The sequence below is a fragment of the Pseudochaenichthys georgianus genome, chromosome 18 (genome assembly GCF_902827115.2).
Source record: "Pseudochaenichthys georgianus chromosome 18, fPseGeo1.2, whole genome shotgun sequence".
NCBI lineage: Eukaryota > Metazoa > Chordata > Actinopteri > Perciformes > Channichthyidae > Pseudochaenichthys > Pseudochaenichthys georgianus.
Genome location: NC_047520.1, coordinates 1,045,447 through 1,189,625, shown reverse-complemented (window position 1 = coordinate 1,189,625; position 144,179 = coordinate 1,045,447). Strand labels below are relative to the sequence as shown.

Here is a 144,179-nt window from a genome sequence, read left to right as displayed (position 1 = left end):
GGGTACTTCAAAACCTGTTAAACCCCATGCCCCTGCCCGTGGGGACAAAACACAACAATAGTCACGAAACTGTGTCTCAGGCATGGGTGTAGGAAGCATCCTCAATGTGGGTGGGACAATTTGACGGGGGGTGTGGGCGGTCAGGGGACCTAACCTCTTCTAGGGTGGTCCGGAGGCACGCTCCCCCGGGAAGATATATTTTTTTTAAATGTTGAAGTTAAAAGCATCAATCTGGTGCACTATTGCCCCTTTCACACCAGCGCCTTTTCAGCTCCGGCTCGGAGCTAGAGCCTGAAAAGCGCCGGGTTTTCCTGTTCACACCGCAGCGGCGCCGGCTCTTAGCTCCGGAATCCGCTTCATTTCCAGCTCCAAAAAATTGTCGGTCCAGAGGCAAGAGCTTTGGAGCTAAGAGGCGACGTCGCTTATGTCTCTCTTACGTCGAGGCGTGCGGGAAACTAAACCCACCTCCCATGGGTCGACTGTTATGCCTGCCTACAAGCAGTAGTGCTTATAAACACACTTTATAAAGTCAGGCAACACTAACCAGGCTTCGTGTGGTTCTGTTTATCTGTACCTTACTTTGACCATCCGTTCACTGTTATCGATCATTGTGGAGAGAGGCAGACGTGTTGTTTTGTATTATTGCAGCTATCGGATGCAAGTAGTCAGTTTAGCTTCGGTTGCTATGCCAACATCACCCGTTTTATACCAGAGACACTTTCATAACAGCGTTGTGATGCCATGTGTCAATTCAGACTGACACACATTCACTTAGGCTAAGGGGAACTGGGGATATGCATCAGCTGCTTGTGTGAGTCGGACAGTGAATACTTTAGAGCGGCCGCTGCAGTGTGAGCTAACCGGGAGCTAACGGGAGAATAAACTCCCGTGGAAGAGCAGCACTGCAGCGGTCGGTAAATGCTGCAGCAACACATTAATAAACAATGAACCACGGCACTCTGGAGCATAAGGTTGGAGAAGTCGTTATTCAATTTATTCTGGCTTCGTGTGATTAAAAGCAACACGATCATCGACCCGACGCTGTTGTTATTGTTGTTGTGAGCGCCGTAATGGGTGCCGTTGGGGGGCAAATCAGCGATGTAAACGGTGACGTCATGACGCAGCAGGGACAGCTCTGGGGCGCCAGTGGGCGGTGTGCACAGAGCGGGAGCTGAAAAGGGAAACCGGAGCTGAACCAGAAAAGCTCCCGCTCGGAGCTAGAAACTGAAAAGCGCTGGTGTGAAAGCCGCATGAGAGAGCAACATTAGGGACTAAATCTATGGATACATCTCAACAACACCCATGTGAAACAGAACTGAACAGATTTACTTTTTTGCACGGACACAATCATTTACATTTTTTAAAAACATCTATATTGATTCTGACTTTTTCTACATCCAACTCACAGGTTTATCCTTGCTTTGAGAAAAAAGATTATTCATTTAACCCTTTTAGAAGTGAAGATATAGTCAATTGTTCTGGGAATGTCATTTTTCAAACCTGAGACCTGAAAAACAGGCTTTGGGCTTAACTGGTTAAAATATTTACCATAATGTCTAATTGTGCATTGTATTACATCGCCCTATTTTATCTAGTTTAGCTTTTCTTGTTTTGTTGTTTGTAATGGCAGAGATTAGGGATGAATAAAGTACAACTATAACCATAATCACATTAAAGCATTTCAATCCATAGAAAGGTCTGTGCCACGCAATTTCAGTAGAAACAGGATCACTTTATTGCCCTTTTGTTTTACAGCCACGACTCGCACTAGCTGCTTGCCGCTCATTCAAAATCAAAAAGACCCCCAACTTCCTCCAAGACACCCGCCCAAAAAGCCCAACCCTCAAGTAAAGGACCCAACAAAAGCCTTTTTGCGTTTATCGTTGGCACTGATAAAAGACTGGCATATTCCTTCAAGGTCCAGTCTGTCCAGTTTCTTCTGGTGCACATGACATATGGCCACATTATTCAGCCTCGTTTGATCATCGATAATCTAAGCCATGTCTTAAGCCTCCTCAGGGCACTAAAACTCCTCTCAGCCTCTGCAGAAGAGGCACGGGCGACCAACAGAAGCCTTACTAAAGCTTCCACCTGACCAAAGAGACCTCTCACCTCTGGCACCATTTCCCGAATAATGCTAGCAACATCTGAGCTTGTTTCATAGGTGTAATTAGCCCCAAATATGGCCAGCTGCACCTGCAGTAGTCTTGAATTCAATTCAGGATACTCTTCTACCACCTTGTCCATGTCTCCGTGAAGCAGCACATTTTCAAGCTGCTGCAGCTTGTGGAATCCAGCTTGTTCAAACCTCTCTATGAATTGAGTATTCACTGTGTCCAAGGCATTGTAGAATTGGACTCTGTACAAGGACTGGGCATCGGGATGGATATGGGCTGCAGCCTGACCGGTGTAACGCTTTGTAGGTTTGCGGACATGAGGGATCTGAATTGGTTATAGGTCCAACTTTGTTGCCACAGCAGTTGCTTTCGAGAACAATACATCAAAATGCTCTTCCGTTCGTTTGACCTGCATGCTTGTTTTGACATGGTCTACAGCAGGGGTGCCCAACCTTTTTTGAACCGAGAGCTACTTTTAAAGTTGCCAGTCTGCTGAGATCTACCAGTCCAAATAGAGAGGCGTAGCCATTACTGACAGCCTACTACCAGGTAAATACACACTTCTACTTGTATACAACTGACCTTCGTACGATTAATACTTCATAAAACACTGCAGATCCTTTATCTTTCCTCTTTCTAATCTACACACATACAAGTATTTAACTGAAGTTACACAACAGTGTTGTTGATACAGAGTTGGAGTTTATTCACACGTTACATACTACAGTGGGTAATGTTTTCAAGAAACATTGAACAGTGTTGCCACATATGACAAAGGGACAAAAGAAAATACTCTGAACCCTTTCTTTGCCATTATATAAAAATAGTGTTGCTAGAAAAGTATAAAATAGGCTTACTAATAAGACAACTCAGATCTGAAGCTACTCAGGAATCTGCTGCCAAAGTGCAATAAAAAAGACTAAATTAATAGAATCAAACCCTTTTTTGTTGCATTTTAGTAGAGTATACAAAGAAATGCTTTCTTAACCTGAATTGACAATTGACTATACTCAATTTAAACAGAACAGATCTTAATGTTTGCATTTTTATACCATTTTGTACAATAATTATAATGAATAAGTTCAAACAAACTAAAACTTACAGCTGATTAATAACGGTATCTAACTTTATTTTTTTATTATATCAAAAACCTGTTGAAATGCTACTGTTATTTTTACTGTCCCCCAAAAGTGAGTCGGCAGCCTCCAGGGATGCTTCTTTCACAACTTCGCCATCTTTGAAAGACTTCATGTGTTTCGCAAGAACGTGACTGACACAATAAGATGCTATGGTAGCAGCCTTGCTCTTGTTGTTGGGCCTGGTGAAAATGGACTGCTGTGCATTTAGCTGTCCTTTCAGGCCCCTCCCCTTTAGCTGTCCTCTCAGGCTCCTCCCCTTTTGGAGCGTAGGGCAGAATTAGGAGGGAATTCTGTCTCGTAGCGTTTGTGCACTGTTTTGAAATGCCGCTCCTAAATTACCCTTCTTCGATAAAGCCACGCTCGCATTGCAGATGAGACAGATGGACTTTGAATTGGAATAGATACAAAAATAATCATCCTCCCACTCGGAGTGAAAATTATATATTTTGGGCTTTTTTGCTTCTGCCATAATTGCGGTCTTGTGTGTCAAGACTGTCACTCCTGTTGACATGGACAACGTCAGCGAACAAGTGCACTGCTCACTGCCCACCAGCCACGCCCCGACACATGGGGTCACGCCAGCCAATCACAAAGCTTTGATGCATTGAAGTGCATTATTCTGGCACAGGAAGATTATGTTACAGGACATTAACGATAAAACAGAACATTGTTGTTCTATTTTTAGACACATCTCGCGATCGACTGGGAATCTCCCCGCGATCGACTGGTTGGGCACCCCTGTTCTACTACAGTATTGTTGTTTTATAAATATTAACCCAATTTGTGTTCTTTGAAAGTGAAAAGGATATCGCATTGTGTTTGTTACTTTTGTTGCAGTTGTAGGCCTATATGTCTTAAGTGTAATTTGGCTTGGCTTCCTATTTATGGATATGCTTTTATTTTGAAGGAGAGGTAGCGCTGTTGACAGGAAGTTGTTGTTGCTTTGGAAACAACGCGACGGAGATTATCAATCAATCAATCAATGTTTATTTATATAGCCCAATATCACAAATGTTACATTTGTCTCAGTGGTCTTCACAGTGTGTACAGAATATCAGTATGACAATACGACACCCTCTGTCCTTAGACCCTCACATCGTACAAGGAAAAACTTCCAAAGAAAACCCAGTTTAAAGGGAAAAATGGGAGAAACCTCAGGGAGAGCAACAGAGGAGGGATCCCTCTCCCAGGACGGACAGACGTGCAATAGATGCCGTGTGTAAATTGAAAAGATAATACATTTGCAACATAGGTAGTCCAAATGTTTGGAAATGCATGTGTGTATAATAGGAAGATGAATCCACGAGGATATCCATCCAGGACCTATGATCCAGGACCACAGCCACGACTCAAGATCCAGCGCTCGCGATCCAGGACACAGGACCGCAGGATCATCCATGACTCCGGATCCCAGCGTATATAGACACCAAAAAGAAAGACATTTGGGGAAGCTGGGTTAATCGGAACATGAGTGTACACGGGTATAGACAGAGAGAAGGAAGAAGTAAGATGTCCCCTGACAAACTAAGCCTATATCAGCAAAACTAGGGGCTGAATCTAATCAGCCCTAACTATAAGCTTTATCAAAAAGGAAGGTCTTAAGCGCACTCTTAAAAACGGATAGGGTGTCTGCCGCCCGAACACAAACTGGAAGCTGATTCCACAAATGTGGAGCTTGATAAGAAAAGGCTCTGGCTCCCATTGTACTTTTAAAGATTCTAGGAACAACCAACAACCCTGCATTCTTGGAACGCAATGCCCTAGTAGGACAGTAGGGTATAATGAGTTCTTTAAGGTAAGATGGCTCCTGCCCATTAAGGGCTTTGTAGGCGAGAAGAAGAATTTTAAATTCTATCCTGTGTTCTATAGGGAGCCAGTGTAAGGCAGCCAGAACAGGAGTAATGTGGTCCCTTTTCCTAACTCTGGTTAGTACACGAGCCGCAGCATTTTGAATCAGCTGAAGCGACTTGATTGACTTCTTGGTACTCCCTGATAATAAAGAGTTACAATAATCCAGCCTAGAAGTAACAAATGCATGGACTAGTTTCTCTGCATCGTTTTGAGGCAAGATATGCCTGATTTTTGCAATGTTACGTAGATGGAAGTAGGCGGTCCTTGAAATTGATTTTATGTGGGCGTTAAAGGATAAATCCTGATCAAATATAACACCAAGATTCCTTACAGTCTCACTGGAGGCCAAATTAATGCCATCCATAGTTAGTATGTCTTTAGATAATTTGTTTCGTAGATTCTTCGGGCCAAGTACAATAACTTCAGTTTTGGTCGTGTTTAACATCAAAAAGTTTAAGGTCATCCACGTTTTTAAGTCCTTAAGGCAGTCTTGAATTTTATTTAGATGATTAATTTCATCAGGCTTGATTGATAAATATAGTTGAGTATCATCCGCATAACAATGAAAGTTTACAGAATGATTCCTTATAATATTGCCTAACGGAAGCATATATAATGTGAACAAAATAGGTCCGAGCACTGAGCCCTGTGGCACTCCATGGCTAACTTTGGTTTGCGTGGAAGATTCATCGTTAACACGTACAAACTGAGAGCGTTCAGATAGATAGGACCTAAACCAGCCTAAAGCAGTTCCCTGTATGCCAACTAAGTGCTCTAGTCTTTGCAATAGGATATCATGGTCGATAGTATCAAATGCAGCACTAAGATCGAGCAAAACAAGAATAGAGACAAGTCCCTTGTCTGAGGCTATTAGAATATCATTTGTGACTTTAACCAGAGCTGTCTCTGTGCTATGATGTGTTCTAAAGCCAGACTGAAAATCTTCAAATAAATCATTGTTTTTTAAGTAATCACACAACTGTTTTGCGACCGCTTTCTCAAGAATTTTTGAGAGGAACGGAAGATTAGAAATAGGTCTATAGTTGGCTAAAACCTCTGGATCGAGGTTGTGCTTTTTAAGAAGCGGTTTTATCACTGCTACTTTGAATGATTGTGGAACATAGCCTGATAATAAAGACATATTCATAATATTTAATAAAGAAGTGCTAATTAATGGAAAAACTTCCTTCAACAGCTTAGTTGGAATTGGGTCTAACATACACGTTGATGGTTTAGAAGAGAGAATCATTGAATGTAATTGTTCAAGGTTAATGGCTGAAAAGCATTCTAGTTTACTATCTAGTGTAATATTAGAACTTACGATTCCGGGAGCTGTTGATAACACTATACTGGTCGAAGGCAAGAGGTCATTAATTTTGTTTCTAAGAGTAACAATTTTATCGTTAAAAAAGCACATAAAATCATTACTACTGAGTGCTAAGGGAATAGAAGGCTCAATCGAGCTGTGGCTCTCTGTCAGCCTGGCTACAGTGCTGAAAAGAAATCTTGCATTATTCTTATTCTCATCTATTAATGAAGAGTAGTAGGCTGCTCTCGCTTTACGCAGTGCTTTCTTATATTCATTGAGAGTAATATGCCAAATTAAACGAGATTCTTCAAGTTTAGTGGAACGCCATATCCTTTCAAGTTGTCTAGACTTTTGCTTTATTTTGCGGGTTTCGGCATTATGCCATGGAGCTAATCTATGTTGTTTTATTTTCTTCTTTTTCAAAGGAGCAACAGAATCTAATTTTATTCGCAGCGCATCTATAGCACTATCAACAACATGATCAATTTGGGGTGGTGTACATTTTGTATAAGTTTCCTCCCCTACATGCAGACATGCTATCGAGTTAAGTATTGGTTGAATCTCTTCCTTAAATGTGGCTATAGCACTAACAGATAGGTTTCTGCTGCAAGAGCTTTTGACTAATGCTTTGTAGTCTAGTAACAGTACTTCAAAAGTTACTAAGAAATGGTCGGATAAAGCAGGATTATGCGGTTCGACTAATAGTTGCTCAATTTCAATACCATAAGTCAGAACAAGGTCGAGAGTGTGATTATAACAGTGGGTTGGTTTATTTACACTCTGACAGAAACCAACAGAATCTAATATAGAGTTAAATGCAACAGTAAGGCTATTTTTATCATCGTCAACATGAATATTAAAGTCACCTACGATAATTACTTTGTCTGTTTTAAGAACCAAAGTTGATAAAAACTCAGAGAATTCTGATAAGAATTCTGAATAAGGACCTGGTGCACGATACACTGTAACAAATAAGATTGGCTGCAAAGTTTTCCAGGTCGGATGCGTAAGACTAAAAACGAGGCTTTCAAAAGAGGTATAATTACATTTTGGTTTAGTATTGATAAGTAAACTTGAGTCAAAGATTGCTGCAACTCCACCTCCTCGGCCCGTGCCTCGAGCAATATGAGTGTTGACATGGCTGGGTGGAGTGGCCTCATTTATGCTGACATATTCTTCATGTCTCAACCAAGTTTCAGTGAGACAGCATATATCAATATTATAATCTGATATTAAATCATTTACCAATATTGCTTTAGATGCTAGAGATCTTATGTTTAAGAGACCACATTTAATCTTCCTGTTTTGTTGCACTGTAGTAGTTGTTACATTTACTTTTATTAGGTTATTATGTATGACACCTCTATTAGGTTTTACCTTAAATTGTCCTTGGGCAGACACACACACCGCTAATATTGGGTATTTTATTGGGTTCGGGATTCCTATGGGTGACTGCCTAGGAGAGAGCGCAGAGAAGCGTGTAAGACTGCGACTCTGCCTCCTGGTCTCAACTCCAGTTTGTCATGGATTACGTCCACAAAGCCCTGAAATGTTTGCCGAAATGAGATCTGCACCTTTCAAAGTAGGGTGAATGCCGTCTCTCTTAATCAGACCAGGTTTTCCCCAGAAGGCTGTCCAATTATTTACGAAGCCCACATTGTTTGCTGGGCACCACCAAGACAACCAGCGCTGAAATGATGATATGCGGCTATACATGTCATCATTGATCAGATTGGGGAGGGGACCAGAGAAGATTACGGTGTCCGACATTGTTTTAGCATAACTACACACCGACTCCACATTAAGTTTTGTGCATTCTGATTGGCGTAAACGAACATCATTACCACCGACGTGAATAACAATCCTACTGTATTTACGTTTATCTTTAGCCAGCAGTTTAAGATGCGCCTCAACGTCGCCCGCTCTGGCCCCCGGAATGCATGTGACTGTGGAGGCTTCGGTCTCTAAATTCACGTGTCTCATAATAGAGCTACCAATAACCAGAGTTGGATTCTCAGCGGGTGTCTCGCTGAGTGGGGAATATCTGTTAGATACGTGAACGGGTTGGTGGGGACCTGCGGGTTTCGCGTTATGCCCCTTCTGAACAGTCACCCAGCCTCCCTGCTGCTCGGGAGTTGCCGGGGGACGGCTAAGAGGAGAGATTAACGGAGAAAGGTAATATCTACATATAAAGACGGAGAAAGTAAACGATAACGGTTATGGTTAAGTGTTAGCACCCCCGAACAAGCTCTTACGTTGATATTAGAGATTTCAATAAATTCAATTTGAAGAAAAAAAGGAAAAAACAAACAAAACGAATATCCGAATAATGATATTGAAACCCGAATAGTACTCCAACGAACGAATATTCGGATATTCGAATATTCGGGTACAGCCCTACTATCTTGGTAAGCTAATGGATCAGAAGAACTCTAGACTATACTGGAGTGGATACAGTAAATTAATTAGACCAGAGACCAGGGGGGTATACTATGAAGCAGGATTTTCGCTTAGCCAGCTAACTTCAGGGAACACTCTGGGTTTCCGGTCCTACGAAGCTGGTTCTCTTTTTAGCAGGCTAGATCTCCATGGTAACTTATGCTGTGCGGCTAACCTGGTCGGGACCAGGTTAGGTTGCAGGCTAAGAGCTCAACTCAGTGAATGCACTGCCTGCTGACCAATCAGAGCTCAGTGTGCGGAGTTTAAAGCAATCAAGTCATATTACAGGAGAAAGCTGCCGTTGCAGGAAAGACGGCCGGCAAAAATCACCGACTGTGTGAACGTGAACATTAATAGAATATCACCTCCCATCTTCAGAGCAATCTGACTATTATAACATTAGCGTTAAGAAAGCTTACTTAAATATCTGCCACAACATAAGTAACCGGATCAAAGTAACATATCACATCATAATGTATCATATATTTCCTTATCTGAGATTTAGCATTTCGTGTTTTGGTTTTACTCAGATTTCGAAGATGCCTGTATACTTCCCAATCGGCTATAGTTCTTGAATGACGATATATCGACCATGCTTTATCCCTTTCCCTAAAGAGACTGATGAGTTCAGAATTTATCCAAGGGAGATGTTGACCTTTGACCTTAACCGTTCTCACAGGTGCATGTTTGTTCATGACATCAGTGAGCTCTTTATGCAGAAAATCCCAAGCATCTTGTACAAAAGGTATTAGTTGAAATCTGTCCCAATTAAGGTCAACAACATCATTAATAAATAAATCAACATTCAATTTTATATATTGTCTGATTTTGACTAGTTTTGGAGGTAGTTTAATTAATTTAATTTTCGATACGCAATAAACAATTGAATGATCGCTGAAGCAATCCGACATGACACCAGCTTTTAAGATTCTGTCAGGATGTGACACCAGTATCCAGTCAAGCAGAGATTGGGTTCTAAGAGTGATACGAGTTGGCTCATTAATTAGCTGTTTAACATTTAGACTACTGAAAAGTTTTTTCTCTCTATCAGAAGATTTATCCAACCAATTTTTGTTGAAATCACCAAGCAAGATTATTTCATTTCCGCAGGAAATGGGGTTGATAGTGTCAATGATATGGTTAAAAGACTCTGCAGGTGAAGAAGGTGGCCTAGAGCTACCAATAGTTAAGCATTTATTTTCATGAAAAATAATTTTAAGAAAAATGCATTCAAAATGTAGAGGCTCTATAGAAGTAGCAATTAGCTCAGTCACAAGGTCAGAGGTCATACATAGCCACACCTCCACCCCTGCTGCATCTATCAGATCTGTAAAGCAAATCATTTGTGATTTGTAGTTCACTATCGGAAATATGACTACTAAGCCAAGTTTCAGAGAGTGTGATGATTTTAGGTTTATGTAGAACAACCCATATCCGAAGTAAATACATTTTGGGCAATAGACTCCTGATATTCAAATGAATGATTTGTAAACCCTTTCATTCATCCAGTCTGGAAATAATAGCAAATAATGTTCCTGTCACTTGTTACGCATAAATGTGATTCATGATTGTAAAGATTGCTAAATTCAACCATTAATGTAAAACAGACATACAAAACATTCAAACACGAAGGGTAATGTGTTATCTCTGAGCAATTACTGAACATTTACATTTCTAAATGCATGCTCCAGACATTTGGAGGAGGGGAGGGTCTGCAGGAAGTGGGGAGGGGTGTGAATGAGGGTTATATTTAGGGTTAGAGCTGCAAAGCTGCAGAGTTTATCTCAGAGAAACATCCGGAGAAGAAGCATGGAGAGAAATGCAACAGCAGGATCCTCCTCTCAGGTCAGTTTGCAGCACGTTGTTGTTCACCAAATAACAGAAAAGGGAAATGTGTGTGAGAACCATGATACTCTCCGTTTGTTCTAAGGGATTTTTCTAAAAGCAAAGTGCTTTGTGAGAAGGATTTCTAATGGAATTTTCCTATTTTTATTTTCTGAAAACTTTGAGCAGGAGCTCCTGGACATTAACTTATCACTGGGACAGTTATTCTTTGTAAATAGACGGAGGGTTTCAGGCATATTTTGACGACGACCTCAGTCTTACAGTAGCTTGGCCTAACAACAGCTAAAGCCTGGTACTGCATGATATTTAGCTTAAGCTAGTTGGCAGAAAAATGCCTCCGTTCTCTACAGATGACTTCCACAAACTTCTACAGAAGATGGCCCTGTTGGAAATGAAAAAGTAATGGTTGGAAGTTAACGTGGAAGTGAATGGACTATGTGGGAATGACACCACTTTACCAGTGTTGCAAAATAATGGAAAAGGGCATGCTAACTCACAGCTAGTTAGTAGCTACAAGGATTCCAAGGAACAGGAGGGCTGTGTACCGGGTAATAAATCTACAAGTGGTAGTCCTCCCTGGAACTCTCTGGGTGCAAAGCCTAAGAGTAAATCATTTCCATGGGATTTGGGAGGACGAATAATAAGCAGAGCCCAGCGCTTTGAAATCTGTGATGCGACCGGCTGGCCTGCATTGTTATCACCCAGGAAGAGCGCCTCTTCAACCCCTCTTCATACTAGGAAACAGCGGACAGCTGCTAAAGGGAGAACTACAAACAATCCTCCTAAACCACCAAGTGTGCCAATCCAGAACAGATACGCTCCAATGACCGAGAACCGGAGATTTATTTCTGATGACCTGGATAACCCGTCCTCTTCACACAGCAGGGTAAGGACCAATAGCTACTCCAAAAGTAAAAGGCTAGAGGGAAAGCTAACGACTGGGCCTGAAACTCTGATTGTGGGTGACTCTGCTGTAAGAGATGTAAAAACTCTCTGACTTGCCTGAGAAGATCCTGCATATTGGGGCTGACTGTGTTATGGAAATCTTAGACCTAGTCAATACTGCGGAGATACACAAGTCAGAAATATCAAACGATAAATGGTGAAACAGACAGAGTTGTCTTTCTGGTTATTTATTTGAAACTTCAAAGACACAGGTCTCACAGAACACACGGTATTCTGAGAGAGTGCGCGCCGAGTGAAAGATACATACAGGCTATATAGGATCTTGCCAGTTCAACAACATTCCGTCACTTATCAGGAGGGGCCCTGGCAGGAGAGATAAGCTTTCCAAAGGAACTGAAACTGTCAATCACTAATAGATTGAACCAGGAACCCATTCAGCAAAAGGGGGAAGTGGGGAAACTTGTCAGCAACACATGGAGGCTAAGAAATGGAGAACTTGATTATAAGACAGGGAAACTAACAGGAACTTGCCCATTGCCCTGTGCTTGGCACCCAGCCCCCTCCTGAAGTTCAGACCTTAGGTGACCTTAAAATGTCACTCACAAAGCAGGCAAAGGACATGAACTGGACCACATCACCCAGACCTTACTCCAACGTTTTAAAAGGTCATGAGTGTCAAAACATCATTATGGAAACTGTTGCAAGTGCTGACAGAGTTTATAAGCTAAAATACATTATTATAGGAACTGCTTTAAGTGCCGACAGAGGTTACAAGCAAAACACATAATTCTAGGAACTGCTGCAATTGATGTGTCCATGTAAGGTAAAATATAAAGTCTGCACTATAAGAATGATAAACTACACGAATAGAAAGTTTGCCATTACAGCTGTGAAAAATGTAGTACTGGATATTGCATATTGGAACAACTGATGTTGTGAAACAACAGTCAGAAGTGCTGAAAGAAGACTTTAAATGTTTGTTGGAAACTGTCAGCTCTCTAAATGCAGAGGTGTTCATCAGTGGCCCTCGACCGCCAGTCAGAAGAGTAGTGGAGAGATTCAGCAGATTGTTTGCACTGAACACGTGGCTTTAAACTGCCTGTACTGACCATTCTGTCAATTTTATTGACAATTTTAACTTTGTTTGGGGCCGCAGATGGAGTTTGCCTGAACAAGTCAGGAGTAAACTTGTTTATCTCTAACATATTAAACTGCCTGCATCATCAATCTGTTCCCTCTGGCAAGGACAAGCCACAAGAGGAATCCAAACAGGAGAAAGACACAGAAAAGGCGCAGAAAACCTTGAAGAAGTATCAATGCACCCGCCTGAGGAATGTCTTGATTATGGGAGACCTATGAGACAAATGAAGGAGTCTCCACCGCCATTCACCCTCCCCTATCAAGACTTTTGAGGATACTCTTCCTTCACCCCCCAGCTCTCTCTACTCTCCACTCACCCTTTCACCCTTGCCCCTCCGCCAGGAGTTCAATGACCGCAAGAAGGTGATACACGTGGTTGGCAGCATGTCCTTTACCCCCGCCCATCAACGACGCCCACCACAATCACAGAAGCAGAGACACGCACCATCTCCCCCGTCTTCATCACCATGCCTACGTCTACCACCCCCCCCCTTCAAGACACTTTTGCTGTCTCCGAAGCATGATAAGAATGTGTGTGTACAAAATATAGCAAACTCTAACTGATATGTGCTGTGTGTAGGCTCAAGGGCAGATGGCACTCACAACTCTTTCCAGGACAAAAAGGGGCACACTCTGGACTTAATTATCTCAAAGGCTCTGAATATCTCTAAAGTTGTGGTGACTGATGTTGCACTCTCTGATCATTCCTGTGTTTTCTTTGAAAGCTCTATTTCTGTTCAAAAAGTGTTAACCACAAGCGATATTTAACTGAAAATACTAGGGAAATGTTTACTCAGATTTTTTCTTCCACACTTGCCCCTCCTAAGATCTCAGTAAATGAGCTAGTAGATCATTTTAATTCAAAATTAAAAATGTTATAGATGCCATTGCTCCAACTAAGGTAAAGGAAGTGACTGACAAGAAAATATACAGTCAGTGCCTCTGCATAAGGTACAGCAAATGTTTTTTCCCTGTGTACACCGAATATCAATTCAAACACCATGACATAATTCCATCAGATTAATGATAAAAACCTAGAGGACATTATTCAACTTCTGAAATCCGCCTCCTGCTTCCTTGATATTATTCCAACAGGATTTTTCAAAAATGTTTTTAATTGCATGGCCTCAGATCTACTTCATATAGTAAACAAGTCTCTTCACTTAGGTGCTTTTCCACAGGCCCTGAAAACTACAGTCATTAAACCGCTCTTAGAAAAGAATAATCTAGATGGATTACAGGCCCATATCAAACCTCCCATTTCTAGGTAAAATCATAGAAAAAGTTGTTTTTCAACAGTTGAGTAATTTCTTGCATTTAAAACACTGTTTTGATGGGTTCCAGTCAGGCTTTCGACCAAACCACAGCACTGTGACTGCTTTTGTAAAGGTCTTCAATGACATCCACTTAAACACAGACAGTGGCAGAACTTCAGTGTTGGATCTCAGCGTTGCGTTTGACACTATTGACCACAACCAACACCTTCTCACTCCCAGCTTGGCTGATGTTGACGTTATGTCAGGGTCCCTGTCGTCACTTTCCAACGCAAGGAGGGGCCCTTTACGGCCCATCCACACAGTGGCGTGCGTCGAAGCTTGCCGGTGGGCGTGTCTGAAACTCGACCAACAACCAATCACATGAATCTCCCGCCCCTGACACACAAGCAGCGGTTTGATTGGCTAGAGCTTGTACTGGCATATCATTTGATTGGCTGACACTTCTGCCGAGGCTTCAAAAGTTGAACATTGTTCAACTTTTGCAGCGAGCCACACCAGCAAAGCTCCGCTTCGCTTCCCACAATGCAGTTCGGCGAAAAGTGACGTCACCCCATTCAAAGTGAATGGTGAAGCTTTCAACGCACGCCGCTGTGGGGACGGGCCGTTAGCGTCGAGTTTCAACTATCAGGGAGTCCCATTGACTTGCATAGAGCTCCCTGGACGTTGGTAATAGACGAGTTGGGATCGCGGCGAAATGTTCTCCGCACCGCAGATCCATTCTCACAGCGTTTATCAACCTTTTTCTTAGTCAATATCAAGCCACACTTATTGTGTTTACTTCTTTATTTTAATTGAATAATGTCTGACTTTTGTTGCCGTCAGTTAGGGGGAGAGTAGGGACTCAGAAAACTGAAATCTGTATTGTTTCATCGGTTTTTCCTTCTAATTTTGTATTATTTTCTAAACCACACACTGTTATTTACGCAACAATAAGACACAATTATCCTTGTGTTCATTTATTTATTTGATTGTATAATGTCGGACTTTTGTAGTCCGAGGACCGAGGGTCGGAGCAGCTCATTCGAACACAGGAAGCTGTATTTTCAAAATAACAGTTCATTTTAATATTATGTTTGATAATATTATTTTTAGTTGAGTTGGGAGTGAGAATGTGTTGCCACAACATATTACTAGACCGACTGGAAAACCATGGGTGGGACTTTCGGCAACAGTTCTAAATTGGTTTGAATCCTACTTAAAGGACAGAAACTACTTTGTTTCTATAGGTAAATACACATCTGAGTTGACAAATATGACATGTGGGGTTCCTCAAGGCTCCATCTTGGGGCCTCTTCTCTTTAACATCTACATGCTACCACTGGCTCATATAATGAAAAACAACAAAATAAGTTACCATAGCTATGCAGATGATACACACATTTACATAACCATTTCAACAGGAGACTATGCTCCAATGCAAACACTGAGTAAGTGCATTGAACAAATCAATGACTGGATGACTTTCTCCAATTAAACAAAGACAAAACTGAGGCAATGGGTTTTGGAGCCAATGCAGAACGTATAAATGTTAGCGCTGAGCTTCAGTCTGCAATGTTCAAAACAAGTTAAAGCCAGAAATCTAGGTGTAGTTATGGACTCTGACCTGAGTTTCAACAGTCACATAAAAACAATTACTAAATCAGCCTTCTATCACCTAAAGAATATATCTAGAAATAAAAGACCAATGTCACAGCAGGATTTGGAAAAACTTGTCCATGCTTTTATCTTCAGTAGACTGGACTACTGTAATGATGTCTTCACAGGTCTCACGAAAAAATCCATTAGAAACTGCAGCTGATTCAGAACACCGCTGCTTGAGTCCTCACTAACACTAAGAAAGTGGATCACATCACTCCTATTCTGAAGTCTTTACACTGGCTTCCTGTGTGTCAAATAATTTATTTCAAAAATACTCCTGCTGGTTTATAAAGCATTGAATGGTTTAGGCCCAAAATACATTTCTGACCTTCTGCTAAATTATGAACCATCCAGAACTCTCAGGTCTTCAGGGACTGGTTAGCTTTCTGTCCCCAGAGTCAGAACTAAACATGGAGAAGCAGCGTTCAGTTATTATGCTCCAAATATCTGGAAAAAACTACCAGAAACCTGCAGGTCCACTGCAACTGACTACTTTTAAATCCAGGCTGAAGACTTTTATTTTTGCCGCTCCTTTTAGTTAAACTATTCATATTTTAAACTGCACTGTAACTTTTATTCATGTATTTTTTCTTTAAAGTTTCTTATATTATCTTTGCTTTTTAATGAATGTATTTGTCTAAAGCACTTTGAATTGCCTTGTGTTGAAAGGTGCTATATAAATAAACTTGCCCTGGAATTATTTTTGTGGTTAAATGTGAAACTTATAATGAAATTAAATGAATAATTAAAAAAGTTTGAAGTGTGAAGCTCTGACTATTAAAGCAGCAACAATCACATTTACTAGGAAAGCAGAAAAGAGACTTGAACATGTTGTTTTTTCCCCACAGACTTGATTCAAATGTTATTTGTGTTGTTAGTTATCTCTGCACGACAGTCTCTTTATCTGTATCCCTCTGTCTGTTTTAGAAAAAAAGAAGAAGAAGGTTACGCAATAGTGTCAGCTGTGACCAGTGTGGGAAATCCTTCTCAAGGTCTGATAACCTGAAGATTCATGAGCGTATTCACACTAGGGAGAAACCGTACAGCTGTGAGAGCGGCTTGGAGGAGGACAAAGAGACCCCCAGAGCTCAGGTGAGTGAGCACTTCATTACAATATATTCCTAACAATGTTGTCCCTTTTACTGAGGTACATGTGTCTTATTTTATGGACTTTAAACCTGTATTAGAACCCAAAGAGGCAGAAAACGTTAGCTCTGTGTTGCTGTGTTTATACATTTAACTCCTTTATTATATAATATTAAATTATACGGAGCATTTTAATGTAGTTTGTCATTGTGGCGCCAACCACTTGGAAAATACTGGGATGAATGTTACTTAAGTAGTATTTTATATTATATTTCGTATGTATTGATATGTACACATTAAACTGTAGTGGAGTAGAAGTACAAGTTAGCTGAATAAGGTACTCAAAGAAAATTAAAGTATGTCAAACTACTACTTTACTTCAGAAAGTGTACCTTGTTACAGTCCTCTAGTCGAGAAATATGCAAACGGCTGAAATTCTTACAGACATGATGATCTTTACATATTTGGTTGATATTGAAACGTTGGCTAATAGGCATTTTTTGGCAACATTTTAATTAAAACATAAACTAGTCATTGGACGACAAGAACTCAATACATCAGACGTCGCTTAAGGAGTGGATGTTTTCAAGCCGCACGCCCGTCTGCAACCCTTTTGTCCGTGTTGATAGGACGTTAGCATCAATTAACATTTCTTAAGTACATTATGATCTTAACGGTGTGCCAACATTACCATCTCTAAAGATAAACAACAATGGAAATGCAGCCCACACAAACACAGAAAGATGATGTGTATTCCTGCTATGATCTACATAAAACGTGTTCACTATTCACAAGGTTAATGTGTTAAAGGAAAGATATTTGCATGCACCCATTTGATGTGAGGGTGATATTTATGTCATATCACAGACTCTCTGCATTTGTGTGCTTTGTTTTAGAAAATAAAAGGAAGAACAGGACTCAAAAGTCACAGCTGTGACCAATGTGGGAAAACCTTCACAAGATCTGGACATTTAAAGAGACACCTGAGTACTCACACTGGAGAAAAACCGTACAGCTGTGACCAGTGTGGGAAAACCTTTTCTCGAGGTAGTAATCTTAAAGTCCACGAACACACTCACACTGGAGAGAAACCATACAGCTGTGACCAATGTGACAAAGCATTCACAAGATCTGATAATCTTAAAGTCCACCAGCGCACTCACTCTGCATCCATCTGATCCTCTTCTGAGTCATGCTAGCATTTGGAGCCAAACATTTCAGAGACATGTTTTGTATATATCTGATATATATTGATGAAAAACATTGTAATAGGGGACCTTTAAAAAAAGAAAATAAACATCTTACAGTGTTGAGACAGTTGTAAAACAAATTGTGAAATGTATAAAACAATGTTTATTTGTTATATAAAAGGGATAATTGCAGGTTTAAGAAGGATATGAACTTGATATGAGATATTTGGGAACATCTGTGGATTGTAAAGTGTGCATGTCATATACATATATAGTATATTTACTTTTAATGCCATTCATGTTTAAAAAATAATGGAGAATATTTTTAAATGTTTGATCATAACCAGTTTATTTATTGTATTCTCTGTGTAAGTAAAGAAGGCTGTGAGATTTGAAAAACTAAAAAAGAGAGTAAGTGAGTCTCAAGTTCAGAAATAGTTATTACATCATGACACAATTCCATCAGATTAATGATAAAAACCTAGAGGACATTATACAACTTCTGAAGTCCTCCTCCTGCTGCCTTGATATTATTCCAACAGGATTTTTCAAAGATGTTTTGCCTTGCATGGCCTCAGAACTACTTCATATAGTAAACAAATCTCTTCACTCAGGTATTTTTCCACAGGCCCTGAAAACTGCAGTCATTAAACCGCTCTTAAAAAAGAATAATCTAGATGCTTCAGTAATGAACAATTACAGGCCCATATCAAACCTGCCATTTCTAGGTAAAATCATTGAAAAAGTTGTTTTTCAACAGTTGAGTAATTTCTTGCATTTAAATAGTTGTTTCGATGTGTTCCAGTCAGGCTTTCGTCCAAACCACAGCACTGAGACTGCTCTTGTAAAGGTCTTTAACGACATCCACTTAAACACAGACAGTGGCAGAACTTCAGTGTTAGTATTATTAGATCTCAGTGCTGCGTTTGACACTGTTGACCACAGCATATTACTAGACCGACTGGAAAACTGGGTGGGACTTTCGGAAACAGTTCTAAATTGGTTTAAATTCTACTTAAAGGATAGAAACAACTTTGTTTCTATAGGTAAATACACATCTGAGTTGACAAATATGACATGTGGGGTTCCTCAAGGCTCCATCTTGGGGCCTCTTCTCTTTAACATCTACATGCTACCACTGGCTCAGATAATGAAGAACAACAAAATAAGTTACCATAGCTATGCAGATGACACACACATTTACGTAACAATTTCACCAGGAGACTATGCTCCAATTCAAACACTGAGTAAGTGCATTGAACAAATCAATGACTGGATGTGTCAGAACTTTCTCCAATTAAACAAAGATAAAACTGAGGTAATGGTCTTTGGAGCCAAGGCAGAACGTTTAAAAGTTAGCGCTGAGCTTCAGTCTGCAATGTTCAAACCAACAGATAAAGCCAGAAATCTAGGTGTAGTCATGGACTCTGACCTGAGTTTCAACAGTCACATTAAAACAGTTACTAAATCAGCCTACTATCACCTAAAGAATATATCTAGGATTAAAAGACTAATGTCACAGCAGGATTTGGAAAAACTTGTCCATGCCTTTATCTTCAGTAGACTCGACTACTGCAATGGTGTCTTCACAGGTCTCACTAAAAAATCTATTAGAAAGCTGCAGCTGATTCAGAACGCCGCTGCTCGAGTCCTCACTAACACTAAGAAAGTGGAACACATCACTCCTGTTCTGAAGTCTTTACACTGGCTTCCTGTGTGTCAAAGAATAGATTTCAAAATATTGCTGCTGGTTTATAAAGCACTGAATGGTTTAGGCCCAAAATACATTACTGACCTCCTGCTAAACTATGAACCATCCAGATCTCTCAGATCTTCAGGGACTGGTCAGCTTTCTGTCCCCACAGTCAGAACTAAACATGGTAAAGCAGCGTTCAGTTATTATGCTCCAAATATCTGGAACAAACTCCCAGAAACCTGCAGGTCCGCTGCAACTCTTACTACTTTTAAATCCAGGCTGAAGACTTTTATTTTTGTCGCTGCTTTTAATTGAACTTTTCATATCTTAAACTGCACTGTAACTTTTATCCATGTACTTTTTCTTGTAATGTTTAATTGAACTATTCATATTTTAGACTGCACTGTAACTTTTATCCATGTATTTTTCCTTAATGTTTATTTTATTAGCTTTTCTTTTTTAATGCTTAATGTCTTTCATTTTTTTTTGTAAAGCACTTTGAATTACCCTGCGTTGAAAAGTGCTATATAAATAAACTTGCCTTGCCTTACAAATATATCCTCATTATATTTTCCTACTGTGTGTAATTTTCACTGAATAATCTCTATTTTACATTTATGTCTTTCCCCTTAAAGAGCATATCTGTTGTACTGTTTTTAATACCAGCTACCATGTTTAAAACACTGTCAGATCTGTGAAGAGATAACACATGAATAATAACAAGTGTAAACATTTGTGAGTCTGTATCTCATCTCAGTTCAATAACAAACTTCTACAAATATTTTTAATTTAACTTATTCTCTGTTTTAATTTCTCTTTTCTGAATGTGTTTTTTATACTTTTTTAATGTGCTGTTTACACAAGAATGCAAACAGTTGTATCCGCTACTTTTCTCTTTCGTATTGCCCGTTCATTCACACGAGGCCCTAACGCAGAAACGGACCCGGCAAACGATAACGGGTCCCAAAGTGGATATATATAGTAATCCTAACAGACCACCTTGTTTATGGTTTGATTCAGTTTTAGTAGAATATAAAATACATGAATGAATGATGAAATGAGCACATAAAGTGCAGACATACTATAATTATATTGAGGCACTTGAGACCAGTGGCGACTGGTCATTAGGGGCAGGTGGCACAGCCCCACCTAGTGTCAGCAGAAAGTATTACAAATAATGATTACAAAAAATGCAATACAAAAATATATAAAATATATGTTAAGATCATGTTTAATCATCTGATTCGTCTGTACATTGCTGTTTTAGTCTGTATTCTTCTAATTAGTGTCTACAGTGTGTGCCTATTGAGCTGTTTAGAGCCATGTGGGACAAAACCCGATCCTGCCCCTCCCTCTCACTGTCTCAGTGAACGGTGACTGTAAAAACTACACTGCGCATGCTCAGAGTATTGTCCTATTTAATGTGTGTGGCAAAAAATAATGACCATAGGGGCAAAGTGCTGCCATCCCCACCATACGTCATCTCACATAATTCAGAGCTGATTGGCTGTAAGTACGTGTGCCGCGAAAAGTGTGGTGTGTGAAGAGGAGACAAGAGAGCTGCATTGACGCATCCTAAAACCCGGAAGTAAGCTGCGCATGGCTTCCCTCAACAAAAAAGCAATGAGATTTCTCCATATGATTTTAGAAAATAGCTCCAAATAAGATCTGTGGGAAACAAACCTGTTGGATAAATAAAGGTTTTGTTCAGCCGGATAATATCCACATGTCTACCCTACTTTTATAATTTTCGAATCATAAATCTATTGATTAGATTTATGATAGACTTTTGAAACTACAAGAAGATAAGGAGGAATTTTACAAAAAAGTAATAGAGATTTTTGTCCAGAGGGATAGGCAAATGGACTTAATCTTAAAGAAAACTCATCTTTCCAAACAGTCTCAAGGAGGCAAGAGTAAACCCTCTCCTGAAGAAACCCACTCTCAACCCGTCTGATGTTATAAACTACAGGCCTGTCTCTCTCCTCCCGTTCCTGTCTAAAACACTTGAACGCGCTGTCTTTAAACAACTCTCCTGTTATCTCCATCAGAACAACCTTCTGGATCCGCACCAGTCTGGTTTCAAGGCAGGTCACTCCACAGAAACTGCTCTCATTGCTGTCACTGAGGAACTGCACACTGCCAAAGCAGCATCCCTCTCCTCTGTCATCATCCTGTTGGACCTGTCTGCTGCATTCGACACGGTGAACCATCAGATCCTCCTTCGCACTCTCCAAGAACTTGGAGTTTCAGGCTCTGCACTTTCCCTCCTCACCTCATACCTCAAAGACCGTACCTCCTGGCTGGTCTACCTGCTTGTGCCATCCGACCTCTGCAGCTCATCCAGAATGCTGCGGCTCCTCTGGTCTTCAACCTTCCTAAATTTTCCCACACCACGCCGCTCCTCCGCTCCCTTCATTGGCTTCCGGTAACTGCTAGAATTCACTTCAAGACACTGGTACTTGCGTACCATGCTGCGAATGGATCTGGCCCTTCCTACATCCAGGACATGGTTAAACCGTACACCCCAGCACGTGCACTCCGCTCTGCATCAACCAAACGGCTCTCTGCAGCCTCGCTGCGAGGGGGACCCAAGTTCCCATCAGCAAAAACATGTGGGTTTGCTATCCTGGCTCCAAAATGGTGGAATGAGCTCCTCGTTGACATCAGGACAGCAGAAAGCTTACACACTTTCCGGCGCAGACTGAAAACTCATCTCTTTCGACTCCACCTCGAGCGATAGAATTACTAACAAATAACTGCTAACAGAGCACTTATATACTAATAAAGGACTGGCTTATCTATAGCCAGTTGAGTAGCACTTGAAATGCTTGGCTCTATGAAACCTGATGTACTTATATGATTCTGTTTTCTTCAAGGTTGTGTCTTCCTGGTCGAATGTACCAGGAAGGTAAGTCGCTTTGGATAAAAGCGTCAGCTAAATGCAATGTAATGTAATCTTCAAGTCAAGGTAAGACTGCAATCTTATTGAAAATGGGATCTTACTAAGAGAGAACAATTCAATATTTAAATGATAAAATTACATTTTTTGGGTATCCTTTTGTTGAACTGTCGGTTTAAAATTAATTGAAGCATCAGACAAAAAAAGCTTTTGAAAATAATATTATATTTTGGTTTAGGTCAAAATATAATTTTGTAAACCTGAAGAGTCAGTGCCAGTGTCTCACCAGCCATGAACCTCACTGCAGAAGCTTATAGACATCTAAGTTTTTTGTGCCCCACCACTTTTGTACATATAAAAACGCCACTGCTTGAGACTAATCCTGAAACTGTATAGTTCTGCTCCACAACAGTTCGAGAATGAGGAAACCATCACGTATGAGAGGCTACATGTGAATAGAGGGGCAGAAAAACAGCTTGCACATTTACATTTCAATCTTGAACAATGAACAGCGGGAGACAGTATCTCATTCAGTATCATCATCCTGCGCTTCGCCGGAGGCCTTCGAGTGCAGAGTGTGCTTGGCCTCTCTGAGCGGTGCCAGTGTGGTGCAGATGGTGGCTTCTGCCAGGGGAGTGCAGGGCTCAGCATCAAAGTGGAAGGACTCCTCGGTGGTGCTGGTCGAGGTTTCACTGCTGGTGCCACCGGGGGTTGATTCTGCAGCCACCGGACTTTCCTTACATTTTTAAAAAATAAATTCACAGTTAGTTGGATTTAATACCATGGCTTCTTAAAACTGTTTACTAAGCATTCATAACTAAACAATACCCTGAAATCTGTGTGCCATTAGCTTGGGGTGTGGTCGAGTGTGAGAGGTACATTGTAGACACATCTCTATTCAGATGCTAAAGACATACTTCTAGAAGATTCAGAACACTACAAAATATAAGATATATTTGATCATGTATATAGGTTAAGATAAAAGCGTTATTGATCCCATGGTGAATTTCATAAGCTACCCAGCAGTATATCATGTAATTTCAATTAGCTCCTCCTTTACCAGCTGCAACATTAAGGTGATGAGCACATCAATAACTATAACAGAATAATATACATATTATTCTGTTATAGTTATATTTAACACTGTAACCACCAAATGAATGAAAATAATGTTTTTGTAAATGAAAGAAGCAAGAAACACTTATTTGTACTCAACAAATAAAATAGTTACAGTGATGGTGAGGTTCGAAGTACTCTCCTTCCTTCTTGTGTAGGGCTCTAAAAACTGCAGCCTGGTTATGATCCACTGCTGTCTGCCCTTCTTTGTGCTCCACAACTACCCGAAGGGGCAAGTTTCCTGTACCGGGTGTACTGGGTTCGCATAGAATCCCAATTCTTCTTCAGCTCTTTCTCTGAAGCACACACATATTCGATGTAAGCATCCAGAAAAATGCGATTCTGCGATCGCAGAAATTACCGCATAATCAGCAAAATGGCGCATATTTTTAAAAAGCCGCATATTTATCAAAAGGCCGCATAATCCCCGCATTTTTCCACACAAAGTTGAGAAAAAAAAAGTTAACTCGTCTTGACCTTAAGTGATGATGATGCGCGACGTCATCAGCTCGCGCATCACAGAAGGTAAACAACACCGTAGAGTGAACGTGTGGAGCTCACACGAGAGTTTCTCTTTACCAAGATGAAAAAAAAAATCGAATCCATCTCATTTACCGACGAACATTTCTGCTAAAGACCGGGCAAAGCAGTACCCCGATGTCTGGGGGGAAACTATTCTGCACCCCGTGCAACTGTGTTGGAGCATAAGAGAACAACGACGGCGACGACCCACTTTGATTCATTCAAACATTCGAAAATGCTTTCTGCTGCTGCGGACAATAAAGCCAAACAACTCACGTTCACCGAGGCATCGACCTCCAAAACCCTTTCGAGGGCTACAAGAAACGAAGTGAGTAGCCTACAAGATTGAAGCGGGTCAGATAACGAACGAGTAAATGAAAACAGAATGAGGCGGAGAAGCGTGTGTGTGTGTGTGTGTGTGTGTGTGTGTGTGTGTGAGAGTGTGATTAAAATAGCCCTTTTGCTTTTACAATAAATAAACATTGAATGTGTTTAATTGAATAGTAAAGGGGTTTAACGTTAGTGGCAGGTTGTGTGTGAGAGAGAATAAATAAATAAGACAGCCCAATATTTATTTTTTCCGCATATTTCACAACTTCCCGCAATTTCACCGCATAAAATCACATAAAACCCCGCATGTTTGATTGCATAATCAAGGATTTTAGCCCGCGTTTTTCTGGAGGGTCTAATCTATATGCAGTGCCAAACAGCACAGCTAGCAACAGCTAGCAACAAGATAACAACAAAACACAAGGTTGAAATAACAAATTACATTTCACGTTAACGTCACTGTACGCTGGCAAACAATAAAAAGCCAACAGTATCTGCTAAAGAGCTCAATTGATAAAAAGATAATCTTACCCAAGAAACCAATTCAATATCTCGCCAGAGTCCGGTTTTCACTACTCGATTCGAGTACCTTTTCCCTGTGATGTCGTACAGAGCTGGCCTCTACTGGATCAAGGTGATGAGCAGGTCTTCGTTTCCGTCATTCCAGATCGCCATGATGAGATGAAAATGAATAGCAGTCTGTGTGTGCCTTCTTAAATCGTTTGTTTACATCGCTCACTTCCGTTTCTCTTCTCATGCACTGATTCGCTAGCTGAACAGCCAATCAGAGTGATTGCTTGGTCCGACTGCCTGACCCGATGAATGGCCCACATGTTGAATTGGCCATGCATCGGGTCAGGCAGTCCAAATAAGGCGTGTCACGGCCAACGGTGCACACCAATTTGAGTTTGGGTGACAGGACACGCTTCGTCTTCCGACTAACGAAAACGGCCGAAATCGGCCTGGTATTTCAGGGCCTTTAGGGGCAGTGAAGTGCACGTGAGGGCCTAACACAGCTGAATCCCAACTCCCAAGGCTGACGCTCACGTCAGGGGTGCTGGATCCCTCAACAAAAGACACAACAGTATATCAGTTCATTGAATACGGATTCATACAGATAATAAAAACACTAATACTCTTGGGAGATTAGTAATTGGAACAACAATGTCAACAAAGGCATCAAAAACGAACTACTATAACAAACCAAAATAAGGGAAACAAAACAGTAAAACAAAACAGCAGTGGCGGACAATCTATAAAAGAACAAAGCACATGTTACAGAAAGGCCGCCATAAACATTAACTTTGTAAAAAACCATGATCGCTCATACCTTATGTATCTCGAACAGCGCAGCCGCAGCCGCAGCCGCAGCCACACACACACACACACACACACACACACACACACACACACACACACACACACACACACACACACACACACACACACACACACACACACACACACACACACACACACACACACACACACACACACACACACACACACACACACACACACACACACACACACACACACACACACACACACACACACACACACACACACACACACACACACACACACACACACACACAAAATACTGCTGGTCGTGTCACTGTCACAGGCAAAGCTACAGTCTGCTGGAGTAAAGTGTAAAAGTCAAACACCCAGAGCCTAACATGTCACTACCTCGATAATTGTGGAGACTTACCGGAAACGTCTCAGTCGAATGGGGAAGAACTATCAGGTATGAGATGTTTAAATATTGTTTACAAGGTGAAGGGAATGCGGAAGTGGGCGGTACCTCTGTACTACGGTGGGCGAAAAGCGGTTTACCTCTATGGTCAGCTACACTCGCATAAACCGTAAATATATGCAATGCAGATCAAACATGAATAACAGTTAGTTAGATAGATCACGGATACTTTTTTGGTACTATTATATGTTAATTACATTTATTTTAAGGCATTTTTGTGACCGTTTCCTTATTGTTATTGCTGTGGACATGTAAGCTTTGCACCTTCACGTATGAAAAGAGGGGGAAACTACTGAGACATTACAGATTGAAACATGGAGGGTACACAAGAACATCACCATTACCGTGTGTTCATGATGAGTACTTCTGCACTTTTAAGTCCTTCAATGCTATAAAGACACATCTATCAAGAGCACACTCTCAGATTGATTACCATTGTAGTGCTGCTCCAATGTCAACTTTGTGAATTTAAAGAACCATGTGCATACACATATCCGGATGCACCAAAATGTTCAATGCCCCTACCAGGATTGTCATTTTGAAATCAGTGTCTATACAACATGTAATTCCCACAAAAGCAGGAACCGTGATGGCAGACAGAGGCAACTGAAACTGCAGTTGTCCAGACTGAAAATGAAAGAGACACAACAGATTTTGAAGAAGATGATTTGGTGGTAGATAATATCGATGACTTGACATGGCAGCTTGAGAATCATTTGGCAGCCCTTTTCCTCAGAATGGAGGGGGCTCTCTCATTCCTCTCGCACACGTGTGAGCATCGCGCTGCGGCTGTCTGTTGTTGTATCAACTACTATTAAATGATTGTTACATTTTCATACCCCTCGTCTCGACTCCCAGCTTTCTGTTACAGCCCAAGAGCCGGGTTGTAACATGGTAGCTGATATTAAACAAAGTACAACAAATATGCTCTATAAGGTGAAACACATAAATGTAAAATAGAGATTCTTCAGTGAAAATTACACACAGTAGGAAAATATAATGAGGATATATTTGTAATAACTATTTCTGAACTTGAGACTCACTCTCTTTTTGGAATTTTCAAATCTCACAGCCTTCTTTACATACACAGAGAATAGAATAAATAAACTCGTTACATGATAACATATTTAAAAAATATTCCTCTGTAAAACATTTAGAAAAAAAAAAAATCGCATTATTTTTTAAACATTAATAGCATTAAAAGTGCATATAAGATAAGATGAGATAAGATAAGAAGTACTTTATTGATCCCAATTTGGGAAATGTTGGGTGGCAGAATACAATACAAATTCAAAGACTAGAAATACACAAGAAAGTAGCAAATATACATGTTGAATTTAACCAGGTATTACATATACAATACAGCTTTATTTATAGAGCACTTTAAACCTCCAGACCAAAGTGCTGTACAGGCAAATAAACAAAACAAAACATACAAAAAATAACGCAACACAGCTCACACACCATAAAACAAGTACAAGTAAAAACAATAGACAATTTAAAAACAATAAAAGCAATGCTCTAAAATATGTTAATACACTAAGGAGAAGAGGTGAGTTTTAAGAAGAGATTTAAAAACAGGCAGTGTGGAGGCCTGTCTGATGTGCAGGGGCAGATCGTTCCACAGTGTGGGAGCCGCTACAGAGAAGCAACGGCTCCCTCTGAGCTTTGATTTGGTTCTGGGCACATTCAGGAGCAGTTGATCCGCTGACCTGAGAGGGCGGTTTGGGCGTGTAAGGGTGTAGCAGCTCAGAAAGATATGGAGGGGTCATGCCATTTAGGGATTTAAAAGTAAATAAAAGGATTTTGAAATTAATCCTAAAATGTATTGGCAGCCAGTTTAGCGAAGCCAAAATGGGGGAAATGTGGTAATATATCCGTGTGCCAGTTAAAAGCCTTGCTGCGGCATTTTGCACCAGCTGCAGACGAGCGAGGGAGGACCCACTGACCCCCATTTAGAGAGAGTTACAGTAATCCAGACGAGTGGTGACAAAGGTGTGGATTACTGTCTCAAACTGCTGTCTGGAGAGAAAAGGTTTTATTTTGGCTAGCTGCCTAAGGTGATAAAAGCTCGTTTTTACCACCGATTTAATCTGACTCAAGTTTTAGTTCATATATATACACTGAAAATAGTGACATTTATTTAGGTAACAATATTCCACGCAGAAATTCTAAGTAGATTTTACAGATGATATTTCAAGTAAATTCTACTTACAGTTCAGAAGTGTTTCTAACAACAGGTACAGGTACAAGTAAACTTTACTGTGTTTTCTGTTTTTGTTACTTCATTTGACTCACTATTGCATAGTACATGTTACTTAAATATTTAAGTAATATTTACATGTTATGTATTCTACCTTTAACAGCACTACTCTAGTATGTGTTTGTTTTATTATGGGCTTCTTTTATAAAAAAAATATAAAAACCCTGTCAAATAAAAGGATACAACACATGAAACAATGGACTCTTTAAAACAGCAACTTTATGTTTTGAAACACTAGTATCAGCCAGGACTAAGCAACAGTTTAAAATGGTTCAAACATCTACAACCTGGTGCACACAGCACCTACAATTTTTTTAATCTCACAGCCTTCTTTACTTACACAGAGAATAAAATAAATAAACTTGTTACATGTTAAAACTAGGGCCGGGACTTTAACGCGTTAATTAAGATGAATTAATTACACAAAAATTAACGCGTTAAAAACATTAACGCATTTTAATCGCACTTATTTTTGCACAGCGGAACGTTTCTCACTGGATGAGTTTCAGGCGTACCGATTATACTGGAGCACCAACTAACGTTCATGACTTCAGCATGGGACTTCAAACAACAACAAACCACGGTGAACAATAGTCAAACATGAACGAACAAGCTGATGAGACCGCTTTGGTCGGCCCCGTGGATGGGAAATTTTGTTTTAAAAAAACAGACGGATGGAAGCGTCGATAAGAGCACGGTTGTGTGCAAATTATGCAAAAAAGAATTTGAATATCACCGCAGCACATCAAGCCTAAAGTATCACCTAAATGCAAAGCATGTAGCAGCTAGCGTGGACGTTAGCCCGACTCCGAGTGCAAGGAACCACACCCTGACCCAACCCACACTCAACCAGATGACTGGTTTCAGGGCCAGGATAAGTAAGTCCACGTCTGAGAAAATAACCAACTCCCTGGCTCACTGGATTGCACTCGACTGTAGACCACTTGGATTCAAATCCATGTGAAAATTGCTTCTCACTGTTCTCAGGTCAAATATGTATATTTGATTAAAAATGCGATTAATTTCGATTAATTAATTACAAAGCCTCTAATTAATTAGATACATTTTTTAAATCGAGTCCCGGCTCTAGATAAAACACTTTAAAATATTCCTCGGTTAAAACATGTAAAACATTATTTTCCCATTATTTGTTAAACATTAATTGCATTAAAAGTACAAATACTAAATTAATTAAATAAATAATAATTATCAGAATAATATATTTTTTGAATTCTCGTTCTATTATTTGTTCTTAGTAAATCAAGGCCAATCTTAAAAATATAATGCAAAAGTGATTTGAAGTAATTATAAGGTATTAAACAGTATTGCAATGATTAGTAAAAGAGTCTCTTTGTGTCGACAAATTTAATGAGAAAATAGAAAACAGGTTTTCGATCAGATGTACTGACAAAATAGAGAATAAAACAGGCATCACATTTGAGCCTAATTACCAAATTATAATCACCAATGCTTTAACTCGAATCACAACAGTATATGAAACACATTCAGTAAAATAAAAACAGGCTCTATAAATCGGAAATGAAGATTATTCTATAGAAAATACAGTTAGTGAGCGATGAGGTTTGAGTCTACCTCACAGTGATTATAGGGAAGTACAAACATAACACGATAAGAGGAAATGCATCTCGACAGGACGTGTTTGGACATTTTCTGGTGTGCACTTCTGCAAATTTGAGTGTTATTCAGAGAATTAATGTGTAGCATATATACAGATATGCTCACAACACAAAAATACCTGAGAAGCACTAAAGCAATCAATATTTTTCCATCACAATCAGAGCGTAAGCTAGGCTCTGAGAAAAGTTTAACGGTTTGCAGCGTGTTTGCGTTGGTGGACTTTACTACGCCGAGAAAAGTTTTTCCCACAATGTTCACAGCTGTGTGGTTTCAGTCCCTGTTACAGCCGCTACTTTCGTTATGCCATTAACTTTGTGTGTGCATATGTAAATGAGCTGTGCAGTTCCTCTGCTGTCATTGGCCGCCCCGACCTCGCAACATCCACGGTGATTGGACGGACGTCATCCAATCCCCGTCCGCTTCTGCCACGTCATCCGGGGGAGGAGTACAAAGGCCGGGCACGGACATCATTCAGGAGGCTCTGTATTGTGGGACAGATGCCTCAAGCCTCTCGTTGTATTTCCGCCATATTCTGTGCTTTGTTAGACTGCTTAGCAGTAGTGTTAATTTCGTTGACTAAAACTATGACGAAATATGTTCGTCAATGACCTTTTTTTCCATGACGAAAACGAGACGATGACGAGACGGCACCAACGGCAGTAAACAATAACTGTAACGAAATCATCATGCAATATCGTTGACGAAAAGTGACGAGACGAAAATGTAGTTTACTAAATAAAAACTATGACAAAATCTCTCTTTACTTTCGTTGACGAAAAATGAGGAGACGAAATATTATCAAAGATAACGTTAAATCTCTGATAGTCAGTTTTTCTCCCAGCAGTTCCATTTCCGGTGCTGCGGCAGAGCAGCAGCTGTTTCTGTGCTGCGCGCGGCGGTACATTTGAATTACACCGGGAAGCGGCACAATATGAACTGTCAAGAAGACTCGGGTCTAACTCATGGTCTAACTAACCTTATTTAACAGAAAATAAAATGGCAACAACACTGGCTTCGGAGCAGTGGTCGCACTCGCGTTAACCGAATACCCCCCCGTCAGCGCGAGTGAGTGATACATTGTGCACTCGACGGGTAATAATGGATTATGACGGAAATGTTACGATCCTGTCCGTCAAAATGACTGACAACGAAAAAGTCTAAAGCCACCACTGCTTGGGAGAAAGAAACGATGTGATATTTGGGCCCATTTTCGCTACAATGAGGCGGAGAAAAAAAGCGAATGCATTGTTTCATCAGAAGGGAAGCAATGTGGCCATAACACAGCTGGTAAAACCACCACAAACCTGACCAGAGCTGCATTCTTATATCATTCAACCTGAGTTTTTCATCAAATAAGGACAAGATAATCTTATTTATTTATATACTAAAATGACAAATTATTGGTTTTGACTAGTTTGACTGAAATGTTCTATATAATCTGATGACTAAAAAAGACTCAACAGTTTTCATTGACAAAAAGTAGACTAAAATAATTAGTTTTCTTTGACTAAAATAAGACTAAAATGCTCAGACTTTTAGTCGACTAAATCTTGACTAAAATGTTTACTGTTTTAGTCGACTAAAATGCTCAGACTTTTAGTCGACTAAAACTTGACTAAATAAAAACCGGATGAAGGAGACTAAATATGACTAAAACTAAAAAGGAAATTTAACACAGGACTAAGACTAAAACTAAATTAAAAAATAGCTGACGAAATTAACACTACTTAGCAGCGTGTTAAGTAGGGTTCCTGTGTTAGTTACACTGATTAGCAGTGTGTTGTTAGTGTTCTGTGTTTAGTATTTGTGTGTGTATTGCTTAGACCCAGGTGATTAGCGCCTCTAGACCAGCATTTGTGTGTGTATTGCTTAGACCCAGGTGATTAGCACCTGTTTATCAGCAACAGCTGCGTTTTCACACAGCCTCGTTTTCATTTATTATTTTGTTCCAAACCACACAGGAAAATAGACAAAGGAATACAGGCCGATATACACACAAGACACAAGAAGACAGGAATAGAAACCAGATGACTGTTGAATGTAGGGCTGTGCAATTAATCATATTTTAATCTCGATTATAATTTTGGCTTGCAACGATTACAAACACAAGTAAATCGAAATAATACGATTATTTTGCGGCGTGCGCTATCGCGCCTCCCTAAAAGACCTCTCCACCAGGTTGTGAGTGACAATTGTTGTGTGAGTTCAGCTCGAGCGAAGAGGCAGAACAAGAGCAACTCATTACATTAATGCACACAATGTTTAAATATTGCTTACTGCACATATTTTATATTGTATAATTCACTACATTCTATTTAGTTGTAAATTACTGCTTTATTTTATTGCTATATTACTATATTTGTATTACAGTGTTCTTATTATAGTTCGCTCTCTGTGTACTTTTTAAAATGTTTGATTTAAATGTTATGTATGCACCATGACATCAAGTCAAATTCCTCGTACGTGTAAAACTACCTGCCAATAAACCCCTTTCTGATTCTGAACTCGTGACCAAGAAAGGTAAAACGAATTCCTCTGTTTGGAAATACTTTGGGTTTAAGGAGTCCGATGTAGAACAAAAACAAGTACAGTGCAGCAGGGTGGACTGGCCATCTGTTGTTCTCCACTTTGCAGTTGAATTATACTCAAAGTTCAGGATAATCAACTTTTAAAAAGATACTTGATATTTTTATTTTTGTTTTAGGTTAATAAATGGATGTTTTCAAAGTCAATGATAATCATATTTAATAATTGTGATATCAATATTGACCAAAATAATCGTGATTAGGATTTTTGCCATAATGGAGCAGCCCTAGTTCAATGTGTTATAATCCCTTTAAAACAATGTGCATGATGTTTTGTTTTAGCTCTGTCTTTCTTTGCTTTAGTCCTTTTTTTAAATTACATAATACCATTATTACAACAACAAATACAAATAGATCAGTTTGTATTCTTTACCAGGCATGAAAACGGGTCAGGGGTGAAAAAGGTGAGAAGGATATTATCCCTCTAGGGGGGTCCGGGGGCATGCTCCCCCGGAAGAACATTTTGAATATTCCATATTTTAAAGCATCAATCTGATGCATTTTGAGATGCCAACCTGGGGAGAGCTGGAGAAATTTAACTTCAGCCATGAGTCAAACATATTATGACCTCCTTACTAAGTATTATCAGGGATGCAAACTCATCAGGTATGGAAAAGGTGACAAGGACCCGAGCCCCCCGACCCCATGGAATATCGGCTTTAAAATGAGGAATAACAGAGGATTTTAGCAGTCAGAACAACTAAAGCAGCAGTGATAATAATAACAGAAATGGTAAAGAGTCACATCTAATAGAAATATATAAAAGCATTTATTTTAATTGTGTAGCAGTCAGTTTATAATTTTGGCAGCACTGTTGAGCATTTTGAAAATGTATTGTCATGCCTCTGTGCAAGGCTGAGTCTTTCTATCTTTATGGCATCTGGTGTAAAGTGTAAACTAAATTCATAAACTCAAGTACTATACTTGGGTACAATTTTGAGATACTTGTACTTTATTTAAGTATTTCAATGTTTTGCTACTTTGTTCTTCTTCTCCTCTACAGTTCAGAGGTAAATGGTGTACTTTGACTCCACTACATGTATTAATACCTTTAGTTACTTCACAGATGTGGATGAATGATGTGAAATCTAATCAAGTGTTGAATCAGACTTTAGTTCTACCTGGAGTAAATCCACCAGCTACCCTGCAGTATACAAAGTAATTCAGACTAGCTGCACCTTTACCAGCTTTGAGAACACTTTCATGATCAATCATTATAAATCATATCATATATATTATTCTGATATGGACCAATCTGCACAATGAATACTTTTACTTTTGGTAATTTAACTTTATTTTGATGCTACTTGAGTACTCCTACACTCTGGTACTTCTACTTTTACTCAAGTACAAGACCTGAGTATTTATGCTTTTAATCAAGTACAAGATCTGAGTACTTCTACTTTTACTCATGTACAAGATCTGTGTACTTCTACGTTTACTCTAGTACAATATCTGAGTGCTTCTACTTTTACTCAAGTACAATATCTATACTTATACCACCTCCGTTTATAGCCTATGAAAAAAAAACTATTAGAAAACGAAGGCTAAAGCTAATGTTAGCAGATAGTGACAATGTATGCTAGCTAGCTAGCTCAACGATAATATTGCGACAGAAAAACTTTTCAGTGCACTTCACGCTATGCGCTCCAACAGGGAGCTCTGCTCTGAACACCTGAACGGCCCGTTATAACAGCTGTTCACCAGAGGTCCAGTCTGTACCACAGTGACTCCGGACCGCACAGTTAATATTAACGACGCACCTGTAGCTAATGTGGCTGCTGAAGCTAGACCAGGGGTGCCCAACCTTTTTTGAACCGAGAGCTACTTTTAAAGTTGCCAGTCTGCCGAGATCTACCAGTCCAAATAGAGAGGCGTAGCCATTACTGACAGCCTACTGCCAGGTAAATACACACTACTTGTATAAAACTGACCTTTAATAATCCATAAAATACTGCAGATCCTTTATTTTACCTCTTTCTAATCTACACACATACAAGTATTTAACTGAAGTTACACAGCAGTGTTGTTGATACAGAGTTGGAGTTTATTCACACGTCACATACTACAGTGGGTAATGTTTAAGAAACATTGAACAGTGCTGCCACATATGACACAGGAAAAAAAGAAAAGACTCTGAACCCTTTCTTTGCCATTATATAAAAAAGTGTTGCTACAAAAGTATAAATGAGGCTTACTAATAAGACAACTCAGATCTGAAGCTACACAGGAATCTGCTGCCAAAGTGCAATAAAAAAGACAAAATTAATAGAATCAAACCCTTTTTTTGTTGCATTTTAGTCGAGTATAAAAATAAATGCCTTTTAAAATAGGATGCAAGCAACACTAGTTTCTTAAACTGAATTGATAATAGACTATAATCAATTTAAGTTTGCATTCTTATACCATTTTGTACAATAATTATAATGAATAAGTTCAAACAAATTAAAACTTACAGCTGATTAATAATGGTATCTAACTTGAGTTTTTATTATATCAAAAACCTGTTGAAATGCTTCTGTTATTTTTACTGTCCCCCAAAAAGCGCGTCGGCAGCCTCCAAGAAAGCTTCTTTCACAACTTTGCCGTCTTTGAAAGACTTCATGTGTTTCGCAAGAACGTGACTGACACGATAAAATGCTATGGTAGCAGCCTTGCTCTTGTTGTTGGGCCTGGTGAAAATGGACTGCTGTGCATTTAGCTGTCCTCTCAGGCCCCTCCCCTTTTGGAGCATAGGGCAGAGGGAATTCCATCTCGTAGCGTTTGTGCACTGTTTTGAAATGCCGCTCCTAAATTACCCTTCTTCGATAAAGCCACGCTCGCATTGCAGATGAGACAGATGGACTTTGAATTGGAATAGATACAAAAATGATCATCCTCCCACTCGGAGTGAAAATTATATATTTTGGGCTTTTTTGCTTCTGCCATAATTGCGGTCTTATTTGTGTGCAGACTGTCACTCCTGTTGACACGGAGAACGTCAGCGAAATAGTGCCCACTGTCCACCAGCCACGCCCCCACACATGGGGTCACGCCGGCCAATCACAAAGCTTTGGTGCGTTCAAGTGCATTATTCTGGCACGGGAAGATTATGTTATAGGACATTAACGATAAAACAGAATATTGTTGTTCTATTTTTAGACACATCTCGCGATCGACTGGGAATCTCGCTGCGATCGACCGGTCGATCGCGATCGACTGGTTGGGCACCCCTGAGCTAGACCATCATCGCGGAGCAGCAGAGCCGACAGGCAGGAAGACTCGAGCACACAGCTCGCGCTGCATTATAATATATAAAAAAAGAACACCATGCGTGTCATGATGGCACATAACAGCTCGCGGCCGCAGATTACTCCGGGTCCCAGACCCCCCCCATACCCCAACAATATTTTTTATTGCAGATCTACATGAATCACACAAACGACCTATTTTGGATTCAAAATGGCGAATTTCGCCAAAAGGTGAGTGATTCTCATGCCTGCATTACACATAATATTTAACCAATGGTAATCAATGTTTTCTTTCATTCTGACTAAATCTAGAGTAATATACACATAACTACCAGTAGGGAAAAGTGTTAAAAGTGACTTTTAACTTAAAATATCACAAGAAAATAATCTACAAAAGGTTATATGTATTTTGATTGTTTACTTATTATTTTAATAAACCTTTTGAGGTTTCATACAATTCTTTTTTACAGTTTTTCTGAACAACAAAATGACAGTCTTCATGCAAATAATCACAAATATCAATCAATATTTCAAAATGTAATTTGATTGAAAGCTCTTTGAAATGTGTGTCTGTGTGTGAATATGAGGAGGTGAAAAAAACACGTTATAATTGCAGAAGTTGATGAGGAAAAGCAAATAAATTGTTGAATATTAATTAAATAAATGTATTTAAATGTAATTTTAAATGCAAGTGATTTCGTAAAAGTGCTGCAAACTGACCTGAGAGGAGGATCCTGCTCCTGCGTTTCTCTCCATGCTTCTTCTCCGGATGTGTCTCTGAAGCAGAGGTGATGGACACGATCCTAAAACTTCCGTCAAAATCCATAATTACCCGTCGGCCTTTACACAACTCTGACGAGGGGGGGGTGGGGGGAAGCATGCTCGTGAACTGTCAACGGGGAGGAGGGACAGTTCACATGCGCCGTGTTATGCATGGCTGCTGCACCTCGCGGGAGCGTGCACACCGTAAAGCCAAAACAGACATTTCAATTATTTGTACGGCACAGTTAGGTTTGGAAACAGTATAATTTCCTTTTTGGAGGGCATGCATAACAAGGCATAACACCGGAGCCTCGCTGCGGGGAAACTTTGGCGCTGTTCCGAGTTTGTTCTAATCTGTCAAAATGACGGACTGCTTTCAGATTTGTCCATCATTGTTAAAAAAAATCCGTCAGACGGAAAATATTCTGTTAACGCGACCTCTGCTCTGAAGTAAACTCTAAGTTGCTCTAACCCTAAATATAACCCACTTTTACCCTGCAGACCGCCCTCCCTGGGTCTGGGGGGATTCTCCCCCAGGAGATTTTTTGAAATACTAACATATAAACTACTATTCTCCGTGGGGACTTCCGGCAACAATCTTGATTCTGATCAAAGGCCAGAAGACTCGGAAAAACATCAGCAAAGATGTTTTATTGAGAAGATGATCACTACGTGACAGAAGTTTTCAAAACCGTTCATGGTCTCTGGTACTTCCAGTCCAACGCCTACTGCATGCACAGCGTAAGAAAATCGGGCCTTCAAAATAAAAGTTTGACTTTTTTCCCTCCACTCACATATCTGCGACCCATTTGGGTCGCGGACCCGTTTCAAGTGGGTCACAGATGTGTGACTGGTATAAACCATGTTCGTATATACAACCTAGAGAAAAGCAAAACGGCCTCCGTTTAAAGTAATTCTGTCTTTCTGCTTACCGCATCATTTATGAGAATACATTTCATAACATTAACACAACATATTCGAGGTAGTTTTCAATAACATTTCCGTATTTCTTTCTTTCTCCAAGTTATGTTTTTGTGTGCACTGAGGAGTCTCAAACAGGCGTTTGTTTAATCATTTTAAGATTGTATGATCTTCATGTATGATACATGAGAGGTAACATTTTATTTATGGTATTATTTCCACATATGTCTTTCCATTCTTCCTTCTACCAACGGTATTGCAGTCTCTCCCGTTTTTGTGCGTACCGCGTACGGATGGGTCAGAGTGCCCGTGGAAGACCGTACATTTTCCTGTCAAGTTTATTTTTTATAAATCGCAAAGATTACTTACAAACTGGCGTATGCCATCTGAACATCAGCAAGAGAGGACTCTTTAAGGTAGAGACACTACATACTGATATACACCTGAACATCAGCAGGAGAGGACTCTTTAAAGTAGAGACGCTACATACTGATATACACCTGAACATCAGCAGGAGAGGATTCTTTAAAGTAGAGACAGTACATACGGATATACATCTGAACATCAGCAGGAGAGGACTCTTTAAAGTAGAGACACTACATACTGATATACACCTGAACATCAGCAGGAGAGGATTCTTTAAAGTAGAGACACTACATACTGATATACACCTGAACATCAGCAGGAGAGGACTCTTTAAAGTAGAGACACTACATACGGATATACACCCGAACATCAGCAGGAGAGGACTCTTTAAAGTAGAGACACTACATACTGATATACACCTGAACCCATATCTAAATATAAGAGTTTGTTTTCTCATTAAACAAAAGTACATGTTTAAAGTCCTTAGAATAACACAAATGTACCCCAGTGTAAGGGATAACAGTGGTAGGAATATATTGTGATGAAGTAAACACTGAGCTTTGTTCTGGGTGTCTCTTTGTTCTCCTCCATGCTGCTCTCAGTGCTCCTTCTCCTGCTGGGTCTCTGAAATAAGTATTAATCAATCAATCAATCAATCAATCAATTAATGTTTATTTATATAGCCCAATATCACAAATGTTACATTTGTCTCAGTGGACTTCACAGTTTGTACAGAATATCAGTATGACAATACGACACCCTCTGTCCTTAGACCCTCACATCGTACAAGGAAAAGCTTCTGGAGAAAACCCACAGTTTAAAGGGGAAAATGGGAGAAACCTCAGGGAGAGCAACAGAGGAGGGATCCCTCTCCCAGGACGGACAGACGTGCAATAGATGCCGTGTGTAAATTGAAAAGATAATACATTGCAACATAGGTAGTCCAAATGTTTGGAAATGCATGTGTCTATAATAGGAAGATGAATCCACGAGGATATTGATCCAGGACCACAGCACAGCCACAACTCAAGATCCAGGGCTCGCGATCCGGACTCAGGACCACAGCAACAGGATCAGCCACGACTCAGGATCCCGGCGTAGATGGACACCAAAAAGAAATTTGTGGAAGCTGGGTTATTCGGAACATGAGAGTGCACAGGTATAGACAGAGAGAAGGAAGAAGTAAGGTCCCCCCCGACAAACTAAGCCTATAGCAGCAAAACTAGGGGCTGAATCTAATCAGCCCTAACTATAAGCTTTATCAAAAGGGAAGGTCTTAAGCGCACTCTTAAAAACGGATAGGGTGTCTGTTAACACTACAGTCAACACAAAACCAATCTACAGCTAAGAAGTAGCTTAGCAGCAGAGGTGGGAAGTGCATTTACTCAAGTACTGTACTTAAGTACAACTTTAGAGGTACTTGTACTTTACTTGAGTATTTACAATGTATGCTACTTCTACTCCGCTACAGTTCAGAGGTACATGGTGTACTTCTACTACACTACATGTATTTAATACCTTTAGTTACTTTACAGATGTGGATGAATGATGTGAAATATAATCAAGCGTTAAATCTGACTTTAGTTCCACCTGGAGTCAATTCACAAGCTACCCTGCAGTATACAAATTCATTCAAACTAGCTGCACCTTTATACTTTTACTTTTGGTAATTTAACTTTATTTTGATGCTACTTGAGTACTTCTCCCACCTCTGAAATACAGCATTTGTCTCAAAGTACACGGTGGTGAAATCTTGTTTACTTTTATTCCTAAGCACCTCAGTGCAAGATATATAAGACAAACATTCATGTACTATAGTACCAGCAGTAAAAGTACAGCTTCATTTTTAGCCTCATGCTCAGCGGTAAAAGTGCAAAGTATTAGCAGTAGCAAAAGTATTCGGTATTATATAAAAGTACTGTTTTATTCGTAGTAAAATTACTCCGTATTTTAGTAAACGTACTCAGTATTATCAGTAGTAAAAGTTCTCAGTATTTTAGTAAAAGTACTCAGTATTATCAGTAGTAAAATTACGCAGTTTTATAGTAAAAGTACTCAGTATTACCCGGTGTTTCTGCTCCTCTTTGTTCTTCAGTTTATTGATGTTCATCGACTAGCATTAGCCACCTAGCATGGAGCAGCTAACAGCAGATTAGGGCCCGGATGAAGAGGTGGAATTGTTCTAAAGCTCCTCTCGTCTCTTCTTCTCCCGAGAGAAACGGGTTATATTCTAATATATCACAGTTTTACAAGAACTGGATCCTGCATGAGAGCATGGTAGAGAGCAGAAGTAATAATAATACCTTTTACATTTACAAAATAAGTTATTAAAGAAAGGAACAACATTCATGTTGCAAAATATAAAATAATTCTGGAATATAATTATTAATTTACTAAAAATTATTATTTCAGATTCAATTGACCAACAGTTCAAATAAAGCAAATGAAGACCATTCATAAAAACCTAATGCAAAGTGATTTTAAGTAATTAGAAATGTTTTATTTGGTTTAGCAATTTCTTTGGTAACTTTTTTATTTAGAAATTTTAGTCATTCTTCTTTTCAGATGTAGAATTGTATCTTTTTGGTTTCAGACATTTGGCCCTAAAATTGCCTCGGGGGGTGGGGCTTAGCTGAGAGGGGTTTCACATGAGTGACAGGCCTTCTGTAGTCATGTTGCCTTCAGGGACATGAGATATCCAGAGAAATATTGTACTTTTTTAACACAAAACTTGAATTTTCAAATACATTTTATTTTTTCAAATAACATTTACTGTGAACAATGTGACAATTCACATTTCATTTTTGAATTCATATTCACATTTTTGGGTACAATGAAGTCAAATAATGAACATGAGATCAAATCAGATTATATCAGAGTTTAAAAAAAATCAAAGAGTCTCTCTTCTCAAACCCAACGTGTCTTACACAGCGGCGTGCGTTGAAGCTTCAACACTTCTGCCCATTCACTTTGAATGGGGTGACGTCACGCTTTACCGAACTGCATTGTGGGAGCGTTGCTTCGCTTTGCTCGCTTCAAAAGTTGAGCAATGTTCAACTTTTGAAGCTTCGGCGGAAGCGTCAGCCAATCAAATCATATGCCAGTACAAGCTCTAGCCAATCAAACCGCGTGCTTGTGTGTCTGGGGCATGAGATTCATGTGATTGGTTGTTGGTCGAGTTTCAGACAAGCTTAACGGCAAGCTTCAACGCTTGCCGCCGTGTGGACGCTGCATAAATGCTCGAAAGTTCACTTAAAAAGGGGCAAAAAAGCAAACTCAAACATTTCAATTGAATATTAATGTGAAATAAATATTCAGTGAATGTTAGGTAACAACAAATAGCAAGAGCCTTACTGAACTCAATGCTCACTAAAATTGCAACTGCACAAATAACGGATTAAGAAGTATTATACATAAAGACTATTAAGAAATATATGTAGACCATCAAGAGATGCTTCTATTGACAGATGTTACCTAAACGTCTCATTTACAGGCTCCTGGTAGACATATCATTGTTAGTTTCAGCAACGCAGCAACAGTATAAGGCTGTTTTATGTAAATCAAAAAATATTTGTATTAACCAGAGCACTCTCGTACTTTCTAAGTGTGTGAGGACAACAGGATTTTGGGAGGGCTGAATGTAGTCCATAAAAAAACATATTTATTAGAATGTAAAGTCACTGTTGGTCAGCTTTACATTTGAACAAAAGAAGGGGGAATGCTAGCTTGATGCAGAAAATTATCAGATGGATGCAGAGTGAGTGCGCTGGTGGGATCTAAAGGGGAACTGATTTGAATAAAGGCTTTCCCACGCTGTTCACACCAGTATTGCTTATCTCAAGTATGTAAACGATGATGCCTTTTAAGATGACCTGATGTAGTGAATGACTTGTCACACTCGTCACAGCTGTATGGTTTCTCTCCAGTGTGAGTAAATTTGTGGGTTTTAAGATTACTAAATTGAGAAAAGGTTTTCCCACATTGCTCACACCAGTAGGGTTTCTCTCCGGTGTGAATACGACGATGGCGCTTAAGATAACCTGATGAAGTGAATGACTTGGGACACTGGTCACAGCTGTATGGTTTCTCTCCAGTGTGAATACGACAATGTATTTGGAGCTCACCTGATGTAGTGAACGTTTTTCCACACCATTCACACCAGTATGGTTTCTCTCCTGTGTGAATACGATGATGGATTGTGAGATCATTTGATTGAGTAAAAGTTTTCCCACATTGCTCACACCAGTATGGTTTCTCTCCTGTGTGAATACGATGATGCTTCTTAAGATGACCTGATGAAGTGAATGACCTGTCACACTGGTCACAGCTGTATGGTTTCTCTCCGGTGTGAATACGACTATGTGTTTGCAGATCACCTGATGTAGTGAACGTTTTCCCACACTCTTCACAGCTGTATGGTTTCTCTCCCGTGTGAATACGATGATGGATTGTGAGGTGACTTGATATAGTGAACCTTTTCCCACACTCTTCACAACTGTATGGTTTCTCTCCCGTGTGAATACGTTGATGGTCTTTGAGTTTACTTGATGTAGTGAAAGTTTTCCCACATTGTTCACAGCTGTGTGGTTTCTCTCCAGTGTGGATTCGCTGATGAGATGAAAGGTTGCCTTTCTGAGCAAAGGTTTTCCCACACTGGTCACAGCTGTAGGGTTTCTCTCCAGTATGAATGCGCCGATGAGATGAAAGGTTGCCTTTCTGAGCAAAGGTTTTCCCACACTCTTCACACGAGTACGGTTTCTCTCCAGTGTGAATACGATAATGGGACTTAAGTTCCCCACGAGTATTTAAAGTTTTCCCACATTGGTCACAGCTGTAGGATTTCTCTCCAGTGTGAATGCATTGATGAATCTTTAAAGTATTAGATGTTGGGAAGGATTCGTTACACTGGTCACAGATGTGAGGATCGGTTTGCTTTCTTCTTCTCCGTTCCTAAAATATACAGCAAGAGACAAAGAGTCAGTGAGAGGCCGTCGTGCAGAGATCTACACAAATAAAACAAGCCCATTTGATTTCACATGACCAAATCATACTTAATCAAATTTGATTTCATATGACCAAATTATACTTAATCAAATTTGATTATGTTTTCTTTTATTTAAAAGACTTTAGTTAAAAAACTCGAAATGTTACTTTATTTCTGAATTCTGACTATCTGAATTATTTTATCTTTTTCAGATTTCTGAATTTCTTTCTGAATTTAATTTAAATCACATTTTCTCAGAATTAATTTTATCTGATTTGTTATATTTTTCAGAGGCAATTGTCTATTTTCAGAATTCTGAAATTCTCATTATTTTGAGTTTTTTCAGAATTTTGACATCATTTTTCGGAATTGCGACTTTTTTCATAATATAGTATATTTTTTCATAATACTTACTGTTTCTCAGGATTTTGAATTTTTTAGAATTTGATTATTATCACATTTCTTACTCTATTATATTTAAACGTTTCAGAATTACACATTTTTTCAAATTCGAGATTTGAAATTTTGCCTAGTCATTTCAAACCTTTATTTATCCAGGTGTATCCCATTGAGATCATTGATCTATTTTTCAAGGGAGACCTGCTCAAGTAGGTTCCACATGAAACATAAAAACATAAACGGAACAACAAAAAGGACATTTTACAGCATCATTACAGGGATTACAATTTACAATAACTATCCACATGAGCAGGTACCAACAGCTTCCGATTGAGTAGCATCCAACCGAGCTTTAAAAACATTTAGTGGCACCAGATTGCCACTAAAGACAGAGGAGCTGCGCATCTAAAAGCTATCTTCCTTAAGACAGTCCTAGCAGTTGGCACATTTAATAAAACCACAGCATGCGATCACAGGCAGTAGCCACTTACAATTCGCCATGAAATCAGGAAGCAGATGTAGGATGGAGGTGTCCCTAACATGGCTTTATATATAAAAATGTACCAGTGACTGAGCCTCCGTACAGTTAGCGAAGGCAAACCAGCCTTGCATACAGGGTACAGTGATGGGTTAATGCTTTACAGTTTGTCACAAATCTCAGTGCGCTGTGATACGCAGCATCTACCTTGACCAGGCAATTGGCAGGTGCATTCATATAGATCAAATCACCATAGTCCAGCACAGGTAAAAAGGTCACAGTGACTAGCCTTTTCCTGGCCTCAAGTGAGAAGCAGGACTTGTTCCTATAGAAGAAACCTAGCCTAACCCTCAGTTTTTAAGCAGGTTATTGACATGACGTTTTTTTTATAGTGAAAACCACCCTTGAATGATGGGATAGTAGACTAAAAGCTCTAGGAATCCAAACTATAACATATAATAAGTACCCTGTATCAAGATTGATGCAAAACAAGTGACATTTGACCTTTCTAGAGAGGTTTAGCACCTTTGGGGTCATTTGGGTGGATTTGCCGTTTCTCTGGAACTCATTGGTCGATTTTGGTGATTGACATCTCTTTTGAACCGTTAGAGCCAATATAATTGATGGGGAAGTTCCACATAAACACAAACGTTACCATTGAGGAGTGTTACGTTCCCTACTGGACTAGGAGAACGAAAGGGAAGTAACAAAATATAAAATGACCGGGTGAGAGAAAAAGGAGAGGAAACGGATCTCTGAAACCACAAGATGGTCTTTTAATGGATAAAAGAAAAAGGGCTCACCAGCCAACTTGCAAAGCCAACTAAAATAAACTAGAACACAAATATAGACTGGAGCACATCTCCTAATAATGAACAGAACACAGGTTTCACACAGAGACCGAGACACCATGCTGCACACATGCCAGAGGAGAAGGAGAGGCCACTGCAGCCTTCCTCAGGTGCTTTAAAGAGGCCCTGATTGGGGATTGGGAGCAGCTGAGGAAGAGGCTGCAGTGGCTGCTTCTCCTCTGGCATGTGTGCATGTGTGCAGCATGGTTCTAGAGAGAATCAGGGGAAAGAGAGAGAGACACACAAACACCCACACACACAAGCACCCACTACGGCACGTAACAGAAGTGAGAGTGACTGTTACGTGCCGTAGTGTGTGTGTGGTCGTGTGTGTGTGTTTTCCTCTCTCTCCCTCTGATTTGTCCCCAGGTGCAGCCTCTTCCCAGGTGCAGCCTCTTCCCAGGTGCTCCTACTTTGCAATCAAGGATTCCATATAGGACCGGAAGAGGACGGCAGTGAGGCCCCTTCTTTCTCTCCTTCTCGTCTGGCTGCATGTGTGCAGCCTGTCTCTGTGTACAACCCAGCCTAGTTGTGTTGTTTATGGTACCATTGTGTTGTAATGTGGCTGGTGAGCCGCCTTACGTATTGACGGATTAAAAACCTCACTTAAACTCCTTCAGCCTTCCGTTTCCTCTCCTTTTTCTCTCGTCCGGCTGTCGGGTGTGTCGCTACTTCCCTTGGTATCCCTAGCTCTACAAGGGAACGTAACATGGGGGCTCGTCCTATCTTTGAGACAAAGAGTGAGTATTTGGTTGTTGGTTAGTGTTATTGTGTTTGGTGGTGAGCAGTAGTGTATATAGGTGTAGAATTGGCTGTGATATTATTTACTGTTGAACAGCTTCCTCAGTTTAGACAGGGGAGTGTCTAGCTGGACTGAATCAGTCCTTCCTTCGGATACTCATTTTTTATTTTGCCTTTTTTATTTTCAGGGTAATCCTGGGTGGGGATTTATTCCCTGTTGGGGGCAGGCGATTCAGGGTTTCGGCCGCTGATGTTTGCCTTTAAAGTCACCTCGAGCCCGGCACGCTCCAGAAGATAGTTAGGTAAAGGTTGGTAGGCAGGATCTGGGGAAGTTTGTAAATAAATATATAATAATATTTGTAAGTAGCCGTTGCTAAAGATGGCTTTTGTGTTGGAGCAGTTTGTGGCCAGTCCTACTGTGGGTCAGCTAGACGGGTGTAGGAAGGTTGATTTGCGGTTTGTTGCTGACCATTATCATGTTTCTGTTTCCTCGGCTCTGGTAAAAAGTGAACTCAAGGCTACGTTGATAGCTGGACTAGTTGAACAGGGGGTTTTGAGGCGGCCTGTTTTAGTGGAATCTCCTGGCACGGTGGTTCAGAGTGCTACGAAACAGGCAAACATTGTCACCACACCTCAGTTTGACTCGTTTTCGGCAGGATCCTCACCTACGGGGTCTAAAGTAGATGCCAGGGTAAAAGTACGTATGGCTCGTCTCCAGTGTGAGAGGGAGGAGCGTGAGCGTGAGCGAGAGTTTCAGCTCAGGAGGGAGCTGGAGTTCAGGAAGTTGGAGGCAGACACTGCTGTCCGGATGCGTCAGCTAGAGCTCCAAGCAGCTGTGGTGGGTGATTCTGCAGTTACACCTTCTGGTCCTGCTGCCTCCTTTGATGTGAGCAGGCATATTAATTTGGTCCCTGTGTTTCGGGAATCAGAGGTGGAAGTCTATTTTGGTGCCTTTGAGCGCATTGCTGCGGCCCTGCACTGGCCAGAAGACGTGTGGGCTATTCTATTACAGTGCAAGCTAGTCGGCAAGGCTCAAGCGGCTTGCTCTTCTCTTTCTGTCGAGGATAGTTTGGAGTATGACAAGGTGAAAGGTGCTATTCTCAGGGCATATGAGCTTGTGCCTGAGGCCTACAGGCAGCGTTTTCGCGGCATAAAGAAAGCTGCTGGCCAAACATACGTGGACTTCGCGAGGGAGAAGAAAGTCCTCTTTGACAGGTGGTGTAGAGCGTGTAAAGCGGATGACATCGCTTCCGTATGTGAGCTGATGCTGTTGGAGGAGTTCAAAAACTGTGTACCGGAGCGTACGGTAGTCTACCTGAATGAGCAGAAAGTGACTACTCTTCAGCAGGCTGCCACTCTGGCAGACGAGTTTGCGCTGATACACAGGAGCGTTTTTTTTCAGCGGGATCCTCCTCAGCGGGACCCTCCTCAGCGGGACACTTATCGGAGAGCTCCTGATAGTTATGTTCCCTGTGCCAGTGTTCCATTGTTAGGTCCCAGGATAGACAGAGCGTGCTATTTTTGTCTTGACCCAGGTCACATGATAGCAGACTGTGCAGCTTGGAAGCGAAAGCAGGCCACCACTACGGCGGATGAGGAAGGGCTTGAGCTATCACACAGTGGTGTTTTGGCTCAGAGCGATTCTCCTCATCGTGTTGGTTTCCGGAAAACTCGTAACAGGCGTGCCACACAGGCTCATTCTGTCTCTCTTCCAGGACCCAAGAAAAAGAGAGTGTGTTTCTTTTGCCTTGATCCTGGTCATCTAGAGGCAGAGTGTGTAGCTCGGAAGGAGCAGGTGGCAGCGGCTCTGGAAAAGCCAAAAGACCGGCACCCGGTTGCGATGCGACAGAGTGGTGAGTTGCAGTTGAGTTCTGCATCCGTCTGTGACAGTGCTGTGGGTGTTTCCGTCTCTGAAGCGGTTGGTGTGGACCTAGCTCAGAGCGATGTGGATCTATGTTCAGTGAGTGGTGTGTGTGTTGTGTGTGTTCCATGTGTTGCTCCGGTGTTGGCTGCTGGTGAGCAGTATAAGGTGTGTTTTATGGGGGGAAGTGTTACGTGCCGTAGTGTGTGTGTGGTCGTGTGTGTGTGTTTTCCTCTCTCTCCCTCTGATTTGTCCCCAGGTGCAGCCTCTTCCCAGGTGCAGCCTCTTCCCAGGTGCTCCTACTTTGCAATCAAGGATTCCATATAGGACCGGAAGAGGACGGCAGTGAGGCCCCTTCTTTCTCTCCTTCTCGTCTGGCTGCATGTGTGCAGCCTGTCTCTGTGTACAACCCAGCCTAGTTGTGTTGTTTATGGTACCATTGTGTTGTAATGTGGCTGGTGAGCCGCCTTACGTATTGACGGATTAAAAACCTCACTTAAACTCCTTCAGCCTTCCGTTTCCTCTCCTTTTTCTCTCGTCCGGCTGTCGGGTGTGTCGCTACTTCCCTTGGTATCCCTAGCTCTACAAGGGAACGTAACAGTGACGCAGTCGAAAGCTATGTTACGCTCTGAAAACTGAAACCTAGGCTGAAACTAGTATATATGAAGATAGATTATCAGTAATAATTTCAAAGGGACACAGAGACATTGGATTAACCATTGGATTAACCTTCAGCAGCATTTTTGTCGTTTTAATGCCATTAGCTCCGTAAAGCTACGTTGTGTGATGTCTGGGTTTGCATCCCATGCCGCAAGTTCTGGTAGCTCAGTGATGATATTTATATTTCTGGAATCTGTGGAATCTCAGTTTGCTAGCTGATGTATTTTTTGTGCAGATCCGATAAGTGATGGAGTGTTTCTACCGTGAGTTAGCATTATTTTGCTCAGGGCTAATTCAGAGGGTTGGCGTTAGACTTGTGTTTTGTTTGGCTAAAAATGGTTCATATCGTCAGTTAGCGGAGTTTCTTCCCGTTAAGTGTATATGACACATTCATTGTTTTTTAAATATTAAGAAGCCCTCAGACGCTGTTTCTTGCAAGATGTTGACGTGGGCAAAACGGGGTATTTCCATTTTATGCTACTTAGTACTCCTACTCCATGACAGTTCAGAGGTAAATGGTGTACTTTTACTCCACTACATGTATTTAATACCTTTAGTTACTTTACAGATCTGGATTAATGATGTGAAATATAATCAAGTCTTGAATCAGACTTTAGTTCCACCTGGAGTAAATTCACAAGCTACCCTGCATTAACAAAGTCATTCAAACTAGCCGCACCTTTACCAGCTTTGATAACACTTTAACCTTTTAATCCCGGAGTCCCCGCCCCCGGGGGCTAAAAACAACAATATTCACTAAACTGTGTCTCAGGGCTTCTTAACATTTAACAACCAATTAACGTGTTATACCCACTTAACGGGAAGAAACTCAGCTATCAGACAATATTAACCATGTTTAGCTAAACAAAACACAAGGGTAATACCAAGCCTCTGAATTATCACTTAGCAAAAAAATGCTGCACAGAACTCACGGTAGAAATATCGGATCTGCAAAAACAAGATATCAAATGAAAGCTGAGATTACACAGATTCCAGAGGTATAAGTATCATCACTGTGAAGCGAATGCAAAACTAGACCACACACAATTTAGCATTACGGAAGAAAAAAGGCAAATACGTCTTACCTTTGCTGTTTTCTGATCAAAAGTTGTGTTCAATGGCATTAAAACGCATACAAACGCTGCCGAAGGTTAATCCAATGTGTATGTGTCACTTTTAAATGATTACTGATAATCCATCATAAGATGAGAGCTACTGTACAACCCAGCTTCCGGTTTTGGGCATTCTGTCTGCGCATCACTCTATTCACCAATGATATGGTATTAGATGGATTTAAGGGACTTCACCTCGATTCTATTGGCTCTAACGGTTCAAAAGTGGTGTCAATCATCAAAATCGACCGATGGGTTCCAGAGATATGGAAAATACACCCAAATTACTTTAGATATGGTTTTTTTCTTTCTAAATCTCTCTAAAAAGGTCAAATTGCACTTGTTTTGTATCAATCTTGATACAGGGTACTTATTATATGTTATAGTTTGGATTCCTAAAGTTTTTTATCTACTAACCCATCATCCAAGGGTGGTTTTCACTATAAGTAATTTTTTGTTTTGGACGGACACTATATATATTTTTTTACTATGTTCAATCTGAATTTACTTTAAAATAAAAATGAATCTATAGTGATTCTGACTCTTCTACATCCAACTCAGAGGTTTATCATTGCTTTGAGAACAAAGGTTATTAATTTACCCCTTTTAGAAGTGAAGATATAGTCATTTGTTCTGGGAATGTCATTTTCGAGCCTGAGACCTGAAAACAGGCTCAGGGCTTAACAGGTTAATAATATAATAATAATAATATAATAATTAATATCATAATAGATCAATAATTATAACACATATCATATCTATTATAGTATTTTTTTTCACAATACAGTTTTTCTCATGATTTTACTGCATTTTCTTCTGACTATTTTTTCAGAATTCAGATTTTTTCTTAATTAGGTTATAACATTGTTTTATCTTTTTTATATGTAAATGCTTCAGAATTACAGTATTGAGATGTTTCCAAACTCTTATAATAATCTAAATGTTTCTGAATTATAATTTTGACTTTAAAAAAAAAATCTCAATTCTGACTTTTTTTCTCCGAATTTTGACATTTTCATCGGAATTGGATTTTTCTTAGAATCTTTACTTTTTTTTACACATTTTTGACTTTTTCCTTAGAATTTTGACTAAGGCTCTGGTTTCAGACAGAGGGTTAAAAGAGGTGCTGCAGCAGAGGCAGTGTGAGACAAATAAAGATCTCTTTCTTTTTTAAATTATTTTTTATTCAGCTTTTCACATGTATAGATAGATAATACAATATTCTCTGTAAGCCTTCTGTAGTTAACAATGACATCTCAAATCAAACTTACATATTTGTGGATAATACAGAGGCAGGCCTCACTGACCCCCAAAATGCTATAACATGATATAAAGTACGAACAGGGTTATGGGGGTGTACTTATTCATATTCATATTATTATATATTATTCCCTTCTAGACAAATTATGGTCGTATTAGTGTAACATAGATTATCCATTGTTCCCATCTTGACAAAAAGATTCCCTTTTGCAATCTCAAAGCAAGGGTTATCCTTTCGATCTTAAAAATATCATACACAATGTCAATCCACTCATCCAAAGTAGGTTTTCCTGGTTTTAACCACATTCTGGTGATGGCCTTCTTGCAAGCAGCAGTCGAAATATATATTTATCTTTAGAGGAAAACATTTCTGGTGGTAAAACACCCAAATATAACGATTCAAATTTAAATGAAATGTCTACCTGAAAAACCTTTTGTAAAACTCTGTATTTGATTGATATAATGACAAACTTGAAGGAACTTGTAAAAATCATCACGTTTCAAGTCAAACTGCCCCTTCAGATTCTGAAAGCTGTTCATGGACCCCTTGAGAACATACACTGAACAAAAATATAAACGCAACACTTTTGTTTTTGCTCCCATTTTTCATGAGATGAACTCAAATGCCTTGTTTTATGTATTCCGGTTGCCGTTGGTAACCTTTAGCACCGAATGTCGGGAGCACGTTCTTTAAGCAGCCATCACATCGCTCACCAAACCGGAAGTCAATAAAGAGCTTTTAGAACATTAAATCATGGAGACATATCACAGTAGAGGCACTACATACTGATATACATCTGAACATCAGCAGGAGAGGACTCTTTAAAGTAGAGACACTACATACTGATATACACCTGAACATCAGCAGGAGAGGACTCTTTAAAGTAGAGACACCACATACTGATATACACCTGAACATCAGCAGGAGAGGACTCTTTAAAGTAGAGGCACTACATACTGATATACACCTGAACATCAGCAGGAGAGGACTCTTTAAAGTAGAGACACTACATACTGATATACACCAGGGGCCAGTGGCGTTGCGCAATATTTCGGGGCTCCGCGCAGGTCGGACCATGGGGCCCCGCCTCCTCCCCTAAATCAATAATAGAGTGACATGGGATAGATATCGCGGCCACTTTTTTAAATGTTTATTTTTTCAGGCATCTTTTGTAAACAGTAGGCCTATAGGTCAGTAGGAACTTTCTGTATAAAGATACATCTGATTTAAACAGTAAGGTCAGTAGGAACTGTATAATAATATACATCTGATTTAAACATCATTGACAAATACAAACAAGTGGCTGTGTATTTTTTGTAACATGAAGGTATATTGTAGAACGTTATAGCCTATCATCATTGGAGTTCACACAACGGAACGGTTCACATATATATACCATTCTGTATAAAAGAAAAGTAGCCTACAAAAAACAAACAAATAAAACACATCCTATAGGCTACATAGAGGATGCAATCAGGAGCTGCTTTGTAGGCCTATTATTTTATACGAGCACGTCTCCTAGCATTCTTCTGCGCAAAGTCCTGTATAACAGTCTTTAAATCTATACTGCGCGCGCGTCGGCTCTCAATACTAAGGACTGCTAACCCAGACAGTCTCTCTTGCGACATTGTGCTCCTCAAATATGTCTTTATTAATTTAAGTTTTGAGAAAGATCTCTCAGCACTGGCAACAGTCACGGGTATAGTTAAAAACAATTTCAGTGCTGTGGCAACATCGGGGATACTTGGCAAAATGGACTGATTTTCAATGAGCAGGGTTTGTGCAAGGTCTTTGATTGTTCCACGCTCAATTTTCTTTATTTTATTTCTTCGGAAGTTTTTCCTTGTGAGGGTCTAAGGACAGAGGGTGTCGTATTGTCATACTGATATTCTGTACACACTGTGAAGACCACTGAGACAAATGTAACATTTGTGATATTGGGCTATATAAATAAACATTGATTGATTGATTGATTATAGTAGGCCTAAGAGCATTACGGAGGGACAGGATCTGGAAAGGAAACTCGGCTGACAGGTCGTCTTTATACTGGCCTGATAAAGCACTTGCGGACTCAGACAGATCCTTGTCTGTAGCGCGCAAAAGTTTGCGGGGAAGCAGAAAAGAAAATCGCTGTGCAACTTCGCTCGTTCCAACAAATTGATTTTTGAGTTGGGCAACGACAATATCGATATTTGCGTAAAATACTGCCACTCTAAAATGCTCCCCTGGGTCTTGGAGCCGCTGGTCCTCGCAAAGCTCTGTCCACTGTCTTTGAAGAGACTGTGGACACCCCATGTGGATGCCAGGTCTTGCACGTGCACTTTTAAGCCATCAAACTCTCCTCGGAGTTGGGCAAGTGTATCGGTTGCGTTACCAAGCATTGCTGTCGCCTGTAAGAGGTCCACGTCTTTGCACTGGAGAGCTTGGGACACACTGTTGACTGTTTCAAAGACCTATATTACAGTCATTACAACAAACTCAAAGCTCTCCATGGCCTTTTTCAAGCCAGTCGCCTCGGCACGTTCCTCGCTTTTTTTGGAGAGCAAGTCTATCTTAGTTAGCGCTTGCATAATGTCAGCATAACGGAACCGCAATGATTGGACGGCGTCTTGTCTTGATGCCCATCGTGTCGGGCATAGTCTCTTCAGTGTAGGCTGGCCAGCCTTGGGCACTGAGAGGTGTGTTTCTAAAAGCTCCCATCGTTTGATGCTTCCACTAAAGAATACATATAGCCTTTCAACAGTGTCGTAGAAGTCTTTTATCTCAGGTATATTTTGGCATGCGTTATTGAGTACAAGGTTTAAATTGTAAATATCTGAACACTTGACTCAGTTGGTCTACTTTTGAAATGTCCTGGGTAGTATCCATTATAATCGAATATAATTCTGCTTTCTGTATGTCTGTAATGATTGTGTCCTGCATTTTTTTCAATAGCAATGAAATTATTTCGTTTTGAGTTTGAGGACTTAGGTCGTGCACCTTCTTTTTGCTTTCAATAAGCCTTTGCAGAACTGGATCATAACGCGCCATAAGTTCTATGGTAGATAAGAAATTACCATTATCTATATCACCTATGTTCTCTCTGTGACCCCGGAAAGCAGAGTTGCGAGAGGCCAGTGTTAGTGTAACATCAGTTATTCTGGTTAGGACCTCGGTCCAAAACCCCACCTCTCTCTTAAACTCAGATGATATTTGCGCGTCAATGGTCAGATTATTTTTCCACGTATCATACACGACACATGCTGCCAAATGAGAGCGAGAGAATTCGTGTTCCTTAATCTTTTTAGAGAGACCCTGCCAATCATTTATTCCTATTCTCCATGCTTGGTGGAGGTTATGGGCAGACGGTCTGTCACCGAACAGCCAGCACTGCTCACAGTACACCCGGTCCATAGATGGCGAGTAACATAGCCACTTGCGCGGAATTCTACATCTAATTTTGGATGTTTTGTTATAGAACTCTTTTGAAAAGCCCCTTCCCTTCCCATCCCTTTTGAATGGCCCTTCAGGCTTGCATGGCCCGTTATTCAGAATGTACCGTTTAACATCATCGTCTTCTAAATCTACAGGGAATTTCCCCCTATCAGTAGGGTATTCAGTCACAGAGTTGTCGCTGGCCAACGTGTCCCTGGGGTGGGTGGGAGCTGCTGTCACTGTCGGGGCACGGCTAGCTGGCTGGGCAACCTTGGCTATGTCTGAACTGGCCTCGGAGGGGGCACAGCTGACTTCTTGCTGACCTGCAAAAATGAACGGATTAGATTCCAATTCCAATGTAACCTGTAGCATACTCTTACTGGTTATGGCGAATAAAACGTTCTATTATTCTAATGTCTAACCTGTCTTGAAGCGCGAGGCACGACTAGCTGGCTCGGCTGCGGAGCTGCTGGGCTGTCTGCCTGGACTCGGAGCTGACAGCCGGGGCCGTGGGGGGGTTGCTAGTGGTCTATCTGCAGTAACATTAGAGTCTACGTCTACCTTTGCTGCCTGGCGTAACAATGACGTTATTTTAGGTAGTTTTGCCCTCTCCTGTTCGGCTTTCCCTCTCATTTTTCTTTTCTGAGCACCGCTTGGGTAGTGGCGCTTCATTTTTCATGTTTACCGGCAACGCAACTAATGAACATTATTTATATGAGCAATGCTTCCCGCTTTGTTTTGAACGCTGTCCAGCCTGCCAATGAACATTAGTTATCAGCCGGCTAGCCCTAATGAGCAAATAATTATAATGATACACTGTTGTACTACTACAGGCCCCGCCCTCTGCGCCCTGTTCCCGCATTACGAAATCTAAGAGCATAGCCTACAGTGGGGGCGGGGCCCCCTAAGCTCCGGGGCTCCCCCGCACCGCGGGGGGTGCGGGAGCCAGTGCCAGGGGCCTCATTTATAAAGCTTTGCGTAGGATTCATGTGGGAAGGCGGCTTATGCATAGAGCTACACATAACTGTGTACCTGCGCACCTCCGCCAAAAAAAGAGCACCGTGTCATTTGAAAAAAGGCGCATTTGCGTACCAACATTGAGAGAGTGTGGGAGAGAGAGAAGAGGGAGAATGGAGAAGAGAAAAGACAAAAGAGAGAAGAGAGGAGAGAGAAGTGAGAAAAGAGAAGAGAGAGAGAGAAATATATTTGCGAGTTGCATATGAACCTATGATATGAACTCAGGGCCGTCCCGTAGCACTGGCGTAATAGATGCTCATCCTAATTTTCGGGCCTTGATGTAACAACATTCACAATTAAGTAAATGTAACACCCTTTTCACCCCGGTTACACGTTTCATTTGCCCTGTACGATGGGCGCTGTAAGTGATGAAAATGGGGGATGTTGGCTTATCTGGCACCCGCAGCTCACAGCCAAAGTGCGAGTGAGCGTGGGAGAGAGGGAGGGTGCACCGGTACCGGCGCTGTTGTTATTAGAATCTGGTGCTAGCTGCTTTAACGGATATAAGAAGAAGATGTGTCTACAATAATGTGGAGGAGAGTCCTCTCCAGTCAGACTGAGAGGCTGATACGACAGCTCAGTGAGGTAAAGACTCTGAGTGTTTAGATCAGGGGTTCTCAAAGTGCGGCCCGCGGGCCAATGGCGGCCCTCGTAAATGTTTCTGGCGGCCCGCGATAGTTAATGTGACACGCTGAAATGCATGCGTTATATTTTAATCCTCCGTGGTTGTATCTAGTAAGAATTAGAATGAGTAGCTTTCCAGCGGTATCTCCTGTGAGACTGTAACCAGGGCACAGCAGCCAATATGGCCGCTCAAAGCAGCTTGACTTTACACTGTGTGGGATTGGTGGATTTGTGTGTCCGTCAAGGAAATCTCGGCCGGCAGCCATCATGGTCTGAAATGACCAATGGACATCGAGAAATCACTAAGGGCCTACCCACCAAGCAAAACAAACATAAACCACGTGTCTCCCATCAGTTTACGTCTGTGTGGAGAGAGAGACAGAGAAAATGGCTAAAAAAACTTTACAGTTGCCGACTTCGCTAGAGATTATTTTCGCTAGCAGCAGTGAAGACAGAGCCTCAGAACCTGAAGTCTTCGACTCTTCTGAAGAAGAAGAACTCAAAGACAACAACAAGTATCTATTTGGACATGGGTAAGTGTAAATATTACAGTAATAGTGTACTGGCAATGTGTGGGGAATACCGCGAAAATGAACAATAGGTTTATTGATATATATTTTTTATCGATAGTCATGAACTTTTTATTGGGACAAAATAGACTCTCCATTAGCAAACGTTTACTCTGTGTTAACGTTATGTTGGTGTGTAAAAGTGAGATTACATGTGTAGATGATTAAATTAATCATTTATTCGTCCCACAACGGAGACATTTACAGTGACAAGTTTTTGCCATCGATTATTTTATCATACTGTTCTGTACAGATGAGACTGTCATAGATTTATTTATGTGTGCCTGTTATTATTTTACCGTCCGGTACAGATGGGACTTTGTAATCAGATGTCGTGTGTGTGTGTGTGTGTGTGTGTGTGTGTGTGTGTGTGTGTGTGTGTGTGTGTGTGTGTGTGTGTGAGATCGAGAGAGACTCCTTCTGCAACCTCCCAAACTTTATTTTTATGTGTGCATTGTTATTTGTGCTTGAGCAACATTTTACTTGAACTTTATTTCAATGAAATTAGTTGTAATTATTGTCCTACACAGGCGGCGTTTATCCAGCAGCCAGCACATCCATCTGTGCCGGCCCCCAGGTCAAGATCTACTGTGGCCCAGAGCCATCACCACCAAGGACCAGCAGACCATCATCACTACAGCTGCCTCCATCTGCGGCTGCCACCAGGTCAAGATACACCTCAGCACAAAGGCTTCACCACAGCCATCACCTTCAACCCAGCCAGCAAGGAGGTCTCGTGGAGGTCTCGTATAGCACTTGTACACCCCACCTACACAGCAGCCCATGCACCATCACCCCCATCTTCACAGCAGCCAGACCCACTGTCTTGGAAGACAGACAAAGACCTTGACACTGTCTTGACATTTATAATGAATAGTTGGTTGAAAGTTCTGATGTTCAATATTGTAAATAGTGAGATTTTCCAGTTTCTTATATTTATATAAATAGTTGGTTGAAAAAAACATATTTATAATAAATTGTTGGTTGAAAAAAAAGGTTGAATGCTCAATTTGTGTTTGTACACATCACATGAACCTTGGTATGTAATATGAAGTCATTATTCAGTCCTGATGTATCTCAGTCCCTGCTGTGGTGAAAGTAGAGTGATAAACACCTGTTTTACTCAAAATTTGAATTTAGACATGAATAACACATTTATATACAGTGTAATTCAAATATTTCACTGCTTTTGTGATCCTAGGACTTTGGTTACCAAATCTAAAACACCAAAACAATTCGATCACATGAGTAAATGTGTGTTTTCACAAGAGTTTTGAAGATTTTTCCAAAAATCTGATTTCACATTTTAAGCTTTTGAGCTACTTATCTCATCAAACAGTGCTCTAAGGTGAGCAATATGCATATATAGCAAGACCAGAGATTGTCCTGAACATTTTGATATGTAACACATGGGGTGCCATGTTAGAAGAAATACATTAAAAAAGGTTATTTAAGAAAACATCTAAAAATCGAGAAAATACCCTTAGACTCCAGAGGGTTAAGAATGGTAAAACTGCGCCACCTGAATTATTTTGTGTTCCGTTTTTTTTTGGGCGGCCCTCAATCCAATATTGGGTACCTAAATTGGCCCTCACTCATCAAAACTTTGAGAACCCCTGGTTTAGATAGTTCACTTTGGTCCATGTTCAAACGGTTTGGTCACAATTTATGTAAACACATATTTCCAAGGCTCTCCTTTATAATTAGTGGGATAAACAGGTTTGAAATCATTCCAATGTATACTATAGGACAGTAACCAAAAATATCCTTTAACACTGGAGATAAAAAAAAATGCATAAATAAATAAATGTTAAGGTAAAATAAGATATGAATGAACAACAAAAACAAAATAAGTTACATTAGTTTGTTATTGGCTATGGTACGTTATTGGTTATGTTCACATACTTATTTGATTACATCCACTTTTCTAAGATGAAAACAGAGACTTTCGACCCAAAACCAGCATCTAATGGCGCATTTCCACTGCAACGGGGTAGCCCCGTTTAAGCGTCCCTAAGCGTCCTCGCTCAGGCCTCGGGCTGCCTCGCTGGCCGTCCGAGGCCGTGGCGCATTCCCATTACAGTTTAGGACCTGGGGTAGCAACGCAGTGTAGGTGGGACGATCGGCTTTTTGGGCGGAGCGACGCTGGGTAAAACTGCAGTGGCGTCATTTTCAATGCGACACAACTCACAAAACACACACAACAATGGAGGATGTGGAAGCGATCGTTTTCTTGTTTATTGTGAAATCCATGGTGCTGACATGCTGTGCTCTGCATAACGTCTGCGAGAGTCATGGAGAGGACTATGATGATGGGTGGAATGCACCAGCAGCAGAGCCTGGGGTAGCAGTGTATCAAGGTGTCTTTGATGCGCTACCTGAATACCTACATATGCATTGTATTGTATTCATTGTATTGAACATAAATACATCTTCTTTTTTTTCATATACATGTGTTTGTCAAATTTTTTAAACAAATGTTATCTGAATTGAATATTTAGTAAATATTTGAATTTCAAGCACCAGTAAGTACTGCCCCATAATAAGAACATTTGAGGAAATATCAGATCATGAAAAGAAAATCTTTCAAATAAATTAAGCGAATATCAAAGCTAACTATAAACATAAATACTAAAGTGTAAAACACAGCAAAACTATATTCATAAATGCAAGTGTAAAATAGTGTGGACAATTGTAAACATGGATGGAGACTAAAGTATCCACAACATAAAATAATATAGTAAATATAACCTCAATCTTTCTTCTAGACATGTTAAAAGCTTGCTTGAATGGGTTATAGGTTTATTTTGTTCTCTCATCTTTGAAATATATAAGGAATGTGTTGTTTGAGTCTAGTAGAACGAGGGTATTACAATTGAGCAATTTCTACATGTATTATGTATTTATCATGTATTCTTAATACCATTACAAAATAAACATGTAATAATGTTTTAGAGGAGGACCTCAAGCTAGCAAACTCAATTTCTTGCTTTAAATCTCTTAAAAGTAAGGGGCTTTTTCCTAACTGATGGTGTTTGTTATTGCTTTATAAATTCATGTATGTTTATGATTTTTTTATGTTGGGTGCCATTCATTATCAACAAGAGATAAGATAAGTCAAATAAGTACTTTATTGATGGCAGTATAAAAATACAAAAAAAAATGTTGTATCAAAATGTTGTAAAACTGTATTGCAGCCAGCATAAATATACATGGAATTGTAAATATAAAATGAACATTTTAAAGAAAATAAATAAACAAGGAAGTACAAATGTTGCATTTAAAAATTAACTAGATAAAAAATATATAATATGCACAATAACTATTAAGGTTTTTTGAAGTATCAGGGAGGAGACGGGCCACGTCGGCTGCCCAGTCATGGTGCCGTTCCTGCTGGGCCCGATCCTCTCCTCCTCGTTTCCTCTTGCCTGGGTGACAATAAGATAATAATTAGCAATAAGGAAAACACACAGGACAGGTACAGGTCACACAAGGATATAAGAATAACATGTATAAACAGAACAACAGTAAGGTGAACTAAAGAAAGTTCTGGCCCTAGATGTTTACAATGATTGTGAAAGTGAATTACATTATGTCCAGCCTGTTGATAATGAATATAAATATATGTATCTGATAGGATGTCACACACAACTGTACTAGCTGCTTACTAGCTAAGACTTTACTTGTAACAGAGCATTTCCACACAGTGATATAGCTTATTTTAATTACTGACGATGGATGATCCAAACACAATTCCAGTCGTTTTGCCATTTCTATTTCTTACCTAGAACCACACGCTGCGGTGTCGTGATGGCACTCGGTGTTGGTGGTTGAGTCGGTGTCGATTCTTCGGCTGGGGTCCGTTCTGGATTCGATGACGATGTGGACGGAACACTGCCATCAACCGTTGTTCGGGAATGTTCCTCCTCACGAGTCCCAATGTAATCATCTAGAACAGCAAAATGACTTGTTAATTCCACAAACTACTGCAGCACAATACTAAGTAGCAACAACAACTATAGAAAAGAAAAACTGAACGTAAACAATGGCACATATGGTGTTAGCAAACAATAGCTCTAGCTAAGGCTATCTGCCTAGGCTATCTGCCTTAGCTAGCTATGTAGCTCTTCGGGGCTCCATAAAAGCACGGGTTGTCGAACATTAATGTAAGGATAAAATAGACTTCTTTGTTAGAAGTGAGCGTACCTTGCAGGGACTCCAGTAAAGCCGTTGCCGTTTTCCCTACATCGCAGGAAAGTCCTCGAAAATCCGCGTTCGGACATCTGTGCAGAGATATCCTGGAACACTTTCACATTTCGCGTTGTTCCGTCGAGCTCCCGCTGGATTTTATCATCCCCAATGAGATGTAGGAACGTCGTCACCTCCTCGGTCGACCACGGTGTGCTTTTCTTCGACGTTGCCATTTTTGTAGCTCCTCCGTTTACAAAATGCTGCAAGCTTGCTTCTTGATATATGTGACGCTAGGGATGATCTCGCGCGCGATCTTGTGACGATTCTCTCTGACCAATCAGCAGTCGAGTGTTGACGTCACAGCCCTGGCCTGGTCTGATAGAACCACGATTTTATGGGGCCGGAAAAAGAGGGAAAAAGTACCCGCTAGCCGGTACTAGGCTATATGGAAATGCCACCAAAAACTGGCCTGGCCCCTTGAGGACGGTTCAGGAAGCTTAAACGGGGCTACCCGCTGCAGTGGAAATGCGCCATAATCGCATACTCAACCAGAGAGAAAGTAGTAGGCCTACATCATCAGCTACCATGTCTGACAGAGAGGAGAACAGAGAGGAAGACAGTGAGGAGAGCAGTCAGGAGGGTAGTGATGACAGCTTGTAGGATTACTGGTCGTGCTAATGTTGTCTTGTGTTCATCTCTGCACGTGTGTTCTGTGTTCACCTCTGCACGTGTGTTCAGTGCCGTGTGTCTGGCAAATAAAGTCAAGACCCCCTCAAAAGTTACAGTTTAGCACCAAGCAACATCTCCAGGTGCTCCTTTGAGAACCAGGGCAGAAGATTATGTGCACCCCTGCTTATGTAGGACAAAACAAATAAATACGCACAAGAATATTTATAAAACACTGCGTAGGCACGTCCTATGCCGGTTTCCCTTTATAAATCACAATCAACTCGAAATACGATGCAGCTTTTGCGAACTTCACATAACGCCCCTTATTAATATTCATTTGGACTGACTGCATGAAGAAGATCGCAGGAAATGACGACAGAACAGCTAAAAAAGACAAATCCCATTGTTTGGTGGATCCAGTTTCAACCAGAGTAGCAGCATGGAGGTCGGATCGTCACCAAAATAAATAAATAAGTGGTCCGTAAAAAGTTAATTACAAAATACACATAACATTCCACATCTTCCATGTGTCAGTGTATTTGTACCGGGGACAGGAGCAACTCTATATCCACCAGTTAAAGGAAATAAAACAAGTGTGTTGTGTTATATTAGCTCTACAATTGACCAAATATGGTGTTCTTAGTTTCCATACCTCCTGTGTTTTATGAGCAACTTATCAAGTATTGGCAAACGGCATTAAACATGATAGTATAAACCATACTCGTATCTATTAGGGCTGTCCCGAATACCATTTTTCGGGCTCCGGATATTCGGTAGTAATCAGCAGCGAATATTCGAATATTCGGTGCGGAGAGATTTGTATTTTTTTTTAATACATTTTTTTTTCACTTTTTTTTTTTTTCCCAAAAGGTTTCATAACACGCTCCAAATCCGAGACACCTGACAACACGCTGTTAAGCAGAAGCGCAGAAAGAGCATACTATTACGATTTATATGTATTTATTGGCTCAGTACTCGCAAACATTAAAACTAAATGTGTCCTCTGCATTTAACCCAGCGCAGCACCCGGGGACCAAATCTGGTTCCACATTCCGTCTATAACATTTTACAACCTGAACAGTCAAACAAAGATACAAAACACATATTTCAGCTGCCAGCTTCATGTTGCTGGCATTGTCGTGGACAACGGCTACTCGCTTATAATTCGGAATGGCAAAGGCGTCCGCCACTTCTCCAAGCTGTTCTGCAATATTTACTCCCGTATGGTTTACTTCCATTACGTTGGTTTCCAAAACAAAGTTACAGAGTTTCCACTCCCGAGTTATGAAATGACAGGTGACAGCCATATACGCCTCCATACGCACCGAGGTGGTCCAAATGTCCGTTGTAAAACTTACGGCAGTTGAGTTTTCAATCTGAGTTACAATTTGGTCTCGGTGATCGCTGTACTTCAGAGACATGGCATCTAAAATACTGGAGCGTTTGGGGACAGTGTAGCCGGGCTCCATCTTCTTCATTCATTTTCTGAAGCCTTCGCCTTCGACTATGTAAATGGGTCTCATATCCATAGCGATGAAATCTACTATGGCATCTGTTATCTCTATCTTTCTTTTCTCCGTTATCGGTTTTTGGAACTGTAGGGTCTGCTGTATTGTTGAGGATGTTGATGGCTGGGATGCGTGGGGATGCACCTATGGACACAATTTATTATTAGGCTGAGCTACTCAACTTTATGCCAATAATTGCCTTAGCCCCAGATGTTCCCACATTACTCCTATTATTTTCACTATTCTGATCAAATTAAAAAACTAATATAAAAAAACAATTCGGTTGCTTGCTTGCAACTATTTTCCAAGCAAAGTAAGTGCACGTTTTTATCATGTTTAACGTTACTGTTTAAACGGCGGATAAAGCAGCTTCATCATGGCAACTTCACAACAGCTGCTAAGCTAGGCTACTACTTACAGCATCCAGGTGACTTTTCAGAGTTGTTGTGCCACCGTGGTAGGCCAGTTTCTTATCACATATTTGGCACACTGCCTTCTTTTTACCGTCGTCCAATTTAAAATGGTCCCACACAGCTGAAGTATTCGGCATTTTATGGGTGAAACGAGGTGAAGCGTGCCGTTTGCGTTCGTGACTGTGAACAGTGAACGCGATGTCAGGAGCACAGGCTGAGATTGAATATATTTCCGCATTTTAACAGTGCAATTCAAAAGTATAAATATAGTATAAGAATTTGGCAATTCGCCTTTATTAATAGCATACATTTAGAAAAATATATTACATTTTTTGAAAAAATATATATATATTTTTTTAAATATTTTTTTGTTTTAAAAAAAATAAAAGAACGAATATCCGAATAATGAAATTGAAACCCGAATAGTTGGCCAACGAACGAATATTCGAATAGTCGAATATTCGGGTACAGCCCTATACAACCTATAGAAATGCAAAACGGAGAAGGTTTAAAGTAATTCTGTCTTTCTGCTTATCGCATCATTTATGAGAATACGTTTCTTAACAAGAGAACATAATCGAGGGGTGATCAATAACATTTCGGTATTTATTTATTTATTTCTCCAAGTTATGTTTTTGTGTGCACTGAGGAGTCTCAAAGCAGCGTTTGTTTAATCATTTTAAGATAGTGATATACACCTGAACATCAGCAGGAGAGGACTCTTTAAAGTAGAGACACTACATACTGATATACACCTGAACATCAGCAGGAGAGGACTCTTTAAAGTAGAGACACTACATACTGATATACACCTGAACATCAGCAGGAGAGGACTCTTTAAAGTAGAGACACTACATACTGATATACACCTGAACATCAGCAGGAGAGGACTCTTTAAAGTAGAGACACTACATACTGATATACACCTGAACATCAGCAGGAGAGGACTCTTTAAAGAAGAGACACTACATACTGATATACACCTGAACATCAGCAGGAGAGGACTCTTTAAAGTAGAGACACTACATACTGATATACACTGTGGAAATTGATGTGAGATATTGTACCAAAGAACTGTGATACATGTAAAAGGGCAGAAAGTCTTGTTGCACTTTCCAGACATTAAAAGAGGTCTGTTGAGTTCCCTGGTAATTATCAAATAGTAGCAGTTAAGTGAATACTGTTCAAGCAATACCTGTGTTTGTGTTTTATACTCATTTCTCTGTTTTGATCCTTTCATAAATGTGAGGACTAAAATGGCGAGAGACAAAGGGCTGTAAAAAATGAGTTTTATTGCAGTGGGGGAGGTCGAGGTATGCAGCACAGGGTGTGTGGTGTGGGGAGAGGAAATTCTGTTTGAGATCTCTGGCAGGCCAGGTTTTAAGGAAATCTATGTATCTTGAATAAGTATGTGTGAGTTTATACATTCCTATGTGTTAATAGTTGAAGGAACAAAAGGTACATTTTTCCTCTCCAATATAGAGAGGTTTTTTATAGATTTCTGAAACAATGTTCCCTTTTTTTGTTAGAAATAGATGAGCACAATAGTTTTTTCTTTGACTTTTTACCTGTTTATCAAAAGAGTGTTTTAAGCTATTTGTGAAGAAGGAAGATGCAGAATTAAGGGTGATTTCTGTTTGGAGTGTAAAGATTATCCCTGATAATGTTTTCTGGGTTAAACCATCGATAAGTTTTACAAATGGGGAGGGACATTTTCCTTGAGTTTTAATGGGGTGCCTTCCCAACACCTGTGGCTTTCAAAGCTGCCAGACGCCGATTGCCCTGTGAGATAGCGTTTTGGTATCTCCCCAATGAAACGCCACCCCTTCTTTACACTAGGGAAATGTTTTTCTGGTGGTTAGTCCTCTCTTCATACGCTGTCAAGACGAATAGGATGTCCGCAGTGCGTGAATAAGGGCGGGAGTACTCCACACATTGCTTATATGACTCTTTGAATTGTATAAGTAATGTATTATATTATATCGTATTGCATTATACTACTTTGTTTAATTAAAACGGATTATTGTTTAACTGGTATCCTGTTGTCTTCTAATTCCTTCCCTGTTATGATTTCAAGCAGGACTCGTCAAAACAACACGCGGTGAGGAGTTGGGTTGTAAAAACCCCCACCTCGCAACAACACCTGCACATCAGCAGGAGAGGACTCTTTAAAGTAGAGACACTACATACTGATATACACCTGAACATCAGCAGGAGAGGACTCTTTAAAGTAGAGACACTACATACTGATATACACCTGAACATCAGCAGGAGAGGACTCTTTAAAGTAGAGACACTACACACTGATATACACCTGAACATCAGCAGGAGAGGACTCTTTAAAGTAGAGACACTACACACTGATATACACCTGAAACCATATCTAAATATGAGGGTCTGTAAAATAAAACCCACAATGTTAAAGGTTGTTTATCCTTAAACAAAACTACATGTTTAAAGTCCTTAAATAACCCAAATGTCCCCCAGTGTAAGGGATAACCGTGTTAGGAATATATTGAGATGAAGAGAACACTGACCTGAGTTCTGGGTGTCTCTTTGTTCTCCTCCATGCTGCTCTCGGTGCTCCTTCTCCGTCTGGGTCCCTGAAATAAGTATTAACACTACAGTCAACACAAAACCAATCTACAGCTAAGAAGTAGCTTAGCGAGAGAGGTGAGAAGTGCATTTACTCAAGTACTGTACTTAAGCACAACTATAGAGGTACTCATACTTTACTTGAGTATTTACATTGTATGTATCTACTCCACTCCAGTTCAGAGGTAAATGGTGTACTTCTACTCCACTACATGTATGTACCTTTAGTTACTTTACAGATCTGGATGAATGATGTGAAATATAATCAAGTAAGTCTTAAATCAGACTTTAGTTCCACCTGGAGTAAAGCTACAAATGAAAGCCGTTTTTTATCCTATGGGAACATGTGATTTTGTGACAGTTCTAACAATGAATAGGCTACATACAAAAATATAATAAGTAAGGCATTACAAAAATAAGCTGTTACAAAACAGGAACACAAATTACGTTGCAAAAATGATGGGATAATACTAATTTACTTTAAAGTATTCCTTTTCAATATACCAGCAGTTCAAACAAAGTGTTTTTGTTTCATACATCAGGTGTCCATGTGTGTGTCCATGTGCAAAGAATGGAAGTAGCCGAAATAAAAAGCAAAACGGAAATGAAGGCATTTCGTCTACCTTGAATATCTATATCTGTATTTCAAAATCTATTGTAAGAGAGCTGATAATCCACGTTTTTAAAGAATGAAACAGTAATCTGATTACTCATTTTTGTAACGTAATTATAATCAAATATAGTTACCTTATTGTCTGTATCCTGATTAAGTCATCTCGTTACTCCCAAGCACATTAAAATCCCTTTCTTTATGTTTAGCGATTAGCCACATAGCATCAAAAGCTAAAAACAAACCGAACCACAGGAGGCCTTAAATCCGTCCGAGGCAACAAAAGAACGATTTAACGGAAAACAGCTCGGTTAAAATCATCTGTAAGGATAAACGTACCCTTTGTGTGTGTTTTAAAAGTCTCTTAAACACGTTACATTGGCTATAAACTCCGTAAATCTGCATCAACGACTGTTAGCAACGTCTGATAGCTTCAGGGTGCTGTATCCTGGCAACGGACCGCCGCGCAATGCATCATGGGGAGTGTCATTTCCTAACCTTTCAGTGGAGACTACAACCAAGACACTGCCGGCTGGTGGTGAATAAATGAATAAAGAAAAGTAGGGAAAAATAAAAAATTGAATATTTTTGTCAAATGTTTTTTGTTTTTGAAAATAAATGTAACTTGCTCTGTAATTATTATTATTATTAATACATTTATAAATTCTTAGTAATTAATGAGTAATACATTGTTCAGAAATGTGCGACATACTGCTCTAATCTAAAGGCTACATTTATTTCAAAATATATTAATTTATTAAAGACAATGTGTTGTATTTCTGGTAGTGAACAAGCTGCAGAGAATGATCAGCAACATCTTAATAGAGTTTAATAATTTGATAATAATTATGAATCTAGTATGACAGACGACAGACTTATCTTTAAACTTTAAAAAAAAAGTGCTTCAAGTAGACAAAAGATGTTGTCAAATGATTTTGAAAAAACTCTAAACAAAAACGAACTTATTTCTTTAAAAAAGATATATGTATTGTAAGTTATAACTCACAGGACATGTATATATATATATATATATATATATAGCCAAAACGCATATTTGGAAGTTGATAAGCAAAAATATTTTTTTCAGCCCTTTATTAGGAAATTTTTCTGCAGAATAAGTGCTTTTGATTATTTGTGTGTGTGTGTGCGTGCGTGCGTGTGTGTGTGCTGCTCTGCATGGATGAGGTGTGAATGGGTGAATGACTCTGAAAGAGCTTCGAGGGGTCAAGGAGACCTGATAAAGAGATGTATAAGAACATTCCTGTTACGAATGGGTGAAGCAGGTAGGACTCAAATGCAGAATAACGAAAAGCGACCTTTATTAAATAATAAAGCTGTGGCAAAAACAAGGCAGAATCCAAAATATCCAATAAACAAGCAGCACAAGGAACACAGACCGTGGCATAACATGGAGGGGAAACAATGAACCGACATGGAACACAGGGGAAGACTAGACTAAATACAAGAAGGGTAATCACAGAACAAGACACAGCTGGGCAGGGGAGGAGAAACACAAGGACAACAGGTGAACACAATCGGGTAATCAGGGAGGGAAACAGACAGAAAGCAGACAGGCAGGAAACGGGGGTGAACACTTTACACAATAAAACCCAAAGACAAGAAAAACACCAACACAGACAAAACTACAAACGTGACATAACATGAGAATCATGATAGAATCGTGACAGAACCCCCCCCTCAAGGGACGGATCCCAGACGTCCCAAAAAAAAAAAAGGTCCAGCAGGGTGGGTGGAGGGGGACCGGAGGGAGGACACATAACTAGGGCCAAGAAAGGGTGGGTGGAGGGGGTCTGGAGGACGGGTGGAGGGCGGACGGCCCGGGGGAAAGGCAGAGACCAAGGAGGGGGTCTCGGGCGGAAGGCCCAGGGGCAAGGCAGAGACCAAGGACGGGGTCTCGGGCGGACGGCCCGGGGGCAAGGCAAAGTTCAAAAAGGGGCGAAGGCCACAGCGGGCAAACTCAGGGGGCCGTGCATGAGGGCAAAAGCAGCGGCAGGAAGAGTCAGGGGGCCGGGCCCGAGGACGAAGACCGCAGCACTCAGGGGGCCGGGCTCGAGGGAGAAGACCGCGGCTCTCAGGGGGCCGGGCTCGAGGGCGAAGACCAGACAGCTCCGGAGGCCGGGCAGGACCCGGTGTCGGCCGAACAGGCACCGGAGCCAGTGGGACAGGCTTCGGCAGGATCCCCCACGGAAGAGGACCAGTAGTTGGCAGGACCCCCGGTGAGACAGGTGATGGTGGGGCCTCCAACGGAACAGGACAAGGGGTTGGCAGGACCCCCGGCAGAAGAGTTGTCGGCGGGACCCCCAGAGGAACAGGACATAGGATTGGCAGGACCCCCGGCAGGAGAGTAGACGGCAGGACCTCCAACGAGACAGGACAAGAAGCTGGCAGGACCCCCGGCAGGAGAGTAGACGGCGGGACCTCCAACGGGACAGACATACAATTGGTAGGACCCCCGGCAGAGGAGTAGTCGACGGGGCCTCCAATGGGACAGGACATGGAGTTGGCAGGACCCCCAGCGGAACCTCCAACGGACCAGGACATTGGGTAGGGACTTGAGACGTGACTCGAGAGGGGAACTAGAGAGGGAACTCCAGAGGGGACTAGAGGAGAGACTAGAGGAGGAACAAGAGGAGGGAACTCGAGAGGGGACTTGAGAGGGGAACTAGAGAGGGGACTCGAGGAGGGACTAAAGGAGGGACTAGAGCAGGGACTAAAGGAGGGACTAGAGGAGGGACTAGAGAGGGGACTGGAGAAGTGACTAGAGGAGGGACTAGAGATGGGACTAGGGAATTGACTAGAGGCGGGACTTGAGAAGAGACTAGAGATGGAACTCGAGAGGGGACTGGAGAGGGGACTCGAGAGGGAACTGGAGATGGGACTAAAGAAGGGACTAGAGAAGGGACTTGGGAAGGGACTTGGGAAGGGACTAGAGATGGGACTAGAGTTGGTACTTGAGAAGTGACTAGAGAAGTGAATAGAGGTGGGACTGGAGAAGGGACTAGAGAAGGGACTAGGAAAGGGACCTGAGGAGGGACTAGGGAAGGTACTGGAGGAGGGACTATGGCAGCTGGGACCAGGACTGGGGCCGGAACCATGGCTGCTGGGGCCAGAACTGGGGCTATAACCATGGTTTCTGAGGCCGGAACGAGGACCGGAACCATGGCCGCTGGGGCCAGAACTGGGGCCGGAACCATGGCTGCTGGGACCGGCACTGGAGCCGGAGCCGCTGGAGTACGGGCTGGAATCCTGGCTGGAATCCTGGCCTTGCATTTTCCAGAGACCTTTTGGAGGCTCCGTGGACCTCCAAACGCCAGACGGGTTCCTGAGAAAAGGTCTGAGGCTGGAACTGGAGCCGCTGGAACCGGAACAGAAGCCTGGACCATGGCTGTGTGGGACAGGTAATCGAGCAAGGAAACATAGCTCTGCGGGCCGGTACTGGTGCATGGATCCATGGCTGTGGAAACCGGAACTGAAGCCGGGATCATGGCTGTTGGAGCACGGGCTGGAATCCTGGCCTTGCGTCTCCTAGAGGCTTTTTGGAGACTCTGTGGACCTTCAACAGGACAGTAGTCAGATCCCAGGAAAGGGTTAGAAGCTTGTGACAATTCTTCAGGGCTACTTGTAAAGGTTTGTAGCCACTCCGGCAACAAGCTCCTGAGCCAGGGCTTGCGAGCAACCTCCCGGCGTGCCTCCTTCAAAGCAGCCTCTTTACCCCGTCTAGATGAGGCGTTCTTCTAGGTGTAAAAAATGTACTCCAGAGAATACCCAAGACATTCCGCCTGTGGGGCCAAAACATTGAAATCTGCCGAGTCCAAATTTGGTCGGTTCATTCTGTTACGAATGGGTGAAGCAGGTAGGACTCAAATGCAGAATAACGAAAAGCGAGCTTTATTAAATAATAAAGCTGTGGCAAAAACAAGGCAGAATCCAAAATATCCAATAAACAAGCAGCACAAGGAACACAGACCGTGGCATAACATGGAGGGGAAACAATGAACCGACATGGAACACAGGGGAAGACTAGACTAAATACACAGAAGGGTAATCACAGAACAAGACGCAGCTGGGCAGGGGAGGAGAAACACAAGGACAACAGGTGAACACAATCGGGTAATCAGGGAGGGAAACAGACAGAAAGCAGACAGGCAGGAAACGGGGGTGAACACTTTACACAATAAAACCCAAAGACAAGAAAAACACCAACACAGACAAAACTACAAACGTGACATAACATGAGAATCGTGATATAATCGTGACAATTCCATTAACCATCTCTTTCATGAGATCAGGAACCAGTGGAGAAAATACATTCAGCTAATAATGAAGTTGCAAAACAACTCCTAAAATATATTTTTTTGTTCAGGGTAGACAGGGGACTTATTTTCAATGTTGATAAAAGCAGTGTAAGATCAGCTAAAGGACATAATATGAGAGCAGAACAAATTAGGTGATTGAAAATATGTCAGGTATTGTCAAACAGCGTTCATGTTGCATCTCTGTCGCTGTGGAGGATGAACCACAGTTTGTCTCCAGAGCTCCAGGGCTTCAGATCCTTCAACTCCATGTCAGTTGGAGGATAATTGGAACACAACATCACAGATGTACAAGCAGAATCATTGAATCATGAAATAATTAAAAATAATAATTCATTCTTTTTTAATATTCTTATTCTTTAACATATAATTAAGTGCTGAATGAAACAAATAAGAAAAGGTAAAATACAACATAAAGTGAGAAAACAAGAAAGACTCACAGTGACATCTCTTCAAGCCTTCAGTTTGAAAGATCGATCAAATGTGTACATGATGGTTTTGTTGTGGTTAACCTGCAGATCTAACTCCCAGTCTCCCAGATGTGTGAACTGCAGGAGGTTAAATAAGGGGAGAGGGGGAGGATGAGGGACGGAAAGACCAACAACATGAATGTAATATTTGAACACAAAATATGTGACATGACATATTTTGAGCATGAAAACAAGAGAAACTGGATTCTAGGCATCTCGTCATTATGATGGTTTGAATATTGTGAGTGATATTGTTGACACTTAAATTACTCATCCAAAACATCAACATTACCTCATTGGAAGTGTTTCTGAGACGGATGTATTTGCGCCGTTGGTCGACATCAATATTAAATCCTGAGTGTGAGTTCTGATTCTCCGAGCTGACGCTCTCCTGCTGTTCCTCATCACTCTCAGTTTCCTGCACTGCATATCTAAAAGTTTGCACCTGAGAGGCAGACGATACACACAATACTCTTTCAAAATACTCAACTAGGATGTTTACACTGTTTTATCCCTGTGTGTGTGTGTGTGTGTGTGTGTGTGTGTGTGTACCTCTGTCTTCACTCTGCTGTTCTCTGGATCTCCAGTTGACTCAATGTCTCCTTCAGCTCTTTCTCTAACGCCCTTAGGTCAACTGGTTTTCGATCCGCTAGCTGACAAACACACAGGTGTTGATTTCAACAGTTTTTTTCAGTTGCTAACACACTAACATCTCACATGAGGCATCATTATTTAATCTCACCCTCAAAGAGCAAAACCTGAGCTCAAATCTTCAAAACTCTAAACACATTTTCAGCTCTGCACCCAATTTGTAATTCAACATGGCACTTTGAGCAAAACACTGCACACGGTTCTCTAATGGCGCATTTCCACTGCAGGGCCTCGCACGGCTTAGTATAGTTAGGCCTTGGTAGGCCAGGTTCACTTTATGCTGCGTTTCCATTACAGTTTAGGAACTGGGGTAGTAACTATAGTAACGCAGTGTAGGCAGAGCCATGACGTCATCTTGGCAGACTGAAAACTCATCTCTTTCGACTCCACTTCGAGCGATAGAACTATTAACAAAGCACTTATATACTAATAAAGGGCTGGCTTATCTAAAGCCAGTTGAGTAGCACTTGAAATGTTTTTGCTCTATGAAGCCTGATGTACTTTATGATTCTGTTTTCTTCAAGTTTGTATTTTGTTGGTCGAACGCACTTATTGTAAGTCGCTTTGGATAAAAGCGTCAGCTAAATGCAATGTAATCTTCAATGCGAAACACAAAACCAACATCAGCCGTTAGCTGTTAGCACTCAGAGCTCACAGCTCCTCATATCTGTTCAGAAACTAGACAAAAGCTAAACAAGTACAAACCACAGACTGCCTGTGTCATGGAGAATACAGTCGCTGGTTTATTTATGTCTGTAAGCCGTTGTGAGTGTGGACGGTCGGAGCATATACTGCGTTAGCTTAGCTGATCTCCATTCAGACAACACGCATTTTAAAAGTTTTTTTGCCTGCCGTCTGTCTGCAGACTTGTCAAAGCATTAATTCATGGTTTTTACTAACCGGTATCAGTATGTTGTTACTTCGGCATTATTTTGAAACTATGTAAAATATGTTCCTTTTGTTGTAGTTGTAGCCCCCTTGCCAGCGATTGTCTCACTAGTTTAGCATATTCAGCCCGGTTGTTGGTCGGGAAAGAACCTGGATTTTGGAGTGCCAGAAAATCTGTGAAACATTACCCGTTAGCTGGAACTACCCCTAGTGGAAACGCAACAAAAACCGGCCGGGTTTGGCACGGCACGCTTAAACCGTGCTACGTGCTGCAGTGGAAATAATTCTCCCATTTTTCCCTTTAAACTGTGGGTTTTCTCCGGAATATTTTCCTTGTACGATGTGAGGGTCTAAGGACAGAGGGTGTCGTATTGTCATACTGATATTCTGTACACACTGTGAAGACCACTGAGACAAATGTAACATTTGTGATATTGGGCTCTATAAATAAACATTGATTGATTGAAATGCGCCATAAGTAAGACACAGAAATCTGACATATTCACTTGTTTGCCATTTTAAAAACACTGCCATTAAAAATGCTAAACACATGAAACCAATCAACAAATACACATGCCAAATGACCATGAACACCAAACTGCTTTATTGTTGACTCAGCAATCAGGATGTAAACACTTGAACAAGGCTCCACATCAGGGACGTGCACAGACATTTGGAGGGGCTATCGCTCTGAACTGGAAAAAGGGCCTCCCCCCCGATAAAAAACACAAGACCTTTTGAAATTGTAACTTTTTTTTAATGTTAAAGAAACCAAACAATTATTACATCAACTAAATTGAACAGTAATTCACATCTCATAACAAAATAAGCTAAGGCAATTACTTGCATTCGGTGACTTGATTTTAAAAATGAAAACCAGGAATTTTTTTGTTTTGCGGTCCATATCTCATCAAAGATATCTAATGTTAGTAACTATTAAAGACAAAATGGGGACAAGACAATTCTGTTCTAATGTAGCTTGCCCATTGTAACTGCAGTCCAGACATACTGATAAAATAGGGCCTCTAACTAATTACCTTAAATAAACTCACTAATTAATGAAACCAGTTCAATACACATTATTCTTATTTTTATCATGCTTCATGAGCGCAGTAACGGTAAGGTATATAATTACTTATTTATTTAGTATTCCATAACTTAATAACAGAGATGGTCAAACTAAAGTAGAGACATGGCAGAAATCCTACAATGAAGCGGGACAGTGAAGTGTTCTCCGTGAGAGGGCGATCAAGAGAAGAGAGCGAGCGGCCCCGTTGAGGGAGTTTACAGATGAAAAGACACAGAAAGACAGAAGCACAATAACAAATAGGCTATATTTAGGTGTTTTTTTGTAAATAACCGACGGTATCAAGAGGAAGTAAAGTCCCCTGGTTTGTTCCTTATAGCCTAACTGCCATGATGAGACAACTCAAAATCAAGTTTCCAAAATCCGACACTGAGGTGGCCGCTGTGTGGACGGGCCACGCACCGGCAGATGACAGTGCTGACAAAGTGTGCTGACAAAGTGTGTTTCCCGCAGCGAGACGCTAAAATACTAATTGTGGGCTTATCATGTTGATTCGGCCACAACAGAAAACAGAAAAACAAACTCTCGCTCTCTCCAGAGGGACAGGTCAGCCAAAAAGGCCAAACGGGCCGTTGCCCGGGCAACATTAGCCCATACCTGTGCATGTCCCTGCTCCACATAATACCTTTTTACAACAACAATGGATACATGGGTTATGGATAGCATCAAGAGGAAGAGGTAGAGGGAGGATGAGATAGAGAGAGAGAGAGGAGGAGGATAAGAGAGAGAGGGGGGATGAACTGAAGTCAATTGAATAGTTTATTTGCAGCATAATGGTTAAAGCTGTCTTTTCCATTTACTGTATCCGATAGAGAGCATACTTTTGGTTTACACAACTGCAACTGTGTTTGCTGTGTATACATTTTGTTGTGGAGAGAAATACAAATGTTTTGTTTCAACAGAATATTGGTGTTTCTACACATTTTTCTGTAGGGCATAATTTTCGACATACAAAAAAAACCCCATAAAAGTAAGTGTGCTTGAGATTGAGCACCACAGTGTGTCGATAGTTGAAAAAAGCGTCTTGTACTATAAATGAAGTGTGTGCCATTTGGTGCAAAAGTTGGGGTTCGATAAGAAATTATGTTGTTTGTAGTGCAGTTATTCATTATATACAGGCTATATACGTTATATATAATATATAGAAACTCAGATACGTAATTGTATGGGACAATGTCAGCTTTCATCGAGCAGCCACCATCCAAAACTGGTTCGTTGACCACCCACAATTTCTGCTTCCGTATCTTCCACCCTACTCTTCGTGTCTAAATCCAATAGAAGAGTTATTTTCGACATGGCGGTGGAAGGTGTATGACCGTCAGCCATACGTGCGCTTGACTCTTTAGGAGACAATGGAAGAGGCATGTGATGACATGTGAGTGCTATCCAGGGATGGATATGACACTCGAGATGCTTCTTCCCTCGATGTTTAGCCAGGGAAGATATTTCTTGTGATGTGGATGAGGTGCTGTGGCCAGACCCAGCCAGATGCACCCTAAGTTTTTCCTCAAAGTTTTCCTTTACATTGACTGTGTTTGAGGGCCTTGAGGCATCGTGTTTGTTTACACAACTGTTACTATTTGTTCTGCATGAATGTTGCACCCATTTTTGGAGAACAATCAAAGTATATCAACAATATATTTTTGTCTCTGGACATATTTGTGTAGACTTGAACAATCTTCATATGCAGAATTCTCTGCATAGAGGGAAAAGATAAAGCACCACAGTGTGTTTGGTTGGACAAAGTGTCTTGTACTATATGTGAAGTGTGTGCCATTTGGTGCAAATGTTAGGTTTTGGTAAGAGTTTAGGTAGTTTTGTGTGCAGTGCTTCATTCTGCAAGAAAAATGAGGTGTTTTGCACTTTAGGTGTGTGGTTTTGAGAATTGTGTTGTGACGAGTGAGAACAAATGTCCTCATGGTAGTTCCCTTAAAGTCCACCAGAGCGTTCACACTCCATCATGTTGAATATGTTTCAGAGCCAAGCTAGCTCTGATAGCTAAGTTGTTATTTTCTGAGCTTCTCTCAACAGTTTCCTCTCTAATGTGTCAACAAACTGAACGCTGGCTTCAGCAAATGTTTTACATTTTCTGTGCTGTACATGTTTGCAAGTTAGCTAAAATTAAGCCTTGTTTGATCCATTAAACGTAAAACCTCATAAAAGTTGTAATGGTAGAAACATTTGTCTTCATGTCAGTAATTAACTGGGGAAGTTTATTGGTGATATATTTTTTTAAATATATTCGACTGCTACATATACCATTGTGTACGCTTTTAGTTTTTTTTGTGCTAAATACACTCTTTTTTTTGCTCTTTAAATATTATATTTACCACCTTTGTGCATTTTTCACTGAAATGTCTTCTTTTTTTTTACAAATGTATATTACAAACATGAAGTAAATCAGGAGAAGCAGCATCTTTGTGGCCTCGTGTTGGCATAGTGTGAATGCTGGTTAGAAAAGGAATAACTGTTGGTTAGATTTTCATTTAGAAAGACTCGTAAAATATAAGAATACAGCTATCAGGACATCAGGAGGACAAAACAGCTAGCTTGGCTCTCAGAGCTGCATTGTGAGCACTCATGGATTACTACCTCTAGAAAAGGTTTTCCCACACTCTGCACACCAGTATGGTTTCTCTCCCGTGTGAATAGGATGATGCGTTTTGAGTTTATCTGATCTAGTGAACGTTTTCCCACATTCTTCACACCAATATAACATTCTGTAAATAAATATAAACTGAGAATAAAAAAAAGAATTCAGTAATAAAAAAAAAGAAATTCTGAAATACTGAGAAAAACTCATTTCTGATTTTAAAAGTCAGAATTCTGAAAAAGGTCCATCCATCCATCCATCCATCCATCTTCTCCCGCTTATCCGTGGTCGGGTCGCGGGGGTAGCAGTTCCAGCAGAGAGCCCCAAACTTTCTTTTCCCTGGCGACATCAACCAGCTCTGACTGGGGGATCCCAAGGCGCTCCCAGGCCAGCGAAGAGATATAATCCCTCCACCTGGTCCTAGGTCTACCCCTTGGTCTCTTCCCAGCTGGACGTGCCTGGAACACCTCCCTAGGGAGGCGCCCAGGTGGCATCCTAACTAGGTGCCCGAACCACCTCAACTGGCTTCTTTCGACGCGAAGGAGGAGCGGCTCAACTCCGAGTCCCTCCCTGATGACCGAACTTCTCACCTTATCTCTAAGGGAGACACCAGCCACCCGGCGGAGGAAACCCATCTCGGCCGCTTGTATCCGCGATCTCGTTCTTTCGGTCATGACCCATCCTTCATGACCATAGGTGAGGGTAGGAACGAAAATGGCCCGGTAGACAGAGAGCTTTGCCTTCCGGCTCAGCTCCCTTTTCGTCACAACGGTGCGGTAAAGCGACTGCAATACCGCTCCCGCTGCTCCGATTCTCCGGCCCATCTCACGCTCCATTGATCCCTCACTCGAGAACAAGACCCCGAGATACTTGAACTCCTTCACTTGGGGTAAGGACTCATTCCCTACTTGGAGTGGACAGTCCATCGGTTTCCTGCTGAGAACCATGGCCTCAGATTTGGAGGTGCTGATCCTCATCCCAGCCGCTTCACACTCGGTTGCGAACCGATCCAGTGAGTGCTGAAGGTCGCAGACCGATGAAGCCATCAGAACCACATCATCTGCAAAAAGCAGTGGTGCAATCCTTAGTCCACCGAACTGCAGACCCCCCCCCCCACGACTACGCCTCGAAATCCGATCCATGTATATTACAAACAGGATTGGTGACAAAGCGCAGCCCTGGCGGAGGCCAACCCTCACCGGAAATGGGTCCGACTTACTGCCGAGGACCCGGACACAGCTCTCGCTTTGGGAGTACAGAGATTGGATGGCCCTGAGTAGAGACCCCCTCACCCCATACTCCCGCAGCACCTCCCACAGTAACTCCCTGGGAACCCGGTCATACGCCTTCTCCAAGTCTACAAAACACATGTAGACCGGATAAGCGTACTCCCAGGCCCCCTCCAGGATCCTTGCGAGAGTAAAAAGCTGATCCGTCGTTCCACGACCAGGACGGAATCCGCATTGTTCCTCCTCAATCTGAGGTTCGACAATCGGCCTGACCCTCCTTTCGAGTACCTTGGAGTAAACTTTCCCGGGGAGGCTGAGTAGTGTGATGCCTCTGTAATTGGCACACACCCTCTGATCCCCCTTTTTGAAAAGGGGGACCACCACCCCGGTCTGCCACTCCTTCGGTACCGTTTCCGACTTCCACGCAACGTTGATGAGACGTGTCAACCATGACAGTCCCTCAACACCCAGAGCCTTCAGCATTTCCGGGCGGATCTCATCCACCCCCGGGGCTTTGCCACTGTGGAGTTGTTTGACGACCTCAGTGACCTCCCCCCGGGAGATTGGCGTTGATCCCCCGTCATACTCCAGCTCTGCCTCTAACATAGAGGGCGGAGTTGTCGGGTTCAGGAGTTCCTCAAAGTGTTCCTTCCAACGTCCCAACACTCCATCAGTTGAGGTCAACAACGTCCCATCCTTACTGTACACAGCTTGGATGGTTCCCTGCTTCCCCCTCCTGAGGTGTCGGACAGTTTTCCAGAACAACTGAAAAAGGTCAAGTCAGAAAAATCAAATTTCTAAGAAATTAACCAAATTTGCTCTCTAGCTCTAACCCTAAATATATCCCACATTCACACCCCTCGCACTTCCTGCAGACCCTCCCCTCATTGGGGAGAGATAGACGTGTGATCTGAGTGTCTCATATGTATGGGGCATGCATTTCGAAATGTAAATGTGAAGTAATTGTTATGTAACGACTCCTCTGACGGCCCGTCCACACGGCGGCGTGCGTTGAAGCTTCAACGCTTCTGCCCATTCACTTTTAATGGGGTGACGTCACGCTTTGCCGAACTGCATTGTGGGAGCGTTGCTTCGCTTTGCTCGCTTCAAAAGTTGAGCAATGTTCAACTTTTGAAGCTTCGACGGAAGCGTCAGCCAATCAAATCCTATGCCAGTACAAGCTCTAGCCAATCAACCGCGTGCTTGTGTGTCCGGGGCGGGAGATTCATGTGATTGGTTGTTGGTCAAGTTTCAGACACGCCCACCGGAAAGCTTCAACGCACTCTGCCGTGTGGACGCTGCGTTAGACTTAATAGGCTTGTTTGAGACGAGCTGCGGCTCGCCTCGAAAGTAGATGAGAATAGCCGATCGCAGCCGGGAGAGGTCTCAAAAAGCTTGCCTGAAGTCGGACAGCTCGGAGACGGCTTCTTCTTTTCCTTCTTCTCTCAGTTTTTTTGGCGGATTGCAAACAACTTTAAGGTGCATACCTCCACCTCCGGAGTCGGCTTGACTCGGTTTGCATTTATAAATAATGCACAAATGTGTTGTGTCGTTAATGTCAGATATGTACTAAGTAAATACATTTGTTCCTGCTCAAGATTAGATTCAACTGTATTGGTATTGCACAGATTACAGGTACTGAGACCACGAAATGCAGTTTAGGAGTGCAAAAAGCAGTAAAGTGAAAAGTAATGTACACAATCTACAGAATAAAATATAGAATGAATTGAATGATGAATAAACAGTGAGGGGTATGAATACACTAGATATACACAGCAGCCTGTGAGCAGTATGAACAGTATTAGCAGTGTGTATGAATATGCTAAGATATATAAAGTATGAAAAAGGCAAGCAGTGCAAGTATAGTATAAAATATATGGATATTAATTTCATGATAAACATTGTGGAACAATGATGAAAAATGTGAATGGAAGTGGCGACGTAAAACTGACACAAAACAACAACAAACATTTTTACCGAGCCAATTGGAGAGTTTCATCAGCAGCACGGGGTAAATACCACCAATGAGCGCTCAGCTGTGGAGATACCAGCGAGTCGTTTCCCATCAAGCATTTCGCTTCAGCAGCCCGTGGAGAGAAACCGCGCCGCCTCGCCTCGCTCTCAAGTCTGCGGGCGTGTTTGTCCCACGAGATTTCGACGTCTCATGTAGGCGAGCCTCCAGAGCAAGTCGGACAAATTGACTAACCATCATGCAATGTTCTAGCAAGACGGCGATCGCAATTGCGCAGGTCTGCGTCAGTCTCGCTCGTCTCAAACAAGCCTAATGTGAAACCTTCAGGGACAACAGGAGGAAGGTGTGAACCCCTCCTCCCCTCATCTACCATAATGGTTTTGTCCCCCCTTTATGTCCTACCCTCTCCTGAGACGACCCCCCCCTCCCCCAGACTAATCTTGCAGGTAATTTAGCTTGAAATTTAGCCAAATAATTTTAAGGGCTACATGCAGGAATGAAAAACCCCAACAGAATAAAAAACATTCAGTAATGAGCAAGAGAAACAGAGAATATGAATGTAAAATAAAAAAGGCTCACTGAAAATTAACATGAAGATGAAACAAGATGAGATTCCGATTGAACACCAATGTCATCTTTTAATCTTTCTAGCAGCAGTTCAAATAAAGACCATTTATAAAAACCTAATGCAAAGTTATTGTAAGTTATTATAAAACATTAAAACGCCCTCATAAAATCAATCTCAAAGACTGCCTTTTTTCATCTACGTAACATAACAAAAATCAGGCATATCTTGCATCAAAACGATGCAGAGAAACTAGTCCATGCATTTGTTACTTCAAGGCTGGTTTATTGTAACTCTTTATTACCAAGAGTACCAAGAAGTTAGTTAAGTTGCTTCAGCTGATTCATTACATTACATTACATTGCATTTAGCTAATGCTTTTATCCAAAGCGACTTACAATATGTTTTTCAAAATGCTGCAGCACGTGTACTAACCAGAGTTCGGAAAAGGGACCACATTACTCCTGTTCTGGCTGCCTTACACTGGCTCCCTATAGAACACAGGATATCATTTTAAATTCTTCTTCTCGCCTACAAAGCCCTTAATGGGCAGGCGCCATCTTACCTTAAATAACTCATTATACCCTTCTGTCCTACTAGGGCATTGCGTTCAAAGAATGCAGGGTTGTTGGTTGTTCCTAGAGTCTCTAAAAGTACAAAGGGAGCCAGAGCCTTTTCTTATCAAGCTCCACTTTTGTGGAATCAGCTTCCAGTTTGTGTTCGGGTGGCAGACACACTATCCGTTTTTGAGAGTGCGCTTAAGACCTTCCTTTTTGATAAAGCTTATAGTTAGGGCTGATTAGATTCAGCCCCTAGTTTTGCTAATATAGGCTTAGTTTGTCGGGAGACATCTTACTTCTTCCTTTTCTCTGTCTGTACCTGTGTATTCTCATGTTCCGATTAACCCAGCTTCCCCCAAATTTCTTTTTGGTGTCTATCTACACTGGGATCCTGAGTCCTGATCTGAGTCCTGGATTTCGAGTTGTGGCTGAACCACCAATCACTATGGTCCTGCCTGACTCTCATCATACTACTTCCCTGATGGCTCCCACAGGATTGTTGACATCCTCATAGATTCATCTTCTTATTATAGACATGCATTTGCAAACATTTGGCCTACCTATGTTGTAAATGTATTATCTTTTCGATTTACACACGGCATCTATTGCACGTCTGCCCGTGTTGGGAGAGGGATCCCTCCTCTGTTGCTCTCCCTGAGGTATCTCCTATTTTCCCCTTTAAACTGTGGGGTTTTTCCTTTTTTGGAAGTTTTTCTGGTACCACTTTACAATAAGACTCTTATAAAGGGTTTACGCATTGTTTGTAATTTATTTATTAATTAGGTTGTGAACACTTTATAAATCATGAATTAGCTTTTATAAGACATGACCTAAACAGGGCAACTGTGACCGGTTGCTTGGTAATAGTGAGCCCACATTTATCTGTACTGCTAAGCGCTATATTGGCTACTTAGCTTACTTCTTCTTCTTCTTCATCAGCCAGCATCCTTGGTATCTTTTGTTCACCGAGTTGATTCTCGCTAAGTAGCCAATATAAGGCTAAGTCATCTTGCCAAATAGTGAGCCTGTGGTGATGTATGACAACTATGTTAGAACTGGTTTATAAATGGTTCTTAATGATTAATACAATTTTTACAATCTAATTTATAACCTAATTATAAACCCTTTATGAATCCTTTATACGGGTAGTCTTATTGTAAAGTGGTACCGTTTTTCTTTGTCCGATGTGAGGGTCTAAGGACAATGTCCTCTTTTACTCTGTCTAGCAGCAGTTCAAATAAAGACCATTCATAAAAACCTAATGCAAAGTTATTGTAAATTATAGTAAAACATTAAACCGTTTGTAATGAGTCGCAGAGTCTATTTATGTTGACAAGTTTAATGAGGAAATAGAAAACAAGTTTTAAGTTCACAGCTCAGATTATTACAGTAGCAAGAATCACATTTACTGAGAACACAGAAAACTAACGGCCGTCACAATGAAGTCAAATAATGAACATGAGATAATATTATATCAGAGTTTCACTAGAACAATGTTTGTTCAAACAAAACAAGAACATCACAAATGTACTTTATCACTTCTCATATCTAACGTGTCTTAATGTTTTGAAAATCACTTTAAGTAAATACAAAAAAGTACTAAGAAGTTGGTTCAAATCTTCACGTAGTCCGTCTGCATCCTGTGCTCATTACCTTCGTAAACCGTTGTAACCGTTGTCAAAAACCACAACGCCTTCCTAGAACTATTATGCTTGGCTTGCACCTTCTAGAATGCATAATGTGTATAGTTCAGGATGTTCTGTCTAGTTTCACATGTCTGGTTTCAATCAATCAAGCAATCAATGTTTATTTCTATAGCCCAATATCACAAATGTTACATTTGTCTCAGTGGACTTCACAGTTTGTACAGAATATCAGTATGACAATACGACACCCTCTGTCCTTAGACCCTCAAATCGTACAAGGAAAAACTTCCGGAGAAAACCCACAGTTTAAAGGGGAAAATGGGAGAAACCTCAGGGAGAGCAACGGAGGAGGGATCCCTCTCCCAGGACGGACAGACGTGCAGTAGATGCCGTGTCTGATAAGACATTTTTGAGACATGCATCGTTTCCATCAAACCAAATTATAGCCAATTTAAATATTTGTACTAATGGTACGCTTAATAAAAGGTAGGTGAGGTAAAGGTGAGGTCTGTCACGGCCACTTAAACAGCAGATCTGTCAACAGAAAATAAATGAGAAATACAAATATTCACTGAATGTTGGGCAACAAAAAATAGTTAGAACCTTTCTGAACCCGTTACTCACTAAAATTGTCCATAAAAAACATGTTTATTAGAAGGTAAAGTCACTGTTGGTCAGCTTTACATTTGGAGAAAATCAGGAGGAATGCTAGCTTGACTCAGAAAAGGATCAGATGGATGCAGAGTGAGTGCGCTGGTGGACTTTAAGATGATCAGATCTTGTGAAAGCTTTCCCACACTGGTCACAGCTAAATGGTTTCTCTGCAGTGTGAGTGCGTTTGTGGGATTTAAGATTACTACCATGAGAAAAGGTTTTTCCACACTCTTGACACCTGTATGGTTTCTCTCCTGTGTGAATACGATGATGTTTTTTGAGATCACCTGATGTAGTGAAAGTTTTTCCACACTGGTCACAGCAGTATGGTTTTTCTCCTGTGTGATAACGATTATGTTTTTTTAGATCACTTGATGTAGTGAACGTTTTCCCACACTCTTCACACCAGTATGGTTTCTCTCCCGTGTGAATACGATGGTGGATTGTGAGCTCACCTGATGAAATGAATGTTTTTCCACACTCTTCACACCAGTAGGGTTTCTCTCCCGTGTGAATACGTTGATGGACTGTGAGTTTACTTGATGTAGTGAAACTTTTCCCGCACTCTTCACAGCTGTATGGTTTCTCTCCGGTGTGGATTCGCTGGTGGGTTTGCAGGTAACCTTTTAGAGAAAACGTTTTCACACACTGGTCACAGCTGTACGGTTTCTCTCCAGTGTGAATGCGCTGATGAGATGAAAGGCTGCTTTTCTTAGAAAAGCTTTTGCCACACTGGTCACAGCTGTAGGGTTTCTCTCTAGTGTGAATGCGCTGATGAGATGAAAGGTGACATTTCTGAGCAAAGGTTTTCCCACACAGGTCACATCTGTATGGTTTCTCTCCAGTGTGAATGCGCTGATGAGATGAAAGAATGCTTTTCTTAGAAAAGCTTTTCCCACACTGGTCACAGCTGTAGGGTTTCTCTCCAGTGTGAATGCGCCGATGAATCTTTAAATTTCTAGATGTTGAGTAGGATTTGTTACACTGGTTACAGATGTGAGGTTCGGTTTGCTTTCTTCTTCTCCGTTCCTAAAATATTCAGCAAGAGAAAGAGTCAGTGAGAGGCCTTGGTGCAGAGACACACACAAATAAAAACAAGTCCATTTATTTTCATATGACCAAATCATACTTTATCAAATTTGATGTTTTCTTTTATTTCAAAGACTTTAGTTAAAAAAACTCTAAATCTGACCTTATTTCTGAATTCTGACTTTCTCCATTTTTTTTCCTTTTTCAGATTTCTGAATTTCTTTCTGATTTGAATTTAAATCAGATTTGTCTCCATATTTTCACAATTTTCTCAGAATGTTTTTATCCGATTCGTTACATTTTTCAGAAGTAATGTTTATGTATGTAAATGTTTATTTTCAGAATGCTGACTTTCTCATTATTTTGACTTTTTCCAGAATTCTCACTTTTTCATATGGACTTTTTTCATAATACTTACCGTTTCTCATGATTTTGACTTTTTCAAATTTTATTATCACATTTTGTTACCCTATTATATTTACCATCAGAATTTGATTATTTTTAATATATAGTACAACCATTTTATGCTACTTAGTACTTCTACTCCACTATATGTATTTAATACATTGAGTTACTTTACAGATGTGGATGAATGATGTGAAATATAATCAAGTCTTAAATTAGACTTTCGTTCCACCTGGAGTAAATTCACAAGCTACCCTGCAGTATACAAAGTCATTCAAACTAGCTGCACCTTTACCAGCTTTGAGAACACTTTAATGATCAATCATTATAAAACATATATCTACTATTGTATTTGTTTTCATAATACATTACTTTTTGATTTGACTGCAATCTTTTCTGACTTTTTTCTCAGCATTGAGATTTTTTTCTGAATTAGGATATAACATTTTTTTTTAATTTACATGTTTCAGAATTACAGTATTGAGATTTTTCCAAACTCTAAGAATTTAAATGTTTTTGAATCATAATTCTGTCTTAAAACAATCTGAATTTTGACTTTTTTTCTCCGAATTATTATCTTTTCAACAGAATTGGATTCTTCTTTTTCCACATTTTTCTTAGCATTTTGACCAAGGCTCTGGTTTCAGACAGAGGGTTAAAAGAGGTGCTGCAGCAGAGGCAGTATGAGAAAAATAAAGAGCTTTTTTTAATTGAACTTTTCACATGTATACAGTCATAGATAATACAATATTCTCTGTAAGCCTTCTGTAGTTAACAGTGAAATCACAAATCCAATCCTCTTACATATTTGTGGGTAATACAGAGGCAGGCCTCACTGATCTTCAAACATGTTATAACATGATATACAGTACAAACAGGGTTATGGGGTGTACCTGGAACTTATTAAAAGAAAAACAAATACTAAAAAAAAGATATAAAAATCCCTTCTAGACAAATGATGGTCGTATTGGTGTAACAGATTATCCATCTTTCCCATATTGACAAAAAGATTCCCTTTTGCAATCTCAAAGCAAGGGTTATCCTTTCCATCTTAAAAATATCATACACAATGTCAATCCACTCATCCAAAGTAGGTTTTCCTGGTTTTAACCACATTCTGGTGATGGCCTTCTTGCAAGCAGCAGGAGTCAAAATATATATTTATCTTTAGAGGAAAACATTTCTGGTGGTAAAGCACCCAAATATAACAATTCAAATTTAAATGAAATGTCTACCTGAAAAACCTTTTGTAAAACTTGTGTACGCTCCCTCTGTATTTGGATGTAATGACAAACTTGAAGGAACCTGTAAAGATCATCACGTTTCAAGTCAAACTGCCCCTTCAGATTCTGAAAGCTGTTCATGGACCCCTTGAGAAAATATGTGCAGTAGGCTGTCAGGCCTTTTGAAGACCAAAACTTAAATCTTGCATCCCATCTTCCAGGTACACATTTTAGATCACACACACACACACACACACACACACACACACACACACACACACACACACACACACACACACACACACACACACACACACACACACACACACACACACACACACACACACACACACACACACACACACACACACACACACACACACACACACACACACACACACACACACACACACACACACACACACACACACACACACACACACACACACACACACACACACACACACACACACACACACACACACACACACACACACACACACACACACACACACACACACACACACACACACACACACACACACACACACACACACACACACACACACACACACACACCATCTTAAACCCTTTACAGCTTCTCTCAAGAGATTTTGAGTTACCAGTCTGTTCCACACCTTAAATGACAGACTGATCCATGGGTTTCTCGGTTTGTTTAGTTTATTCATCAAGACCTTATCCCCAATTGCAGCTTGAATAGGAAATTAATTCTGATACAGCACTCTCAATCTCCTTCCATCTAGCAATGTACTTTGGATTGCACCAGCCTATTAATGGTATCAATTGAGCCACAATATAGTAATCCTTTAAACATGGGAGTGCGACACCACCCTTGTTTTTAGCCAATTGTAAACTCTGATATTTAAATCTTGGCCTTCGTCCCTGCCAAATGTACCTTGAGATATGTTTATCCCGCTCCTGAAATTGTTGGTTAGATAGTTCTAGTGAAAGGGACTGGAAGAGATACAGCAGTCTCGGCAAAATAACCATGTTGACCGATTCAATGTGTAAACTAAAATTGAGAACAGGAACAAGGTCCCATCTCCTTATGTCTTCCCTAATCTTTTGGTTCAAAGGTAGTACTTAATGGATTCAGCATCCCACCTCAATTCATAGTTTTTCTTCATATTTACTGAGGGGAAGTACTAAAAACTCAGAATTTGTCTTTTCAAAACATTCAGTTTATATCCAGAGAAGGATCTATATTGTTCTAACATTGAAAATAACTGTACCAGAGATTGTTCTGGGTTGGATACATACACTTAAATGTCATCATTGTGCATGATCGGTTTGATTTGGATTGGGGTAAAATCGATCTGTGTGCTGATGTGGAAACCGCATGGTCTTATTTTTATCTTGGTTTTATGGAGATCATTGATAGACCCTAACCCTGCGTACATTTAGAGTAAAGGGACGAGACAATCCTTGGTTTTCTGCTGAGCTGTCTAGTCTCCTTCATGAGAGAAACAAGGGCAAAGGCTAGGCAATCAGGCTCAGAGATAGAGTGGCTGCGTTTTAGGCAGCTAAGGAATAACTTCACTTCAAATGTCAAAAGTGCAAAGTCGAAGTACTATTTGTCAGTTACCACAGAAAACCTAAATAATCCTAGGAAATTTTGGAAAGCAATAAAAATTGATATCCACCGGTGAGATCCGTAATGAGCTACCTCCGTGCCTTACCACAGCATCTGGCTCTATATCGGACAGGGCTACTATGCTAAATTGCTTTAATAAGCATTTTGTGTCCTGCGGTTCTATGTTTGATTCTGTGACTAACTCTGCTTCTGTGAACACCCCAATCCGTGACTCTGAACAATGTGGTCTGGAAAACCCTTTCAGTTTTACTCCTTTTACTGTCAATGTTGTTCATGAAGCCTTATCTAAGCTAGATCCTAGGAAACCGGCTGGCCCGGACAACTTAGAACCTTTCGTTTTAAAGATAGCTGCAGATTTTATTGCTCCACCTCTTACTTCTCTTTTTAACCTCTCCCTCAGCACAAATACAATTCCAAAAGTATGGAAGTCTTCTTATGTCTTGCCTTTACTGAAAGGAGGGGAGGCAACTATTTTAAATAACTATAGGCCAATCTCTAAATGGTCAGTTCTGGCTAAGGTGCTCGAACGACTTGTGAGTGAACAGGTAAAGGAGTTTTTATCTATAAATGATATCCTGTCTAAACATCAGTCAGGATTCAGAAAGAAACACAGCACCATCACTGCGACAATGAAAGTGGTAAATGACATTACTAGTATTTTAGATAATAAGCAGAGTTGTGCAGCTCTGTTTATTGACCTTTCCAAAGCGTTTGACACCGTTGATCATCGCATTTTAAAGCAGAGGCTACTCAGTATTGGCATATCCAGCCTTGCAGTGGGGTGGTTTGTGAACTACCCCTCTGAAAGGTCCCAATGTGTTCATTTTGATGGACTGTCTTCTGAGTGGTTAAACATTTCTAATGGTGTACCACAAGGTTCTGTTTTAGGACCACTTTTATTCTCCATATATATTAATAGTTTAGGTGATAATGTGGATGAAGCTACTTTACATTTTTATGCGGATGATACTGTGATGTATTGTGCAGGTCCCTCCATTAAAGAGGCTGTTGTTAAATTACAGGCTGTTTTTAACATTATTCAGACTCAGCTCTCTGAATTAAAGCTTCTTTTAAATGTGGATAAAACCAAGGTAATGCTCTTTTCAAAAGCAAAAAAGATACCAGAGCCTGTTTTTGATATTGTAACTACGCAAGGAACAAAACTTGAAGTTGTTGCCTGTTACAAATACCTTGGTATCTGGCTTGATGATTGTCTTACTTTTAAACTTCAGGTCACTAATCTGCTTAAAAAGCTGAGGGTTAGGCTAGGTTTCTTCTACAGGAACAAGTCCTGTTTCTCATTTGAAGCCAGGAAAAGGCTAGTCACTGTGACCTTTTTACCTGTGCTGGACTATGGTGATTTGATATATATGAATGCACCTGCCCATTGCCTGGAAAAGTTACATGCTGCGTATCACAGTGCTCTGAGATTTGTTACTAACTGTAAAGCACTTACTCATCACTGTACCCTGTATGCCAAGGCAGGTCTGCCTTCACTAACTGTACAGAGGCTCAGTCATTGGTACATGTTCATTTATAAAGCCATGTTGGGTAAACTACCTTTTTATATCTGATCTCTCTACGAATTGAAAGTACGTATTGCCTGAGATCTCATGATGTTGTTTTATTAAATGTGCCAAGTGCTAGGACTGTCTTAGGGAAGAAAGCTTTTAGATGTGCAGCTCCACTAAATTGGAACAGTCTGCAAACCTGTTTAAAACTGAGCACTTTGGTTCTCCTGCATCATTTTAAAACTCGGCTGGGTGACATGCTGTTTGATACTCATGGTACCTGTCACTGTAAATAGAGTTTTGTAAACTGTACCCTGTACATTATGTTGTATGTCATCCTTATTGTTGTTCTGTTGTTTTTATGTTACATGTGTAACTAATGTCCTGCAGGTCACCCTTGAAAAAGAGATCTTTTGATCTCAAGGGGCTTCACCTGGTTCAATAAAGGCTACAAACAAATCAGCAAATAAGGAGATTTTTTTTTTCCACCCCATTCATTACTATTCTCTTGATATTGTTATTCTGAATAATCCACTGGCTCAGAGGTTCGATAAAGATTGCAAACAAGAGAGGCAGCCCTGTCTCGTTCCCCGTTCCAATGGAAAGGAATTTGAAACGGCTCCATTCATTTTGATTCTGGCCCTAGGTCTATCATATAGAGCCTGTATAGTTTTTATAAAAATACTGTGAAATCCAAATGTATTTAAAACTCTAAACAGGAAAGTCCAATTTACATAATCAAATGCTTTTTCTGCATCGAGCCCAAGTAATACTGCTTCCAAATTACTTTCATTTATATGGTTGATTATATGTAGTGTCCTTCTGATATTGTCCTGGGTTTGTCTTTCTCGTACAAATCCTGTCTGATCAAGGCTAATAATTTGTGGTAATAATCCCTCTATTTGTTTGGCTAGTATATGGGTAAAGATTTTATAATCCTGGTTCAACACGCTAAATGGTCTAAAATTACTGCATTCAGTTTTATCCTTTCCCTCTTTTGCAATAAGTGAAATTACTGCCTCCTTCCAAGAGGGGGGTATAATGTTCTCCTTAAGAACCCAGTTGAAGGTAGACTGCACCATAGGTACCAATGAATCTTCCATCACCTTGTACCATTCCGAAGGAAACCCATCTGGGCCTGGGGCCTTATTCGATTTAAGAATTGCTATAGCTGACTACCATCTGACTTCTCTGCTCACTAGTCAGTTTAGGCAGATGTATCCCCTTAAAGAAATCCTCAATTTTCTCCCCATCAATTTGAGCTTGGGAGTATAGCTTTCGATAATATCCTTCAAAACTATTTTGTATTTATTTTAATTTATACTGTATAGAATTATTGATAGGATTTTTTATTTTATGAATTGAATTCTCTGCTTGTTGTTTTTACAGCCTATAGGCTAATAGTTTACTGGCTTTTCCTCCTCCTTTATAGTATTTCTGTTTTGTGAAAATTAACTTTTTTTGTACATCTAATTTATTTCATTCTTTTATTTTCTGATCATTTGAGTCTTTATGATTTTGTTCAAATTGTTTTAATTGCTTGGCTCTTTTTAAGTGAGCACTGTATCCAATTATCTTCCCTCGAAGCACAGCTTTACATGCATCCCACAGTACTGGAGGGGAAACTTCACCATTTTGATTTTGTTCCAAGTACTGATATCCTTCTTAATTTGGTCCTTCATATTATTAACCCTCTGGAGTCGGTGGACGCGCCGGCGCGTCCAAGTGCGCATAATTTTACGTAATTAATCATATATTTTTGATTATAAGGAGTAGAAACATGATTCAGATATCCGCGGAATCGCCGGAAGGGTAGCTTTCCAGCAGTATCTCCTGTGAGACTGTAACCAGGGCACAACAGCCAATATGGCCGCTCAAAGCAGCTTGACTTTACACTGTGTGGGATTGGTGGATTCGTGTGTCCGTCAAGGAAATCTCAGCCGGCAGACATCATGGTCTGAAATGACCAATGGACATCGAGAAATCACTAAGGACCTACCCACCGAGTAAAAAAAACATAAACCACGTTTCTCCCATCAGTTTACGTCAGTGTGGAGAGAGAGAGAGAGAGAGAGAGAGAGAGAGAGAGAGAGAGAGAGAGAGAGAGACAGACAGAGAAAATGGCTAAAAAAAGTTGCCGACTTCACTCGAGATTTATTCGTCCCACAACGGAGACATTTACAGTGACATGATTTTGCCATCGATTATTTTATCATACTGTCCTGTACAGATGAGACTTTGTCATAGATTTATTTATGTGTGCCTGTTATTATTTTACCGTCCTGTACAGATGAGACTTTGTAATCAGATGTAGCCTATGTATATGTGTGTCTGTGATTTTATACTGAATGTAAAGTAACTGGAAATACCTGTGTGTGTGTGTGTGTGTGTGTGTGTGTGTGTGTGTGTGTGTGTGTGTGTGTGTGTGTGTGAGATCGAGAGAGACTCCTTTTCCAACCTCCCAAACTTTCTTTTTATGTGTGCATTTTTATTTGTGCTTGAGCAACATTTTACTTGAACTTTATTTCAATGAAATTAGTTGTAATTATTGTCCTACATTTGTATTTGTTTTACAGAGATGTTTCACAGCTGTCTGGGCCTAGTGGCCCACAGGCGGCGTTTATCCAGCAGCCACAACATCCATCTGTGCCGGCCCCCAGGTCAAGATCTACTGTGGCTCAAGGGCCTTCACCAGAGCCATCACCACCAAGGACCAGCAGACCAGCATCACTACAGCTGCCTCTACCTCCATCTGTGGCTGCCACCAGGTCAAGATCTACTGTGGCTCAAGGGCCTTCACCAGAGCCATCACCACCAAGGACCAGCAGACCAGCATCACTACAGCTGCCACCTCCATCTGCGGCTGCCACCAGGTCAAGATACACCTCAGCACAAAGGCTCAGCCATCACCTTCAACCCAGCCAGCAAGGAGGTCTCGTGGAGGTCTCGTATAGCACTTGTACACCCCACCTACACAGCAGCCCATGCACCATCACCCCCACCTACACAGCAGCCCATGCACCATCACCCCCACCTACACAGCAGCCAGACCCACTGTCTTGGAAGACAGACAAAGACCTTGGCACTGACATTTATAATGAATAGTTGGTTGAAAGTTCTGATGTTCAATTTTGTAAATAGTGAGATTTTCCAGTTTCTTATATTTATATAAATAGTTGGTTGAAAAAAACATATTTATAATAAATTGTTGGTTGAAAAAAAAAGGTTGAATGCTCAATTTGGATTTGTACACATCACATGAACCTTGGTATGCAATATGAAATCATTATTCAGTCCTGATGTATCTCAGTCCCTGCTGTGGTGAAAGTAGAGTGATAAACACTTGTTTTACTCAAAATTCGAATACATTTTTTTTCATTTTAGACATGAATAACACATTTATATACAGTGTAATTCAAATATTTCACTGCTTTTGTGATCCTAAGACTTTGGTAACCAAATCTAAAACACCAAAACATTTCGATCACATGAGTACATTTGTGTTTTCACATGAGTTTTGAAGATTTTCTGAAAATCGGATGTAACATTTTAAGCTTTTGAGCTACTTATCTCATGAAACAGTGCTCTAAGGTGAGTAATTTGCATATATAGCAATACCAGAGATTGTCCTGAACATTTTGATATTTAACACATGGGGTGCCATGTGAGAAGAAACACATTTAAAAGGGGATTTAAGAAAACATCAAAAATTCGAGAAAATACCCTTAGACTCCAGAGGGTTAAGTAAATGTGTATTTCATCTCCATAACGTGTTTCTTTGATCCTGCTCCAGATTTCATTCTAAATAAATAGGCCAATGATCTGAAAGGTCCATGACCCCCATGTCACAGCCCCCACCCTGTGTAGATCTTTACCGAAGGTTTGAAAATAATCAATCCTTGAATGAGCCAAATGTGGGTTAGAAAAAACAAGTATAGTCCCTCTTTGAAGGATTTATTTCCCTCCAGAAATCTACCAAACCAATATCGTTCATTGCCAAATAGATTTTCTTGTTTATCAGCTTGGGCTGCCCAGTATGCACATTTGAAGAGTCCAGTTTAGGATTTAGGATTCAATCTTATGTTTGGACCCCCCCCCCCCACACACAGATTAGGACCCCCTGAGTTTCTGCTATAATTAAATCAAATTTCTGTTTAAAAAATCGACTAATAATGAAGAAAATGAACACATTAGTTGCAATTGTAATTTATGCACAAACTATACATTACTACAACATTTGAATCATCAGTTCTTTCTCATTTTCCTCAATTGTTGTTCCAAACTGGTACTGATGTTTAAAGCCTAGTCTTCTTATTTAGCATGTTTTGTATCCGATAGATGCGTTTCCTGCAAGAAGGCCACCTCAACTTTATCTCTTTTTAGTTTGGTTAATATCTTACTTCTCTGGATAGGATTTACAAGACCATTCACATTGTACGTTGCTATTTTAACAGCTTGAATTCAGATTCTTCCTCTCCCTCAGGACCCTTTTCACCAGAGATGGGGACTCGAGTCGCACTTAAGTCGCACACACAGAGACTTCAGACTTGACTTGGACTTGTGACCAAAAGACTTCAGACTCGACTTGGACTCGTGTGTTGGGACTCGTGAACACTCATTGTGTTTTCTATTGTTGGCGTATTAAAGGTGGGGTAGGTACATTTGAGAGAAAACGGCTCGAGATCGCTAGAATTTGAAAATCCACAACCGCAGATAATCTGCTAGAGGCTGCTACTTCCTTATAGAGCCCGCCTCCTCCAACACACACGAACGCGCACATGACCAATGAGGGCACGAGATAAGTTTGTGCCCAGATGGAAGGCTGACAGGCAGGTAGGCCATCCAGTTATTTTAGCCGGGCTCATTACGCAGACGTGCGCGCCTCTGTTACTACCTCGTAGTAACACCATGGCGACCGGCGGCACACCTGCGGCTGTACCGCTTGTAATTAGGTTCAACTACAAACACTTCGAACAAAACGCCGGCGGAACCAACAAAAGGAGCGCACACTGCAAAGTCTGCAATATCAAAATCAAGGATGCTGGCGCAACAACGTCGGATTTCATCAGGCACTTGAAAACTCACCCGGAGAGGTCAGTCACATTAACGCATATGGACGGTTAGCAAACATGTTTAGCTCAGCATCAGCTATGTAATGTTAACTTAGCTTGCTACTAGCTTTGTAACTGAATATTTGAAAAGATGAGTGAATGTTTGCTTGTCACACTTGTTTGAGTTGAGTGGCGTTGACATCCAACTCTTGACATGACATAAAAAAGGTCGGTAACGTTAATCATTACGTTCCGCTGCCACCATTTACTGGCTAACGTTAAACGTAGAAAAATACATAGTTACATATATACATCTGTGGGTTTATAGGCAGGTTACAGGTTTATTGTTGACCACGTAGCGTTAATGTTACAGGTTTATCAGGTTACCATGACACTGGCTTTGAGTGAGAGGATAGAGGAATATTATATGTTTATTAATAGTAGACTTAAAAGATGTCATTAGAGACCCAGTGTATAATAACACAGTAAATGCTTTGAATTTCTTAGATATAGCTGTGCAGTATTCTTAACAGACTGGATAGCAGCAGACAATAGAAGGCTTATTACAACCAGAAGAGACATGAGACTTTTATTTTTTTAGAGACTTGAGACTTGACTTGGACTCTTGACCAAAGACTTGAGACTTGATCAAGTCTCACCCCACAAAGACTTGAGACTTGACTTGGACTCGTGACCAAAGACTTGAGACTTGACTTGGACTTGCAAAAAAAGACTTGTGAACATCTCTGCTTTTCACCTCTGCATTCGCTCTTCGTTTTCTTAACACATCAGGGGCGTAGTCATGATCCAGATTTACCCTCCTTTCGAGATGTTCGAATCCTCGCTTTTGCCAGGCCAGTCTCAGCCATTCTTCTTTCTTTCTGTAGATTGACAGTTTGACTACGATAGACCTCTGCGAGGCATCCCCGGGCGCTCTCAACTACTAGTTCAAATGCAGCCAGGAGGTCCAAACCCTCCCTCAGCAAAGCCTCCGCAAAAGTTCCCATCGACGGGGAATTATCCTCCAGCCCATCTTTAACGCTGTGGATTTGGATATTTCCTGTTTGGATCAACCTTCCAGGTCCGTTAGCTTAGCATCCAGATGCACCTGTAGTTGTACCAGCTCCGTCACCGCCTCCTCCGCCACCTGTAGCCGTGTTTCAGTCGCCTCAATCCGTTCTTCTGCCTCCGCAATTCTAGTGTTAATCATGTTTATTTATTCACTAATCTCTTTCAGCTGCTGACCGTTGTCTTTCCTGAACTCTCTCAAGTATTTGAGAATGATGCTCATGTCTGCTCTCCCAGTTTGGTCTTCCTCGAGGTGCGTAGGAGTGTCGTCGTCCCCCACCACGCTGCTAGCAGAAGAAGGTAGGCAAGCTCCATCTCTGTCAAATAACTCCATCTGCATTTTTTTTACCCTTTCCTCTAGAAATTCTCAAGACCAAAACTCTTAAGCCAAACTGTGAAATAAATGTTTTATGTATTCCGGTTGCCGTTGGTAACTTTTAGCACCGAATATTGGGAGCACGTTCTTTAAGCAGCCATCACATCGCTCACCAAACCGGAAGTCAATAAAGAGCTTTTTGAACATTAAATCATGGAGACATATCACAGTAGAGGCACTACATACTGATATACACCTGAACATCAGCAGGAGAGGACTCTTTAAAGTAGAGACACTACATACTGATATACACCTGAACATCAGCAGGAGAGGACTCTTTAAAGTAGAGACACTACATACTGATATACACCTGAACATCAGCAGGAGAGGACTCTTTAAAGTAGAGACACTACATACTGATATACACCTGAACATCAGCAGGAGAGGACTCTTTAAAGTAGAGACACTACACACTGATATACACCTGAACATCAGCAGGAGAGGACTCTTTAAAGTAGAGACACTACATACTGATATACACCTGAACATCAGCAGGAGAGGACTCTTTAAAGTAGAGACACTACATACTGATATACACCTGAACATCAGCAGGAGAGGACTCTTTAAAGTGGAGACACTACATACTGATATACACCTGAACATCAGCAGGAGAGGACTCTTTAAAGTAGAGACACTACATACTGATATACACCTGAACATCAGCAGGAGAGGACTCTTTAAAGTAGAGACACTACACACTGATATACACCAGGGGCCTCATTTATAAAGCTTTGCGTAGGATTCACGTGGGAAGGTGGCTTATGTAGGACAAAACAAATAAATACGCACAAGAATATTACGATTTATAAAACACTGCGTAGGCACGTCCTATGCAGGTTTCCCTTTATAAATCACAATCAACTGGAAATGCGATGCAGCTTTTGCGGGCTTCACGTAACACCCATATTTGCCTATACATAGTCAAAGAAACGCCCCTTATTAATATTCATTTGGACTGACTGCATGAAGAAGATCGCAGGAAATGACGACAGAACAGCTAAAAAAGTCAAATCACATTGTTAGGTCGATCCAGTTTGAACCAGAGTAGCAGCATGGAGGTCGGATCGTCACCAAAATAAATAAATAAGTGGTCCGTAAAAAGTTAATTACAAAATACACATAACATTCCACATCTTCCATGTGTCAGTGTATTTGTACTGGGGACAGGAGTCCCCCTCTATGATGAGAAACTGTAAGAAACTCCTCCGGAGTGGAGTCATGACGACTGGATCTTGAATTTTTTTCGTGGTTTGTTTTCCAGCTGTCGATCAGCTGTGCGCAGCGTCTCCACTGCAGCCTGTGTCTTAACCCCCCCCCCCAAGCAGCAACTCTATATCCACCAGTTAAAGGAAATAAAACTAATGTGTTGTGTTATATTAGCTGTACAATTTACCAAATCCTGTGTTTTACGAGCGACTTATCAAGTATTGGCAAACGGCATAAAACATGATTAAACATGATCGTATAAACCATACTCGTATCTTTACAACCTAGAGAAAAGCGGCGTCAGTTTAAAGTAATTCTGTCTTTCTGCTTACCGCATCATTTATGAGAATACATAACATATTCGAGGTAGTTTTCAATAACATTTCCGTATTTATTTATTTCTCCAAGTTATGTTTTTGTGTGCACGGAGGAGTCTCAAAGCGGCGTTTGTTTAATAATTTTAAGATTGGCTTTAATCCATTTTTGAAAATTAATTATTCATATATCATACATGAGAGGTAATATTTTATTTATGGTATTATTCAAACATATTTCTCTCCATTCTTCCTTCTGCCAACGGTGTCGGAGTTTCTCGTCTCTCCCGTTTTTGTGCGTACCGCGTACTCATGGGTCAGAGTTTGCGTGGAGGACCGCACAATTTCCAGTCAAGTTTGTTTTTTATAAATCACAAGGATCGCTAAGAAACTGGCGTTATACACCTGAACCCATATCTAAATATGAGAGTCTGTCAAATAAACCCCACAATGTTCAAGGTTGTTTTCTCATTAAACAAAAGTACATGTTTAAAGTCCTTAAATAACCCAAATGTCCCCCAGTGTAAGGGACAACAGTGTTAGGAATATATTGAGATGAAGTGAACACTGACCTGAGTTCTGGGGGTCTCTTTGTTCTCCTCCATGCTGCTCTCAGTGCTCCTTCTCCGTCTGGGTCTCTGAAATAAGTATTAACACTACAGTCAACACAAAACCAATCTACAGCTAAGAAGTAGCATAGCAGCAGAGGTGGGAAGTACATTTACTCAAGTACTGTAATTAAGCACAACTATAGAGGTACTTTACTTGAGTATTTACATTGTATGCTACTTCTACTCCTCTACAGTTCAGAGGTAAATTGTGTACTTTTACTCCACTACATGTATTTAATACCTTTAGTTACTTTACAGATGTGGGTGAAATATAATCAAGTGTTAAATCAGACTTTAGTTCCACCTGGAGTAAATTCACAAGCTACAAATGAAAGCCGATTTGTATCCTATGGGAACATGTGGTTTTGTGACAGTTGCTCTAATAAAGAATACATACAAAATATAATAAGTAGTATAATAATCTATTACAGAAAGGAACAAAAATGAAGTTGTTTATAATATTACTAATTTACAAAAAAAAACAGTATTCCTTTTCAATATACCAGCAGTTCAAATAAAGACCATTCATATAAACTTGAATATACTTGTACTTTACTTGAGTATTTCCATTTCCTGCTACTTTGTACAAATCAATACAAGACACTAAATAAGTGTTTTTATACTTGAGATATGAGTGTCATCTCAAATGAAGACATGGCTACACAGACTACTAGAATGCTGTTTGAGTTTAAGCTTCAATTTAAAGGAACCAGTGTTTTTGTTTCATAAATCAGGTGTCCATGTGCTGCATTAAACCACACAGAATGGAAGTAGCGGAAATAAAAAGCAAAACGCAAATGAAGGCAGTACGTCTATTTACGGCCAATTGAACTGAAGTTTTCCACATTTCTAAAGCTTTACTATCTTCAAAGCAGACCTCAGCAGTTGGAAATATCGGATGTTTTTTGTTTTGCCTCTCTGAAACACGGACTGATAATTGAAGTGGTAAAAACAGTAGCAGCGGTAGACACTAGGGATGCTCCGATCGATCGGTCACCGACCCCTGTAGATTTAGTATTATTATTCTATCTACAACCAGTCTATATATATCTGTATTTCAAAATGTATCGTAAGAGTGCTGGTAATCCACGTTTTTAAAGAATGTAACAGTAATCTGATTACTTATTTTTGTAACGTAATTATGATCAAATATAGTTACCTTATTGTCTGTATCCTGATTAAGTCATTTCGTTACTATCCAAGCACATTAAAATCCCTTTATTTATGTTTAGCGATTAGCCACATAGCATAACAAGCTAAACACAAACCGAACCACAGGAGGCCTTAAATCCGTCCGAGGCAACAAAAGAACGATTTAACGGAAAACAGCTCGGTTAAAATAACCTGTAAGGATAAACTAACCCTTTGTGTGTGTTTTAAAAGTCTCTAAAACACGTTCAATTCGCTATAAACTCCGTAAATCTGCATCAACGTCTGATAGCTTCTGAGTGCTGTATCCTGGCAACGGACCGCCGCGCAATGCATCATGGGGAGTGTAGCTTTTTATTTAAACAGCCTTTCAGTGGATACTACAAACAAAACACTGCCGGCTGGTGGTGAATAAATAAAAGTATGAAAAATAGATAAAAACAACTGGAATTAAAGAAATAATAATACATAATAATGATAATAATAATAATGATAATATATAGAAACATACAGATGAGACGGGTATGACAGAATTGAAATGTTTTTTGTTTTATAAAATAAATGTTACCATAAAAAATAACTTAGCCAGTGTTTTTGTTAAATAACTTAAGCCTCTGTAATTAGTATTATTATGCACTCAATATATTTCTCCATTACTTTTAATACTTTTTAAATTCTTAGTAATGTGAGACATACTGCTCTAATCCATACATGTATTCAAAAAATATGTATTAAATGACAATGTGTTGTATTTCTGGTAGTGAATAATCAGCAACATCTTAATGGAGTTTAATAATTTGATAATCATTATTAATCTAGCATGACAGAGGACAGACTTGTCTTTAAACTTTAAAAAGGTGGTTCTAGTAAACAAACAATGTTGTCAAATGATATTGTAAAAACATCATTAAATGTACACACAACTCTACCACATACATTGAAAGTTATTTCTCACAGGACATACATATATATAGAACATATTTGGAAGTTGATGCATCCAAAGCAAAAACCATCAAAACTGTAAATCATCATCAATGATTTTCAAAATAAAACACATTAAAAAAAAGTTGAATCTGTTAATTACAGAGAATTCAGTAGTCGGTAGATTATGACATTATAAAATACAGAGAAGAACAAATATGTTAAGATCAAATATACATTATAAATCCAGCAAACATAAACAAATAAAAGTTACTGAGAAACCAAAAACTTTTATTTTGCTAACTTGCATTAGCTCAACTTTTGTCTTTATAAAAGCTCAATGTTTGAGATGTTTTCTAAAATATATAAAACATACGCTGTTCACACCATTTAAACAAAAGACGTTTTAAGTTGTTGAATAGACCAGAATAATAACGTAGACATGTGTGACTCTCTTCACTGACCATCAATCTGAGTCATGCTGATGTGTAACGTTTATATTGTTTATAATGTGGTAACTTGTCTCATGGTTTTTTCCTGCTCTCCACCTCTTCCTTTATTTCCTTCACTTCTTTCTCCTGGTCTTCTCCTCCTGGAGCTTCTTCAGTCACTGGGTTGTAAAGAGAGATGAGAACATTTCAACTTTTGTTTAATGATACTTTTACTGTGTTTCACTCCAGTTTCAGTGATTCTTGTCTCGGATTTCATTTACTGGTTAGTGTAATCACTCAGTGTGTGTGTGTGCGTGCGTGTGTGTGTGTGTGTGTGTGTACCTCTTCCCTGAGGTCCTTCACTTCTTTCTCAGCTTCCTCTCTTCTCCTCCTGGAGCTTCTTCTCAAACTGAGAGAAAGAGAGACGGAGACATGTGAACTTTATTTAGTGAACAGAACATCCTGGTCCTGATGAAAACTAGTTCCTGATCGGCATCATATGTTCTCTCACAGGAACAGTACCTTTACCTTCACACAGTATACCTCTCAGAAACAAATCAATGCCATATGGAAAATATGAACCTCCTGTTTATTTACTACAGCTCCTATCACAGAGATAAACAAAGTGCTTCACAAAAACAAAGTTAAAAATAAAACCACAGAAACATTAATACAATAAAAACAAGAGCCAGAAGTTAAGGTTAACATAAAAACAAAACAAAACAACAAAGAGTCCCAAAGGAACAACCAAAAGAACACAACACATCACACACATGTCAAGGAGACACCAAGGCCAATCAAAAGCTTCTGCAGAGACTGCAGACTGAATGTCTGCAGGTAGAGAGTTCCATAGTGTTGATCCACTGCCTCAAACCCACGCCTTTAGTTTCCAAAGGAGACCGTGGGACCTATGGTGATGAAGGGATGGAGAAGGTCCGTGTGTGTGTGTGTGTGTGTGTGTGTGTGTGTGTGTGTGTGTGTGTGTGTGTGTGTGTCTGTGTGAGTGTGTGTGCGTGTGTGTGTGTGTGTGTGTGTGTGTGTGTGTGTGTGTGTGCGTGTGTGTGCGTGTGTGTGTGTGTGTGTGTACCTCTGTCTCCTCTCTGCTGTTCTCTGTTATATGGATCTCCGGTGACTCTGTGTGCTCTCTCTCCATCTTCCTCAGGTCGGCTGCTTTTTGGTTCGCTAGCTGATAAACACACACATGTTGATTTCAACAGTTTCCTTTCATTAAAATCAAAATATAAATTCATTGATAACGTTTTGAAAAACAACAATAAGTCCCGAGCAATGTCGCTGTAGGAGATAAAACATGAAATGTAATTCAGTTCACTTTCTGAATTTGAATAATCAGTGGAATAAACATTTAAAACATTGAAACAACTATTTGAAATGCACATTTGAGAGATGTTGGTTTTAACTGTGTCTCAAAAGAACAGAATGAAATGTTTTAACCAAATGACTCTCATACGAGGAGATTCACACTTTCTGCCCAACTGCAGCCGCTAATAATAAAGGAAGCTTTGACTTGTTGTCAGAAAACCTTAAGAGAGTATTGATTGTACTTCTATGAAAGCAGCAGCTGGTGAAAGGAAGGACGTGGCTTCTTTCTAACTGGGGAGACGTCAGGTTGTCAAGTATCGTATTGTAATCCCTTTACATAGGAATATCCTACATGGTGGGTTACCATTAAAACTATCATTTACGATTAAGAGTTCCCCGCACAGCTTTAGTCCTTTGGTAGAAATAATTTTTGATGGGTTCACGTTTTCTAGATCTTTTCCGAAATTCACGAGGATTCACATGAGAGCGACACAGACAAGAGAGAGAAGAAGACTGCAAACATGGAGGTAACCTATCCTTGATTTATGCTACTATAACTCTTAAAATTGGCTTTGCGAATGTTTTTTTAAGCCAGGAAAGATTTGTTTTGGGTTTTCCCACAAACACTTTTCTGTTTTACAACAAATACATAAGGAATAAGATGAAGGGTCTGAACTTCCTTCTCAGCTTCCTTCCTCCTCAGCTGCTCCTCAAGCAGCTGCTGCTCAGATTTGATTTTCTATGAGGGAGATGAACAATCTCTTCTTTGAAGATACCACACACTGACACGTGCTTTATTGCATCTCTGACAGATCCGGTATCTTCTCGTACAATTTCCAATACTTTTACTCCGATCAAACTGTAGTTTTTTAGGTTTATTTAAATCTCCCTTTACTAAAAGTATTGTCTTCTTTCTTTACTTACCGTCTCTTCCATCAGCTGTCTTCTTTCTTCAGTAGAGCAGCCCTTCTTTTCTCCTTTATCAATTTCATAACAATTTCAAGATATTAAATACAATAAATTGCACTTAAGGAAGTATTTAAAGCACATAATACATCTCAATGGAAAGTTAGCTATACAATTGGGTGTTGATTCAAAGTAAACCACCTTGTTTTGTTGATCAACACCAGATCCTGTAAAACACTGACTTTGGGATTGTTTGAAAGAGGACGAATAAAGCTCAACAAGGAGCACTATTTATTTTTCCTTTGCATGACAAACTAATAACCCAATCTGAATGTTCAATATCAATTAATGTGCATGCAGTATTATCATAAGCTTAACAAATATCCGATCAGATACCTGTAGATCTGTCAGCTGTTTATTTCACATGAGTTCCAGTGTGGCAGCTTTTCACGGCTCCCCCTGGTGGATCCATGATCCATTGCAGCTGGTTTCATTAAAATTACATTTATGTATCAAGGGGGCGTTTCAAGTCCTGCGGGGGCGTTTTCCTTTTCAGCAGGGGCCCACCCGTGCCGATCACGGACCCGCACGGGTAGGCGTCTGAATTGAAGCGCTACATCTGTAAGTAATAAGTAGTAATATGTACTAGGTAATACATATATTTAAAACACAATCAACAGAAACATGAATGTGAGCTTAGTGCAAGTAATCAACATTAGCGCGAAACAAATGATGTTCGAAGTACAGTTACAGTGCGGTAGCAGCGGAGATGAGTAAAAAGGTGACTGCTGCTGATGAGGGAAGGGTGTGTGTGTGTGTGTGTGTGTGTGTGTGTGTGTGTGTGTGTGTGTGTGTGTGTGTGTGTGTGTGTGTGTGTGGGGGGGGGGGGAGTAAAGTCCAGGTCCATTTGGGGCAGGGGGGAAAGGTGGGAAAGGTGGAGAGGTCAGGAGAGACTAGGGAGGGAGGGAGGACGATGATCCTCTGGGCAGAGTTCACAATGCGCTGCAGTGTCTTGTGCATGGCCGTCGCGCCGTACAGGCCTCACTAGCGCCCCCCCCCCCCCCCCCCCCCCCTTGTCGACGCTCGCGAAACAGAGGGCCTTCGTTAGCGCGTGAAGAGTCTGCTTTATGCACTCCGTAGTAGCCCCGCTGCGAGGCTCCAGCGAGTTCACAGCTCATGAACCACCCCCCCCCCCCACCGCTCAACAACTTCAATATTCTGGGCTAAGCCCCGGATCTTCTCCAACCCTAAATCCGCCACTGGGTGAGGTCATCTGTGATACCACACCCAGGAGTTTGGTGCTGCTCACCTGATCCACAGCAGCGCCGTTGATGGTCAGGGTTCATTGAGATGAAGCAAGAAAAAAGAAAGCAAGATTTGTCAGAAGGGCTAGTTATGATTTCACCCTTGGCCAATACAATAATTTAAAGCCTTTGCAGTATCAACTGATTTGGCGTACTACAAGCCAATGCACCTGCAGGACTCTTTTTTGGGTCTGAATCTTCATGGTTGAGTGCACGCATTATAAAGCGCTTTAAATGAAAGTGCCAGCAAAATAAAATGTTACTGTCACATATGAAACTCTGATGAGGCTGTGTGCATGGCTCTCCTGCTTGTGATGCAGAAACCCACCAGCAGGAGGTTCAGTGTGTGTGTCTGGTTTAAGGATGGTACCCACTTGAATGAATCTTCTTGTTTGGAGTTTCTTTCCTCATGATGTAATGCACCTATGAGTCGCTGTGGATAACATGAACAGCTAAATAACAAAAATGTCCTTGACTGCTGGATGGAAGTGTTTCATTACCACACGAGTGTAATGTTCAGGTGCTAATCAAGTTAAGTGGATCTGCCTGTACTTACAGGCCCCACATGATGCCTCCTGATTACCCAACAAATAAATAAGAAAAATGACTTTGTCTTCGAAGACAGTGGAATATATGACAACTATCTTTATTTACATTATACTTATTATGTACTCATATTCAAAAAAAGGTTTCAACTAGTGCTGAAACCACACAGAGAAACCACCCCAGCCTCAGAAGCACTCTGCACAGGAAGAGGAAGTTCTCACTCAGACAGCAGGAAGACATCATGGAGGTCACAGCGCTCTGCAGCCGACTGCGTGAGTCTCAGATTATACACTATTCCCTTTTGACAAATACTAAGCATATTTTTGCTAATAAAACGTTTTCTCTATCTGCATATATAGTGACGTGTGTGATCATTCTGCTGGGTGCACATATTCAGAAGAGCTCTTTGCAAAACTATGGTGGGTAGAAACTACTAAAGAGTCACATCCTCATGTTAATAGGAAATACCAGTGTGTCCGTGCATTGTGTTCAAATACAGTGATTATCCATTTTGCTATATTCTTTATTCATCAGAGGTTTTATTGTCTCTGTTTCTGTCCTCAGACGCAGCTTTGCTCATCGTCACCGAGAGACTGCAGCTCTTTGAATACGAGCCCTTCTCTTTTCTCTGCGAGGGTCTTGGCTCTGCTCTGAGGGGGTTAAGGAACAACAACGAGTTAATTCAGGGTTGTTATAATATTGCTTCATCAACACTGAACTGCAGCATTCAACAGGCCTATGATTCAGACAGCGGGGTCTACTGGTGTGAGGACGAGAAAGGAGAGAAGAGCAACTCCGTCAACATCACCGTCACCGGTATGTTTTGTTGATTCCGAACATCGTTTTTCACAGTCATTTGTCATATACCTTTTTTGTAGACTTTTATATCGTGTTCTTAATCATATTATTTTACAGTATTTAAAAAACTAATTCTACATTTGCTCTTTTTCTGCTTATTTAGCAATATTAAAGCAGTTTCCTAACATTGGAAAACCTACTTGGCAATAAACGTGATTCCAAAAAAGTTTGTTAGAGAAGTGTGTTGGTCGAGTGACAATATCTGATTAAAGTAAAAAACCTGAATATTGTAAAGAAAAACTGAATTTAACAAGGAAATGCAATGAAAAGGAAAACCCCAAAACAGTGTACGGAATTCTTAGCATTGTCGATAAGCATTTTCTCAAACGTGATTTGGGTCGCAACGTGTACAAATAAATCCCGGTTTAAGTTTAAAAAATCTTGTCTATGATGATGTTTAAAAATATTAAAAAAAAGTGACAGGAATGACAAACAACCGTCAACGCTGCCACCGGAAAAAAAGAAACATGTAATAATATTAACCGCTATACTATGCAGACCATATACATTACTGAATAATTGTTATAAATGTTTTCTGATTACTTTTCAATATTTTGCATTCATTCTGTGCATGTTAGCAACCAACTTAACATTCACAGGCTCTCCAATGCTTGTGTCAATAATATAATGTTCACTTTTTGTCAATAACTCCAAATGTGTTCATTAGACTGAACGTTTGATCCCGTTCAGGTGGCTCTGTGATCCTGGAGAGTCCTGCGCTTCCTGTGATGGAGGGAGAATCTGTGACTCTGAGCTGCAGGAACAAGACGACCACTTCCTCCTTCTTCTCAGCTGACTTCTATAAAGATGGCCGCCTCATCAGAACCAGCTGTACAGGAATCATAACATTCGAAAAATGTTCTAAATCTGATGAAGGACTCTACAAGTGCAGCATCTCTGTCGGTGGAGAATCACCAGAGAGCCGGTTTGCTGTCTTAAAGAAACATTTTAATCTGATGTTCAAAGAACGTTTTTAGAATGTTTATTTTTTCAAATAATGCTCCTATAAGGTTTAAGGTTAACTAAGACATAACGTTTTAACTGCAACATTCAGAGGATGTTTTGAGGATGTTATTGAGGCCTGAGATGATTTTTTTTATAAAATGTTCCTTGAATGTGATATGTTAACAAAGGTGGAACGTTTTGCCTGCAAATGTCTAAGGATGTGTTTTGGACGTTGTTGGCTAACTAATTAAAGATGTTCTTTCTAAAACGTTCCCTCAATGTTACATGATAACCAAAGAAAAACATTTTGAAAGCAACATTTAGATAATGTTTTAAGGAGGTTATTCTTTTTTTATAAAACGTTGATGCGAAATATTAACATGGTCATGGTCAACGTCAGATTTATTTCTAGTGCGCTTTTAAAAAATAAACTTGTTGCATTTGTTTGAAAAGGATGTTTAAAAAAAATCTGATGTCACCACATTTTCGTTTTTAGAAAAAAAACAAGCACGTAATTCATGATATTGCACGTTTGCGTAGGCATGTCTGAGTTCCCAGCTAGACATGGTTGGTTCTAAAAACATTCTGAGAATGTTACCATTCATTGTTCTAGGAATGGTTTCATCGAGATGTTTTATTTTGGTTCCTAGAATGTAGTTCTGAAAGGTAGGATAACGTTCTCTAAAAACATTCTTAAAATGTTTGGTGATAACATTGTTCAAACATTATACCCCAAGTGCTTTTGTTGTTTATGCACATATCTCTATTCATATGGATCGAATAACACTTCGAAAACCAAAGATAGACATATAGAAGAACGGACCGACTATCACTGCCCGTCCCTTAAACCCCTGTTAGTGTTTGTATGTGTTTGTTTCTACTGTGTGTCTCTCTCCCCCCACCTGTCTGCTGGTCTGCTCTACACGGCTGGGATCTCCAATCAACCACACCTGCAACCTGCTCATCAGCCACACTATGAAAGCCTGCAGCCTGCACTCATTCCATGCCGGATTGTTGCCGTGAACGGATTGTTGCCGTGAACGGATTGTTGCCGTGAACGGTTTGTTGCGTGCCGCTCTAGCTTTTTGCCAGCATATTCTTTGACAACTTTGCCTGCTTTTGCCTCACACTCATTTTTGTGTCTCTCCCAGGAGGAATCCAAGGCCTTCCACACTCCCAAGACCAGCCAGGCCTCACTACCCACCCTGGAACAACTGTTTCCCACTGCTGCCATAACCAACCTCCACTCCCAGCTCCCCTTTTCTAATAAACAAATGTTACATGTACATGCCTACAACTGCACAAAGAATGACGTTACAGGATTCTCGCCATACGAACTCATGTTTGGGCGGCAACCACATCTACCAATTGACTTAGCTTTTGGACTACCTCTTACAAACAAACAACATACATCTCACTCTCAGTATGTCCAAGATTTAAAGTCTCATTTGGAGGAAAGCTGCAAGATAGCAACTGGAAACGCAGAAAAGAGCATGCAGAAGAACAAAATAAGATTTGACAAGCATATCATTGCTGCTGATCTTTCCGTTGGAGACCGTGTCCTCGTCAGAAATGTACGTCTGAGAGGAAAACATAAGCTATCAGACACATGGGAATCTGAAGTGTATGTTGTTACCAAAAGAGCTGGAACATTGCCTGTCTACACAGTCAGACCAGAGAAAAAAGATAGTCCCCAACGTACCTTACATAGAGATCTTCTTCTTCCTTGTGGTTACCTATCTGCCTCAGAAATCCCAATTCCGACACGAATCCGCAAGCCCATAACTCGTTCCAACACAGAACATCTAAAAAATCACGTCGACATTGATGAAGATGAAACCCCAATATACTGGTACAGTGAATTGACCATCTCTGAGCTTTCAAGATTCACCACCATACTTGACATACCAGCAGATCCCATTAGTTCTCTTTCCAGCACAATACTACCAACTACCAATAGCACAGCCCCTGTTGGTGCAGCAGCAGAGGATGCTGCTCAGAACCTCTCTAAACTGAAGAGAACTGGAATGGAACCAGCAGAAATTGCTGAAGAGGAACAAGCAGACATTGCTGGAGAAGAAAAAGCGGACATTGCTGAAGAGGAAAGGGCCCGTTCCTCTGAAGACGATGACTTGCCAATCTCCACTTCAGACAATGTGGATGAACTTCCAAGACGTCCAACTAGGAACAGGAAACCACCAGAACGATTTTGCTACGCAAAACTTGGACAACCAGTATTAGACACCTTCCATACACTTGTTCATGGGTTGGCTACTGCCTTCACATATACCTTAACAGACACTGAGTTTCCCTTGCACACATTGCAGCAACCAATTAGCACACAACCAGGTCCATGTCCGAGACGTACATGAGATCAGGGGGGGAAAGTGTAATCCAGGTTCAATCCTAGCAGGCTCCCGTAGCTCAGTATAAATGGCAGCCAGATCACTTCCGTTTCCTTTACTGGTCGGTTGGGATGCTGGTTGCTACGTTGATGCTACATACTACACACAGGGATTCCTCTACGATTCCTAAACAGATTAACGTTTTGGTGACAATTGCTGCAATCAGCGGTCAGGTTTTTTGTTTGGATATATTTGCTTTTGCCAGGTGCTTGCCGCACCTGATGACCTTTCATGGACCTTGATGGCGAGCTAAGATTATAAACCTATCCTCCCTGCCACATGGTGAAGTAGGATTAAATGGAAATTAATTAACTTTACCCCGGAAGCTTTTCTTTTGTTGTCTTTTGCCTTTACTGGGCCCCTGAAAAATAATCATGTGAATTTGAATGAACTTGTTATCTTGAATACAACTATTTTGTAACGCATACCTGGTTTCAGTTGTATTTTTCACACACATTCAGCTCCATAGTCGTTCCTAGTTCTTCTGAATATCACTTATTTAATTACAGCTGATACACTTGCTACATTAGTCTAGAAAAAGGTAAATGTGTGCATTTTATTATAAAGTTGTGTATATTTACAGACCGTTGCAAAAACTAAGAAGCTTATAAACATCAGGTTTAAAACTAATCTCTTTCGACTCCACCTCGAGCGATAGAATTACTAACAAAGAACTGCTAACAGAGCACTTATATACTAACAAAGGACAGGCTTACCTAAAGCCAGTTGAGTAGCACTTGAAATGTTTGGCTCTATGAAACCTGATGTCCTTATATGATTCTGTTTTCTTCAAGGTTGTGTCTTCCTGGTCGAATGTACTTATTGTAAGTCGCTTTGGATAAAAGTGTCAGCTAAATGCAATGTAATGTAATGTAATGTAAAAGAGCTTTACAAAAAAATAACACAATTAAAGATGTTTGGAGTTTTATTTTAGTTATTAATTTTATTTTTTGTCCAAGAGATGCTGATTTGAAACCGTTGTTATCAACACTGAACTGCAGCATTCAACAGGCCTATGATTCATACAGCGGGGTTTACTGGTGTGAGGACGAGAAAGGAGAGAAGAGCAACTCTCTGTCAACGTCAAGGTCACCGGTATGTTCATCATAACTACGATTTGTTTTAAACTGCAACGCTCTTTTCCTTTAAATCAGATATACTGCACCTATTTTTCAATATTACATATATATACAGTATGTCTAAAACATATTGATTCTGACCCTTAGCTTTTTAAATATACAGACGATACACTTCTCTATGTTACTATCTAATTTCTGATGTATTGATCATGTAGTTCTGTTTATTTCTGATATGTTCATTCAGTATGTGATGATGCCACATTTCACGTTCACTGTATTTTCAGGATGACATTTCTTCCCTCTCTCTAAATCATCTCCTATTCTTTAATATAAATAACCACAGATAAGACTAAACGTTTGATCCCGATGTTGTTCAGCTGGCTCTGCGATCCTGGAGAGTCCTGTGCTTCCTGTGATGGAGGGAGAATCTGTGACTCTGAGCTGCAGAAACAAGACGACCACTTCCTCCATCCTCTCAGCTCACTTCTATAAAGATGGCCGCCTCATCAGGAGCAGCTCTACAGGAAACATCACCATCCACAGGGTTTCTAAATCTGATGAAGGACTCTACAAGTGCAGCATCTCTGACGGTGGAGAATCACCAGAGAGCTGGCTGGCTGTCAGAGGTGAGATATTGCATTAAAGCTAACGTTTGGGGATATATCTGGAGCTTCTGGGTTATATATATATATATATATTCACGTTGTGTTATGTTTGCAGCTGTTCACAGAGAGACGTGTCCCTCCTCGGATCACTCCCTTTACGTCCTCTTCGTCTTAAGGACTGTGTTCACCGTAGTGATGGTGGCTCTGCTGCTGCTGCTGGTGGGACTGCTGCATTGTGGGAAACTCAGGGTCACACAGAAATAACTCATGTAAAAAGATCAGAGACAGCGTGGTCATCAAGACAATGAACACCACGAGCCGAGGACATGATCACTTCTTCAGCGTTGTATCTCTTCTTCTGCTCAGGTTGAGTGTGAGGTAACTTCTCTGTGTCTCATGATGGTACGAGCAGCAGCTGTTTTCTCACACTCAAGACAAAGTTAAAAACCACAGAGGTACTGACTGACGCATGCATTTATTTTAAAGGCGAGCTGAGGGTTTGTTGCTCTGAGTTTTATTTTAGACTCCAGATACTTTCAGCTTCTCAGACATGTCTGTATAAATAAATGAATACATATGTAAAGAGGCCTTCAGGGGGATTTATAGAAACAAGTAACTTATAACATATAAAATAATCTTGAGGTTTGAACCGGCTAGATTGTTAGCATGCTAACTTTGGCTTCTAGCTCAAAGGACGGCTGTGAGCCTCAGAGAAACAAGACTGTAGACTGAAAGAAAACAACTGTTCATTTGAACAGAAATCATGTCAACGTGTTTTCAGTCAACAAAACTAACTTAACTGGTTTTGCAAAACATCATATAATTAAAACATGTCACCTTAAAATTAAACATTATTTTAAATATATTTGGAAGTTGGCCATAAGCAAATATCAAAATTGTTGCATCATGTAAATACAAAAATAAAACACATTTTTACATCTTGAAGCCGTGAATAGTGAATTCTATTTTGACAATTTACACCGTCAACAATAATTACAAAGATCCGCCAAGATCTATTATACATTTGAAATCAGGTAAACAAACATTTCTTATAGTTTTTGAGGAAACTTGTATTTGATGATTTGCATTAGCTGACATTTTGTATTAATAAGAGTGGATTTTTTTACATTTCATAAAGATATTTAGCACGATAAAAGAGTAGATTTAGTCAAATATAAAAGCAGTGGCAGCAAAATAAAGGCAGTTCACCTCAAAACATGTTTAAACTGTTAAATGAACCTGAATAGTAAAAGTAAAGTGTGTGATTCTATAAAATGAATGGCTGATCTCTGAGTCTTTCTGTCCCTGTGAATAATGTTCAGATATTTTATAACGTTGTAACTTTCTCTCATGGCTTTTTTCCTGTTGCTGATAAATCTGCTCCGTCACTTCACACATCACAACACGAGGACAAGTTCAAATGAACTCCAGCTATTTGTTGCTAGGCAGACAGTGAGCAGAAGTTTATTAGTAACTTTTGATAAAAGCAGCGTAAGATAAGCACAATGAGAGCAGGACAAAGTATAGTAAAGTCTTTAAGGTATTGTCACACAGAGGTCATACGGGATCTCTTGTTTTTGGTCGAAGAGGACGACCTGCTTGTCTCCAGAGCTCAAGGACTTCAGGTCCTTCCACTTCAGCTCAGTGGGAGCATGATTGCGACCATGACCTTTAACCCACATCTGTAAAATACAAAATCACCGACTTACAAGCAGAATCATAAAATAATAAAAATAATAATGCATTCTTTTTTAATATTCTTATTCTTTAACATGTAATGACGTGCTGAATGAAACAAATAAGAAAAGGAAAAAAGCAACTTAAAGTTAACAATCAAGAAGGACTCACGGTGACATCTCTTCCAGCCTCGAGTTTGAAAGATAGCGGAAATGTGTACGTGATGGATTCATTTTTGTTAACCTGCAGATCTAACTTCCATGTTCCCAGCTGTTTGTCCTGCAGGAGGTCACATACGGGGAGGGAGGGAGGATGAGAGACAGAGACTAACACATGGAGGTGACCATTGAAACCACAGAGAAAAGGGATTCTTAAAGTTAAACAGGTCATTATGAGAGTTTGAAGAAGAAGAATTAAAGTATGCTTAAATGATATTATTCACTCTCATAAAGCACTCACACAGCGTTAATGCTCACAACATTACCTCAGTGGAAGTGTTCATGAGACGGATGTATTTGCCATGTCGGTCGAACTCAATATTAAATCCTGGGTCTGAGGTCTGAGCATTCGGGGGGCGGGGTGGTTCCACTGATCGAGAATGATCAGACCCCTCACAGTTTCCTGCCTGAAACTAAGGGGGAAAACACACAGGAAATATCCATCCATCATCTTTGACTCAGCTGTTTGGTCCCTGTGACACGCTGAGATCCATCTCCTTTGGAGTCTCAGTGTGTTTTCAGGTATAGTTTGAGTTGTCTTTGTTTCAAATATCCATAACTTGTAAAGAAGATTAAACTAAAGTGTGTGAAAAAAACAATATAAACAACGCATCTTATCACTTCCTTCACTTCTCTCTCATTCTGTGTCTCAGACTTTAGCCTCTTGATAAATCAATGTCTTTTGGAGAAGACTTCCACATTATTGAAGTGGAGATGAACCTCTTTCTTCTTGTTCTGCAGCTGCTCTTTCAGAGTCTGGACTTCCTTCTCAGCATCCTTCCTCCTCTGCTCCTCAAGCAGCTGCTGCTCAGATTGATTTTTCTATGAGAGGAACAGTCACGTTTCTTTAATGATGTTTCTTAAGGTGCCACACAATGACACCTGTTTTCATGCATTTCTGGCAGATCCTGTATCTTGATGTGAAAGTCTTCTGTGCTTCTTGCTCAGACTTTACTTTTCATGTTGTTGTTTCTCTACTTACCGGTTTGCTCTTCTTTCCAACATTTCCCTTCAAAGCCTCCATCTGCACAGCGTCAGGTTTCATCAGCTGTCCTCTTTCTCCTTCATTGAGAAACTGATCTTTAGTTTTAGATCGGGTTCTCTTTCTCTCTGTGTGAAAGTAAACGTGGGTTAAGATGTGATGAAAGAGAATTAGAGGAACTTTAGGAAGGGATCGAAGCACAGAAAACTTTTCAGTCTAAATTTAACTGAACAGTTGGTGATTGGTCAACCGCTTAGAGATGTCCCGCCCCTAGTGCTAGCCAATAGATATGCAAGTGTTACATAGTGATGTCACCATGTTCAAAACAAAGGAGTCCAATGGAGTCGTTTCAGGCAGGGGGGGGGGGAGTTTGTGAGAGAGATTGTAGCCTTTGCAGAACATTAACATGCACACAAACCTACAGAACATACAGCACTCAGCATAATAGGGCTCCTTTAATTAACCAACTGAATCAAATCACCCGACTCTAAGTGACTTACTGAATATGTGTTCTCTCCACAGAGAGAAGAAAGAAACAGCCAGCATTAACAGAATGCAAACAGCCAAACTGACGGCCAGACCAATAATGACGGAAGAAGACCTGGACTGGAGCTTAACGAAATCATCTGAAATGATAAAACACAGAACATCATGGCATTTATATAAAACTTGGTCTCTGATATTTAAACTAAAACATGTTAGATGAACATGATGTCTACCTGGAAAATGGATTTGCGTCTGAGTGGTGCGGGTGGTGTTTTGGTGCTGGACTCTGCAGGTGAAGCTGTTGCTGGGTCTCTTCTCCACAGTCACTCTGCTGCTAACAGTATAGAGGTCATCAGGACCTCTGACTGCCTCTGGAGGTCCAGCAGAGAGGAGCTTTCCCTCAGCGTCCAGCCACAATACTTCAGGCTCCGGATACCAGCCTGCAGACTCACACTGCAGCAGCACTCCTCCGCTCTGACCGTCCAGCCCTGATAACGTTACGACTGGTGGGCGAGCAGCAGCTGATACTAGTAAAGAAGAACTGAGTGTAAGAATACTTAAGAGTTATTACAAACATCCTAACCAAGGAGTGCTGGAACAATCTCCTCATTGACTCCAGGACAGCAGAGAGTCTCTGTCAGACACTGAAAACCCACCTGTTTTCACTGCACCTTAGACAATAAAACCCAGAACACACAAATAAGTTGTAGTTCTCTAAATGGTTTAGCTTATTTAAGACTAATGCACTTGCAGGTAGAATTTAGTTGTTAGAGAATATTTTAATGACATCTGTGCAGGGGAGAATTTTAGTGATTTCCTATGTGTCCTGCCTGCAACTTAGAGCAGGGCACAGGTCAAAGGTCCTGCCTTCCTTTGGGGGAGTGTGGACCATGCGTGCAGATGACTTTAACAGACTTTCTTTGTCCTTGACATGTGTGATATCGATTAGGATAGAAAGAGCGCGAATATAGGCCACTCCTATATTCTCTGTGTAGAATTGCGCTGTGTTCTGTGTAATCCTCAGTGTTGGCTTGGGATTTACATGAGGAAGTCGTGTGGAAACCTTGCCAATGCTCCGGCCGTAGACTCTCAATAAACTCCGATGTTTGATGTCAAGTGGACTCCAGTCTTCTATTTCTTCCATTCACATTGCTGATCAGAACTTTCCTTCACAAATTGGCGTCACGGAACAGGATACCAAAAGATCTTCAGAGGCTGGTAAGTACATTTCTATTTTGAGATTGGCTTGCCAGTATCTGAGGTTGACGGTATCATAAAATTACCTGTAAAAAGAACTGAGCTGCTGCAATTTGTTTTGTTTCTCTACTCATTTACATTCGGAGGCTAATTATAACCTCGGGAATTGGTGTCAAGGGGGACGCTGTCCTCGCCGATTTCCCCGTGATTGTTGCTGGGGCCGGTGCCTACGAGCAAGCACGGCCCATGTGAAAACTATGAGAATATTTGGGGCTAATAATTAACCTCGGAATATCGAATTTCATCGATTTCCTCAGTGTGTGATTCTCGGAATTAAATCACCGGACAATTACACACAGCAAATATTCGGAGAAACTTTGAAAGAGAGCATCAGTAAAGTGCAGTTTCTGAATTAGAAGCAATGTCGTAGATTTGTATTGAAACGAATCGCCGAATTTAGGAGATTTCAGAGGATAAATTGCCTAAATCAACAGCATTTCTGCTGAGGTGCCGATTCTCCGCCCCCTGTGGAGAGCAGCATGCAGACAAAGAGAGAGGAACAGTACATAGGCATTATTTCCGTGACTATCACCATTTTTGAACTAAAGAAAGTGGTCAATACGTGGTATGAGAATGTTATATATCAATTGCTGCATCTAGCTGTTGTGTTTTGAAGAAAAAAAGGGGAGAGAAAAAAAAAAACTGCTTAAATCAATAGCATTTCTGCTGAGTTGCCGACTCTCCGCCCCCTGTGGAGAGCGCATGCAGACAAAGAGAGAGGAACAATTATATAGTCATTATTTCCGCGATTATTACCATTTTTGAACCAAAGAAAGTGGTTAATATGTGGTGTGAGAATGTCATAATATGGATTGCTGAACACAAGATTATGAGTAAGAAGGCTCTCATAATTAAACAAGATATTTCTCTAACCCCCTCTGAAAGTCTCCCTAATTCGGATTAAAACTAGGCTGGAAGAGTTTTTGTCAAGCCGTTGGTTGTTGAGAGTGTTCATGTTTGTTTGTATAATTGTTTCGTGTTTGTTTGTCTACCCGCCGTCTTGTGCATGCGTTGTAACAACTCATAATGAATCAGTCCACAGCCAGGGTAAAATGAACTAAACTTCAGTTATCTCACCAAAATTAAATGACTTGAGAAAAATAAATAAATAATGTAAAGATGAAAAGCTCAAACAGCTCAATGTTGTATTATTTGTTTCATTTATTCTTAATCTATGTATTATATGGTAATAATGAATAACACAACTTCATGTATTGAACACATTCCGAAACAAAGAAGATAAGACAGAACCAGACTCAGACATGAGGACTGGCTTATCTATAGCCAGTTGAGTAGCACTTGAAGTACTTGGCTCTATGAAACCTGATGTACTTATATGGTTCTGTTTTCTTCAAGGTTGTGTCTTCCTGGTCGAATGTACTTATTGTAAGTCGCTTTGGATAAAAGCGTCAGCTAAATGCAATGTAATGTAATGATACTCAGACAGTAATTGAAAGTTTTTGCGCTGTTGCTGCAAAATGAAAACCTTGTTGATTGTCTGTTTCCAACTGGCCACTGGAATCAGATAATTGATATACGTTGAAGTTCAATTACAGCTTAAATATAGTTTAACATTCTTTATTAAACTGTTTCAAATTATTTCTAGTACAATTGGTCTATACAGACATTACTACAATCCTAATAGATTAAAGGTCGCTGGTTAAGCCAGGATCAATATACTTGTTGAGGTTTTATTGTGCACATAATAAATGTGTTTAAATGAATTGAGCAATTTTTTTTAAAGGAGTATAATGTTGCAATATTTTTAAGATAAGTAATTGCAGTTCAAAGATAGATGTTGTTTTCTCCTTCTCTCGTTCACGAGCACACAAAATAAATCATAAACATTTCCAAATCCGAACAGACAGAGAAGTTTTTTTCTTCATTTTTTTTTTTAAATGGGATTTTCCGCTACATAACAGAAGACTTAATACAGGACTTAAAGAACGTTTTAAAGACAAGTCATGGAGAGGTTTGCATTTTTGGATGGAATCTCCCCCTTCCTCTGCTCCTAAAGTTCTGCAGCCGAGGTCAGAGACAGGTGTGACCTCTGGAGGGGAAGAGAATCTGAGCAGACCACAGAGCGACCATTGGGTTTTTTTTGTATGGCCTAAAGGCACAAAGAGGAACATCTGGCAACCCCCAACCACACACACACACACACACACACACACACACACACACACACACACACACACACACACACACACACACACACACACACACACACACACACACACACACACACACACACACACACACACACACACACACACACACACACACACACACACACACACACACACACACACACACACACACACACACACACACACACACACACACACACACACACACACACACACACACACACACACACACACACACACACACACACACACACACACACACACACGTGTAAGTGATTTACAGTTACTAAATCAGCCTACTATCACCTAAAGAATATATCTAGGATTAAAAGACTAATGTCACAGCAGGATTTGGAAGAACTTGTCCATGCCTTTATCTTCACAGGTCTCAAAAAAAATCTATTAGAAAGCTGCAGCTGATTCAGAACGCCGCTGCTCGAGTCCTCACTAACACTAAGAAAGTGGATCACATCACTCCTGTTCTGAAGTCTTTACACAGGCTTCCTGTGTGTCAAAGAATAGATTTCAATACTGCTGCTGGTTTATAAAGCACTGAATGGTTTAGGCCCAAAACACATTACTGACCTCCTGCTAAATGATGAACCATCCAGATCTCTCAGGTTTTCAGGGACTGGTCAGCTTTCGGTCCCCAGAGTCAGAACTAAACATGGTAAAGCAGCGTTCAGTTATTATGCTCCAAATATCTGGAACAAACTCCCAGAAACCTGCAGGTCCGCTGCAACTCTTACTACTTTTAAATCCAGACTGAAGACTTTTCTCTTTGTCGCTGTTTTTAATTGAACTATTCATATTTTAGACTACACTGTAACTTTTATCCATGTATTTTTCCTTTTAATGCTTATTTTATTAGCTTTTCTTTTGTAATGCTTAATGTCTTTCAATTTTTGTAAAGCACTTTGAATTGCCTTGCGTTGAAAAGTGCTATATAAATAAACTTGCCTTGCCTTGCCATGCCTTAATCCACTTTGTGTGAGGAGTGGCAGATGGTTTTGGTGGGCAGTAGTGTTAATTTCGTTGACTAAAACTATGACGAAATATGTTCGTCAACGACCTTTTTTTCCATGACGAAAACGAGATGATGACGAGACGGCACCGACGGCAGTAAACAATAACTGTAACGAAATCATCATGCAATATCGTTGACGAAAAGTGACGAGACGAAAATGTAGTTAACTAAATAAAAACTATGACAAAATCTCTCTTTACTTTCATTGGCGAAAAATGAGGAGACGAAATATTATCAAAGATAACGTTAAATCTCTGATAGTCAGTTTTTCTCCCAGCAGTTCCATTTCCGGTGCTGCGGCAGAGCAGCAGCTGTTTCTGTGCTGCGCGCGGCGGTACATTTGAATTACACCGGGCAGCGGCAGAATATGAACTGTCAGGAAGACTCGGGTCTAACTCATGGTCTAACTAACCTTATTTAACAGAAAATAAAATGGCAACAACAGGGCTTAGGAGCAGTGGTCGCGTTAACCGAATACCCCCCTTCAGTGCGAGTGAGTGATACATTGTGCACTCGACGGATAATAATGGATTTTGACGGAAATGTTACAATCCTGTCCGTCAAAATGACTGACAACGAAAAAGTCTAAAGCCACCACTGCTTGGGAGAAAGAAACAATGTGATATTTGGGCCCATTTTCGGTACAATGAGGCGGAGAAAAAAAGCGAATGCATTGTTTTATAAGCAGGGAAGCAATGTGGCCATAACACAGCTGGTAAAAACACCACACACCTGAGCAGATACTCTCTGCAAAGCTGCATTCTTAATCATTCAACCTGTGTTTTTCATCAAATAAGGACAAGATAATCTTATTTATTTATATACTAAAATGACAAATTATTGGTTTTGGCTAGACTAGTTTGACTGAAATGTTCTATATAATCTGATGACTAAAAAAGACTCAACAGTTTTCATTGACTAAAAGATTAAAATAATTAGTTTTCTTTGACTAAAATAAGACTAAAATGCTCAGACTTTTAGTCGACTAAATCTTGACTAAAATGTTTACTGTTTTAGTCGACTAAAATAAGACTAAAATGCTCAGACTTTTAGTCGACTAAAACTTGACTAAATAGAAACAGGATGAAGGAGACTAAATATGACTAAAACTAAAAAGGAAATTTAACACAGGACTAAGACTAAAACTAAATTAAAAAATAGCTGACGAAATTAACACTAGTGGGCAGAACAACTGAAGCAGCAGGTAGTGGTGGCAGAGGTGCCAGGCAGTCACATCTGATGGAGATGGATAGAGGCATTTATTTTAATTGTAGCAGTCAGTTTGTGGTTCTGGCAGCACTATTGAGCATTTTCATAGATGTGTTTTCATGCCTCTGTGCAAGGCTTAGTCTTTCTATCTGTATAGCCACTGGTGTAACTAAGTTCATAAACTCAACAGGTACTATACTTGGGCACTATTTTGAGATACTTGTACTTTATTTGAGTATTTAAATGTTTTGCTACTTTATTCTTCTACTTCTACAGTGCAGAGGTACATGGTGTATTTCTACTCCGCTACATGTATTTCATACCTTTTAGTTACTTTACGGATCTGGATGAATTATGTGAAATATAATCAAGTGTTAAATCAGACTTTAGTTCCACCTGGAGTAAATCCACCAGCTACCCTGCAGTATACAGAGTCATTCAAACTAGCTGCTCCGTTACCAGCTTTGAGAACACTCTCTTGATCAATCATTATAAAACACATCATATATATTATTCTGAAATGGACCAATCTGCACAACGACTACCTTTACTGTCGCTATTTCCACTATATTTTGATGAGAATACCTATATACTTTTACTTGAGTAACATTTTTAATGCAGTACTCTTGCTGTAACGTAGTATTCCTACACTCTGGTAATTCTACTCAAGAACAAGATCTGAGTACTAAATCTAACGTTAGCCAGAAAATGTTTCAGTTCACTTCACGCTCCGACAGGGAGCTCTGCTCTGAACACCTGAACGGCCCGTTCTAACAGCTGTTCACCAGCGGTCCAGTCTGTAAGAGTCACTCCGGACCACATAATATGGGAGGAAGAACACCATGCGGCAATGTTGGCACATAACAGCTCGCGGCTGCAGATTGCCACGTAGTGATCGTCTTCTCAAATAGGACATCTTTGATAATGGATTCTGGCCTATCAGAATCAAGATAACGGCGTGGTGTTGTTGCAGGAAATCCCGACGGAGAATAATTTTGCGGTAACACATCTCTATATACATTGATACAACATTGCGTGTTGATAGAAATCATCACATAATGAAATGGGACCCCACGGTTTGATGATTGATAGGTGTGTGGGCTGTCTTCCATTTTCACACACAGGACAATGGGGGATATCCACCCTTGTCCACAATGTAAAGTAATTCACGCAGCCTTTTTCCTCTGTGAGGAGCAGCAGGTTCAGCTTCATTTAAATATGTCGTGTAGTAATAGATGGATTTATTTTTCATCTCAAGAGAGAATGTGTATTTTATGTTAGTATTTCAAAAAAAAATCCCCCCAGACAGCGCCGCTGCGGGGGTTGGGTTTTTAGCATGTCAATTTTGTCACACAAATGTGCCTTTTTATTTCATACAGTTAAATTTGGATTGAGACAGGGAAATAATCCAAACCTCATGCGTGGCGTTTCACCGTCAATGGGGCGATATAGTGTGTATATAATTACATTTCAAATACTGATTTGAGCCCCACCACTGTATGGGTTAGCCCTACCACAGATTACCTAACACAAATACTCGGGAGCTGATAAGTCAATTAATTGCTTATCATGAGGCACACAATAAAACAGTGGAAACAAACATGTGTTTGACTTTCATTAGTGAATGAAACCGTGTGCCCCTTTATAGTCTGTGTCCAATATTGTGCATTTGTATATATATTATATATATATCCTAAATATATGCTAAAGTCCCGCTACTGACACGATAGCAGTCATTTCGTGCGCATGTGTGTAATTAAACCCATGATATCGAAATTTCACTCCAGCCAGGTACCCAGAGTTGCTAGGATCCTGATGAGGGTGCGCAAATATGATCACATCACCCCCATACTTAAAGCACTACACTGGCTACCCGTGGAACTGAGGATCGAATTCAAGGTCTCCGTCCTCACCCACCAGTGTGTCCATGGAACTGCCCCTCCCTACCTCAAGGAACTCCTCACCCCCCATACCTCCTTGCGGACCACCCGTTCCAGCAACTCCAATTTCTTCAAACCCCCCAGGACTAAGCTCCGTACTATGGGAGACCGGGCCTTCTGCTCGGCTGCTCCCAGCCTGTGGAACGCTCTCCCCGACCAAATGAGAGCACCACAGACCGTGGAGGCTTTTAAAAAAGGCCTCAAAACCCATCTCTTCAAAAGAGCCTTTGCCTAGACATTTTTATCACCCTTTTTATTTATTTTTTATTTTTTTATTTATTTATTTTTTTATTGCTTTTTTTATTAATTCTATCGTGTTGTGTAATGTTTATTTATACTGTTCATGCTCACTACTTGTAGCACTTCGGGATTTGCATTCAAATATGAAGTGCTTTATAAATGGAACTCATTATTATTATTAACCCTGCCCACACCCCAATAATATTTGTATTGCAGATCTACATGAATCACACAAACGACCTATTTTGGATTCAAAAGGTGACAAGTTTGCATCCCTGCTTGTTATCCTTTCATTACAGAGCTGGGAAAATGGTGTATTGATTAGATTCTGATCCGTGCAAGTCCTATTTTAACTGACTTTAGTTTCTAATATTAATGATAATTTGATTTCAACCCATAAGTAATTATTTAAATTAACTCAACATTTCACATGATGGATTAGTGTTCCACATTATTCCCACTAATTTCTTTTATGATTGAGCCACTGGTAAAGAGAGACATTTATGACCCTGTGTTCCTGTTGTTGGTTGTTCCTCGGACGGCTTCACTAAAAGTCACCCAGCTCTGCCCTACTACAGTCCGGCTGAGTGCAGTCACAGAGATGCTATGGCTGCGCTACATGACATTAATGGTCTGGTCCGAGAATGGACACCATGTCCTGCTCCCAGAGAGAATGACATTCCTCAAACTGAACTCTACAAGCCGTTGATACTGAAAGCTTGACGTCTGCTCTGAACACTTGGAAGCCTCCCTCTCACACCAGCACCAAACCCTTGGGTCAGTCAGATGAGACTAACGGCTTCACTTAGGGCATAAGGGTCAGAAATATGACTCTCGTTACCATGGAGTGGTTTGTTTGTTTTTTTAAGGCTATCCATACTGCTATGCAGAGGATGCCTGTAAGATTGGCAAGCTGTGAAAATCCCCTACCATTTTTAGTATAGGCCTGATGTCAGGGGCCTCTTACTGTCTACTACATATATTTACATTATATAGACCATGTTTCTACCTGGTGAAACGAGAGGCTGCACGGAGCTTAGGTTAAAAATACAACCATTCTGTTCTGCTCTAACGATTCAATTTATAGATTCTATATCAAAATAGTTTGTTTTTATTGTTTCCAATGATAACGTCACCTTAAGTGGAGGAATGCAAACCTGTTTTCAAATGTAAGGTTTTGAATTTGTTTAACATTTCTCAGTAAAGACACCGTCAGACGCCCACTATCATTCATGCTCCTTCAGTGGTAACTCAGATGTTAAGGGGGATGAAGCTTTTCCTCCCAAGTCAGAGATGCTTTGTTTTTTTTCAACAAAGGTATGCATTTCCTGCATAATATATGTTTCTCACAATTGTTTTTGTTAGTTGCGCACAGCTGCTACTGAGTTTTCTCGAGTGGTGGATTATGACCTCTACCATGCTTACATGGACTCCTATGTTTTATTTCATATCTAACTGAAGTAAGAGAGAATAGAGAGAGCTGTGAGAGAGATGGGAGATGAGGATGTGAGAGGGATGTGGAAGAGAGAATAGAGAGATGAGGATAAGAGAGGGATAGGAAAGAGAGAAGAGTTATTTGCAAGTTGCATGCTGATACTGAGTTTTCTCGATTAATAGCTTATAGATAATACCATGTTTAAATAGACTCCTACGTTGTTATTACATATGTGACATATGTAAGAAAAGGGAGGAGAGAGTCAATTATATTTGAGTAATTGATCTCATATTGAAACATTCATTTCTCAAACCTATGTTTTATGGAAAAGGAAATGTACGCCTGATAAACTAATCTTTTATCAAACGGTAAATGGTGAATTAATATAACATTTAGAATCATTGAGAACGGGTTATATCCACAGGGACTAGCTCACATTTAACTTAAAATAAAATGTCTCTGCTTTGGACTGATGAGTATATGATTCGTGCATGTTAAATGACTAACACAAACCTTACATGTATGCATGTGCATGTGTCAGGAAGGCTCCCAAATAATTCTGAGGGGCCTATCCTATTTTTGTAATTGAATGATAATGTGCTAATCCATTACCTTGAGTTGTCTGCACTCAGGAAAACATCTCTATCAAGTGTTAACCCAATAACTAGGACAGCTCTGAAGGCCAAGGGTCAGAGAGAGAGGGTCACACTCTCTGGCTGCAGAGAGCACCCCCAACCACGGGCAAGGAGGCACGAGGTCTTTCGAGATGAGGGGATTCTAATCTTCAACTTTCTGATGGGATGGGATGCTTCTTCATCTTTCTGCTCAGACAACTCTGCAGGACGAGCGATGGCTTCAGAGGCTCCATGTTTCTTGGAGGGGCAGATTTCTTCCTAAACATCTCCCATCACGGGGCGGGGCATCTGGATGTGCCACTTGGAATAGGCTCTGCTCTCAAGCAGATAGCAGAAGGAATGTAGGCAGATGAGCCTCTGTTTCACTGGGAGATCATAAAGTGCTCACTGAATGAGTCACAAAAAGCAGAGCAATTGGGGTTTTTTGAAATAGGGCGCTCTGGTGAAGAAGAGTTTTGAGCCAATCAGCACCTCAGTGCTAATCTACAGTATCAGGATGCCTTCACACACCAGACATTCTGTGTCATAAAGAAAGGAGGAGAACGAGTCAGGACGACATGTTCTTCTAGCTCTTGTACAAAGATAACATTTGAATTGAATGACCATATGATTACAGATGTACAATTAATGATTTTTTTTATATTTCCGATGAACAGATATGTGTTAAATAGTGGTGACAAATATCAGATCAGATTACACTTTCACACTAAACAAAAGAAATTAATTGATATTTTCAGATTTATAAGGTATTGAATAATAAGATATTTCTAATATTATAACAGATAATGTTACTATCCTTAATCATTACCAGGTAAAATGTACAACGAGGAAACCAGATTACCAGATTCCCAATCCAGGTGCTACTGCATGCTAAATGTAGATAGAAAAACAAATGTTATATCCACTCCACTTAAATACTCAGCAGGTGATGTAGATTTTTCAAAAAAGGCCTTAATCACTCCTTTTAAACGAACTAAAACTAATTCTGCAGCAAGTTTAATGTTAGACTACGCACATGAACGCAATATTAGCGACTGTTGGCTGTGCCAAAATATGCCAGAATCTATGCATTCTCCCATGTTTAGCCCAATTCCTTTCACGAAAGCTGGTTTAGTGAGCTGGACATAGCATCCAGAATTAGCGATGAGGCTGAGGACTGCTACACTCCTTCTTATCCAACAGACTCTGATAAACCGTTACAGTACGAGGGTCTGGTCTCTCTCATTGTTGACACAGTAAATACAAATTACCTGCCTGACGGTTTCAAACGAATAGATGTTTTTGATTTTTCCTTCCTCAGGTTGTTACAATAAAATGTCTGACTTTTCCTTTTCAGATTTTGAACAAATGTATTTGAATAAAATGTATGTAGTAAAGTGCCTTACTCTTGAATAAGTGTATTGAAGTAAACGTAAAGTAATGTTAAAGATTGAGGACACTGTACCTTTACAGATTACAGATTGATCGATTCATCACTGTGAATTTATACCTTAACTGTGAATCTTAACTGGATCCCTTATGATTATGATTTTATACCTCAATTGGATTTCTTATAATCCTACATTCTAATTGTGTTTTAATAAGTAATTGCCTTGAAGTAAATCTTTAAGATGTAAGCTGATTTTGAATTTGTGTTTGATGAATGAGATTAACTGAGTGATAAATGATAAAAGATCTTGTTTTTGAAACATATATTTTACTATTATATTTTTGTATTGCATGTGTGTTATTATTGTGCCTTTTTGACAAAATAAATCAAACACTGAAGAGAGATGATTTTTCTATTATGGTCGTCTGTATCAACCATTGTGATTGACTGTTTCAATCTTATTCTGCTTTTGATGTAATTAATGTAATGAGAATCCACACAACTCTGAGGACGTTTTATTTGATTTAAGTAGTGACTGAAATATTCTTAGACTAATGTTAATTGGTTATCAATAAATTGATAAAAGAGTGGATCTGTTAGAGAATATTTTAATGACATCTGTGCAGGGGAGAATTTTAGTGATTTCCTATGTGTCTTGCCTGCAACTTAGAGCAGGGCACAGGTCAAAGGTCCTGCCTTCCTTTGGGGGAGTGTGGACCATGCGCGCAGATGACTTTAACAGACCTTCTTTGTCTTTGACATGTGTGATATCGATTAGGATAGAAAGAGCGCGAATATAGGCCACTCCTATATTCTCTGTGTAGAATTGGGCCGCGTTCTGTGTAATCCTCAGTGTTGGCTTGGGATTTACATGAGGAAGTCGTGTGGAAACCTTGCCAATGCTCCGGCCGTAGACTCTCAATAAACTCCGATGTTTGATGTAAAGTGGACTCCAGTCTTCTATTTCTTCCATTCACATGCTGATCAGAACTTTCCTTCACAACTGTTAGTGTGTTTATGCAGATGACACCCAATTAAGTTAGATGAAACATTTGAATTAACTTAACCTAAGCGTGCCTTTAAGGACACTTGGAATACCAGCTACTATTGGATGTTAGACGCAAAACTGAAGTTATTAAACTGTGCCCCAAACACCTTATCTAATCATATACTTTTATGGATCAGTTGTTTTAATTAGTATATTGTTTCCTGCTATCAAACACCAGAGAAACAACCAATGCAACTGCAGGAGTTTTTCAGGATTGCACCTGTTGTAAGTTGGATGAAAGCATTTGCTTTGGACTACAACTAAAGTTACAATCGGTGGAATAGCAGCACCTGATGCTGTGCTTAAGGAAGCAATGGAAGTTAAAGCTCACATTTGCATCCCAAAAATGATGTAAAAGTAAATACACTAAAAGGTTTCTCATAAGACTAATCTTGAGTTAAGAATTTGCTTTATGTGTTTAAACTACGTTCAACCCATTATTAAAAGTGACCCTAACCCTAAGAAATATTATTTATCCTGAAATTGAATTGTTTCCCAGTTTTATGGCTTTTTGCTTTGACAATAAAACATGTTTTGTAAAAAGCGGTGACTTATACCATTTCCATACAACCAACTACAATCTGATACTCTCATATTTGAGCTCTAGACTAGAGTATTACATTATCAGAGTCTTTTGGAACACAGAGATATAAATGCAGTCTTTTCCTAGAGATAAATGTCGGCACATGGCAACACATGCACCCTGAACACATACATTGTGAACTTACCACAAACTAGTGAAACAAAAGTTTGCCGGTCCAGTTCTGGAATGAAACATCTGTATTTCCCCTGATCGGAGAGTTGTACGTTGGAGAGTTTCAGGGAAATGTTTCCGTTCTTCAGCTCATCGGTGAACATTGATGTTCTTCCCTTGAATAACTCATGTTTTTTATCCACCATCTCGTGACCAAGCCGCATCACATGGATGAATCTGGGGTCCATGTCGGGCCTCGTCCACTCCAACGTCAAATCGGCAACATTTATCGCCGGCACCAGATAACACGGCAAAATGATGTCATCACCAAGGTTTGCTACTATTGGCTGATATGAGCCAATCAGCTGAGACTGACCTGGGAATACACAAAGTACATTGTAATCTCTTCCAATTTAAAAATGTTTTCAAATAAACAAAAAAATGTAATTGTACTTGAATTAAGACAGATTTGGATATTTTGTATGTGTGATAGTAGAAAGTATATGGACGTAAATGATGGTAGCTCGAGTGTTTGCCAAATAGTATTGACATATCTTTGGCGTATTTTGGAAAATAAAACCATAACCACCAATATATTGGAATTCAAGATGCCTGTCCTCTCTTTTCAGGATTTAAAAAGTCTTGGCAGTAGACAGTAGACTAATCAGAGAGGATTTGACAGAGAGTGTGGTAATGGGCTGATTGTGGCTGTTCCCTCGGCAGCATGAGACTCTTAGTCCATTTAGGGTAGAGGGATCTTTAGTTAATTATCACTCCTCAATGTTCTATGTAACAAATATCGATTTGTGGGGATTGATGAGGGCTGAGCCAACAAGCTAAACTCAAACTATATTCTGCTGTTAATATACATTTAAATGTGAGTTTATGGCAAACATAAACTTCCTCCTTCCACTTTAAAATGTACTTTTAAAGCTTGTATTTGTGTGTGAATTACCTCTACAGTGGTGTGTTAGGAGAAGAAGGAAAACCAAAGCACTGAGAGCTCTGAGAGGAGTTTTGAGGGGCTTCCCGTCAGTGTGGAGAAGCATCATGGAGAGCTGGAGATGAACATAGAACAGATGACAGTGTGGACTTCCAGGTGAAAACATATCTTAAATCATTTTTTATGTAAAACTTGGAAACAAGGCTTGTCAGAAAGAAATCTGTTAGTCATTTAAATATAAAGTGAAATTCACATTTGGACTTTACTTGTACTGAAAGGTCCAATAAAGGAAAAGTACAACTTTGCTGCCATCTTCTGTGCTTTACTTATAATTACACACATTCAATGTTTCCTCATATTATGTCCTTTGCATCAAACACAACCTACTGAAGAGAGAACAGCTTCACTTTTCTGTCATTCTAACTTCTGTGTTGACACATATTCTATGAATATTAACAAAGAGTGTCATTGTGTGTCTGTCTCTACGCCGTTCAGAAAAAAATTACATTATACTTTCACTTTAGTAGCTTAAGACTTCAGTAGTGTTTTAAAGCTACCATTATTGTTTCGATATTTTTACAATATTCTAAATAAAGACTCTGTACACAATTACCAGTTTATTCAATTGTATTGATCTGTACACATGGGAAGATTGAACAATTAAACAAACATTTCATATATATGACAATATAACTATAACCAATTTACAGTTGAAACACAGACTGAGAGAGGCAACACTCAAAATGCAGACCCACTTTTTAAAGTAAAATGTTAGACGAAGACCACATACCTGTTGAGTGTAGCGCGTCTCTTCTCTTTGTCTCCTGACTGTCGTAAAATCTGTCAATCATTAACAGGCTCATGCAGTGTATCATGTGAAACAAGTAACGCCTAATTCATTTCTTTATCATTTTTGTCAGTGTGCACATTTCTCTGTAACAGCAAGCGAAATGTTTTGCAAAAACTGTGTAATATATTCAAGTACAGTTCAAATGTTTGCACCCTGTTGTTATCAGAGTTTCCCCTTGAATGTCTCTGTTAATCAAATCTGAACTTTGGACTCACTCAGGTTATACATTAATACATTCTAATACAATTGTCGCAACTGTTGAATAGGTCATCTTCATTAAGCAAGATTACAGGCCTGATCTTTTACTGCAGGGGGCGGGACTTTCAGTTTTATAACATCTGTCAGACTTTATTTTAGTGTGTGTGTTTGATTGGCAGATAGATCTGGGAGTTAAATAGATTGAGGTGAAGAGAGATTAAAAATAAAGATGGCAGGGTTTTATATATATATTTAGAACACGCTATAAACCAGGATTTGGACAGGCGGATATTTAAGAGTCTCTGCAGGAGGACGAGCTCTACACACCTGACTCACAGGACTCATCATACACACCTTTCTGCAGAACACTCTGCCCCTCCATGTGAGGTCGGCCCAGACCCTAGGGTTTTTTAAATCTACTCTTAAAACACACTTCTTCTCCCTGGCCTTCTAGTCCGAGCGGAGCATGACTCCTGACTTTTCCCTGTGTTTTTTATATCTGTTCTAATTTATTGTCTTTTATTGTGATTGTAGTAATGTGTTTTTATTACATGTACTGTACAGCACTTTGGCTCGACCAAAAATCGCTTTTAAATGTGCTTTATAAATAAAACTTGATTTGATTTGATTTGAAACACACGCACACACAAACAGCACAACCACCACTTTTCATGGTGCACGACTATAGCTCCTGAGGGTGGAGATCAAGAGGAGGTTTCCTAAAGGACATTCAACATCCGAAACCTGGTTTTACTTTAAATATCAACCTCTATCTACAAGAACAATTTCCAGCCGCTTTAGGCTTTGAAAATATTCTTCCGTGTTTTTTTTCCGAGGTTGTTGTCATCCAAGACATCACCTTGAAATTTCAAAAAAAAGGAAATGTGTTGTTGTACTGTAAAATCAATAATAGAATGGATATCATAACACAATGAAATTAGTATTAGAAATATCAAAGTTGTGTTGAAAAATTTCCCTTGAACACCGTTGCAACCTAACCTAACCTGACCTGACCTAACCTGACCTAACCCAACCTAACCTAACACAACCCAACCCAACCCAACCTAACCTAACCTCACCTCACACAACCCAACCCAACCTAACCCAACCTAACCTAACCCAATCTAACCCAACCTAACCCAACCCAACCTAACCTAACCCAACCTAACTCAACCTAACCCAACCTAACCCAACCGAAGCCAACCCAACCTAACCCAACCTAACCTAATCTAACCCAACCTAACCCAATCTAACACAACCCAACCTAACCCAATCTAACCCAACCTAACCCAATCTAACACAACCCAACCCAACCTAACCTAACCCAACCTAACCCAATCTAACCCAACCTAACCCAACCTAACCCAACCTAACTCAACCTAACACAACCCAACCCAACCTAACCCAACCTTACCCAACCTAACCTAACCTGACCTAACCTAACCCAACCTAACCTAACACAACCCAACCTAACCCAACCTAACCTAACCCAATCTAACCGAACCTAGTCTAACCCAACCTAACTCAACCTAACCCATCTGAAGCCAACCCAACCCAACCTAACCCAACCTAACCTAATCTAACCCAACCTAACCCAATCTAACCCAACCTAACCCAACCCAACCTAATCTAACCCAACTGAAGCCAACCCAACCTAACCCAATCTAACCCAACCTAACCCAACCCAACCTAACCTAACCTAACCTGACCTGACCTAACTCAACCTAATATAACACAACCCAACCCAATATAACCCAACCTAATCCAACCTAACCTAACCCAACCTAAATCAACCTAACCCAACCGAAGCCAACCTAACCCAACCTAACCCAACCGAAGCCAACCCAACCTAACCTAACCCAATCTAACCCAACCCAACCGAACCCAACCTAACTCAACCTAACACAACCCAACCCAACCTAACCCAACCTAACCTGACCTAACCTAACACAACCCAACCTAACCCAACCTAACCTAACCCAATCTAACCCAACCTAACCCAACCTAACGTAACCCAACCTAACTCAACCTAACCCAACCTAACCCAACCGAAGCCAACCCAACACAACCTAACCCAACCTAACCCAATCTAAACCAACCTAACCCAACCTAACCTAACCCAATCTAACCCAACCTAATTCAACCTAACACAACCCAACCTAACCTAACCTAACCTCACCTAACCTAACACAACCCAACCTAACCCAACCCAACCTAACCTAACCCAACCGAAGCCAACCCAACCCAACCTAACCCAACCTAACCCAACCTAACTCAACCTAACACAACCCAACCCAACCTAACCCAACCTTACCCAACCTAACCTAACCTGACCTAACCTAACCCAACCTAACCTAACACAACCCAACCTAACCCAACCTAACCTAACCTAACCCAATCTAACCGAACCTAGTCTAACCCAACCTAACTCAACCTAACCCATCTGAAGCCAACCCAACCCAACCCAACCTAACCCAACCTAACCTAATCTAACCCAACCTAACCCAATCTAACCCAACCTAACCCAACCCAACCTAATCTAACCCAACTGAAGCCAACCCAACCTAACCCAATCTAACCCAACCTAACCCAACCCAACCTAACCTAACCTGACCTGACCTAACTCAACCTAATATAACACAACCCAACCCAATATAACCCAACCTAATCCAACCTAACCTAACCCAACCTAAATCAACCTAACCCAACCGAAGCCAACCTAACCCAACCTAACCCAACCGAAGCCAACCCAACCTAACCTAACCCAATCTAACCCAACCCAACCGAACCCAACCTAACTCAACCTAACACAACCCAACCTAACCCAACCTAACCTGACCTAACCTAACACAACCCAACCTAACCCAACCTAACCTAACCCAATCTAACCCAACCTAACCCAACCTAACGTAACCCAACCTAACTCAACCTAACCCAACCTAACCCAACCGAAGCCAACCCAACACAACCTAACCCAACCTAACCCAATCTAAACCAACCTAACCCAACCTAACCTAACCCAATCTAACCCAACCTAATTCAACCTAACACAACCCAACCTAACCTAACCTAACCTCACCTAACCTAACACAACCCAACCTAACCCAACCCAACCTAACCTAACCCAACCGAAGCCAACCCAACCCAACCTAACCCAACCCATGTTAAGCCTTACAGCGTTCACCTTGAATTAAAAATGGATGCAGTGTATTTCCTCCCTCTGTCGACCAGATATCTCCACATTCTCAGAGCCATGTTGAACTCCTCACTTCTCAGAGTGCAGTCACATGACCCTGGTTCACCAGTTCACCTGTTTCCACTTCCCCTCATCAGTATACGTTTTCTACAGCCTTTGTCTTTCTTTAAGCTTTTTGTAATTAAACATTTGTAACAAGCTTGTTTGCATGTGGGTCATTTCCCTTAGCGGCCACCAACAGATAGTGAACTGTTAGCAGACTTTTCTCCAACATGGGGGCCACTGTTCTTGCTCTTGTAGCTTTAGCCCCTTTTGATAGTTTTCGCTTCTTCTTTTTAACTTTCAGAATAAAAACCACACGAGGAACCCACAGACAGAAACAGGTAGACGTGCCTCTCAGCTCACGTGCAGCCAGCGAATGTTATTTAGGTTAAAATCACCTTTTCTAACTGCCTTTTAATGTTATTGTTAATATTATGATTATGAATGAACACATATTTTTACTTTACTTTACTTTTTTCCGGAAGTGAGGGACCGCTGGCAAGTTGCTGCCGCGCCTGCTCCGTTGTCTGTCGATTATTTCGTGCTGTTTCGTGCTGTTTCTGTTGAATGTTGTCTTGTGCAACTGGACTCCAAATCCCCAGCGCCATACGTCTGGTTTCTCCGCTTCGAGAGAAAACTTGCGGCTACAACCAACACGACTACTCGCCCGCCTCAGCAGTGCAGGTTTGTCGCTTCACTTCAACCAATTGGATCATCAAACCGCTGGATTACATTGTTTTTGTTTTTAACTCATCATGTGGATTTTTAAACTGCTCATATGGAGCGCTCTGTGTCTCACGGTAATGAGCACGTCTCTTCCGCTGCGTTACTCTGCAACGGAGCTGCTACGTCTCCGGTCTTACTCCAAGACCCCTCCAGCTCTGCTTGCCCAACACTCTACTATTCTCAAACGACCAAGATACATTCACCGTGGATCTGGATGAAACTTTGAGTACACAAAACACAGCAATAACAAAACAATCCGCTCTTTCTGGTCCACTGAGCCTCGCCCCCCTCGCATTGCCCATGCTGTCAATCACAGTGTGGTATCCCCCCTGCCTAAAGCATCCACATACGCACAACTTACCTGTCTGAAACTATGTCTGTTTAACATAAGATCCCTCACCAATAAGGCCCAGCTGGTTTCTGACTTCATTATGGACAAAAAGCTTGATTTTCTATGCCTTACTGAGACCTGGCAACAGTCTGATGACTTCTCCCAGCTTAATGCAGCTGTCCCTCCGGGTTATGCTTTTATTAGTAAACCCCGTGCCACTGGGAGGGGGGGGGGGCTTGCTGTGTTGCACCGTGAACACTTTAAAGTCATTGCTGTCACTGTCCCCCATCACTCCTCTTTTGAATGCTTAGTTGTAAAACTCACTAGCCCCAAACCCATCATCATTATTTCCATCTACAGACCGCCGAAGCCCTCTGCTGTTTTTCTCACTGAATTTTCATCATTACTAACATCTGTATGTGCAATGTCCCCTAATGTTATCCTCTTAGGTGACTTTAACATCCACATTGACGACGCATCCAATGTTTTTGCAAATGATTTCATCTCACTCCTGGACTGCCTCGATATCACACAACATGTCAACCTCTTAACACATAACAAAGGTCACATACTGGACTTACTCTGCTGCACTGGCATCACTCCCATTAACCTTGCTGTCATTGAATTCCCAATTTCTGACAATAAAGCTGTAATTTTTGATATCCATGCCCCCCTTTCCAAAACCAAAGAACAACGGTCCATCACCTTCAGAAACATTAAACACATTAACCCCACAGATCTCACCACTCTGATTCATTCCTACCCCAATCCTCCAACATCCACCCACCTGCTGACCTGGTGAATCACTATAATAACTGTTTCTCCTCTTCCCTCACTGCCCTGGCTCCCCTGAAAACTCGCAAAGTTTCATTCACCCACTCCGCCCCCTGGTTCACCTCTGAGCTACGTCAGCTCAAAACAACTGGCCGCCGACTGGAGCGGCTGTGCAAGAGCACTGGACTCTCAGTTCACACGCAAATGTACTCGGATCACCTTCACCTCTACAAGAACGCGCTTTCCAATGCCAAGTCCTCATATTACTCCAACCTCATCAGCACTGGTAACAACAGAGTTCTTTTCTCCACAGTCAGTCACCTACTTCAGCCTCCTCAAACTCTCCCTCCAGATATCTCCATTGACCAATGTACTGACTTTCTGCAATGTTTTCACTCCAAAATTAACACCATTCACCTAGAGCTGGCCTCAGCATGCACCTCCTCAAGTGATCCACCCTGGATGTCTACCACTGGTCCATCACTCATCAGCTCCCTCTCCATCTTCACCCCAGCATCGGAATACACCATCTCAGAGCTCATCCGTAAAGCTAAAACCACCACCTGTCAGCTTGATCCTCTTCCCACCACCCTGGTCAAGGCTTGCCTACCAGCCATATCACCCATGATCACTGACATAATGAACTCCTCCCTCACCTCTGGAATTGTACCCACCTCCCTCAAACTGGCTGCAATCACCCCCATCCTCAAAAAACCCGGTACTGACCCAGCCGAACTAAACCACTACAGGCCCATCTCCAACCTACCCTTCATTTCCAAGACCCTTGAGAGGGTGGTTGCCACACAGCTTCAGTCCCATCTTGACACAAACAAGCTCCATGAACCCTTCCAATCTGGTTTCCGCCAAAAACACAGTACTGAAACAGCCCTGGTTAAAATCACCAACGACCTCCTCCGTGCAGCTGACTCCGGACTTCTCACCATCCTCATCCTCCTTGACCTCAGCGCTGCATTCGATACCATCTCTCAACCACTACTCCTGGACCGCCTGGCTGGCATTGGGATCACTGGTGTTGCACTATCCTGGTTCTCATCATACCTCACTGACAGACAACAGTTTGTACAACTCGGTAATCATACGTCACAAGAAAGTGCTATTTCACTGGGTGTCCCCCAGGGGTCAGTACCGGGTCCACTCCTATTCATCATATATATCCTCCCCCTGGGCAAAATTCTCCGTCACCATGAGGTTAATTTTCACTGCTACGCCGATGACACACAGGTCTACATTTCCTCCAAACCCACCACTGCCCTCCCCCCAACCTCCCTCACCAAAAACTGAGGCCCTGCTCATCGGCTCCAAATCCACCCTCACCAATTCACATATCACCCCAGCATCAAACATCATCATCAACGGCTTCCCCATACCATTCTCTGCCCAAGTGAAAAGCCTCAGTGTCATTCTGGACGGCTCCCTCTCATTCGCACCACACATAAAAAACATCACCCGCACCGCTTTCTTTCATCTTCGGAACATCTCCAGACTCCGCTCATCTCTGTCCCAACCCAGCACTGAAATCCTGGTCCACTCATTTGTCACATCCCGGATTGATTACTGCAATGCACTTCTGACTGGCCTTCCCATCAAGCTCCTCAATAGACTGCAAATAATCCAGAACTCTGCTGTCCGGATCATCACCCGCACCAATTCATCCGACCATATCACCCCCGTTCTCACTCAGCTACACTGGCTTCCTGTACGCTACCGTATTGACTACAAAAACATTCTACTCATATACAAAGCTGTCCATAACCTTGCCCCCATCTACATCTCTGACCTCCTTCAGGAGTACACCCCCTCCCGCACCCTCCGCTCTTCGTCCGTAGGACTTCTCTGTAACCCTGTAAGGTGTCCTTGGGTGTTTTGAAAGGCGCCCCCCAAAATAAATGTATTATTATTATTATTATTATATATTTAGTGGGTATCACGTGCATAATAGGGATTTAAAACAAAATCAAAACTGCCGAGGATGTTTCTCAGGGAAAACATCAAAAGTGTTTGCAATAATTGAGCCTTGTGGTACTCCATATTTAAGACAGCATCATAACAATGTTTAATTCTGTGTCTTTAATTTTCCATCATGTCATAATGCTTTTTGTTTGTCTGTTTAAACATTTTAAACATCAAGACGTAAAATGGTCATTCTCAAATGTGAGTTTTGGCCTCAGCCTCTAATATTAACCCCACCACGGCACTGACACGTATTTCCTTCCATGACACGCGTCTGAGCTACAAGGCGTTTCATTAGTGAGCCACACAGGAAGAGACCACCCCTCTTCTTCTTTTATATTTCAGTGTGAGGTTCTCTCAGTCAGCAGCCAGACGCCATGGAGGCCACAGCGCTCTGCATCACACTGTGTGAGTACTGAGTCATCCTCATCTGCTGTTTTTCAAATCAAAGATGATACTAGATTATATTAGCTAAAGGAACACATGGAGGTAGATTTGTGTCAATATTGCTTGATTCTATACGTTTTTTACGTTACGTTTGTTATTTTAAAAATAATTTTTAGGTTGTATTTGTACATTTACATACGGGTTATTGATCTGTCCAACCACATAATATTGAGACAAATCTACCTCCATATAAATAAATACAAATTATTACAATTTTAAGATTTTTAAATGTTTTACTCAAGGTAATATAATCTAATACATACAAATATTTACAACTATCTGTGTGATGTTTGTCTCTGTTGTCTCTGCAGGGATGACGGTGTTTCTGCAGCTCTGTGAACAGAAAGTTGGTAAGAAGCTTGTTTACCAAAAAGAAAGCAAATAAAAGATGCAACAACACAAAAATAAAGGTCATAACTTTACTTAAAATGGTATATATTAATATCAACAACAAATGTATTTATCTGTTTCAGATGCAGATGTTTGGATCGAACCATCCAGACTTCAGGTCTTTGAATATGAGCCTGTCTCTTTAAGATGTGTGGGCTTCGATGGTTTGACTGATGTGAACATTTCACGGTGGAACAAAGCAGGAAAGGAAACTTGTGATGGCTCAAAATGGGGTTCATTGAATGAGACTAATTGCACCATTACATCTCCTTATAAAGAGGACAGTGGAGATTACTGGTGTGAGGCTGGAGGGAAGAAAAGCACCTATGTGAATGTCATTGTCACCGGTATGTTGACAATAACTCAGCAACAATCTCTTTCTGTGTGTATTTATGAAATATTAGACAACAACAACAATTCCGTGTATGTGGAAAACAACTTAGCAATAAACGTGATTCTATACAATGTTTGTTAGAAGAACAAAAAAAGTACATGATGCCAAGGTTATACTATATAATACACATACACTTTTTAAGCACAACCATTTTTTCTATCTTAATATTGTAAATAAAGAACAGAATTCATGAAGAAAGTGCAATGAAAGCAAACAGCGTGCACAAAGCTGAGCGTAGTCATTAAGCATAGCCTACTAAAATTCCAATTCAATATTTTTCTAAAATCTAAACCAAATTGTGATTTTCTTTTGTCTCTGATGTTTTTTTAATAATTTTCTACAAATATTGTATAAATGACACACTCAACCTTCAATGCTGCAACGATATCAGGAAAAGTTTCATATTATGAACCTCTATGCAGACGATATGTTCAGTTTATTTCTGATATTTTCAATTATTCTGGGCATGTAACAACCCTTGAAGTATCTTCACAATGCCTTCATCTAGATTTAAAACGTTTCTATGAATGTTTGATCCCGATGTTGTTCAGCTAGCTCTGTGATCCTGGAGAGTCCTGTGCTTCCTGTGATGGAGGGAGAATCTGTGACTCTGAGCTGCAGGAACAAGACGACCACTCCCTCCATCCTCTCAGCTCACTTCTATAAAGATGGCCGCCTCATCAGGAGCAGCTCTACAGGAAACATCACCATCCACAGGGTTTCTAAATCTGATGAAGGACTCTACAAGTGCAGCATCTCTGACGGTGGAGAATCACCAGAGAGCTGGCTGGCTGTCAGAGGTGAGATATTACATTAAAGCTAACATTTGGGGATATATCTGGAGCTTCTGGGTTATATATATATATTCACGTTGTGTTGTGTTTGCAGCTGTTCACAGAGAGACGTGTCCCTCCTCGGATCACTCCCTTCACGTCCTCCTCGTCTTAAGGACTGTGTTCACCGTAGTGATGGTGGCTCTGCTGCTGCTGCTGCTGCTGGTGGGACTGCTGCATTGTGGGAAACTCAGGGTCACACAGAAATAACTCATGTAAAAAGATCAGAGACAGTTTGGTCATCAAGACAATGAACACCACGAGCCGAGGACATGATCACTTCTTCAGCGTTGTGTCTCTTCTTCTGCTCAGGTTGAGTGTGAGGTAACTTCTCTGTGTCTCATGATGGTACGAGCAGCAGCTGTTTTCTCACACTCAAGACAAAGTTAAAAACCACAGAGGTACTGACTGACGCATGCATTTATTTTAAAGGCGAGCTGAGGGTTTGTTGTTCTGAGTTTTATTTTAGACTCCAGATACTTTCAGCTTCTCAGACATGTCTTTATAAATAAATGAATACATATGTAAAGAGGCCTTCAGGGGGATTTATAGAAACAAGTAACTTATAACATATAAAATAATCTTGAGGTTTGAACCGGCTAGATTGTTACCATGCTAACTTTGGCTTCTAGCTCAAAGGACGGCTGTGAGCCTCAGAGAAACAAGACTGTAGACTGAAAGAAAACAACTGTTTATTTGAACAGAAATCATGTCAACGTGTTTTCAGTCAACAAAACTAACTTAACTGGTTTTGTAAAACATCATATAATTAAAATATATCACCTTAAAATTAAACATTATCTTAAACATATTAAAAACATATTTGGAAGTTGGCCGTAAGCATATATCAAAATTGTAGCATCATGTAAATACAAAAATAAAACACATTTTTACATCTTGAAGCCGTGAATAGTGAATTATATTTTGAAAATGTACACCGTCAACAATAATTACAAAGATCCGCCAAGATCTATTATACATTTGAAATGAGGTAAACAAACATTTCTTATAGTTTTTGAGGAAACTTATTATTTGATGATTTGCATTAGCTGACATTTTGTATTAAAAAGAGTGGGATATTTGACATTTCTTAAAGATATTTTGCACGATAAAAGAGTAGATTTAGTCAAATATAAAAGCAGTGGCAGCAAAATAAAGGCAGTTCACCTCAAAACATGTTTAAACTGTTAAATGAACCTGAATAGTAAAAGTAAAGTGTGTGATTCTATCAAATGAATGGCTGATCTCTGAGTCTTTCTGTCCCTGTGAATAATGTTCAGATATTTTATAACGTTGTAACTTTCTCTCATGGCTTTTTTCCTGTTGCTGATAAATCTGCTCCGTCACTTCACACATCACAACACGAGGACAAGTTCAAATGAACTCCAGCTATTTGTTGCTAGGCAGACAGTGAGCAGAAGTTTATTAGTAACTTTTGATAAAAGCAGCGTAAGATAAGCACAATGAGAGCAGGACAAAGTATAGTAAAGTCTTTAAGGTATTGTTACACAGAGTTCATACTGGATCTCTTGTTTTTGGTCGAAGAGGACGACCTGCAGTTTGTCTCCAGAGCTCCAGGACTTCACGTTCTTCCACTTCAGCTCAGTGGGAGCATGAATGCGACCATGACCTTTAACCCACATCTGTAAAATACAAAATCACTGACTTACAAGCAGAATCATAAAATAATTAAAATAATAATGCATTCTTTTTTAATATTCTTATTCTTTAACATGTAATGTTAACATGTAACCAGCTACTATTGGATGTTAGACACAAAACTGAAGTTATTAAACTGTGCCCCAAACACCTTATCTAATCATATACTTTTATGGATCAGTTGTTTTAATTAGTATATTTTTTCCTGCTATCAAACACCAGAGAAACAACCAATGCAACTGCAGGAGTTTTGCACGATTGCACCTGTTGTAAGTTGGATGAAAGGATTTGCTTTGGACTACAACTAAAGTTACAATCGGTGGAATAGCAGCACCTGATGCTGTGCTTAAGGAAGCAATGGAAGTTAAAGCTCACATTTGCATCCCAAAAATGATGTAAAAGTAAATACACTAAAAGGTTTCTCATAAGACAAATCTTGAGTAAGCATTTGCTTTCTGTGTTTAAACTACGTTCAACCCATTATTAAAAGTGACCCTAACCCTAAGAAATATTATTTATCCTGAAATTGAATTGTTTCCCAGTTTTATGGCTTTTTGCTTTGACAATAAAACATGTTTTGTAAAAAGCGGTGACTTATACCATTTCCATACAACCAACTACAATCTGATACTCTCATATTTGAACTCTAGACTAGAGTATTACATTATCAGAGTCTTTTGGAACACAGAGATATAAATACAGTCTTTTCCTAGAGATACAAGTCGGCACATAGCAACACATGCACCCTGAACACATACATTGTGAACTTACCACAAACTAGTGAAACAAAAGTTTGCCGGTCCAGTTCTGGAATGAAACATCTGTATTTCCCCTGATCGGAGAGTTGTACGTTGGAGAGTTTCATGGAAATGTTTCCGTTCTTCAGCTCATCGGTGAACATTGATGTTCTTCCCTTGAATAACTCGTGTTTTTTATCCACCATCTCGTGACCAAGCCGCATCACATGGACGAATCTGGGGTCCATGTCGGGCCTCGTCCACTCCAACGTCAAATCGGCAACATTTATCGCCGGCACCAGATAACACGGCAAAATGATGTCATCACCAAGGTTTGCTACTACTGGCTCATATGAGCCAATCAGCTGAGACTGACCTGGGAATAAACAAAGTACATTTTAATCTCTTCCAATTTAAAAATGTTTTCAAATAAACAAAAAAAAGTAATTGTACTTGAATTAAGACAGATTTGGATATTTTGTATGTGTGATAGTAGAAAGTATATGGACGTAAATGATGGTAGCTCGAGTGTTCGCCACATAGTATTGACATATCTTTGGCGTATTTTGGAAAATAAAACCATAACCACCAATATATTGGAATTCAAGATGCCTGTCCTCTCTTTTCAGGATTTAAAAAGTCTTGGCAGTAGACAGTAGACTAATCAGAGAGGATTTGACAGAGAGTGTGGTAATGGGCTCATTGTGGCTGTTCCCTCGGCAGCATGAGACTCTTAGTCCATTTAGTGTAGAGGGATCTTTAGTTAATTATCACTCCTCAATGTTCTATGTAACAAATATCGATGTGTGGGGATTGATGAGGGCTGAGCCAACAAGCTAAACTCAAACTATATTCTGCTGTTAATATACATTTAAATGTGAGTTTATGGCAAACATAAACTTCCTCCTTCCACTTTAAAATGTACTTTTAAAGCTTGTATTTGTGTGTGAATTACCTCTACAGTGGTGTGTTAGGAGAAGAAGGAAAACCAAAGCACCCGGAGGTCTGAGAGGAGTTTTGAGGGGCTTCCCGTCAGTGTGGAGAAGCATCATGGAGAGCTGGAGATGAACAGAGAACAGATGACAGTGTGGACTTCCAGGTGAAAACATATCTTAAATCGTTTTTATGTAAAACTTGGAAACAAGGCTTTTCAGAAAGAAATCTGATAGTCATTTAAATATAAAGTGAAATTCACATTTGGACTTTACTTGTAGTGAAAGATCCAATAAAGGAAAAGTACAACTTTGCTGCCATCTTCTGTGCTTTACTTATAATTACACACATTCAATGTTTCCTCATATTATGTCCTTTGCATCAAACACAACCTACTGAAGAGAGAACAGCTTCACTTTTCTGTCATTCTAACTTCTGTGTTGACAAATATTCTATGAATATTAACAAAGAGTCATGTCATTGTGTGTTTGTCTCTATGCCGTTCAGAAAAAAAACGACATTATACTTTCACTTTAGTAGCTTAAGACTTCAGTAGTGTTTGACAGCTGCAATTATTGTTTACATATTTTTACAATATTCTAAATAAAAACTCTCTGTACACAATTACCAGTTTATTCAATTGTATTGATCTGTACACATGGGAAGATTGAACAATTAAACAAACATTTCATATATATGACAATATAACTATAACCAATTTACAGTTGAAACACAGACTGAGAGAGGCAAAACTCAAAATGCAGACCCACTTTTTAAAATAAAATGTTAGACGAAGACCACATACCTGTTGAGTGTAGCGCGTCACTTCTCTTTGTCTCCTGACTGTCGTAAAATCTGTCAATCATTAACAGGCTCATGCAGTGTATCATGTGAAACAAGTAACGCCTAATTCATTTCTTTATCATTTTTCTCAGTGTGCACATTTCTCTGTAACAGCAAGCGAAATGTTTTGCAAACACTGTGTAATATATTCAAGTACAGTTCAAATGTTTGCACCCTGATGTTATCAGAGTTTCACCTTGAATGTCTCTGTTAATCAAATCTGAACTTTGGACTCACTCAGGTTATACATTAATACATTCTAATACAATTGTGGCAACTGTTGAATAGGTCATCTTCATTAAGCAAGATTACAGGCCTGATCTTTTACTGCAGGGGGCGGGACTTTCAGTTATATAACATCTGTCAGACTTTATTTTAGTGTGTGTGTTTGATTGGCAGATAGATCTGGGAGTTAAATAGATTGAGGTGAAGAGAGATTAAAAATAAAGATGGCAGGGTTTTATATATATATTTAGAACACGCTATAAACCAGGATTTGGACAGGCGGATATTTAAGAGTCTCTGCAGGAGGACGAGCTGCAGCTGCTGAGGCTCTACACACCTGACTCACAGGACTCATCACACACACCTTTCTGCAGAACACTCTGCCCCTCCATGTGAGGTCGGCCCAGACCCTAGGGTTTTTTAAATCTACTCTTAAAACACACTTATTCTCCCTGGCCTTCTAGTCAGAGCGGAGCATGACTCCTGACTTTTCCCTGTGTTTTTTATATCTGTTCTAATATATTGTCTTTTATTGTGATTGTAGTAATGTGTTTTATTACATGTACTGTACAGCACTTTGGCTCGACCAAAAATCGCTTTTAAATGTGCTTTATAAATAAAACTTGATTTGATTTGATTTGAAACACACGCGCACACAGAGAGCACAACCACCAATTTTCATGGTGCACGACTACAGCTCCTGAGGGTGGAGATCAAGAGGAGGTTTCCTAAAGGACATTCAACATCCGAAACCTGGTTTTACTTTAAATATCAACCTCTATCTACAAGAACAATTTCCAGCCGCTTTAGGCTTTGAAAATATTCTTCCGTGTTTTTTTTCGAAGTTGTTGTCATCAAAGACAAGGAAATTTCAAAAAAAGGAAATGTGTTGTTGTACTGTAAAATCAATAATATAATGGATATCATAACACAATGAAATTAGTATTAGAAATATCAAAGTTGTGTTGAAAAATTCCCCTTGAACACCGTTGCAACCTAACCTAACCCAACCCAACCCAACCTAACCCAACCTAACCTGACCTAACCTAACCTCACCTAACCTAACATAACCCAACCTAACCCAACCCAACCTAACCCAACCTAACTCAACCTAACCCAACCTAACCCAACCGAAGCCAACCCAACCCAACCCAACCTAACCCAACCCATGTTAAGCCTTACAGCGTTCACCTTGAATTAAAAATGGATGCAGTGTATTTCCTCCCTCTGTCGACCAGATATCTCCACACTCTCAGAGCCATGTTGAACTCCTCACTTCTCAGAGTGCAGTCACATGACCCTGGTTCACCAGTTCACCTGTTTCCACTTCCCCTCATCAGTATACGTTTCCTACAGCCTCTGTCTTTCTTTAAGCTTTTTGTAATTAAACATTTGTAACAAGCTTGTTTGCATGTGGGTCATTTCCCTTAGCGGCCACCAACAGATAGTGCACTTTTAGCAGACTTTTCTTCAACATGGGGGCCACTGTTCTTGCTCTTGTAGCTTTAACCCCTTTTGACAGTTTTCGCTTCTTCTTTTTAACTTTCAGAATAAAAACCACACGAGGAACCCACAGACAGAAACAGGTAGACGGGCCCCTCAGCTCACGTGCAGCCAGCGAATGTTATTTAGGTTAAAATCCCCTTTTCTAACTGCCTTTTAATGTTATTGTTAATATTATGATTATGAATGAACACATATATTTAGTGGGTATCACGTGCATAATAGGGATTTAAAACAAAATCAAAACTGCCGAGGATGTTTCTCAGGGAAAACATCAAAAGTGCTTGCAATAATTGAGCCTTGTGGTACTCCATATTTTAACGACAGCATCATAACAATGTTTAATTCTGTGTCTTTAATTTTCTGTCATGTCATAATGCTTTTTGTTTGTCTGTTTAAACATTTTAAACATCAAGATGTAAAATGGTCATTCTCACATGTGAGTTTTGGCCTCAGCCTCTAATATTAACCCCACCACGGCACTGACACGTATTTCCTTCCATGACACGCGTCTGAGCTACAAGGCACAAGCCACACAGGAAGAGACCACCCCTCTTCTTCTTTTATATTTCAGTGTGAGGTTCACTCAGTCAGCAGCCAGACGCCATGGAGGCCACAGTGCTCTGCATCACACTGTGTGAGTACTGAGTCGTCCTCATCTGCTGTTTTTCACATCAAAGATGATACTAGATTATATTAGCTAAAGGAACACATGGAGGTAGATTTGTGTCAATATTGCTTGATTTTATACGTTTTTTACACATCTTTCATGAATAGTTTGTTATTTTAAAAATAATGTTTAGGTTCTATTTGTACATTTACATACGGGTTATTGATCTGTCCAACCACATAATATTGAGACAAATCTACCTCCATATTAATAAATACAAATTATTACAATTTTAAGATTTGTAAATGTTTTCATTCATGATAAGACGTGTAAACAATAAACTCAAGGTAATATAATCTAATACATACACATATTTACAAGTATCTGTGTGATGTTTGTCTCTGTTGTCTCTGCAGGGATGACGGTATTTCTGCAGCTCTGTGAACAGAAAGTTGGTAAGAAGCTTGTTTACCAAAAAGAAAGCAAAAAAAAGATGCAACAATGCAAAAATAAAGGTCATAACTTTATTTAAAATGGTATATATTAATATCAACAACAAATGTATTTATCTGTTTCAGATACAGATGTTTGGATCAAACCATCCAGACTTCAAGTCTTTGAATATGAGCCTGTCTCTTTAAGATGTGTGGGCTTCGATGGTTTGACTGATGTGAACATTTCACGGTGGAACAAAGC

At 40.4% G+C, this 144,179-nt stretch overlaps 4 protein-coding genes, 1 long non-coding RNA gene and 1 pseudogene across 6 annotated transcripts in view; 3 read left to right on the top strand and 3 right to left on the bottom strand.

Moving 5' to 3' along the window:
- The first annotated feature begins 10,618 nt into the window (after positions 1-10,618).
- Positions 10,619-18,650, top strand: LOC117463594 (zinc finger protein 660-like). 2 transcript variants are annotated; one of them, XM_034105916.2, is made up of 3 exons: positions 10,619-10,700; positions 16,589-16,753; positions 17,644-18,650. In XM_034105916.2, the coding sequence occupies exons 1-3, from the start codon at positions 10,665-10,667 to the stop codon at positions 17,923-17,925; spliced, it is 483 nt and encodes a 160-aa protein (XP_033961807.1). In that variant the 5' UTR covers positions 10,619-10,664; the 3' UTR covers positions 17,926-18,650. The 2 variants fall into 2 exon arrangements, with proteins under 2 accessions (XP_033961807.1, XP_071062589.1); XM_071206488.1 differs by lacking the exon at positions 10,619-10,700 and adding an exon at positions 10,721-11,586.
- A 22,108-nt stretch (positions 18,651-40,758) lies between these two features.
- Positions 40,759-98,512, bottom strand: LOC117463581 (zinc finger protein ZFP2-like; annotated as a pseudogene).
- On the bottom strand, positions 59,192-60,545 carry LOC139435688 (uncharacterized). Its single transcript, XR_011644899.1, has 3 exons — positions 60,205-60,545; positions 59,783-59,947; positions 59,192-59,426 (listed from the first exon to the last, which is right to left on the bottom strand). It is a non-coding gene; the product is annotated as an uncharacterized lncRNA (long non-coding RNA).
- A 5,345-nt stretch (positions 98,513-103,857) lies between the features above and the next one.
- Positions 103,858-109,775, top strand: LOC117463994 (low affinity immunoglobulin gamma Fc region receptor II-like). The gene is made up of 5 exons (XM_071206624.1): positions 103,858-103,891; positions 103,979-104,038; positions 104,184-104,435; positions 109,284-109,532; positions 109,627-109,775. Exons 1-5 carry the CDS (start codon positions 103,861-103,863, stop codon positions 109,773-109,775), a joined length of 741 nt encoding a protein of 246 aa, XP_071062725.1. The 5' UTR covers positions 103,858-103,860.
- A 687-nt stretch (positions 109,776-110,462) lies between these two features.
- Positions 110,463-127,772, bottom strand: LOC117463575 (butyrophilin subfamily 3 member A2-like). Its single transcript, XM_034105890.2, has 10 exons — positions 127,612-127,772; positions 126,834-126,936; positions 125,913-126,254; positions 113,108-113,401; positions 112,889-113,014; positions 112,389-112,516; positions 112,127-112,228; positions 111,673-111,819; positions 111,360-111,467; positions 110,463-111,193 (listed from the first exon to the last, which is right to left on the bottom strand). The coding sequence occupies exons 2-10, from the start codon at positions 126,928-126,930 to the stop codon at positions 111,047-111,049; spliced, it is 1,491 nt and encodes a 496-aa protein (XP_033961781.1). The 5' UTR covers positions 126,931-126,936; positions 127,612-127,772; the 3' UTR covers positions 110,463-111,046.
- A 15,707-nt stretch (positions 127,773-143,479) lies between these two features.
- Positions 143,480-144,179, top strand: part of LOC117463993 (Fc receptor-like protein 5) — a 14,102-nt gene continuing 13,402 nt past the window's right edge. The window contains exons 1-3 of the mRNA XM_034106523.2: positions 143,480-143,510; positions 143,900-143,938; positions 144,062-144,179. The exon at positions 144,062-144,179 is cut by the window's right edge and continues 146 nt beyond it. Coding sequence (XP_033962414.2) covers positions 143,480-143,510; positions 143,900-143,938; positions 144,062-144,179 — 188 coding nt within the window. The remainder of the gene's footprint in view (positions 143,511-143,899; positions 143,939-144,061) is intronic.

Bases quoted from the DNA above. Each gene is read 5' to 3' on its own strand.
- LOC117463575 (XM_034105890.2), bottom strand. From the start codon at position 126,930: ATGATGCTTCTCCACACTGACGGGAAGCCCCTCAAAACTCCTCTCAGA. The intron at 113,402-125,912 runs GTAAGTTCACAA...CTTCTTTACTAG, and splicing joins TTTTGTTTCACTAGTTTGTG to TATCAGCTGCTGCTCGCCCA. The intron at 113,015-113,107 runs GTAGACATCATG...TTATCATTTCAG, and splicing joins GACGCAAATCCATTTTCCAG to ATGATTTCGTTAAGCTCCAG.
- LOC117463594 (XM_071206488.1), top strand. From the start codon at position 11,524: ATGACCGAGAACCGGAGATTTATTTCTGATGACCTGGATAACCCGTCC. The intron at 11,587-16,588 runs GTAAGGACCAAT...TGTCTGTTTTAG, and splicing joins CGTCCTCTTCACACAGCAGG to AAAAAAAGAAGAAGAAGGTT. The intron at 16,754-17,643 runs GTGAGTGAGCAC...GCTTTGTTTTAG, and splicing joins AAGAGACCCCCAGAGCTCAG to AAAATAAAAGGAAGAACAGG.
- LOC117463994 (XM_071206624.1), top strand. From the start codon at position 103,861: ATGGAGGTCACAGCGCTCTGCAGCCGACTGC. The intron at 104,436-109,283 runs GTATGTTTTGTT...GATGTTGTTCAG, and splicing joins CGTCAACATCACCGTCACCG to CTGGCTCTGCGATCCTGGAG. The intron at 109,533-109,626 runs GTGAGATATTGC...TTATGTTTGCAG, and splicing joins GAGCTGGCTGGCTGTCAGAG to CTGTTCACAGAGAGACGTGT.